Here is a 144,179-nt window from a genome sequence, read left to right as displayed (position 1 = left end):
CATTGCTGTCTCCCCATGCACTCTACACATTCCCTCCACTTTGTGAGTTTTGGTCACATCTCAGTCATTTCCTGTTTAAGAATTGAGCCCAAAACACATCATCTATGATGCCTAAAACCAATGTCACCCACTAGCTTCCCCACAGGGGTGTCTTTTATTTCCAGGCCTTCCATTTTCCCAAGTCTTTTTGCTTCAACCCACATCTCCTGAGTATAATATAGTACAACCTCATTATAATGAAGCCTGTTTATAACAACCCCTTGCTTTTAACAATCCAACACTAGGAACTGATTATGATGCAGCAAATTAATTAACCCTATTATGGTGAACACCCTCTTTTAATAAACTTTTCTCCCAGCCCCATATATGTTCATTATAATGAAGTTGTATTGTAACTGCTTTGTCAGAATCACAGTATGTTGTGAGATACTTTATGAAATTAAATGTTGCTGCATTGCACCCTGGGACTCGCTTGTCTATGCGTCATAAGGTGCTTAGATGCTTTCATGGTAGATTTATCTCATTCCCCACCCTGATCCGCCTGGATATGTACTAATTGTTTGGTTGTTGAAGCCCTGACTTTTTGGCTCTCTCCCAGTATCAACTGACAAAAGACACACATTAGCAGTATCCCAGATTGTGTCTGTCACCCAAGGTCACAGAAGATAAGCTGCCAGCTGTCTGCTTTCCCAAGGCACGCTACATTGGACATTAATTAAACTGTATTCAATACTGTTCAGATTGATTCAGGATGCCAAGATGCCCAGACTGAGCAGTGCAAAATGTATTAGGACAAATGGCTCCACCAGTACAAAATGCATTACGGCAACTCCAAAGTATTTTTCAGATTCCCAGATATCAAGTTTAATAAATTAGGGAATAACCAGCTCAAACCTCATTGATTCAGAGATCAATCCAAGGTAAAAGAAGGGATCTGAATGTCTCAGGGGATTGGTATTTATCCTGGGGATATTTTTAGGTGAAAGGAAACCATGCCTTGGTTGGCAAACATGAGCACCCATGGATCATGTGAAATTATTTGGTCATCCAGAATTTGGCAGAAGAATTTACCATTTTGGCCAAATGAAGAAATTCTCAAATTTTAAGTCTTATAAGCATAAATCCCCTTTTGTTTTTCCGTATTTAAAAAAAATATAATTAACAGCTGCCTGGCGAGGGAAAAAGTAATATTTTGCCAGGAAATGCTGTGGAAATGTTGATATTTCTTTGAGAACTAGGAGTTTCTTCCCCTAGCAGCCTAGGAAAACATACAGTTTTGTCCAGGTACTGGAACTGCACCATCTTCCCTGAAAACAGCTTCTTAGTATTAACAACCATGACCACAAAAAAGCTGGACTTAGCCCTAAATAAAACTCACTATTGCTTCTGACAGAAGTTCATTTTCTTCCCCTTCTGAATTCTATGGTATGAATTAATAGTTTCATACCCCTTCACATATCAGTTTTCTGCTGCTATCCGTATTAGTCCATGTCACTGATTTTTGTAGTGTAATTGGCATCATGGTCTTTGCAGAAAGGCCAGATGGTGAATGACATCGTAGCAGATTTATCTTAATTCTCCAGGCCAGGGAACAAGTACATTGGCTGGTGTGTGCTGGAATCTTACATTGTTGTAGGTTGTAGCTGTGTTGGTCTAAGGACATAGGCAGACAAGTGCAAGTCAGATGTACCATCTCTGTGATTGTTCATAATATTGCAGTTGAGCTTAAAAGCTTCAAGGAAGGCCATGTGATACTGTGCACTGTATAAAAAGCACAGGACGTGTATCTTTGTTCGCCACAGCTTGCTAATTCAAAAGCCAAGGCAGAAAAAAGCTATGCAAGAGTGTCATTGTCTTCATTTTACACAGGGGAAGCAGAGGCATGGAGGTTTCAGATCTTTGTCCAGAAAATTAGTGGCAGGGACCGGCCCAATTCTGCCCTGCCAAGCTGCTGTCTGGTCCCTTCACTCCAAACCTCTGTATAAATCTTCTGTCAGGCCCCATCATTTCAGCAATCAAGACAGAAAAAAGGTAAAATATGCTTCCAAGCTTATGCATGTGCGTACACACACACATACACCCTTGAGGAAACATTTGAGGTGTCCCTGAATTCAGAGCCCTGCTGAAACCAAACACTGCTATGATAACAATATACTTTGCACAGCCTGATGGATTTGCACCCCTCCTCTCACCCTAGCCTTTCCAGATGTGTGCTCCCTTGCTAAATGAAGGTTACTGATCCCACGCTGACATGAGCAATTGATTGAAGTGTAGTTTCTCAAGCTGGAGGGAAAAGGAAATAGCACAGAGCAATAAAGAAATAGTTCATCATGTTAAAGCTGTGCAACAGATCACCAAGAGCCAGGTGTGAGCTGAATGGGCTGAATAATAAGCCCTAGTTGGCACTTTGGAAGTACTCTCTGTAATAAAGTTAAAGGCAGGCAGTCTGGCAAACAGTGTTTTGTATTCATCTACTAGTGCCTGATCAGAAATCTCAGTCAGTAATGTCTCCATAGTGAGGATGGAAATCTGTTTGTAAACCTAAGCTTTATTTTCACCTCTCTTAGTTTTCCTAGGAATAATTTTTTTCCTCTGTCAATTGCCTTCCAGGAGGAAAACTAGATTTTCCTCCCTCTAATATCAGCAGTTAAACACGTTTCAGATGACAAGAGCTTCATAAAATGTGGAAAAATTATCTCATGAGTCTTTGGTTCCCACTCAGCATCAGAGCTCTTTTAAACCTTTCAAATTCAAGGCAGGGTAGATTTGCACCTTATAGACTAACCAATGCACATGGAGTTAGACATGCACAAGTAACTGGGGCAGGGGTGGGCCCACCAGACCATTCTATCTGGACCACAGAGCCCCTAAAATATTTAGAAAATTAATATATATCTGCCCTGGGCTGCCTGTCATGCGGCCCTTGATGGCTTGCCAAAACTCAGTAAGTGGCCCTCCGCCCAAAATCATTGCTCGCCTCTGAACTAGGGGATATGGTAGGGCTGAGGAAAACACACTTGGAAGTTACAAAGTTACTCTTGCTTCCCTTTGCTACTGACTAGGTGCCTATGGCTAAGCTGACATGGGAAGAAATGGGCCCTATCTACATTACCGATATTCACATTAATGTAAGTGCATTAGTTACAGTAGGGCCCTAGATAATGAGTTTTTAGCAAAGTCCATTCCACTTCTTATGCCAGGAAGATGTGGGACCCTGCTGAGCGTGGCAGCAAGAGCTGTGTGGTCCAGCCAGGTAGCCCAGAAACCCAAACTCACAAAGTTAGAGCTAGAGCTTAGTTTTAGCCAGGGAAGGCACTTTTAGAGTAAAGCATTGGCAATGCATAGGGGGTACATGTGGGTGCACATGCACCCGCTGAGATTGGCTGTACCCCCCTGAGAGAAGCACCGGTGACACTTCTGGTGGCAATCAGCCTCTGGGGCACCCTCCCCCCCTGGGTTGGCGATTGACCTCTGGTGTCCCCCCAGTATTAGGAGGCACCATTTGCCCACGGAGTAAAGGACTACTCAACACAAGGGTAGCAGAATCAAACCCATTAAGACACACTGGCTGCATCTACATGAAGTGCTGACTGCACAGTAGTCCTAGTAGTGTCACGTGGCAGAAAGCGTGATGTGAAGCTACTGTGCAATAGTCTCGGGCTACTGAACGGTCACGTCATGAAAAAGCCATTTGGCAAAGCTACTGCATGCACGGTAAATCTGGTTAATCTGCATTCATTTAGTACTTGTATAAACAAGTGCAGTCAACGTCTTGTGCATATGCAGGCACTGAGCTAAGTACACTGGCTTGTAGCCAATCACATTTCCTTCATGACAGATACAGGAAGCTCTTGAAACAATATGGATCAATAACCTGCAAAGACCAATATGTCACTTCAGCATACAGGTAGGAATGGAAGTAGTTTAGTAGGAATGGAAGCATGTTTTGCAGGGTAATGAAAATACTAACTAGGAAAATGTTTGATGAAGAATTTCAAAAGGATTAAAGATTTTGGCATGCAATTCCCAGAAGCTCAGTGGGTCCTCTTCCATCAGACCCTATGGCAGAACAAAGAAACACTCAATGGGCTCATCCCCATGAGTGCATTTTTTGGCACCGCAAAGCCATCTGTAGCACTGCAAACGACATGCACTGCACATGCAGGTGTTCACTGCATTGCTGATTTACAGCACAGTGGATTTTTTTGACACCAGGAGATCCCGGTGTCAAAAACTGCACCAAAAAAACTGCGGGGTAGCGCACTTGGCATCCAGGTACACTGCCTGAAACCAGAGCCTGGCTGGCCAGAGCCATGGTCTGGCTCCTGGCCAGGCTCTGTGCACCTGGATCACCACTGCTGTAGCCCTGGGAGGCCCCTAGTACTCTAGGTAAGGCTGCTAGGGCCAGCCCAGGTGCTGGCTCCAGCATTCCCTACCTCAGCTGGGGCAATTTGGCACATGCCACACAGTGTGCATGTAGAGGCATGCCCAGGGACAACTAGCAGCAACACAAATTTGTGCTGCTGATGTTTGTCCCAGGAAAAATGCATGTTCCCATTCATGAGGACACATCTAGTGTGCCTTTAGTTGGGAGGAGGATGTAAAAATAAGTTTCAGCCATTTTTTATTTTCCTGTGGTCAGGGCTTATTCCAAACAGGGAGCCAGTTCCTTCCTGCCTGAAAATTTATCCCAGATACTGGGAAATGTCAGAACTTTGTGGAATCGCAGGCATACCCACTTTCACTCATCCACACCCACTACACAGGGTGTGGGTGATGATTCTTCCAAGAGATGGATGTTATGCCAGGGGCATACTGAAGGAAAAAGGGACTTGGAAGTTTGCAATCCCAAAACGTATACTAAATGCTCAATCTGGCCCTACAAAATGTCCCCTTTGCCATGTACCAAAATGACTTTAAAGCTGTGTTAAAGTGGCAGCTGCAAAATTCCCTCTGCAATAGAACTGTGTGGTTGATGGTGTCACAACCCAAGGGTGTGATTTTTATTTGTGTGTGCTTCGGCACTGCTGAATTATTTCCCGCCTCTTGTAGCTTTCTTTGCAGGGTGCATTTCTTCATTGCAACATAGAAATGCACGTTGCAAGGAGTTCCCGCCATTTGTATTCAGATTCGTGCCCCACTATTGGCCAGTTCTAAATTATTCCCACGTGGCGGCTAGCGATTGGCTTGCTAGCCGTATAAGAGGCTTGAGTGGTTTCCGCCCAAGTTGGAGGACTCCACAACTATCAGGAGGAGGAGAACTTCATGTCTCGTGAAGATCTCTAAGCGCTGTGGAGCCTATTGGACCCAGTGTGTATATCAAGAAGGCTATAGGGGTCTGATCAGCCTCTCTCCTCTCCCCGTCGCCGCCTGATCCCTCGACTAACCCTTCCCTGCGCGCAAGTTCCACGGAGCCTAGCAAACTTCGTGTGAGTGAATCCAGAGCTCTACCCGGGGTTCGAGTCCTGCAGTTTTTTTCTTCCCGTCGCCGAAAACCCCTTGTGACGTACTCTCGAGGTTTTTGTTCATCTCCCGTCACCGAAACCCCATTGCAACATACCCTTACATTCTGCAGGTTCGAGTTTTTGTTTTGTTTTGTAACCACAACTCAAGCAAGTTTTCCTGCCTGCACTGCGACCATCTTCAGTGTAAGAAAAATAATCTTAAATCAACCACTAAGCGTCCGTGCCTAATTCTAGCGTGCTGCCTGTCTTCCCTGATCCGGCGTGTCCGGGCTGCTGGCCACAGCCCGCCGCACGAGAAAAACCCCCCAAGGGCCTCGGACCGCTCCCGGCCCGCACAGATGGAACAACCAGGTTTATAAGCCATCACTCTGTAGTAATGAAATCTGGACTGCAGAATACTGTAGCTGATCCTCCCCTTGAGGAACAGGCCACAGGAAGTTGTTTCTCTTGATGTAAATAAGAGCACCACTGAAATGGCTGTAATTTAAGGAGCAATCTGAAATGACCCTCAGAGGCCCTAGGGCTATGGGATGCACAGGCACCTTGTAACACCACCTCTGCCCCCCCCCCAAAACATGCAAGCAAACTGAATGCAGGCATTGAAAATGGGTCTACATCACTGACATAAAATCTAAAAATTAAATCAGAATGTTTAAAATATTTTTATAGTTGATAATTGCCTTGTTCTCACCAGGAGATATTAGAATGCAGAAATTTACAATTTTTAGTTTGGTTCAAAAGTTTCCATACAGTTTTTGATTTTTCATCAAAACAAAAACACTTTGTTTCAACGTGCTTTGGAAATTAAAATGTATGCTTTCTCCCCTGCCCATTTACTCTCCTTCCCCCTCTTCCTTCCAATCAAAGAATCAAAATGCTGAGAACTGAACATTTTTCATGTCAAAACAAATGGAAATATTATTTTCTCCTTGCTTCTTTAAGTGACATTTATCCTATCAATATAACATTCAATTGCCCTCAAAGAAGAAGCAACTTTTTTGGATTAAATTCATAGATTCATAGATTGTAAGGCCAGAAGGGACCTCAGAAGATCATCAGGTCCAGCCCCCCTGAACCGGGCAGGAAAGATAACTGGGGGTCAGGTGACCCCAGCAAGGTGACTGTCTAGTCTCCTCTTGAAGATTTCCAGTGTAGGCAATTGCACCACATCTGGAGGGAGCTTATTCCACAGTCTGGACACCCTGAATTTGAAGAAGTTTATCCTAATGTTGAGCTTGAATCAATCTTCCAGGAGTTTGTGGCCATAACTCCTGCTTTTCCCCTTGGGTGCCCTGGTGAACAGTTGCTCACCGAGCCCTTGATGTACTCCCCTAGTGTAGCGGTAAGCTACTACCAGGTCCCCTCTCAGCCTTCTTTTCTTCAGACTGAAGAGCCCCAGATTCCTCAGTCTATCCCTGGTAAGTCTACCAGGTCCCTTTTAAGACTCTGATCATACGGGTGGCTCTTCTTTGGACTCTCTGAAGCTCATCCATGTCCTTGTTAAAGTGCGGTGCCCAGAACTGGATGCAGTACTCCAGCTGTGGTCTCACCAGTGCTGAGTACAGTGGAAGAATCATCTCCTTGGTTTTGCTGGAGATGCATCAATTGATACATGCCAGAGTATTATTTACCCTACTGGCTACAGCATCACACTTCCGGCTCATATTCATACTGTGGTCTATTATTACCCCCAGGTCCCTTTCATTCATGGTGCTAGTCAGTTTGGTGCCGCCAAGCCTGTAGGTGTGTTGGGGGTTGCTCATCCTGAGGAAGAGCACTTTACATTTCTCAACGTTGAACTTCATCAGATTCCAATCCGCCCAACTTGCTAGCCTGTCTAGGTCTGCCTGTAGCTGTAGCCTATCTTCAAGCATGACCACGCTTCCCCATAACTTGGTGTCATCCGTGAACTTCGCCTGAGAGCTCTTCACCCCCTCATCCAAATTGTTAATAAAGATGTTGAAAAGTACTGGACCAAGCACCGACCCCTGTGAGACACTGCTGCCCACTTCTTGCCAGGATGACACAGATCTGTTCACTATGACTCTCTGGGTCCTATCTTGCAGCCAGTTTCTCACCCACCTGACTGTCTCGGAGTTAAGCCCACAATCTTCTAATTTTCTCGTGAGGACATTGTGGGATACTAGATGAAAGGCCTTTTGGAAGTCTAGGTATACAATGTCAACCCGCTTTCTCATGTCCAGGTGGCAAGTTACCTGGTCATAGAAGGAGATGAGGTTGGTAAGGCAAAGCCTGCCTGCAATGAAGCCATGCTGGCTGTCATTCAGAATCTTACCTTCTGCAAGCTTATCACAGATAGGCTACTTGATGAATATTTTTAGGATTTTCCCTAGGATGGAAGCTAGGCTGACTGGCCTATAGTTACCTATAGTTACCTGGCCTATAGTTAGCTCCTGCCCTTCTTATGGATGGGCACAATTTTGGCCCTCTTCCAGTCCTCAGGGACTTCTACAGAGTGCTATGAGTTGTGGAAGAGTTTCACCAGGGGTTCTGCAATGACTTCAGCCAGCTCCTGAAGCACTCTCAGATGAAGATCTGGTCCTGCTGACTTATATATGTCTTATTTTTTTTATTGATCATACACCAATTCTACAGTAATAGTAGGAAGGTGATTATTCCTACTGTGGTCATCCTGCAGTCTACCTGGCATTGTTATTCTCTTGGTCCGGTGAAAGACTGAGGTGAAGTAGTCATTTAGGAGTTCAGCTTTCTCCTGGGTGCTGGTAACCAGTTCTCCTTAGTTGTTGAACAATGGCCCCACACTCCCATTTGTTTTCCTCCTGTTCTCTATGTACCTAAAGAAGGACTTCTTGTTGTCCTTGATTCCTGTTCCTAATTTAAGTTTCGTTGCCGCTTTAGCCTTTCTTATCTGTTCCCTGAAAATGGAGGCCGTTGTGGAATAGTCCTCCTTGGGGCTCACCCCGAGCCTCCATTGTTTATAAGCCCCCTTGCTTCTTTCTTAAGAGGACCGTGATTAATTTTTAGTTTGATAATATGATCATTTACATCAACTAAGGAACTTGTTTCTTCAGTGAAGTCCAGCTCATTAAAGAAGTGTTTATTTTGAAAAATTTAGCAGGAGGCAGTTTTCAGTTCGGATCTGATTCTTCACTGTCTTGCACCTTGTATGCTCATTTATCCCTGTAGAAATAAAAAGCAAAATGCTATAACTCCAATTTCATATTATTTCACTTTTACTTTGCCCAGAAGTGAATGGTTAAAAAAAGTACAACATCATGAAGAGCAAGGCTCATTATTGCAATCCTGAAACTATGCTTTTGTCTTATGAATGAAGCTACAGAATGAGTGTTTCCGCACCACAGAATTAACTTAAGGGAACTATTTTCGAGGACTTTCCTTATTGTCAAACTAACAAGTACAATATGGGAGAGTCCAGATAAGCACACGTGTGGTTTGCAGTGCTGCCAGGTGGTGCATGTGGCAGCAGTGCGTGCCACCCCAAACCAGAACCTGGCTGGCCAGAGCTATGCTCTGGCTGCTGGCCAGCCTCTGCATGCCTGGATCATTGCTGCAGGAGCCTTAGGAGGCCCCCAAGACCCCAGATAAGGCTGCTGGGGCCAACCCAGGTGCTGACCCCAGTGTCCCCTACCCCATCCTGGGCAACTTGCTGTGTGCCAGAGTGTGCATGCTGGGGCATTCTCCAGGGACAACTCTAGGCACATATTTGTGCCACTGCTTGTTGTCCCCGGGGAATGCGTGTTTCCACTCATGGGGATGTGCCCCATGTCACCTGATATATCAAATCTAAAAGCGGGATCTTTGCTGCATGGATACAGGTTTGGGGTTCTGTGTCTAGGATCACATCACTTATCATCTTTGTATAGTGTTTACGTGAACTTTAGAATGCTTCTGATAAGAGGATTCCTCACTACTGTACAAACATATTGTTCAGTTCAACCCTAAGTTTAAACAGAAACAAGTGTCCTATAAAAACAAAATGACTAGAATGCTGTAAAAGGAATGGTCTATTCAGTTGATTGCTGCGTAGCATTAGAAAAAAACCTGTCAATAAATTCTCTTACTAACACTGTCAACTATGTCCTCAGAAGTATTGAATAGAGTTGGATAGATTTTTTTTCACTAAAAATGAAGTTTGGAATCAGTTAAAGTACATCATGAAGTCATGGCAATTTCAGCCAATATTTTCAGTGGAATGACACACACAAAAAAAAAAAAGATTCTGAAAACATTCAAAACGTTTCAACAATTTTTAAAATGAAAGACTGTTTTTCCATTTTGTTTTTACATCTTTCTTACTCCTTTATTAAAAAATGGATTTAAAATATTTTAAAGGGCTCACACAAAACAAACAAAATGTTTTTCTTAGTTGGGATATTGGTTTCTGATTTTGGGCCTCCTTGAAGATATTGTCTTTTTTTTTTTACACTTAGGGTCACTCAGAAACAATCTTCTTGGATTGTCTGGGATTACCAGTTAACAAATCCATTTATTTTGCACAGTTCTACTGCAAAGTGCCCACAAACTTCTCCTGAAATCAGTGGAATTCAGAAGTGTAACTAGGAATTTTGGAGCCCTGGTTGGGATGTCTTGGGGAGGGAAGTAGATCAGTGCTGGGAGTTAGTGGGGAGTACTTACCTCCTTGCACAGGAGCTGTTGCTGCTGCCATGACAGAAGCCCCCCAGATGTGGGCTTCTTCTCTAGCTGTGCAGGCTGTGGTGAAGCAAGGTCCTTGAGGCAGCCGGTCTGGACCTCCTCTGAATCTGGACCCCCTCTGCACCTGGGATCTTACAAATCCACCCCAACTTATGGTACTAATGGAACTTAAAGCATATTCAGTGTTTTCAAGACTGGGCAAGAAAATGGCCCAGTTCAGGCTTCCTTTCTATTTTAAATGTGTTTATGGTTCATGAATTGGACCGTTGGCTTTGAATGAGCCAAAAACCACAAAGTGAAATTCAGCCACAGCTCCTACCTTCCACCATTGGCTTGTTTTGAGGTTGAAACTACTTGAAGACCTTGAGCCTTGACTGAGTTCCATCAAAAAGCCCTCCCAAGACAGATGGGGCAGAATCTTATGATGTTGAGGCCACGTCTAGACCAGGAGAGCTTTGTGAGGATAGCTCTACTTTGGCACTACATGGGCTCCTAGTGTGCTACAGCTTATAGTGGCAAAGCTAGAACTAGCCTACATTAAAAACATTTCACCAATACAGCTACACAGGCAGAGATCCCAAGTAGAGTTTCAGCTTAAAGCATAGTTCTGTTAGTGTAGTACTTTAAATCACCCCTCTAAACAACTTCAGCCATACCAGCACTTAGAGGACTTGCCAGTCACATCTGAGGGGTGATTTTTTTGCAAAACTTTACAGAATAGACCAGTCTTCCAGCACCCAGGTGAAAGAAGATATATTTGGAACAGGGTTGATTTGTCTATATAAATGCATCTACACCAGGGACTCCAATCAGCAGAGCTACATCAGTCAGGGATCCCATCTAATTGCAACCTCAACTGACAAAGCTCTGCAGCTCACTTACATCCAAGCCCAGGCTGAAGTCGGGAGCACTTCAGGAACTGGTGGGCCCATCTACATGTGATGCTGTGCTCCCTTGGTATGTGCTGCAATGGCAACACAGAGGCTGAAAATAACCGTGCGCTGTCGGCATGGCACAGTATGGGCTGCTACTGTACCGTCATTTAGTACTTTCAAAAGGAAGCACTAAATTATGGCACAGTAACAATAGCGCTGTAGAGGCATGTGTAGACACACCCAGTGAAAAGGATGGGGCTTCTGCAAATTACCCATTATTCCTTTAGAAAATTATGGCAGTTTAATTCAAGTTCAAGTGATATATTTTTCCCTTTCTTCAGGATTTTTCTAGGCAAGAGGAAAATGAACACCACTGATCGGATTCTCTTTCCATTTCTACTCTGCTCCATTGACTTCAATGAAGATGATCTAGTTTTCTAGCAACTTATATGGGCCCTGCTTTTGTACTACATGGGTATCTCACAACCAGCTATAGATTTACTAGGATGCTGCAAAGTAGGGCTGAATTATGACCCCTTTTCAAAAACAGGTAATTGAGTCAATTTAAAGTTTCTCAGGAAACAAAGATGATAACTGCATTCAAGCATTTCTCTAATGTTCAGGTCTGGGTCTAAATCACAACCTCATTTTTTCTGATTTCTACTGCTGTAAGCAAGAATGGGCACTTATGCATTCTAAGGTAGTCTAGTCCTGACACAAACTGTTTTACTGTGTGTTCAAAGTACACTTATTGTTGCATTACTTGAAACTTTTGGTCTCGTCTGCTATAGGGAAAGTCATGTGTCTTCAGAAGCAGTTTGTCTACTTTCCTATTGAATGTGCCAGGGATAGCCTCGTTTTACACTGGTTTCAACAGAGCAAAGCATGGGTAGAGCAACAGGAATGAAAGAGTTAAAACAATCTTAGGGCTTTCAAAGGACCTTGTTTCTTAGTTTAATACAAGTAAGTGTTTAAAATATCCCTGAAACACTGCCTGTTAGGAGAAAAACTAACAAAAGATTAGTATTTGAAAAAAAAAATCCTCAACCAAAACATTAAAATCCAAGGCTGATCATATAAAAGAAATGATGTGTTAGGCCTTGCAGTCAAATGATTCATTTCCTGTTTCATTAAAACCTTTCTTCCCCAAGTATAAGTGGCTACTGCTATGTTCTGCCCTGGAGGGATGTGCAGTGTACTAAATGTCAAGGGACTTAAATGCAAGTGTAGAAACGAGTTAAAGGAATGCTATTTGTGTATTTCTGCATTCAAAAGGGAGATGGGTTTCTTTTGTATTCACAGCTTAAGGCATGTTTTTTCTTTCTCTCTCTGTAGCACACACACACATGCAGGAATGGGAGGATCTAATATTTTAAAAAAGGGGTGCAGATAGTGTGTTATATCATCATATACAACACAACACATTTTCTGTAGTTAAATAGAAACTAGAAGCTTTACTGATATGTTGGGGGGCTAGCATTGCATTATTCTGTTTAAGATCAAAGCAAACACAAATATAACTATTGGAATATGCACTAATTTACTAGATTATATATAAAGTTTACCAAACCACAACAAACTAGGCAAAATTAGTCAAAATACATTGTGTCATTTGTCCTGTAGTCATTATGATTACATGTACATCTCTTACTCAGATTTATAAACTGAAACCAAGCCTTTCTGATCATCTTGACAGTGCCTCCAGCACTTCACACACAATTTCTATACCCGAGTTAATATTATCACAACTGAGGTAAGGTTTTTAGTTAAAACAAACAAACAAACAAACAAAAAACAAAGGCTGTGAAATAAAAGAGAGAACAGCTAACAAGAATGGCTAACAGAAAGCAAAATTGCTCAAGAAAAGGTCATATGAATAATGGAACATCAAGACTATTAAACAGAATAGAAGGTTGTAACATCTGCAGAGTGGAGAGATTAGTAGGAAACAAGGAGATGACAATGAGCCATGAAGTCATTTGGCTCAGCATTACTTGAATAGAAATGCTGCTGCACCTCCCATGCAGTTAGCTTTAAAGTTTGGATGGAACAGGAATCAAAGAGTTAAAACAGTTGGTGCATCACTGCACCCACCCTTGATCTGTCCCTAAATGCGCACACATACCAAGCAGTGCACCATAAAACCAAAAGCCTGTATAAAACATAGATAATTGTAAGCTTGGTATCAACATAATTTTGCGGGCCAAAACTTATTTCATGCACCTCAAAATTAACCTGGGGCAGACGGATACTATCACCTTACAATGGCATATTGTGGGATAAGGATATTTTATCTTGATGCAGTTTCTTTCTGATACAGCCTAGCTGTGCAACTGGGCAGATTTATAATCCCCCCAAAAATGTCCTGTAGGATAAATTGTTAAGCATTGATTTTTATTTTTTTTTTTTAGTATCAGCTGTTATACCCCAATTTCCTTGAGCATTTCTCAGAACACTCAGGAACAGAAATGATGACTTGTCCAAAGTCACTCAATAGTAGGAGAGGCAGGAATACCAGGTCTGGCCAAGACACCATTGTCTAAGGCAGGGCTGTCCAATTTTCAGGCAGCCAGGACCCATATGGCTCATGGGCTGCAGACTTGAGGGACCCTTGACCTGAAGGCCCACTTTCACTAACTTTAATGCGCTCTGGATCAGGCCACCAAAGAACATTTTGTTCTATTCACCCAACTCTAAAGAGGTTACATTAAAGGGATCACACCAGTTTTCCCAAGTTTCCTAGTTCCTCGTGTGTCACAAAAGAAGCCTTGAGACCTCTTGGTGAGAGTGGCTATTGTTCATATGGAATTTGAAACATTTCTAATTTGTGAAAGGAAGCCTAATTGCACATACTATACAAACACACACACACCCCATGTGGAAATAATAAATGTGTTTATGATGGAAATATTTGCTTCCTTTATTATTTTAGGACTTTGTCCAGATTTGAAGCAATTGTTAAAAACATGAAACTGATTCTTCTTTCTTTATTACCACATTTAGTTTGCTATCAGCTAATAAGGCATCCATGCTTCTTATTTTTAGGGTATCTTTGGAACAAAATTTAGTTTTGTTCCAAAGATACATTTTAACACATTTGTGTGTTGGACTTTGCAGGTGCCAGAGTAACTGTGTACTTATAAGCAGGTCCACTTAATTCAATGGTAGAAGCATGACCAATGGGATAGACCTCGCCGATCCAGGCAGCCCAGCTTCCACTGTTGGCTCTCCCTTTGGCCTACTGGATGGCCATCAAAGTCAATGTTACTCAGTTTGTAACACAATTAGAGCTGGGGTAAGATTTTCAGGAGAAACTTGGTTTTCTACAAAAATACAGCTTTGTCAAATCAACTTATTACACAAATTGAAGTTGAACTTGGCTGGGATGACCTAGTTGGGGGTGGTCCTGCTTTGAGCAGGAGGTTGGACTAGATGACCTCCTGAGGTCCCTTCCAACCATAACTTTTTATGATGTGTAATCAAGTTTGAACATTTCAAAATTAAACAAATTGATCTTCAATTCGTAACAACTTTTTCTTTAAAATTTCTTTTTGTTCCCTTTTTTAAAAGTAATATAAAACTGTTCACATTTTGGAAATGTAACATTTTGTCCTCTGGTCAATTGAAACATTTGATTTTATTTGAAGTGAGGGATTTTTTATTTTGGCCCAAACCAAATCATACCCTTTTGATGTTTTCGAGCTGCCTGCTAATTGAAAAGCTCAGCACAGTTCTAGTGATGATGCTTGCCTGCTTTGCAGAGCAATTGCCTATCTGAATATGGGAGGACAAGAGTTTAAAATCCAAGATATTGCTTCTTTATGAAGGTTGGATTAAGGGGACTCAAAGGATGAACTTTGGGATCAACTCAGGACAGTTGATCAAGAATCTTTCAATGAAACAGCTTTTCATATGGAAAGACCATTTTGTTGAAACCAAATATGTTTGTGAAGATGCACCAGTTTTGATTTTTTTTTTTTTTAAATAGATAGATAGATATCAGGAAAGGTTTCTCAGTTCCTAGACAGAATTTCCAGTTAGAACCAGGGGAAGATGCACTCAGAACAGACACTAACTTTTTTGTGGCTAAGCTACTCAGCTGGGATGAAGGACAATGGCAGAGAAGAGACTTGGACCTGGTTCTCCCACAAGAGGAGGAAATGTAATCTGTAACAGGAGCCACTCAACATGGGAGGAGGTGTAGGTGTAAGTACGCCCAAGTATTTGATGTCATAATTTTCCTTAACATTCCCTTAATTTTAGGCCCATGTCCTGAGCTCCCATCAGTATTACTGAAACTCCATACATGGACTGGGGAGAATGATCTAGCCCATTTTTAGGATGGGTTTATTTTTATCTTTTTGGAAAACTTTATTGCTTCCCTTCCCTTTTTTATATCTCTTACCAATGAGAAAAGAGAATGACTGAAATAACATGGTGGGTAATAATTACTTCTTCCCTGGGAGACTAATTTTGTTTTGTTATTGCTGAGACAAGCCTAAAAGAGAGAAGATAGAACCTCCCTGCAAAGGTAAAAGAATTCCCAGGCTGTGCCAGACACTCTTGAGAAGTTCTTTTGCTGGCTTTCCCGTAGGGTGGGAGAGGTAGCATTTGGCTCAGAGCATCAGCTGACAAAAATAAAGCAACCAAACCAATAAAGGGGGAAGGGAGGGCGGGAAACTTGTTTAAAAATATATCTAAAGTCATTGTCTTTCCTGTAAAGGAGTTTATTTGGTGAGAAATGGATCTCTCACTACAGGCTTCAATTTAAACTGGCTGACCCAGAAGGAAGAAAGTGCCTGGGAAAGGAGCAAAAGGAAATAAATAAGAAGTAAAAATCAAATAGAAAAGAGGGTTGGTCTTTCCTCTTTTAAAGATGTCTGGGGATGATGGGATTTTTATGCCCAGCCTCTTAGTAAGCTAAGTGCTTTGCATTTATTCTTACTTTATGGTGAATGGCATAATTCAGAAAGTGACTGCATAGCACTATCCTTCATACAGTGTACACTAAGGACAATTGTACAGTAAGAGCTTATTCACTCAGACATCCAGTCAGAAGCCAGTTATCCAACTCTAGTCCCCATGCCATACAAAACATCATCTCCTTCTTTCCATTCCCTTATTCTGCCATCCTTCCCTTGATTCCATCGCACTCTTCTTAATCTATCCCCTTTGCTTCCTTGCTTCCTTGATCTCTGTTTCTCCTGCTTAGCTGAAATCCCTGTATTTGCCACGGTCCCTGCACTTTCTTTTGAAACCAACTGCAATGTTTGGGTAAAAATCATCCTCATGTAGAGGGCCAGCAGAAAGCTTATGCATCTCATAACTACAGTACTATTAACAGAAGTTTAGTGGGAGTTAACTAGTAGATAGGCCTTGTTCTAGGTCCATGCTTCTACACAGGAGTGAATTTCTCCCATTGATAATACAGTAAAAGCTCTTTTATCTGGCATCCCTGGGGAATATTACTTTAATTAACTGGCATATGCTGGTTAATTAAGTGCCCGAAACAGGCATCCTTGCCTGTTCAGGCCACTGCTTCTCCCACCACTTCTCCCATGCAGGCCCTGTGGGATAGGAAGGTGGGCCCTGAGCAACCTGTTATGCCCCTGGGCCATGGGAGCTCAGCAGTGCAGGCTGCTTTGCCCTGGGCCATGGGGGCTCAGTGAAACTGGAAGTACCACGGTGGGTACTTTCATTTTCACTTTACCTTACAAGCTGGCATGCCGGTTAATAGAACATGCCAGCTTATAAGGTGCTGGTTAATGGAACTTTTACTGTATTTATATAGTACTAATTCAAGCATTTGTAAGTAAGGCCATAACAATCTCCAGATTAATATCTCTGATTCTCTACTAGACCCATGCCATAAACCTATGCCATTATATCTTCCCTTGGGTCAACAGTGTATCTTCCTTTTGGTCAACAACTACTATGTTCATATCAACGGTGGAAGAACCTTATCAAACAACGTATAAGGAACATCCTGAGCCTGGACCAAACCAGAACAATTTTCAAGTTTGGAATACCTCAAATTCAGCCACCCTTCACCCCTGTGACCCATCATCACATCTCTCTATGTTGACATCCAGCTCAGAGATTCAGCAGCTGTGTCATAGCCCCAACAGATCTGCACACTTTGTTCTGGGTAGTCAACTGTCTTCTAGTCTTATGAATTGAAGAGCTTTGCTAATAAGGCAGGGACAATGGATTCTAGATCATCTGTGGGCATGTCTCTACTGCAGTGCAAGATGTGACTCCAGCCTGTGTAAGATGTACTGGAGCTCACTTTAAGTAAGCAGGCTCAGGAACTGAATAGACAGCAAGGTATTCAATGTGGGCTGAAAATGTCACTTGGGATAATGGGCAAGTATTCTGGCACTTAGCCCATCCTGAGCTCCAGTTGTTATAGCTACACTAATGCTCAGGCATGAGCTCACTCATTTAGTGGCTCAGGTGCATCTGCAAAAGCTGTAGTCATGCCTCTGGTCCACACGGGTGACCTGTAGAGCTCACAGAGTCAATAGTCAAATGGAGGCCAACATCCAGAAGAAAGGATTAAGGTTTGTCAGGGCTGTACAACATTCTCCCCCCTGACTCCTCCCTACTCTCCTGGCTCATTGTTTCACCGCTTCACATAGAGAAACAACTATTGACGTGAAAGTTAGGAAATAGGATGGAATGTAACTAACAGCAGAAAAGGGAAAGGAAACCCTAAATATATTTTGATAAGAAATATCCAAGCACAAAATGCTTTACCAAACCCACATTTTAAACATACTGGGTGTGTCCACATAAGCTGCTAACTACACAGTAGCTGAATAATACTGTGAAGTTGCTCATCACAGCACCACCAGTGCTAAGAAGTTACTGTGCAGTTTAATTAAGCTACTGTGCAGTAGCATCACTTAAAAGGTGTTCGTCGGTGCTACTACACAGTACCCCCGGTTCTGCACATTTATTTAGTACAAGTATAAACAAGTACTAAATAAATGTGCATCCTTGTATAAACAAGCCTATATAAAGTACCAAATAAATGCGCAGTAACCACTGTGTGGTAGTATCTTGTGTAGACGTGCTCACTGTGGGGGACAAGCTGAATACTTCCAAAAACTATTTGTGGACATATCTTTAAATAAGCAGTAAGGATTCACTTCTACAGCATGGGCAATTTCTTTGATTAACATTCCAGAGACTGTATTGTTTCTCTAAGATATGGATAAACAAGGGGTGTTGGACACTGATTTATTTAACCAACAGGTTCATGAACAAAACCTTAGTTCTCCTCATTAAGTGGCTTGATTTCAGAAGATGTTACTGTGTAGCAGTAATAAATTATTACTCCCAACAAGCAATTATAGTCATCTGGCTATACTTGGGGAAGGGTAATTTACATTAAAATTCCTTCCTTAAGTTACTTCTCAGGCAGTACAGCAATACATAACCTCTGACTATGAATGGTACCTTTGGGAACCAACCAAGCACGATGAGAGTACTCTCTGATAGTCCTGGAGCTGAACACATTTTCTTTTTTCTTTTTTTTTAATCTAAGATGTGATTGGATTACTCCTTAAAACCTTTTACTTGACCACCAGAGATAACCATTTTCCATTTTTTTTAATAAAACAGAACAATTCTGGTGTAGAGTTTGCTCAAGGCTTTGGCCCTTCTCTGCTACAGCAGCTAATTTGTGCAGGTCATATAGGAACTAAACAGCCTTCTCTGAGAAATATTTGGTCCTTTTCTAACATGGAAATGAGAATGAGTCCAGGAGAGCTTGTAGATGGGCTTTTATTCTTTCTATGTTACAAAGTCTGAAACCAGAGATGAATATTTTTCCAAATGGATTAAGATTTGAAAAATAAAACCGATTCCATAAGCCATATTTCTGCTCTACTTTTCAATACTTTCAAACCAACAGAATGATGATCAGAGAACCCAGAATTAAAGTATTTTGGAAGTGTCAAAAGAAGACTTGACAAAATGGTGCCAAGAGTTGCCAATGATGCCTGTGCTACATTTAAAATGGCTGTTTGAGGAAGACAGCAGCCCCTCTTTGTGCACATCCAAATGGCAAGTAAAAGGGCTGATTCCAACTTAGATAACATGGAAGTTGGCATTCAGAAAGAGGTATGCTCTCCTTTTTCTGATCCAGTCAGCAGAGGGAATCTATGATGTCTTACCTGTATCCCAAGAAAATATTTCTTCTATGCACATAAAGTCTGTTGGGTGCTTTGTGAATTTAGTGTATAGTTACATGAAAACAAAGCCAAGCAAGTAAACTCCATTGATACCTTTGCCTTCAGAGAGATGCATAAAGATAATACTGGAGGAGGCAGTGGATATTTTGGTAATAAGCTCTTACTCAGAAAAGTGTATGCATTTGATTGTTAGTGTCTAAGGTTCATTTCTACCCTGCCTTCTGCATAATATAGCTAACTGCCTCTCTCTTTGGGAAATATTGATAACTAGTGTTATTAGTTACTTGAGTTATTAGTATTACTCATACCAATTCCATCTGCTGGCCAAGACTTTTAGGTTAATTCACAATGAGAAAATGGCCACCATACTTTTGGTAGTGAACGTGTGGCTATTTCAAAGAGCCATGCCCCTGGAGATTGAGGAAGTATAATGGGAAAACAAAATAATGAACTTATACTTAACTTGTTCTGAGAAAAGCATAACTTTGTCTATACTGGAGATAGTCTTTGTATAGGGACTTCAGATACCAAGGTAGTTGTGAACTCTGGACTCTTCTACTAACCAAAGGAGAACACTGTAGCAAATGATAAATTGGTAAGTGAATCTCACAAAGCAATCAGCATCAGCATATTCAACAGCACCTTTCAAGCAGCATCACTTCTTTAACACCCAAGGGAAAGTAGATATTAGTGGCCAATTTACTTCTCAGCTGTTAATAATGAATCCAGTTAGTATTTCATCCCAACTTAACATTCCTATTTACTATGAAGGTACCCAGAAAGGCACTACTAGAGATATTCCTTCATTCATTTGAAAAATAAGATCGATTTAGTAATGATCTATATGAAACAGAGATGGGAGCCAACTGGAATTTCAAATCCCCCCACTTCTTAAAATAAACAGCAGATGTAACTAACACTCATCTAGAATTTATTTTTCATTTTGGGATTGGAGTAATTGCCTCTTGCTTCCTTTAGCACACACCTTCCCTTTTTACAGAGTGAGCATCAGCCTCCAATGCTCTTCAGGCTTTTGCCTGAAATGTGTGATGCCCATGAGCCTCATTCCCACGTGGCTACTACTGGACTATAATTTGAGTTGCCTGAAGAATAACATCTCCCAACTCTCTGGAGCCATTTGAAATGGAAAATAACATAGACTCTATATCCTGCTATATAGAGTTTTCAGTTCAGTTGGCTTTTTTCTAATGTTTTAATAAGCCTCTCTGGTGGATGGGTATGAGAGAGAATATATTGATATTCTATTCCTGCGTGCTCCTTGGGACATAGACCATCCTTTTCTAACATGTGGAGTTCTTAATTAGCTCTGCAGTAAAGTGTCATTGTCTACACGAGTGGTGCTATTAGGCCAGAGCAAACTAATTAACTCTGCTGTAGTATAGTACTGTTGGACACAAGTACCATTCTATTTACTCTGCTGCAACCCACATGTAGATGGTGATGGGCCAGCTGGGGCAAGAGGGTGCTACATTGTGAGGCCTTCTGCTGGCTAGCCACATACTGTAGCACCCTCGTTCCCCAGCCAGGCCCTCCACAGCACACTGAGTTGTGGGGGAGCAGCTCTGGGCTGGCAGGCTGACCTCCCTGGGCCCTCTGCCATCCGGAGCTGTGCCACCTTAGCTGAATGTGCTGTGGTTCCGGGTACACATGTAAATGCTGCACCCAAGAGCAATAAACTACAGCTTGAACTGCACCAAAGTTTATTGTATCAAATTAATTTCCTGTATAGATGCACCCTGTTTGTATAGCACTTAGTAAGAACCTGGTCCATGATGGGGTCTCTTACACACTTTTGCAACACAAATAAAATAATGAAAGCTACTATCTGATGGCTGACAGACAGATAGCCAGACAACATATTGTTATTATCCAGCAGCTGGGTTTTTTTCTGTTGACCTGCTAATGTTTGGGAGCAGTTGTCTATTTTTTGGAGACATTACTACTGGTATTTGTAGTATAACCTAAGAGAGATTGGGGCCCAATTATACCTGACGTTATGCAAACACACAATAAGAAACAATCACTATTGCAAGGATTTGTAGCACAGGGGTCAATGCAAACAATGTTTGGGTATAAATTTAGCTATGCATTTTAGGGTTATTCCCCATGTGAGTTAAGGGTATGAAGGTCTGGTCCTTTGTTAATACTGTATGGCTATGCACACATAGGGGCTTGTTACATGCTGTACTTTGTGCTGCTCAGATGTTGATTGGTGTTAGTGCTGGCTCAAATTGGAGCAGTTGGCTAGAAACCTCTGACTGTCACCTACCTGCACAGCTGTGACTTTCCACTAAAGAGCTGGCTAGCAGGGCTGGACTAGGAGCTACAGCTATGAGTTGCCACTTCTGTGCTGCTATGCCAGGACAGGCTTCTATCTTTGCTCTGGGTGGGGGTGTGTGAGATATGCTTTGGGGAGAGGGAACATGAAGCTGGGAGGTGGAGAGTTAATGGGAAGGGGGGGTGATGTAAAGGGAGGTGGAAAGGAAATGGGGGTGGAGGAAGGGTGGTGAAATCAAGGAAGTCAGCCACTGCACAGCCCTGCTGCTGCCTCTCACTCCTGACCCACCGCACCCCGTCCCCCAGACCTGCTGGTGCCCCTCCCTCCCAACTCGCTGCAGCATGTGGGTTGCAGCCCCGCCACATGTGCGCGCGCGCACACACACACACACACACACACACACACACACACACACACACGTGCCAGCAGCTGCTAAGGGTTATGTCCAGAGCATGTGATCCCTTAACAGCCAATCACCTTTCCCCTGCTGCCCCCAGCCCCAAGTAGACAAGCCAAACAGTGACAGGGGAAAGCAGAGGCAAAGCAAAAATTCAGAGATATGCTTGCATTTTAAAAACCCACCCAGACAGAGGACAGGGGTCCAAAAAAGAGAACGTGTCCAGGAAAATCCAGACCTATGGTAACCCTACTCATGTTTTAAAAAATTGGGATTTGAGATGGGGTGGGAGGGGGGCTGGACATGCTTTCTGGGGTGGCTAGGAGGTGGGACGGGTGAGATAAGGTGCTTTTGGGGTAGCTACTGCCCCTGCCCAAGGAAGCCCCAGCTCATGAGGACCTGATCTGACTGCCTACTTTGTTTTCTTGTCACTCCTGGACCCATTCATGCCCTATGACCTGGCTAGCTATCATGTGCTCTGCAGGCTGTTAGCATAGGGTTATATCTCTGTGGGTGGGAAGGTCAAATCCCCAGGGATGGGAAGGGGTGTTGGCTTGATACCAGAACTGCACCCTGAGACATAGAGTTCAGGAAGTGGAAAATTTGTCCATATAGGAAAGGAGGGTGGAGGAGTGGACACACTGCATCCTGGGATATGGAAGGACTGCAACTTGGGTGGCTTGTCTGTGGGGAATGGGCACACATTAATGGAACATCAGCCGACTAACACGCATCAGAGATAAACCTGACCTGGAGTGGCATAACTTTAAGCTGCCTTAAGTGTGCTTAAAACTAGTTTAAGGAGTTAATGTGTGGACAATCCAGCAGTTGAGAGCTCCAAAAGCCACCTAAAAATAATGTGTAACAAGGCCCAAATATGGCATGTCTCCAGCTCATTGGACCATACAATAGAGGCCTCCATGAAAACACAACCCTCTCACTTGCAGAAAAATGCCATGCAGTTGTGTTCTGGTGTGCACCCAAGGTATCTGAGCCATACTCATTTGGGCTCAGGAGTGTTTAAATACATGAGGGACTGGTACCTTCTGAATCTGGGGGGGCACCCACAGAAGCCACCAACGGTGGCAGCCCTGTCAGGGGGGCACTAGGCCTACTGACAGCATAAGTGTTGGCCATCAGGCGAGGCACTGGCCCCGTCAGGGGGAGCACATGCAGCCCCATGCACCCCCTACCAGTCACCTATGTTTAAATAGTAACTACATGACAGGTTTTCAGCATAAGGCCATGTGGAATGGAGATGAGTGGGTGGGATGTGTTTTCCTGACATCACGCCCTAGCACAGTCCAGTGTTGTGAAGACATGCCTGTAGTCTGTTGCCTTCCTAGGGCTCCATGTCATCAACATGTTTTTGCCAATAAAACCAAGTATGCCAAGCTGTATTAGAAGTTGGTGTGTCTAAGCAAGCTTCAACTCTGCTTCAATAACGTAATAGTATTATTATCAATAGTATTCACCACAAGATGGATTTTGCTGTGGATTTGTTACAATACACTCCCATAACTGGTTACCTGCCTTAGGGAGCAAACAATAAGCAAAGCTTTACCTTAAGGTGAACAGGGAGAGACTCCTGTAGGAAATGATTCCATCTCTGAGTGTGTATGGCTTGGGAAGGGGTGGAGGAGAGAGAGAAAGAGAGAGAGAGAGAGTGTGTGTGTGTACACACACAACAGTTTAGACTGAAGTGACAAGATTTACAAAAAGCTGACAGTTGGGATCAGGATTGCAGAAAATCTAGTAGTTATTTAGCTGCTTAATCAGGTGCTCAGCTCCTGGCCCCACAACAACTGCAGCCAAAATTATACCTGAAATCTAAAAATGCCCTGATACTTACTCTTATTTCCCTATATTTAATACAAGCCTGGAGGCCATACTCTGATAACTAATTCTATTAAAAAAAATCTGGGATTGATTCTCCAACAGCTATCCAGGAACCTAGTACTTTTTCTTCAAGACATCCACTGTCTTGCCTTTGAAGGCAAAGGAATTCAAACACTCTGCCTTCAAGAAACTTCCCTTTCATTGACAAACACAGAGAAAACTTGAATGAGTGACTGACTGAATGAATGAATGATTGGCTCTTGAGCTACAATATATTTTTCTTAAGATTGAGAAGGCATCAGCCCTTTAGCTTTGGCTTCTATTATTAGCCCCTATTAGCATTATAATTATAAATACCTGGTAAATTTCTGCCTTTGATCTAGCCCGTATGTCACTCAGTAGTCTTTTTAAACTCTAGATTTTCCCCTCTCTGTCTTGACATTTTCCATTGTCTTCATACTGAATACCTTCTCTGCTGTTCTCAAAAGCTGGCCAAAAAAACACTAAGAGGATAGATTGTAGTATCAAGTACCATGGCTTCAGGCTCTGAGGCAGCTGCCATGTTCTAAAAGCTTCCTTTATTCTTTCCAACCACAGCTTTCCAATTGCATGAAGGACAAATATTCACTTCTCTCCCTTTACCTTTCATGGAAAAAAAAGGCTGAGACTGACAATAAACCCTTCCCTCTTTGCAGTCTGACCCAGTGGACATTAATACACCTTGTAATTGCTTGCCTCTGTTGGTTTTAGTCCTTTGCCCTTTTTTCCTTTCTTTTTGTACATCAGCTTCACCATTGCAACTATTCACTCTATTCCCAGTGCTGAAATCTAAGTCTCAAATGCAAGCAAAATACTCAGCCATTCATGACAAATTGAATGGCTTAATTTAAAAGGGAAGATAGCACCTCATCTAATGTTACTATTCAGTACAATAATCTCCATCACTAGCTCAATGAAGAAACCAGTGTGTCTTGAGTTCAAGTACAGACTATGCTGATGATCTATGGCTTTGAAAGGACCAGAAAGAGCACCTTTCTGCCTTTGATGCCAACAATACAATGGCCAACATTTGTAAAAAGCCAAAAAATAATATTCTACTCTCTGCTGATCCTGGCAGGGTCTCAACTAATAACTTGCAAAAAGCTAAAATGAGCTAAAACATTCTGCAAATATGGGGCTGGATCCTTAGTGTGATAAATCAATGTAGCCAATGTAGCTACACCAATTTACCATGGTTTAGGTGCTACCCCTAAATTAAACATTTCTGTTCATACTTAAAAAAAAATGAGCAGACGATCTGTAGCCAGCATTTTTTCAAAAAACCCTTTTCTATGCATAACTGAGTTGCAGGTGAGTACTACGTGTACTACTGCCATCTTCTGGATGAATTCAAATAACAGCTATTCAAATATATATTTTTAGGTGGATAAGTTATATAGCAGTAAACTTTGGTAAACTGTGATAAACTTTGATACCTATGACAGTTACTAGCAAGTCTGTAGCAAAAGGCTGCATATAAGGAGTACATTTTTTCTTTAGGCATGCACTTGAATGGGTCTCCATGATGTGTGCTGTCAGACTTATTAAATATTCTCCATCAGAAATTTTTGCTGATTTCAGCAAAAAAAAAATAGCAGCAAAGCTCTGCTTTTCTTGATATTATGTTCCCAGAAACCAGAAAACCTGAAGTCCAAAATTTGCAGTTGTAAACGGAAAAAAAACCCCTATTTGGGGGGGTTTGATAATTTTCTTCTGTTCTTCACTGGTTTCAGCTGAATATTTTCAGTTGTCTAAAAACATATGAAAAAATTTGATTTTTTTCCTACAAAATTTAAGAACACTCAAAGAAACAACACTTCAGTGTTTTGACCACCTGGGTTGCACACTGGGTATGCTGATAAAAACCTGTTATACAGAAAGCTGAAGAGTTCCTAAAATAACCATTCCCCCCCTGCTAATTCTATTGGCATTAACATAAAGGATTTAATTATCTATTTTCTACAATGTTTGTAATGATTTACTTCACTCCAAAGTGAGTGTGCAGTGGACGTAAAATGCCACCAGATAGGAGAAGAGCTCATTACTTTAAAGTGCAGCTCAAATAATATTTAGGGTTGCTGATCTTTTTCAAACCCTGCTATCTGAAAGTATGGCCAGGATAAGATCAATTTGTTTGCGTTCTGCCAGAAACATTCACCAGGAAGTTGGACCAGTATGTACATCTATCAGTTTGCTTAGGGGCAGTGAGTAGGCTGAAAATTCAGGGTTCCTTCTGAGGCTAGATGTCAGGCTGCAGTGAAAAATTGGTGGTATATTTAAGTGGTCTAATAAAAGTTACCACATTTACCCAAAGAACCTTGCCTGCTATATAATATGGATTCAGAACATATCCCTGCTGCTTTAGATAATAGATAATGTCTCCCACAAATAAAGAAAGTATTAATGAGGCACACGGTTGGAATGATCTGGGTTGTTCTGAAGATTTTTTTATTATCCCTGCCACTCAGAAATGATTGACAGAATTACTCAGACCTAAACCTGTCAGTTGTATGAATGCAACTCTCTCTAAAGTGAATGTCACTACTCTGAGCATAGATAAATGTCTAAACACCTATGACATCATAGGTGGATCTAGGATATTGTTTCTTTTTTCAAATAGAAAACAGAGCTTGAAGCTGTTGACTCTACAAAATGTTCTTTTGCAGTGCAGACAGAGCCGAAGACAAAGCCTGGGTTGTAGTATCTAGTACTCTGGCTTCATGCTCTGAATCAGATCCTCCTTTTCTAAAGACTTTCTGTTCTTTGCACAAACACATTCCAAGCTGCCTGAAGGACCAAGCTTCAGTTTTTGCCCTTGCAGGATGAATGAGAAAAATGGCCTTAAAAAATTACATTGAACTCTGATATTACACTCTAATAAATTATTGGATTTGATAAGAGTTCTTTGGTTAAGGTAGAGAATCTTACCACCTGTTAAATACTGAGACAAAGCAAGAACAGCTGTTGACAGATGTGGAAAAAAACTGATTTACCGGAAGAGGCATTGTGTTAGTTTGACCTGGCTAGATCATGCAGGAGTTTTTGGCATTTTAACCTAAAACTTATTTAATCAGCTATTAGATAGAAGCATTAAAACCCCCCACTGAAGCATGTGATCTATACAGATGTAACCCTTCTGCTGGGCATTGGTCAGTAGCAAAAAAGGGCCAGGTTCATATTTTGGGGTACCCCATAAATTATCCCAGTGGCTTGAGCCCCCACCCAGAAATCTGGGAACACTAAATTTGATAGGGTGTCCCATAGAAACAAAAACACCTCCTCACAAGCAGTGTAAACACAAAACCCCAAATTAATTACAAAAAATAAAAACAACCTCCCCCCCACAAATATAATTTTAAGACACTACAAAGCAAAGTCTATAGTTGGCACCCTTTTGGGGGAAGCTTCACCCATACTGAGGCAGTCTGGGACTTGCGGCTCTTCAACAGGTAGTTCCAGGGGCCTGAACCCCTATTCCTGCCCTTTGGCAATAGGTTGGGAGAGAGGGGGCATACTGGAAAGTCCTGAGCTGCTCCTTGGGTTCACTACATCGTGGGGAGCCGCTCAAGAGTGCAGCTCCTTCTGGGTTGCAAGGGGCTCCATTGCTCCTGGAGACATGGTAGAGTGCCAACCTCCACTTCCACATGGTGGCTTTGAGGGATTAACTGTGGCTTTCATCAGCACACTGCACCCCAAAATTTCTAGTCCCAATCCCAGCTCTGCTGGGTGGAAAACTGCAAAAGAACTCAAAGGAAAGGTCAGGTTTATCTGGGCTTGGGCCTGAAGTGCAACTAGCGCCCAACCACACCACTTGGTTGAGACATAAACTACAAAAGGGACAAAAGGAGGCCCAGGCCTATCTCACTGGGCCTGAACTGGGCAGCAAAAGCTGGCCAGGCCTATACTACATTGAGACCTGTAACAAGAAGTCCCAGGTCTTACTCTGGCTCAAACCATGCCAGGTTCCACCCTGGCCCAAATCTGCCAGCCAAACATATGGCTGGGGTTCAGCCACACAGCTAGGCTGAAACGCAATAGCTGTGAAACAGCAAAAAAGGCCCAGGCCTATGGCTGCAGCCTTGACAGCCACACCACTATGCTGAGACACTACAGGCATTTTTACACATGCTCCAGGAGGCGCGAGGGAGATGGGGGTGCTTTAATTAGAGAGCGCTTTTAATTAAAAGCCTGAGCGTCACATGTACCAGCATCCCCCACGCTGAAAAATGGTGGCGGGGCACTTTGAATAAAAGCTCATCCAATAGATTCATCTATGAGATTTGTTTTATCTCCTGGTTTTGACTGAGTTAAGCATAACCCAGAAAAAGTCTTTCTTGAAGTACTTTGCTGTTTTTAACTAAAACTGGAAAGTGGTGATTTGTGCAAACAAGAAAAAATCTTATCAAGTTAAACAAATTTTCTAATCGCCACAACCTTTTTTTTTTCTTTTGGGCTAAAGCTAGTTCTTATTTTGTTTAAACTAATCCTGTCTCCTTAACTCCTACATGCAGACATTTTCTTCTCCATGGGTGTATCTACATAAGACGCTGACTGTGCAATAGCCAAAAAATACTACACAGTAGCGCGTCACAGCATGGACAGTGAGACTTCACTACTTTGCAATATTATTAGGCTACTGTGCAGTAGCATCACCTAAAAGATGTTCACCAGCGCTACTACGCAGTAACTGGTTACTGCACATTTATTTAGTACTTGATTATGCAGGTACTAAATAACTGTGAAGTAATGACTGCGCAGTAGTGTCTCATGTAGATGGACCCTCTGGAGCTCAGAATGTTAATGATTATTTCATCCAATTGGAAATCTAAAGTTGTATATTTCTACGTAGGCATTTATACTGTGCTCATTACAGTATTGAGAACTATGGACATAGTTCTGGTCCACTTCTGGGTTCACCACTGAGCATGCAGGGGCCTCCCCTGTGCTCCTTTGGGATGCTCCATCCACCCCACCATTGCAGCGTTCATGAGCTCTGCCTGGTACCTCAAGGTATGTAGAAGAAACATTTAAAGCTGTGTGTCTGTCCAAATCACTGATTCTTTAAATCAGCACTGCATCTTCTGATTCAGATTCAGCTCAATTGAATCAGGACAGTGATCCGCATCAACAAATCGAATCGCTGTCCTCGATTTGGGCTGAATCTGAATCCCAATTGAATACGGCCCATTTCGCACACCCCTACTGACCACCTTCTGCCAAGATGATACAGACCCATCTACTAGCACTCTCTGGGTTTGACCCCTTAGCCAGTTCCCATCCCACTTGACCATGGACTCTTCCAGCCCACAATCCCCCAGTTTATTTTATAACAGTGGCATGGGAGACCATATTGAAAGCCTTTTTAAAATCCAAATATATGACATCAACCATGTCTCCCACATCTAAGCAGTTCATTACTTGATCATAGAAGGAGATGTGGTTGGTTAGACATGACCTGCCCACAACAAAAACATGCTGGCTATCCTTCAGCATTATGCCTTTTTTCCAATCTCTCACAAATTGACTTTTTGATAATTTTTTCCAAAGTTTTACCCAGTACTGAGGTTAAACTGACCAGCCTATAGTTTCCCGAATCCTCCTTCCTTCCCTTCTGAAAGATTGGCATCACATTGGCCCTTTTCCAGTCTTCCAGGATCTCTTCCAAAAACCATGAGTCTTCAAATACCTTTGTCAATGATCCTGCAATGACTCCAGCCAATTCCCTCAGCACTCTCGGGTGTAGTCCGTCTGCTTCTGCTGACTTGAAGATATTCAGCCACTCCAAGTGTTTCTTCACCAGTTCGACACTGCCCATTGGGCTTTTTTAAAGAAAGCTGATATGCTGATAAAATCATGTCTTTCCAGGACTTGAGTTATTTAGGTAAAAAATAGTAAAACCACATGAGCTATTGCCACTCCATTGTGTTGGTATCTGTATAGCTAAATACAAGAATTAAAAAAATAAGGGGAAGGCCTGTTTCCCTGAAAAATCAGGATATTTTTGTTCTTTTTCTCTATTACGATGTCAATCAATGACATTTGAGTGCTTAGAAGCCATCCCATTTTTTCTGCATATCTGGCCAGATCCTTAGTTGTTGTTCACTGTAGCTCTATTAAAGTTAGTTAAGTTAGTTATGCCTATTCACACTAGTTGAGGAGCCATCCCAAAATATCTGTTCTTTAAAAAAAATAAAAAGTTCCAAGAAAATGAGCTTATTTTCATATGTGCAACATGAAGCAAAATGAGTCAGGAAAAGTTGCATTTTACATGTGACCACCAAATTGTGGTCTGTTTATTGCCACAGCATAAAGGCCTTCCTCAGGGCATTATAGAAATTGCTCCTGTGTTACTAATTAAAAAAACAAACAAACTCATAATATGGCTGCATAAAGAATATCTTGGGCAATTATAAGTTTTACAACCTACAGTCTTGTAGCTCTGGATACACTGGAGGCTTGTAGCGATGGATTACTACAACTCACTTTATCTTACCCTAAATTTTAAAATTAAAAATGAGTGTCAAACTAAGATCATTTGCATAGCCAACCAAGAATATTCTTGTGGTTGTTATTAGGGTGTCCTGCTTCTTCTCTTCAGTATCTTTTGAAGTTCTTAATCTTTGCGGTTAAAAAATGATCCTAGTGGTCATTAGCTCAGATCTGCAGAGCTTATTACAAGGCCTAGTCCCTCAAGGTTGCCGACACAGCCTGTAAGTTGATGTCAAGGCATGATGCCTCACATGGTGGTGCATGTACACCCCCTGAGAGCACTGATGCACACCCTGGGGACTGGGAGCACTGCGGCAGGACCCCCTCGCCCCCCCGTCAGTGAGATTGGCCACGGGGAGACCCCCTCTCCCCCCCCGGTTGGTGAAATTGTCTATGGAGGAACCCCTCCTGTTGCCAGGGGCGGGGGGGAGGGGCATGTGCCCCCCCCCCGACTAAGGTGGCACAGTCACCCATGCATATAGTGAAAGTGGTGCCGGTCTTTTAGGAAGATGTCCATTCTTGATAGAAATAGTCCAAGTCTTGGAGAAGTCAATGCATCCCTCAGTCATTAATTACAATGTTTATTTTGTAATCTGTGAAAATGTTGATATCCAACTGGGTTAGCTGTTCTAGCATTATGGGACATTATAGCTGTACCTAAACAAAGCTATGGTTGCTATAATGCTTGGAAGATAGCAAGACAGTCCCGCACAGTCTAAAAATGACTTCATTTAAAAGGTTCCATTAACTGTAACCTAAATACGCTCATCAGGAAAGACAAACCTTCTGGAACACTTACAATATCTATAAATAAGTCGCAATTTAGTAGTTAGAGATTATAAGATTTTTTCCCATTATAAAAACAATTTTGCCTCTCTCTTCTTATTATCATCAAAAGATTATTTTTGCCTGAATTTTTTACAGGTAGCCTCTTGAAGACTGATGTGGAGTGGAACAGTTATTTGTGATGATTTGGGTTGTAAAAATGACTGATATTGCTTTCATTATTCTGCTGCCATCCCATATGCACATAATGGCCCAGTTTAGCAACTCTAACTATGCTGCTGTTTTCACTAGATCTCAAGAAGCATTTGTGAAGTGGAAACCACTACACTATGTTGTTTGTAAAGTGAGGCTAGATTCTCATCTGGTATACACTGTATTCATTTTGTTGAAGCTAATGAAGAAATACAGGTTTACACTAGTTGAAAATCTAACACTGAGTATGGAGTGCGCACGGTTCACAGGGCTCTGTGTCAATATATGACTCGTGTTGATTATGAAAATAGTTTGGTTTTTTAAACAATATCCACTCCTGTTTTGCAAGGCTGTTGAGTGAGTCACTATTGTCCTGTCTTGTGGTCCCAGAAGGTAGGAGATTTTAAATTTATAAAAGCTGTAACAAAAAAGGGTAATTGTTGAGGATGCACTTCATACCAAAATGATTGAACTATGCCTTTTAAAAGACAAAAGTGGAAATGTCTTAACATGCATTAATTGCCTAATGATAATTTGTCTGTTTGAATAGGGTGGAGTGGTATGTAAGTTGCTTAACAGCATTACATTTTCCCATGGCATAGCACTGGTGATATGGTTATGCTATAATTAAAGGGTTATATAAATAAGCCATTGGGAAACAAATTAATTTATTTCCTTGGCGGGGCTAGTTATGTAATTTAGAGCTTACATGCTCATCTACTTTCTCTTTGAAGCAAACAGAGCCCTAAATCCAACCCCTCCTGATTGTTTTAAAACAATTTCAAAACACGTTCAAGGAATGCAGATGTTAAATGTGCTGCAGCTTGACCTTCCTTGAAGCAGCCTTGCCTTTAATGAGAAAAAGCTGGAGAGCAGAGTGGGACCTGGCTTGTTAAACAGTTTTATGGTATGTTTATTACTGTATCAGAAAGGGCTTTTGAACAGACATGGCTGAGAATCACATGATGTATAGGAACCATTTATGCCAGCGGGCCACGTCCACTAAACTCCCTTTGTCCTTTGCAGGTGGTGGAAAAGTCAATGGGCCAGAGTACACTGATGTCACTGGAACTCATCCTATTTACATTAGCTAAAGATCTGGCCCAGTCTCTGGAGGGGTTACTTCCTCCCAGTAAGAGAAGTCAGGAACCTTTTCAAATCAATGATAAGGAACCATTAAAACTCTGGCTTAGGAAATCAAAGCATATTTTTGAGTTTTGCTTTCTTGAGCTCTTCCCCTTGTGTTGCTTTTATGAGCTTTTAAGCAGAATCATTAAATTATGAGCTTTCTTTAGCAGATTATTTTCTTTTGAACCAAGTAATATTTCCTTCAGATTCTCTCCCAGAAATAGAATGCTTTTAAACATCGGAACACAAATTCCTCAAGCTTGGATTTGCATATATGACAAGGGCAACAGGAATAGATAATATCTGCATATGTCTATTTGTATTAGAAACTACACTGATCTTCTGCAAAAAGGAATCTATTAATTCTTTCGTACAAAGAAAAAAGTCATGTTAACATCTATATTAAAAGAAACAGAGTTATGCCAGAGATAGATCTCACGCATCTTGATCATAAAGGTCAAATGATGTCTGCTTAAAGAAAGGTTGGAGCAAGGAGGTTAACTAACAATTGCTGTACATCACTGGGGGCTGACCTTTTTGGCAGGTGTGCTACAAATAGCCCAGCACCCTTGCCGAGAGCCACTCCAAACCCCTTTCCCCTCCCCAATCTGTTGTTCTGCTTATTGTTCCCTGCCATAACTGCTGCTGTGCTGTGTGTCACCCCAATTGGTTGCTGTTCCTGTGCCACAGATTGACTACTCTTGCTCAACATCATATTTCTATAGCCTAAATTCCCACAGTTGCACTTGTTTATGACTACCTGCTGCCATTATGCTGTCCAGAAACTCTTGGAGTGTGCAGTACTATAGCCACACTTCTTCCTCCTTTGACTCTCCCCAAGCATGTTCCTATGCTGGAGGGTGACAAGGTGGGCAGAGTGCCTACCTGGAGATTCTCCCACCGTTCTACTGGGAAGCTTGTTGTACTGCTAAACCTTAGCCATTACATGATGCTTAGATGAGTAGGTCTCAGGTTGTGGAAGAAACACAGTGAAGGTTTAGATGAAGAGGGTTACTGGCCTTTCTTGATTCTGAAAGACCTACCAGTCTTGATCTAGCAATTTCAGTACTCAGACAGCTCAAATAATTTCCTTTAGACATTTGTTTTACTGTGCTGAAGTAACTCCACAGTATATACTTCAGGAATGCTTGCCAACAGAAATTGTTGATGCTGTATGATTTACACTGCAGGATATCTGCTGAAAAACTTGGTGGCTATTTAAATTACAATCTTCACTCATTCCTTTCCTCAGCTTCTGCTGTCATTGCTGTATCAAACAGTGCCTCTGCTAACACAGCCAAAGTAAAAAACTCGACACCAAATTAGCAGCAATTTGCAGGCAAGTTCAAAATATCCCAGCTGGGCTCCCAGTCATTGGATCTAAAGTTGAAATTGTTTGATACAGATCATTTGGGTCTTGTACTGGCTTCCATTTAATTTGTTCTGCTTGGTCACAGGCATCAGTAGAAGTAAGCAAGGTAGTTGCTGGGGTTTCTGTTATTCTAAGTACTTTCAAGACTAGTGGCATCCATTTACAAATCCTGCAAGTCTTTACAGTAATCCTGGTCTGCAAAGGCAGAGATTAAATTATTTTAACAAGTCAGGGCCAGAATGGATCACATGAGGATTTGATCCAGTTGTCATAGGAGGGTTTTTTTCACTCTGTTCAGCAGGCATTAAGCTAGGCCCTACATGCAGAGGGATCTACAAGAAATGAGCCCTCAGTCCTTGTATCTTTATTCACCAGCTAAGCACGGTGGCAGTTCTAGTGTTTGCTTTACACAGGGATTGAACACATAGGCTTTTAAAAAGAGCAAGTGGAGTGAAGAAAGGTGGAGATAAGGGTGGAGTATGTTTCAGCAGTATTAAATGATGCAGGCAGGCAGGATTGTAGGACAGATCTTTACTGGGCATGCTGAAAGAGTAGCACGTGTGTGCAAGGAGTCTGGGGTTGGTTGCACTTACACTCCTGAACCCCTGGTGTTAGACCAAAGTAAGTCTCCTCAAAAGCCTGACCTTCTTTTTCCAGCTTCACTCATTATATAACATGGGTTGATGCAACCCAGACAGCAACCCAGGCAGCCCTCTTTGTAAAGGAGACTATGTTGCATCTCAAGAACTATAGTTAGCATTTAAGCAGAATTCCTCCCATTTGCCCTGGAAATGTGAGATTGCATTGCTTGAGGCCCTATAATGTATTTGAAAAGATACCATAAGACCATACTTGTCAGAGAACAAATGATTTTGCTGGTGTAGCAAGAATACTTAAAACAATTAGCACATTCAGGGAGGTGACTGCCATTTGGGAGATCAGAAATCCTCTGTGAGTTTAGACAAGTCACTTGAAGTTTCTGCCCTGATTTAGGCAGCTAGGAAAGCACACACGCAACTCCATTCCTATTCAAGAAAGAACATGCATAACACTAAGCATGTGCCTGAATTCCTACTGGTGTTGCTTGAAGCACATGCTTAAGTATTTTTCTAATTAGAGATGTTCCCATGAATTGGGCTTTATGTACTCATTTTTTACTCCTATGAAATATCATTCTATCAGAAGTCTCCAGGAAGATCCGAGTATGGTACAGCTTCAAGAGTTTTGAATATTCAGTGCTTCTCATTCAGAACATTGTAGAAAATGGCCTTTATCCCCATTTTTGGCCTCCAGTGCAAAAAAGCAAAATCCCACCTAATTCTTGTCAGTATTCCTTCTAAGATTCCTTAAATTTAGACCAAACAGATTGAAGTTTCAATTAAAAAGTGAGCCTGTATCAAAGTAAGCAATGAAAGAACACATCGTAGAATGCTGTTCATTGCCCTTTATTTGCACGCCTGCAACTTAGAATGACTTTTTAAAAAAAAAAAAATCTGGAAAATAAAATAATTATTCTTTGACCGAGACCTTTTGTGTCAAGCTTCAACAGAGACTGAGGCTTTTACTTCTGACTTCTGAACCTGTGAAATAAAGAAGATGCTGTGCCCAGGCTCCACAGGGCTCCACTCTAATAAGAAGAAGAGCATTATCAGTTCTATATAAAATGTGTTTTCATATCCCTTAAGAGGAATCTGCTTGTGAGGGAAGAGCCAAAAAAATATTTTGAACAAGGGTCTATTAGTTTACATAGCTGATTAAAACAACCAGCCCCATTCCTCTGTTGAAACAGTATCTGTCACAACAGATCGTCTAATCCATAGGATAAGTCACCCTTTTGGCAGCCATGTTGTTCAATCCAAGCCTCACACAGAGGTGAGAAAATAAACTGAAGATCCTTTGGGGAGATTCTTGAGGACTGCTTGTAAACTTAATATCTCTGTTATTTCTTGCTACAGATGACTGGGTCTTATATCTCAGGTTTTATATCTCTGTTGAAACAATACGCACCAGCAACTTAGCTGCATGTAGCGTGCTGAGGTTGCACGATGGGATTTCTTGGTGAGTCCCAAAGGGATCTGAACTTTTGATCTTCTGACCTTTAGCAGGGGCAGGATTTAACAATCATAGGAGTGCTTTGCACCCCTATTGGCTTTGTGCAGATGTGACACCTACAAAGATGACTCATAGCATTGCTAGTGTGTAATTACCATACGCATCTAAATGCAAAAGTGACACAAAACACTAAGAAATAAACCCCCAGGCAATGCTAACAGCACAAGTTGGGTTGTTGCCCACCAGCACTAGGCAAGACTTCCTTCTGATTTGCCTTACCTACGTATGAAAAGAGACCAAAAAGGAAAAGCAACTACTCATTCAAGTTGTCTTCTGAGAGGAGTTGTTGTTGGTTTTGTTTTCTTCTGGGTTTTTTTGAGAGGTGCATCAGAGTAAAAGAATAGGTAGCATTTATTAAGAATCAAAACTTTCATATAATGGCTGGAAATCCTCTGTGTGCACCAACAGCTTTATACTGTTGCCCTCCTTTGTACTATGTGAAAATTCTGGCCACCTCAGGCCCTCCCAAAATCATGGGCATTTATACACATACGCTTGTCTGCTGGAAATCCAGTGCATTGGAGCAGACTCGATTAATCGAGTCGGCAGAACATGCAAACAGGTGCATCCAGTGCTGCATCGCATACATTTGTCTAAACAATGAAATGCATGTCAGCACTAAGAAAATGGTGGCAGCACACTTCGAAGGAAAAATATCTTTGATGTGTTAGTTCAAAAGTGTACCACTGCCATTTTCTTAGCGCTGACATGCATTTCGCTGTTTATACAAATATATGCAATACAGCACTGGGCGTTTTTAAGAGTGTCTGGTGCTGCATTGCATACACGTGTGCATGTGCCTCATGAGACTGCTCTAAAGATTATGACAGTAAAAACCTCCAAAGTATTTGCCTTTTAATTTTTGCACCTTAATATGTTTCCACTGCCATGGGAAGATGCTGGGTTTTACTGCTGAATAAATATTCTCACCCATTCCTGCTTCATGCACGTCAACCTAGAAATAAGGTGATAAAGATGCCCTGAGGGGAGATTGCAGGACTGCAATTAAGACCAGTGTTTCCAGCATGCTAAAGCATGTCAGTATAGGGCAAAATCTTGAGGGTGGCTGGCTTCCTCTCAGTAAATAGAGCTATTGGTATTTGCTAGCCACTTGTGCCAGATTTGTACCACATGGTAAAAATCTGATGGAAGAATCTGCCTTGAGATGTGTCTAGCACCATTCTACTATGGGCAAGTATTTGTAAGCATCAAAGTTCAGTTCAAGAAAAACCCAGCAGGTAAGATGCCTTTGAAGGGGAATGTTCAACAAACTTTAGGGAGAGGATAACTGTACTCCTAGGCTGTGACTTCAAAGGGCACTTCTTCTGGTGAGCAGTCTGGCTTCAACTTCAAGCCAAGAGTATAACTCTCAAATTTTATAGCACAGACAGAAGTGACAATTTTCACTTGATCTGGCCACAGGAAGCAATTTATAGCCATGACCAAATAAGTGCACAGCTGCAGGTAGCTTAAAAAATGGCTGATCGGGTAAAAATCTGACCCCTCATTGCATGAGGATGTTTCAAAACAGAGCATCTTCTGTAACTTCTGTCTGTGCCAGATTGTCACTGTTTTCAGAATGGAAGGGGGGAAGGGGAGTGGAGTGAGTTCAGTCTGGGGAGTTTTCAGTCCCTGCTGGACGGTTGGATGGGGGGACTGGAGACTGGATAGGTGGGCTGGCTGGGGAGCCCCTAGAACAAACATCCTCTCCTCCCCTTCTCCTCTCCCATTCTGAAAACTTTGCAGCTTCTCACAGAGAAGGAGCCATTGCTAGGGAAAAATCGGCTGCAGGCTCATAGCCAGCAGCTAGATTCCCCTCCTCACTGGAGTCAACAGTGAACTTCTGCTTGGTCTGGGGGATCGCTGGAACTCAGAACACTTCCTGCAAAGCCTTCTCAGGTACAGCGGGGAGCTGCACTTCTGTTTGTACCTCTAATTTTAGCATGCTACTTACTCCTGCAATGGCTTTGGGTGAATCCACTCAGACCTATGTCCTCAGAGCAGGATGCTGATCCTAACTGCCTCAAGTGTTTTTGAAAGCCAAACAAATACCTTAAGAACTCCAAAGTAGAAATGTCCAAAATATCAAAATTTAATGGGAACTTTTCCTTTACCTCTAATTTTTCTAAGCTATTATACAGGAAGCACAGTACAACCCTATATCTCTTGTTTTGTACTGACAAAATTATTTTTAGATATACTGCTTTGAAAAATGTAGTAGTGTTTGGCAAGTATAAAACAATATTACTTCCTTCCACAGCAGATATATCTTAGTGACTGGTTGTCTTTGTCCTCCCCTAGTTCTACAGTAGGATCCCACACCAATTAAAACATTGATTTATTTTAAAACACAGAGGTAATGAGCCTCCTTTGTCCTCTCCCACAGGCTGCAAAATTCCACCTGATCCCTAATTAACAAATTGATTTATTAAAAATGTAACTAATAACCTCCCTTTGTCCTCTCCTTGCAGAAGCAGAATCCCACCTGATCCCTGATTATCATATTGATTTATTTAAAATTAAAATATGGACACTGTATGTTTTCCTTTGTTTTGTTCTGCCCCAGGCAAGCATGTCCAGATGTGTACTGGACCCTAGGTTATCCCTCTGGTTGAGCAACTTTTTTATAGGCAAAATTAGTAATCTGAAGGGCAGAGTGTTTCCCCAGGCTTCTTTCAAATTGATTCTTGAAACCTGCTGAATGGCCCTAGCATGAAAGTCAATACAAAACCAAGGTATTCTGAATCTTAGGGTGAAGCTACATATTACACTTAGACCATATTAAATCTGTGGAACGTTAACTGGTTGGTGTTACAGCTCAAACTTGCTGTGAGCAGTTGCACATTAAGGGTTAAAATGATTTTTTGCCTGCAAAGCTTTGACTTACCACTAAAGGGCTGGTAAGCACTGGAGGGGTCTCGCTAAAAGCCATAATACCTGGGCTCCTTCCTGCCATGGGGGGAGGAGGTAGGCTGGGGGTGGTACATCCTGGGATGCTTGAGTACTAAAAATTGCTCATTTTATTTCCATGGAGCAGACAGAAGTTACCTTAACACAAGCTATGTAGCACAGCCCAGAGTTAACCCTCATCTGAAGTGGTTTAACTTTGATATGATCAGAGGGCACTTAGCATGGGTTAATGAGCTTTAATGTGCAGATGCTTGCATTTTAAGTGCCCTTAGTATGATCTAAGTGTACTGTGTAACTTCACTCTTACAGCAAGAGATTTAAACACACAGGGCACCTATACTTGTGCAGCAAGGCTGCTCCAACACACTGTAATTACAGCGTGGTAATTACCGTGCTCCAGCAGGCTCCAGCATCCCATGTATCAGCCTCCTGATGCTGGAAAATGGCAGCAGGGCTCTAATTAAAGCACCTGGAACATCACATGTATCATTGTCCCTGCGCTGAAAAATGGCAGCAAGGGTGCTTTAACTAAAGCTTGTCAAATGAGCTTTAGTTAAAGCACCCCTGCTGCCATATACAAATCAGCAATTAAGGTGTGCAATCTAGAAAGTGAGTCCATGGAAAGGAAATGGAAGATTAAGAGACTTTCTAGAAAATGTTGGACAGAAAATCATGGCCTCTCATAACAAATGTCTATAGACAGTTGGTATTTTTATTTGAACTCTCTTCATTACATTGAAAGGAACAGAAGGAACTGTTTTAGGGCAGTATCCCAAGTGGAACACCCTGTCCTGGATGGGTATGATAGAAGAGGGGAACATACACTCCTGGTTGACAGCCCTTCCAGCAAGTCTACTTCTTCACATGATGCAGTTCTCCAGCCAGAAAGCATTAAGTCAAGCCCCTTCTTGTCTGTAAGCTAATCTAATGAAAAAGAAATAAAAACAAAAAAGGCCTTTCTCAGGCCATAAGAAAGCAGATCAAAGCATATTCAGAGAGGCAGGCTTTCAGGCTGCTTGAGGTGATCCTGGCTCCTATCTATGGCATGGAGAAACAAAAGAAACTCAGGCCGTGTGTCTGGTTTACCGTGCACAGACACATACACAAACAACTAGACCCCATCTTTTTCTTCAGAGGGTTTATTCAGCAGTATATAAAAGTCCTTCCCCAGCAAGTAACCCTTCATCCCAGGGTTGGGGAGACTAGTCCAGAATACTTTTCTCCTTAATTCCCCTGAATCCTCACTGTAAGGTCCTTCCCCCACATTAGTCAAGCCCCATAGGCAGGATTGGGGCTGATTCTAACCACAGGAATGTTTAACCCATTTTTCACTGAGGGGGGTGGGAAGGAAGCCTGCCCCACCAGTAGAGCAGAAAAAAGCACTTGAACGTCAAAGGAAACTGATAGAAACCAGCAGCCTGCAGGAGAAAAAAATTACAATAATGTATCAGAGGCCAAAGCAGAGGTACCAGCAATTTTGCTGGATGCAACTCCTTAAGTTTTAACACAGTCCCAGAGTGCTGGCCATTGAAGGTCACTGTTTTCTAGTTTCTTTCCAGAAGGAAAGCTGTTTCTCTCTCCAAGAGTGCAATAGTCTTTGTCAACCAGTCCTGGCTCAGACTTCCAGAACAAGGTTATTGTATGTCTGGCTCCATGACTTAATTGAACAGTAAGCTCTTTATTCCACTTGGCCAAAGCTGCTTCTGGCCACAAGCCTAATAGTAGGATCTTTGGTCTAGTGGCACTGACCTTCTTATTATCTCCTTTACAATCTTACAGACACTCACAGTTTTATTTTATTTAACATTTGCGGCCTTCACCCTGTAAATATTATGCAACAGCCTCTTTCCCCACACACAGCAAGAAAAAAGCCATTCAAAATATGAGTTTATATAAAGGAGGAAAGAGCGCCAGAATAGCTAATGCTAACCTTTTTTGCTGCATTGTTTAGTTACACCAGAGGTAAAATGGAGGTGGAGTTTCCACAGCATACTTTAAATAAAACAATGCATGGAGAAGAGAAGAGAAGAGAAGAGAAGAGAAGAGAAGTCTTAAGTTATTAGTCAATGAGTACCATCTGTGCACCTCATACTACCCAAGAGAGACAAGGAAGTGCTATTAGCCTCATTTTTTAGATGGTGAACTGAATTTTGTGGATTTGGCCCTTAGATGGACTTTAGGTGGCTAAGTCCTAGAATGTGATCCCCATTTCCCCCTACCTAACTCCTCTGGTGCGAACGTGCCACTGAGGAGGAGATGGCTGCAGTTTGTGCAGTATATGTAACATCCTAGAGCCATGGTTTTCAATGTTTTTAGACTGAAAACACCCCTGCAAATCTTTTCTGAGTTTAGCAGCACCCAATTTCAATTGTTTTTCTCTTTTTTTGTTTGTTTTGGTTTTTGTTTTTGTTTTTGTTTTGTTTTTTGTTTTGTTTTGTTTTTTTGACTGGAAGAATGAAGGATTTCTTCCATTACCAAAACTGAGGAAATCCAAAACAGGTCAGAATGTTTTTGACACTATGGATTCCTATTTGAAATCGCTTGGCTTATCTTGCAAGTCATGTAGGTGTTTGCACACCTAATAGTGCTAATATTGTACAGTACCCCATGGCACCCGTCAAAGGATCTTGCAGCACCCCAGCTGAGAATCATGGTTCTAGAGGTTAAACACTTGCCTAGAAGGCTGGAGGGCAAGGCTCTGGGCCCTCCTTCAACTACAGAAATTCACCTTTCATTTCTCAGAAGAATCTGAAGACCATCAAACTGCATTGCTTTCCCCAGCTGTTGGAACCACTATGGAAAAAGGAACTTAAGATTTATGAGGCCAGGAAGGGAAAGCAAATGTTGGCATGTCTCTGTAATGTAGTGCTTAAGCACCTGCCTAGGAAGGGAGAGTCCTATATTATAGTCTCAATGAATCTCTGATGGAAAATGTATAAACAATCATGAGAGAGGGGAACAGAACCCAGAACTCTCTGTTCCCCAAAAAGTGTCTTCAGCACTGAGCTACAGAGTCATGCTTAGTCCTTCTTTCTGTGGCCCTCACCAGTGTTGCTTATTTGTCTCATAGGAGAATGCCCCACCCCAAACTGATGCAGATCTGCCGCTGCCACCACCACCATCTCCATTTTTTTTCTTTTTGAGTTGGCATCTAAAGAAAATCATTGTCCTGAAATTTTTTGAAGTTTAGTTTTTTGGAAATCACTTTTTAAAATAAAATATACATTCTATGAAATTTTTCATTTAATCCAAAACAATCCATTCTGATCAGCCCTGCTAAATGTAACTTACAAAAGGAAATTACAATTAATATTTTCAAAAGAAATGTGTGACTGACAAGTCAATTTTTCCAGGATTTTCTTTCATAATTTTAATTAACGTGCCCTCATTTGTCTGTTTTCCCCCCCTGCTACTTTCTTCTGCAGTTCAGAATAACAAATTCACAGAGATAGTACTGTATATCAACTGATAAATCACAGCATACTGAAAATTGTTTGGGGGCTATAAGATACTGTGTTTTTGGATATTTCATGGATACCTAGAAATACTTAGAAATACTTAGTGAGCATTTTTGTAATTTTTGGCATTTTCTTTATCTCAGTTTTCCCAACCTACTGAATAGGAGCAGTAATACAGCCCTACCTTACATCCTTTTGTAGTAACAAATTCATTTAGTATACAATGCTTCGAAAATTTAGCAGTGCTCTGCATGTGTTAAACAATATTACTTCTTTCCACAGCTCCATATTAGGCATATTTTCATGACTTGATTACATCTAGGAGTGAATTGCCATATTTGATTTCACAGTATATAAGTCATTCCTTTCATTTGTTCTCCCACTTACTAGTTATTAAAGTACTCAAGTGACCTGTCATTCATGTCTAATAAGAGTGCAACCATATACTTTGTATTCTTTAGATCTTGTTGAAATATTTCAAAATTCCATTTGTCACAAATAATTTTCACATTTTTAAGCATCCTTACATAACCCTAGCATACCTCTTCTATCCAAAATAAATAACCCTACTTCTTACAATCCTCCATTTTATATACCTTAATTCAAAAAAGTTTAGCAAGACTTGAACATATCCACGCTGGCAGATTAATTAGTTGATAATGTCACAGGAAACAAGAGACTAGAGCCTAGACTATTTAGCTGACAAAAAAACTGTACTCCTGAAGAGAGGCAAGGGTTTGTTAGGGATTTGTGTTAGAAAAAAGTTAGACAAGCTTTTGAATATAAGACATTTTTTCTGCAAGTCTCTGAAGTTAGGCACAGCAAGTGAACCCTTCCTATAATCAGAGACCTGAGGAAGAATGTCTTACATTGAAAAGTTTGTCTAACTTTATCCCAGCTACATAGTTGGTCCAATAAAAGATATCACCCTAAGAAACCCTTGCCTCTTGCATAATTTCTGGACCACCATGGCTATAACATCTCTCTTAAACTACCATACACCTGAAGAGGGATAGTAATTGGAAAAAGTCAAGTATGATTTGTGTGTGCAAGGATATTACAGAGTTTTTCCAACAAACTCACAAACAGTTTTGTCCAAACCTGAAGCCAGGCTGCTTCTCTCTCTGCTTCTCAAGAAGCGTTTATGGGGGGAAGCGGGGGGGGGGGGGGGGGAGAGTGTTTGTAGTTCTGTTCTTGATTCATATCCTTCAAAAAATGGAAAACAGTCTGGCAAACAGTCACTAGGCACTAGGTTCTGTTCATGTAAGCTTAGGGTCAGTACCATACTTAGACTCCTGGTGGCCTGATGTGAGCTTTTAGTATCAGCCCCCCCTTTGCCAGAGATAATGATAATAATAATTGGACAATGGAAAAAAATTACCATTTTCAGGTCCCCTTTCTGTCTGAGCCCCAGGAAGCCACCTGGTTCACCCATGCCTGTGTCTGGCTCTGCTTGGGGTCTGTCCTTGAAGAACAGCTTGTAGTATAGAAGCTCTTGTCTACAGTTGCTTAGAAACATAAAAGACAGGTCCCTCAGTAAAAGCACCTGAGTTAGTTTGACAAGGTAGCTCAGGCATCAGGAGGAGTCTAGCCATGGTAGCAGGGAACTTCCTGTGGGCTAATTTCAGATCCAGCCTGTTATGCAGAGAATCAAGTATCTAACAGTCCATACAATTAGGTAGTGCCTATTTGTTCCCTTAGATAGAATCATAGAATCATAAAAAGTTAGGGTTGGAAGGGACCTCAGGAGGTCATCTAGTCTAACTCCCTGCTCAAAGCAGAACCCACCCCAACTAGATCATCCCAGCCAAAGCTTTGTCTAGCCAGATTTTGAAAACCCTCAAGGATGGAGCTTACACCACCTCTCTGGGTAACCTGTTCCAGTGTTTTATTACCCCAGATAGGTATTCTATCAAGATAGATATTCCTAGATAGATCAAGGAAACACTTTAGTTAGCAACTGCTTTTCCCCTTCCTTCATTTTTTCCTGTTTAAAAAAAAACCCTAATATTGTAACTAAGCTTATATTTTTTTCCACATTTTCTGGACATTAGCACATCAATGTTGAGTTATGGAATTTATCTTGGAGATGACCAGTGCAATGGTACACAGAAAGCTATGCAAAATGCAGGTCTGTGAAAATGCAAATGCATCTGAGGGGATGGGAGACAATAAGTGAGAGAGAGGTGGTGGGGAGGAGATATGTAGAACTGGTGAAAGAAAGTAGCTGGTAACATGCAGACAGGTTACCTGGGGTTATCAGATGGCATTCAACATAAAAAGAAGAAATGGAACCAATTACTATGGGAACAACTTTCCCAGCCACTAAACAACCATAAGAGCAACAACACCAATACCCTACAGCATTCCAACTTCATACTGGATGAAGCTGCAGGAACCCGTCAAGTCTCAAATATTATCAATCACTCCATGCACACACTTACCAATGCTGAAAAATCTGTCCTCTCTAAAGGCCTTAACTTCTGTCTAGAAAAATACCCTAATAAGATACCACAATGTGGAGAACTAGAATAATTTTTCTGATGCCATCTGTTGCTGACATACTTGTAGGAGAAACTAGGGGTGTGTGAAATGGACCATATTTGATTTGGATTCAGATTTGGCCCGAATCAGGGACAGTGATTTGATCCAGTGATTTGGATCACTATCCTGATTCAATTCAGCTAAATCTGAATCTGAAGATTCAATGCTGATTCAGAGAATCAGCGATTCAGACATAGACATAGCTCTAAATGTTTTTTCTATATACCTCAAGGTACCAGGTGTGGCTCATGAAGGCTGTGGCAGTGGGGCAGACGAAGCATCTCACAGGACTGTGCGGGGCCTGCCACATGCTCGTCAGCAGACCCAGAAGTGGACTGGAAGTATTTCTGGTCCACTTCTGGGTCCACCACTGACGATGAGGGGGACCCCCCCCCCCCACAACCCCTGGTTCAGCGATCGACCGTGGGAGGACCCTGGATGCCTCCCCCAGACCCAGGAAGCACCAGTCGCTGACCCGGGGGGGGGCAGGAGGGGGTCCTTCGCATGCTCTGCAGCAGACCGAGAAGTGGACTGGAAGTGCTTCTGGTCCACTTCTGGGTCCGCCGCTGAGTGCACTGGGGATGCCCCTCCCTGCCCCCCGTGCTCCTGTGGGATGCTCCATCCACGCCACCATCTCAGCGTTGACAAGCTGCCTGGTACCTTGAGGTATGTAGAAAAAAACATTTAAAGCTGTGTCTGTGTCTGAATCATCGAATCTCTCCAAATCAATTCAGAGGGTTCCAATTTGATTCAGAGAGATTAAAGAGTCTCCTGATTCAATTTGAGTTTGGAGATTCAGCTGCCGAACTGGGTCAGATCTCTGCCATATTGAATCCGTGACTGAAGTTTCACGCAGCCCTAGAAGAAACCCTTCTTGTTCCTTTGCTAGTTTCAGCTCCAATGTGCAGCTGCAACACTGTCCCTTGCTAGCTGTAGCAATGTGGCCATTCATTTCTTAGACATGAAGTCAGGTGTTACAACAAATTGCTGGCTGACTAAAGAAATAGCTCTGCCTCTAAGATCGACAAAACTTCTAAATAATTGAACAATGGAAACAATTCCACTGTGTTCACTGAGTTCATTTTCCATTGCATTGTTCTTTCAGAAAGTTACCAGTATAGATCTACTAAATCTATAGTAATCTTGGAAAGAAGATATTTAATTTTGAAAGTCATGGTGTATATTCTATTTTAGATTCTATTAAAATGCATTCAGGAACTCTAAAATTAATCTGCAAAAAGAATCTTGGATTTACCTATTTCTTTCCATGCTGCCTCTATTGGTATGAATGTTTGTGACCCTACTGTAAACTGTTCTCATCCCTTGTAGCCCATCATTGGTTCTATGGATAAAAAAATCAAGCTTTTTACATGGTGAAAAATGATGAGAAAGCAGCAAAAGGGAAATACTATAAATGCTAGTAATAATAAATACTATAAATCCACACATTTCCAACCAACCCTGTGGTAGAGGTAGGTAAATTGAAGGAGAAAAAGATTCCTTGTGGTGTATATCCACAATGGAATCAACAGTTTACATCGTGGGTTAAACCTTTTTCATGTATGTCCTAAGGTTTTTGATACTGCTCCCTTTGTCAGGATTTCTTCTACCACGTACATGCTTACATGAGCTTCGGCACTGCACTAAAATGAATGACTGACAATTCTGGTGACCTGATTTGGACGCTTGTCTAAGTCTATGTGAACCATGCAATTGGTCCGATAAAAGATATCACCAACAAAAATCCTTCCCTCAAATAATTCCTGGATACTCATGACTGCAACATAACTCCAACACTTTCAATTCTGGTGGGAAGTATTATTGTCCAAGATGGGGAGCAGAAGCACAGAGTAGACTGAATAGCTTGCCAAAGCTCGGGCAGGGTGCCTGTAGCTGAACACTAGTTTCCTGAGTCCTGGTCATTAGATGATTCTCTCTGTAGTGTCAGATTAATGGATTAGGTAGATTTCAAGTACTGTAAACTAAAGCTACTAGGAAACTGGTGGGAAAGAATTGGAAATCAGCAAAAGTGGCAACAGAACAATGGTTTTAATATCTCTCTCCTGCTTCTATTCACACTATATGTAGAAATTGCAGTCCGGTTTTCTGCTCTTTGATACACCAGTATAAATCCAAACTAATTCCATTGGCTTCGATTATCTTTTATTGTTTTGAGAAAGACACACAGAAGACTCTTGAGTGACACTGTGATGCCCTGACTCATGACATGTTTGCTGACATGAAAAAATATATAAAGCATATATAAAGTGAGATAATGATCTAAAGAGATGTCTAATAATGTCTAAAGAGACAATAATCTAAACACTAATTATACAAACCATCCAGTTATGCAAATACAGGACATACTCCCAACCTTCATGGTGGGTGGTATATGGGTGTGACTAAAAGAGAGAGAACTGTGCAATTATGGCTAAAAGAGAGAGAACCATTTTAACAATTAAGAACAAAACTGAGAAACTCAGTAAACTGAAAACAGCTCCTAAATATGCTGTGTGTGTGTGTGTGTGTGTGTGTGTGTGTGTGTGTGTCTGTAAGTGTAATACACCCATCACTAATCAAACAATTTAATTTTATGAATGGATTTAAGCTCTGATTATTTCAAGTAACAGACTCCTGGCTGTATACAGTTGCCTCCCTTCTCTCCTCACCTGAAGAAGTAAAGATAAATTATAGGTTTTACCTTGGATCTAGTTCACTTCCTCAGAAGCTTAATGTTTAGCATAGGAAACTGAGAAAAAGGATATGTGAGCCAAGATGTTTTAAGGGAGGCCTACAATTAAGTCTTTAAGTCTCCTATAGGCTTCTAAATAAGTAACTTGATTTTCAAAAGTTTTCAGCATCCAGCTTATTCCCCTAGCTTCGAGGCTCAGATCCATCCTTAACTTTCTCCTAGATTATGAACACATCTCTTACCTGCCCTAAATTTACACTATTCTTCTGGAGCATAGAGGAGACACTTTGTGGGTATATGAGTTTTTATCTTGCCATAATTAGTATTTATAAAATTGCCCATGCTCCTTCAGTGAAAGTTATGATTTTCAGTGTCAGGTATTATGAAAAAAACAATTGTTTCTCCCACTTGGATTGGCTTTACATTCTGTTAGTCTTTCAGTGAAAAAAACAGCACAGCACGCCTGCTATGGTAGCTGAATATGGGTACACCTCTGTCTGTTTACCAAGGCTTGCACTAAAGCATGTCATTTTGTTTTTGCAACTTGACTTACTCTGAAAAACAAATAAATATAGGGAAACAATCCTAAAGCTAAGACCTTCCAGATGGGACCCCTTCAAGGAAGGTCACTCTTTAGGCTTACCAACCCCTGGCCCTTTCACAGATCAATCAGTTTTGAATAACTAAAAACTACTAATTTGCGAGGGCCCATATTGTCCCTTTTATCTTCACAGACCGAGGCACCAAGACTTCCATAGACCACACAAAGAATGGAAGAGTCTCCTTTTCATTGTTATTCCCTCTACCTTTTATCAGACCCCCTAAAGGCCTCCCTGCAAGGGGAATGTGGTATAGGAGAATACGGGGCTGGAGGGCCCCATCTTCCCTCAACTCAGCAGCAAAAGAAATATTGATATCTTCTCCGCATGGTCCCTTCATGTTTACAGGGCCCTCAGAAGGGACTGCTGTGGATGCCTACACTAGAGGAAAAGAAGAATTGTCAGCCTCCCCCAGAGTACTCTTAGAGCCAGTTTATGGGGCTAACCTCCACAATTATTCTGCACAGAGCAAATCTTATCTCCCTTACATGAGCAATGGGGAAATTCCCTCTAGGTGGGTATGTTCTTGTTCTCAGCCCAACAGGTGACACCTTAACTTAAGATGCATGGCAGGCACAACTCCTCTCTATTTTATCCAGTCCTCAGCAGCACAGAATCCATCCAAGGTCTTAAGGCAGTGGCACTTAGAGTTGGCACTTATAATCAGGGAACAGGAAAAACAGCTTTGTGATGTTTCTTTCCTTCTCTTGCACTGAGCAAATCTGTGGCATAAGAGCAAGTCTGCCCCTGCAAAACATGAGGTCTACTCCCACAGACATTTTCACGGCACTCCCTGACTTGACACATGATAACAGCTGTATCTCAGATGTTTGCTTCCAATGAGTTACAAGAAGGGAAAAAACAAGGTACCTGAAGAAGTGAATGCAGAAGAAGTCTGCCCATGGCTTATTACACTTAGGCTGAGGAATGTGTGCCTGCAATTAAGGGTAAAATCTGCTGGGATTATTTTTGCTTGTAATTCTGACAAAGCATGTAATTATAGAAATGTTTTAGAAAAACAACATTGCCCAGTAGCATAGCAAGAGATGGGCATGCGGGGCATCAGTCCTGGGTGCCAACTTAGAGGGGGCATTGGAAGAGCAGCCCCCCTGGGGAGTCTGTATCATGGCAACAGCATCATCCCTGCAACACTGCTGCAACAGCAGCAGCAGCCAAGTACAGGGAGACTGTAAGGAGATGCTTAGATGCAGCTCAGCTGGAGACCCAGCTGCAGGTAGTCAGGGCTCAGTTAAGAGCCTACCTGGCTGGAAGGCTGACAGCGGCAGTGACTGATTAGGGAATTGGGCTGGAGCCACAAAGAGGCTTAAAAGCTCCAGGAGAAGAATGGAAAGGGGGAAGAGAGGAGGTGTGGTGATTAGGGAGATGTATTGAGTGTGTTTCTCTTCTCAGAGTCTGGGAAAAGACCATGGCTTTTGGATTTTATTTGTTCATATGCTTGCTGTTTGCACACATATTATCCAGGAAGTCTGAAGTATCCATTGCCAGGTGTCATATTTGCAGTTGAACTCCACCTTCTGGACTCCAGGCATCTTCACTTCAACAACCATTGGATCTATATGCTCCTAAACTCCTCTAGGTACAGGCAGGCTTTACCATACTTTCTGGGCACATACTCACCAGCTGTTACCACTGTTAGGGAACAGAGCCCCAGATTCCAGCTATCCTCCAGGACCAGTGTTGATCCCCCTGCAATACTCCAAATGTTCATGAATGTTCTTCCCAGAGCTCCACTCTCATGAGCAGTCCAGTGTATAGCCTGGTGAGGGAAATATGTTGAAGCCTAGTAAGAGAAGATTTAGCAGAGGAATTTGAAGCCCATCACACTTTACTCATAGACAAATGGTAAAAGACGCACAGATCATAGTTGAGAAAAATGAAACACCTGCTTGCAATTCCTTCCCCCAGAGTCTTCACCACTTTTGAGCACTTGTCTTCAGAGATCCCAGGTGCCACCTTCTCTGACTGAGTCTTCTTTTCCTAATAACATCTCATTTCTGGCTTCTGCAGCTAGTTCTCCTTAGCTTGCTCAGGTCTGGTGACTCAAGATTCCCCCATTCCTTAGCTCAGTGAGCCTGCTTCTTTTTAAACAGAAGTTCACAGTACCCTTTGTCTTCGGTTTTTTTTTTTTCAGCTTTTGATTTTCCACTGGTCTGTCCCAATCCATTGTAGACAACATGGGAAGGGCTGCTTTTCATAGGCTCTGTACATCTCACTGTTCTAAAGCATTAGTTCTCACCATTTTTTAGGCTCAAGACATCCTCCGTAAGTTTTCTGAATTTCACAGCACCGCAGTTGAGAATCATCCGTCTAGAGCCTGATACATGATGACCCTTTCTTCTGTCCTTTTCTAAGGCTTCATTTGGGTTGCATAGTTGGTCTGATTTTTGCCCCTAAAGCCATTGGCTGATACCCTGAGGGAGAAGGCATATGATTTCACAGTACAGGCATTGATTGTTGGGGCACATGGGGCCTGAGTAATGGGAGCGTTCTGTGCACCGGAAGAGTACTCCACAATTACACAAAACTGATGAGGTACCTCATGGTATCCAGTACCATCTGATGGTCAAGGGACATCTATATCAAGCACATCATGGGTCATTTCCAATATGAAGATAGCTGCTCAAGACCATCAGCCAGAAGTGAGAGCAAAGGGACAGACTGAACCCCTCTCACACGCACTATGAACCAACAAAGACTTTTAATGCCTATGACTATTCCCCACCCTGGCAATTTTACACCACATACTAAAATCATTGTCTAAGAATGTCTTGCCACCTTACAACTCTGTACCACGAGCAGACTCTTACCTCTCTTCCTAGAATAGCACAGCACTGGAATTTCTTAAGCCACTGTACCCTGAGCTAACATAGGCTGCATGACTACATGAATGTTTTAGATTGTTTTAACATACATCACCTATGTACTCATGTAGTTATGAGGCACCAAGGGTCCTATATTATCTTACAACTCTAGAAAGCCATATAAATAACCAGGATTTTTAGCATTTTCTGATAAAATTTCTACCCAGCTGTCTTCTTTATTTATGAAGGTGCATGAACATGGGCATACCTGAGGAGGCAAGCAAAATCGCTGCCACTGCGACTGTTCCTTCAGGGTCTGCTCCGATGGGGTCTTACAACGCCTGCTTCTCCACTCACTCTTCCTCTGTTCTTTTCCTTTCTCTTGCCTGGTTTCCCATCTTTGCATGTCAATGAAAGTGATGTGCATTGAAAATGAAATGTGCATCTCATCTGCTTATGATGCTAGCTATTATATAGGGTGTGACTTTTGTGGTAAATTGCTAAATTATTTGTTGTACGCTGGGCCTTAGTCTCTTAAATGTGCCTGCAGGGCTTTATGTATCAGCCTGAGCATCCTAGAAATCAGAGAAGTCAAGAAGCACAAAACACTTGAATGACAGGTCCTCTCCCTCCCCATTTATCAGCAAGCTAAAAGCAATCAGCCTGCTAAGCAGGTACTCATTTGGCCATCGTCACTAGTTTAGAAATAATCTGCATCTACTGCTCTGCAGAAAAGCCTGTCCTGATAGGGACTACAGTTGTGAGCAGTGACCCTGAGTCATTGGAGCATCTGAAAGTAAAGATGCACTCTCAGATAAGACAAGCTCTTTCAAATAAAGGTTTCTCCTCCTCTGACTGGGGATTCTTACCATTCTCACTAATTAGTAAGGCTTTGCTTGTGCCACCTAGAAGCTCAGAGTTAACATTTGATTCATTACCTGTCCTGGCAGCCTTGGGAGTGCTGGGAGAGCAGCCCTGTCTGCAGCAGAGCACGCAGCTTGAAGTCAATGGGTAGGATGGGGGGCCGAGGATATGCTATGGGAGCAGCATAAATCCACAAAGGAGCAGTCACCCAGCTTTTTCTCTGTGGGATGCCTGGGTTAGGGCGGACACCAGGCTCAGGGTGAGGGGAGTGTTTACTTCCTCATGCAGGGGCTGGGCTCTGCAGAACCTCTGAAAGGATATCATAGCACCTCAGGGTGCTGTTGCATCCTGGCTAAGAATCACTGCTGTAAACCATTTCTGTATAAATGAAAAATAGCTCAAGTGAAATGTTCTTAATTGTTTTTGGCCTGAGAGATGTGACACAGACCCCTTGCTTAATATTTAAACCAAAAGCCGTGTGATTTATCTGATGTGCCTCCTTGCTTAGGAGGAGGTCCCTGTAGACAGCAACGCACCCATCTTATCCACCTGTAACACTCCTTTGCCCTCATGTGGCACAGTGCACAGTGCAGGACCGATGGGTGGTGTTTTGCTGCTGCTGGCAGAGGTGTCACCTCTTTTTCTTCCACCAAAAAATAATAGGTTCTTGGCTGCTTGACATGTCTGCAAACCACTACTCCTGTGCTTGTACTGCTGCTCTGCTCTCCCTGCTACCAGAGCTGGAGCCAGAACAGGGAAGGTGCAAGATGAGGGGGAGCACAGTACTGCCTAGGGCAGTAGTTTTCAACCTTTTTCCATTTGCGGACCCCTTTGGAAATTTCAAACAGAGGTGCAGACCACTTTGAATTGTAAGTGTGGCTATTAACATGATTTTGATTGATCATAATCATATTTTGCAGACCTCGTAGACAGACCCCCAGGGGTCTGCAGACCACAGGTTGAAAACTACTGGCCTAGGGTGTTGTACTGACAAGTTACACCTCTGGAGAGATATCTATGTTTCAGATGTTTATTTGAATCTCTCAGATATTGGAGGTTAGCACAAGATCCCCCCCAAAAAACAAACAAACAAACAAAAAAAAAAACCCAAAACCAAAATAAAAATCACACTGGAAACGTTGCAGGGGACATTTATTAAATGTCAAGGCTTCACATTAAATCAGATGGAATTTAAGAAGCAACAGTGTGACCTGCTGGGTATGGCAAAAAGTCAGAGCTTAGGTCTATGCCTGTCTCTGCCAGTGACTTAGAAAATCTTTCTTCCCTCCTGTGAGCCTCTGGTATCTCATCTCTCTGGTGTCTGTCTTGTCTATTTAAATTGTAAACACTTTAGGGGAATTGGTTTTCTTATTTATTTATATGGAAAGCCTCCAGGTGCTAATATAAAATATACACATTCATTAATGCACCGTAGTTACTGTGCATTAAGTTTAGTACTTGGATAACTAAGTACTAAATCAGTGGCAGTAACTCATGTTACTACTGCACAGTAGCACCAGTGCATGGGTTTTATCAGGCCCTAACCACACGGTAGCTTAATAGTACTGAACAGTAGTGTATTATCACAGGTTTTGCCTGGCACGCTACTGCACAGTGTTATTAGGCTAGTGTGCAGTTAGTGTCTTGTGTAGATGCACCCTGTGTTGAGGAAAAAGAGGAGGATATAGGCACACTCATTGAGGGTTGATTTATTTTTTCCTGCTTTCAGGTTAAAAATGTAAAACCTATTTTCCTTTTTTTGTCTTTACACAGACAAAGGTTGTTTGAATATTTACATCACAGTATGATTTTGAGGCCACATTCTCTGAAGTCCTAAAAGGCAAAACGTCTTACCAAGGGAAGAAAAAGACAGTCTCTGAAATACCTGGATGCTACTTGGACAAATTGTGTCAGTGTATTTGCTCCTTACGTACTGAAATAGAACTAACAAGGTATTTTTAATCAGGACTTCAGAATCCATTTCATTACAGAAGCCAATTTACATGATGTCAAATAGCCATTATTGACCTGAACACATTGAATTTCTTATAGCTGTCAACAACCAAAGAAAGAAAAAGCTTGCTGTCAGCCATGTACAAAGGACTGCATCCTTCTGACATTTACTGCCTGAACTTGGATAAACTCTCAAATATCAGAAGGAGTTGGAAGGTGATATCGCCCTTGGAGAGAGTTTAGGATAGGTGATGCATCCATCTACCAGAGGTCTACCACACCATACCTTGTGTCACTGAAAGCCATGTGAACCCCAGAAAAAATGCACATTTTGTAAAAAATCTAGTCAGGTCAATTATGGTATAATATGCCCATTGAACATCTTCTGGAACAAGCCGATACTTGACCAGTATTCTTCTGTTATCCCAAGAAGTAATGCTTGTATAGAAGACACTTAAAAAACTGACATTTTCCAAAGTGGGATCAGCGTTTTGTTTTAATACTTGAAATTCCCATTTGTAATGTTTGTAGTGTCTGATCTGACTTTAAAAGATTTTTCCCAACAAGAGTGCTTCAGAGAATTGGGAAACACTGGCTGAGACGTGACTAAAAAAACAACACCCCCCCCAATAAAAAAAGCCTAATTAAGTGGTGGACATTATGAGCACGGTGTAAAAACTCCATAGTGTTGGTCATCAGAATTTGCTGTGAAATTTCTGTGGACCTTTGGGCAAATCTAAACCTAAGATCTTGGTTAGAAATCATTTAAAACTCAGTAATTTGGAACTGAAATGATCGAAATGAAGGTGTCCGTTGGGCCTTCATATACACAGTTTTTTATTGCAACTCATTAACAGTAACAGAATCTGGAGGGGCAAGCAGGACATCAGACCTGGGCACCAACTTAGTAGAGGAATCAATGGTGGTCCCTCAGGGCAATAGCAGCAACAGTCGTGGACACTGTAATGTTTCTGTATCGGCAACAACCAGGGCAAGCAGATCATACCATGGTAGCAGCAACTGGAGACTTTTTTGAATCCTCCAAACAAGTAAAACTTCTTCCCCTCTGTTCCCCAACCCCTTCCTCTCTCCCTTGGTACCTGCTCCCTACCTGCAGCCAGCAGCACGTCCTGCTCTCTGGCAGGATTTTGCCCAGGACTCATACCCTGTTAGTTATGCCTCTGCTTACTGCTTGAGGGAATAGCGTCTTTGTACCTGAATTAGGACTTAAATAAATACTATGTAACTATATCCACCAGTGCTCTTTTGAATACCACTCCCCCCCTCCACACACACACACACACACACACACACACACACACCCCTTTGAGTGTGTTTACAATATTCCTCCGTTGACTTTTTGTCATTATTCTAACTAATAAGTTTACTAACTGGAAATTCACTTGGTTCTGCCAACTGTGCATTGCAGATGCAATTCTAGCACAGTCCTGTATCACCTTTAGAGTTGGATTGTGGTTTTGGAGTTACGCTTGTTGCTCTCATTCAGTCTATCTTGTGCATGCACCCAAGGCCAGGATTCAGTCACAAGAGATCCTTAAATCATATAAACAAGAACCTGAGACACTTGCTAATTTATGAAGGAAATAACAATATTTACATGCACATGGATTCCATCTCCCCCCCCTGACCCCAAAGCTGTTTGTTTCCAAATATACACCTACATGAAAAGTCATCCAAATTAATCATTAATTTGCATTATAAATCATTACACACTACCTCACTTCTTTCAGATTACTCCACAGCCTTGCTGAGTAGCACAACTCAGCAAATCTACATACACTGATTAAAGTTAAAACCAAAACATGATTATCATGTGCTTACAAGTCATAAACAAATCATTACTAAACTGTAGTCTAAGGGCCTGACCAAAGTACGCTGAAGTCAAGGAGAGACTTTCAGTGACTATTGGAACAGATCCACCCTAGATACAAAGTCATTTAACATTTAATAATAGTTCATAGGGTGGATCTGTTCCAATAGTCACTGAAAGTCTCTCCTTGACTTCAGTGTACTTTGGTCAGGCCCTTAGACTCCAGTTTAGTAAAGTAATAGCCATATCAGCACACACTTAAGTCCCATTCAAGTCTTCCCATTTTGGTTTCAGTAGGACTTAACCACATGTTTAGTCCTCATCCATTCTCATGAAACAGTAACCATTGTTGATCTTATGGGGTAACTTGTTATCCTACCCAGATGAACAAAATGGAACCAGTGACAACAGTATAAATGCACCAAAAACTATTTATTAAACATACAGATTGTTTGAAAGAGTATTGATAATTTGAACCCAAAATATTATTTAAACTTTTTTTAGTTTCAAAATGTGAATGAACAATTTGCTAAGTCTGGAGTTCACGCTGTTTTCAAACTACCAGTTACTTCCAAAAACATTTCCTAACTGTTTTAATTAAATATTGCATTCCTCACAAAGGAGCAGTGATGTACTGTGGTGCACACAAGGAAATCACTTACAATCTTCACAACATTTCTGGGTTTTGCAGTCATCTGTCCTTGGACAAAAAGCACAACATCCACTTCTGCTTGCAGAAGGTTCTACTGGGGTGCATTGTGGAAATTTGTAATTTAGGGCAGTCATACTAGACTTGACAGACTTAGACAGATTACATGTATCCATTATTCTTCGTTGTATTTGTCCATCAATCAACTGTTCTCCAAGCTCCTGCAAAAAAAATGCCATCTTCTTAAATGGCATGGCTGTATGAGCACTCGTGGTGCTCTGGCCAGGTCCCAGAGGACTGGAAAAGGGCCACTGTGGTCCCCATTTACAAGAAGGGGATAAAGGAGGACCCAGGTAACTATAGACCAGTCGGTCTCACCTCGGTCCTTGGGAAGGCCTTTGAGAAAAATATCAAGGAACACATCTGCGGGGGCCCAGCATGGGAGGTAATGTTCAGGGGCAACCAACATGGGTTCACTGCAGGCAGATCCTGCCTGACTAACCTTGTTTCCTTTTATGACCAGGTCATAAAGTCCTTGGATGCGGGTGTTGAGGTGGATGTCATCTATCTGGACTTCAAGAAGGCCTTTGACACTATTTCTCACCCCATTCTTATAAAAAAAAAACTAGGCAACTGTGGCATTGATGCCTACGCAGTCAGATGGGCAAATTGGCTCAATGGTTGCACCCAGAGAGTGGTCGTGGATGGGTAGTTTTTGACCTGAAGGGATGTGGACAGCAGAGTTCCCCAGGGCTCGGTCCTCAGGCCTGTGCTATTCAACATCTTTATCAGTGACTTGGAGGTGGGTGTGGAAAACATGTTATCCAAATTCGCTTATGACACAAAGATGTGGGGAGAAGTGGGCACACTGGAGGGGAGGGACAGAATCCAGCTAGATCTAGACAGGTTACAGAGGTAGGTGGATGAAAATAGGATGGAATTCAACACCAACAAGTGCAAGGTGCTGCATCTAGGGAGCAGGAACCTGCAACATACCTATAGGCTGGGGAACACCCTTCTCAACAACAAAGTGGCTGAAAGGGATCTTGGAGTCATTGTTGACTCCAGGATGGACATGAGCCACCAATGCAAGGAAGTGGTCAGTAAGGCTAACTACACCTTGTTGTGCATCTACAGATGCATCACAAGCACGTCCAGGGAGGTGATCCTTCCTCTCTATGCAGCATTGGTCAGGCAACAGTTGGAGTAGTGCGTCCAGTTCTGGGTGCCGCACTTCAAGAGGGATGTGGCTAACCTTGAGAGGGTCCAGAGGAGGGCCACTCGCATGGTCAGTGGGCAGCAGGCCAGGCCCTACAAAGATAGACCAAAGGTCCTGAATCTATTCATCCTCCACAAGAGAAGACTGAGAGGGGATCTGGTGGCCGTCTATAAACTCACCATGGGGGACCAGCGGAAAATAGGTGAGGCTCTGTTCCCTCGGGAACCACCTGGAATAACAAGGTATAACGGCCACAAATTGATTGAGAGTAGGTTCAGGCTTGGTATCAGGAGGCATTACTTTACAGTTAGGTTTGCCAGGCTCTGGAATGGGCTCCCAAGGGAGGTGGTGCTCTCCCCTACCTTGGGAGTCATCAAGAGGAGGTTGGATAGATATCTGGCTGAGGTATTATGATCCCAGCACTTGTTTCTGCCCAGGGCAGGGGGTCGGACTTGATGATCTGTTCAGGTCCCTTTTGACCCTAGAAACTTCAAGTTTGTGTTGTGGCCTAGACAAATGATGAGGCTGGCAATGGCAGCCACATCCAGCATATTGAAAAATAGTGTAAGTAGCCATCCGTTGATTTTCCATCTGCAGGTGGTCATACGGACTCAGTGGTCAAGGTTATCCACCCCACCCTTGTTTTTACCGTAGTCATAGATGATGTCCGGCTTTCTTTGCTCTCCACCCACTGACAGGTCATGGTGCATGCTTGACAGCAACAGCACAACTTTGGACTTCTTTGGGACACAAGAAACTAGGGTGAGTTCCCCATCAAAAGCAAAGCAGAGTGGAGGATGGCCATCCATTAATTACCATGCATACCTGAAGTGGACATGAATGAAGTGTGAGTGAATGCTGACTTTTCAGATGCATCCACCCAAAGTGACCAAACAGGTATAGGCCTGTCATTTACGCAGCACATGCACTTGGGTAACAAGTTACCCTAATGCATTAACATGGGCTTGTGGTATGTTGTTACCCCATATGGAAAATCACATTCTTGCCTGGGGTAACATGTTACCCTGGGCAGTTTTTCATCCACAGAGAGCAAACCATTCATGTAAGCTGGCTGTTCTTTGGGGATATTGTGTGCTGTGGTGCCAGTGACGATGTACTAAAAAGATTTTTTTTTAGAATTGATTAACTTTAAGATACTGCACAAAATATGTATCTGGGGTAGGAAATTATCCCATGGGAATGTATGAAGGTTAAAGTTAATAACAAGTATGGTGCTAAAATGTGTTCCTATCCTGCTAACAAAAAGCCTGAGTTTTCTTCATCTTTGACAATTGTCATTGAAATACTGCAAGCCATGATTTCTGGCTGGCTAAGCTAGTGTTTTATTTATTATTAGCATTTTATCATGCATCAAGTTGCTTTCTAGGAAGACTGTTTATTGATACTAACCTTCATCTAAAGGTGCCAATCCCCAGACTGCTTGGAAACAAAACTGTTATAGAAAGCAACATAGTTATGAAATGGTTCTGATTTAGTTTCAGACCATCATGGCCCCTTTATTATAGGTTGATACTATAAGAATCTTTTTGAACCTCAGTTTCACAACTAAAATACTTGGAATGGCTTGTATTTGATTCCAACAATCGACATCTCTGAAAAAGATACAAACTACAGCTTGCCTTTGAAAACCGCTCCCCCCTCACCACCCTGCAACACATTTACATTGTTTATAACCCTTAGTTACTCTAAGTAGGCTTAATTGTTTCTGCATTCATAGCATGGAGAATCATCTGAAAACATTCATGGGCGTTCAACTTGGGAGTTTCCACCTGCATAACTAAATGCCTATGTGGGCAGGTGAGAATATGAGTCCCCTTGGACACATTACATGTAAGACGACTAACCAGTTAATCACATTCTTAAATTGTTACCTGACCACATGTTAATGCATTCAGTCTACCTGTCCTGATCACAAAAAGTGGGATCGAATAAGGAATAAGCGATAAAGTTATTAAACAAAAAATGCTCAGACAGAAAATGATTCAACTTCACATGCTTTAAAGTGAAGACTAAAGTGTGGAAAGTTTTGATTCGTGAGGTGCTGTTTGCTGATGGTGCTGCATTGATACCTCACTCAGACAGCAACCTTCAAAACCTCATCAGCTGCTTCACTCATGCCTGCCACAAGTTTGGTCTTACAATCAGCATCAAGAAGCCCAAGATTATGGGCCAGAAGATCAGCTCACCACCAGCAATCACAATAGCTGAAAACATAATGGATGTTGTAAGTACATTTATGTACCTTGGCTCCATTGTACAAGCATCCTGTCACTTGAGGCTGAACTGAAATACCTGTATAGGCAAAGCATCAGGTATCATGAGCATGCTGAACAAATGAGCGTGGAAAAACAGCAAACTGACTGTTAAGACCAAAATCAAAATAATCATGCTTCTGTCAGCAACGCCCTTTTCTATGGCAGAGAATCCTGGACCACATACTCTACTCAAGAAAATTACCTCAACCGCTTCCACTTACGTTGCCTTTGCTGCATTTTAGAAATGTCCTGGTGGGACAAGGTTGTCCATGCTGAGGTCTTGGAACATGCTGTAATTGCAAGTATCCATTCTATTCTCAGTCAGCATCAACTCTGATGGCTTGGTCATATGCAGAGAAAGGATGATGGCCACATACTCAAAGATCTCTTATATGGAAAACTCTTTACAGGAAGAAGCCCACTCTGGTATACTTATCTCTGGTTCAGAGATGCTTGCAATAGAGATATGAAGGCAATAAACATCAAGCCAAATGACTGGAAGAAGATTCCTGAGGATTGAAGCATAAGAAACAGTCCAGTAAGCATGGGATGAAGGCTTTTGAGGAACAATCTCAACATGCAAAGGGAAGAAGAAACCTCAGGAAGAACCCTGCACCATATGCAGGATTGTTCAATCTGAACTTCACATGTGATAAGTGTAGAAGAGACTGTCACTTAAGAATTGGGCTCTAAAACCACATTCACAGATGTTCAGCAAGTTGATGCCTCACTTGGTGCAATTCTGTTATCTTGTGAGACAGACAGATGACTAATTGAATGTGTGGCCAATCTGGGGCTTCCAGCTGTGGGGTGTGGAAGGGAAGCCCCATCAGCTGACCCACACTTCCAACTGTGGGGTGTATCATATGCCCCCAAGCCTGGGAGCTATCAATTGATGGGGCAGGAATGGCATGGCAAGAAATGTGATTGGGGTTCCCACATCAGATCCCATCACACCTACACTTTCACATCTGCCAGGGGCCTGAGTATGGCAAAGCAGGATAAAAATCTTAATGCTGTAATACACAGTAAAAGCCTGGATAAGAATTTGTACTCGCCCCCATTCTCTGCAACAACTACAAGCAATCAGCAGCACCTAGAACTCCCCAGAACTTAGGGTTGCTGAACATCTGGATCCAGATGCAAATAGTACAACTGGAGTACTGCTCTACATGTAACAATTTTACCCATGTACAATGTGTTCATTCATTAGATAGCAGCTGCTAGAAGCAGTAAGGAAATTAAAGAAGAATTTGATGAAAAATTATGTTTAATGGACTCCCTTTATAGACAAACACAAAGGGTATGAGCATGCATTACAAAGGTGAAAAGAATTGCCATTCCACATATGTAAAAAAGAAGAAATGTACAGATGGTTTAGATTCAGATGCCAACAACCCAAGCTGCAATTTTGGTTATGGTACTCTCCTATTTTTACCTCTGGGATTGCCAAGAATCATAGAAACATAGAAAATTAGAGTTGGAAGGGACATAAGGAGGTCATCTAGTCCAACCCTCTGCTCAAAGCAGGACCATCCCCAAGATCATCCCAGCCGAGGCTTTGTCTAGCTGGGTCTTAAAAACCTCCAAGTATGGAAATTCCACAACCTCTTTGGGTAACCTGTTCCAGTGCTTTACTATCCTCCTCATGAGAAAAGTTTTCTTAATACCTAACCTAAACTTCCCCTGCTGCAACGTGAGATCATTGCTCCTTGACCTGTCACCTGCCACCACTGAGAACAGTCTAATTCTATCCTCTTTGGAACCTCCCTTCAGGTAGTTGAAGGCTGCTATTAAATCCCCCTTTCAGTCCTCTCTTCTCCAGACTGACTAAGCCCTGTTCCCTCAGCCTCTCCTCATAAGTCATGTTGCCCTCTGCTGGACTTTCCAATTTGTCCACATCCTTTCTTTAGTGGGGGGGCCCAAAACTGGACTCAGGACTCCAGATGTGGCCTCACCAGTGCATAATAGAGGGGAATAATCACTTCCCGTGATTTCCTGGCAACACACCTACCAATGCAGCCCAGTATGCTGTTAGCCTTCTTGGCAAGAAGAACACACTGCTGGCTCATATTCAGCTTATTGTCCACTGTAACCCCCAGGTCCTTTTCTGCAGAGTTGCTGCTTAGCCAGTCACTCCCCAGCCTATACCGGTTCACGGGACTGTTCTGTCCTAAGTGCAGGACTTTGCAAGAAGATGGGGTAATTCATTCAGTCTACCTGTCCTTATCACCAAAAAAGAGATGTGTTTCATTTTGTACAGAAGGACTTCCACAAGCTAAGTCCACATCCACAGCTTCCTCATAGCCACTCACAGTACATTTGTAGTAGACAAGCCCTTCCTACTGATCTTTTTTTCTTAAAGGAGGATTTTAATGTTTATTCCAAGTGTGCTTGGCACTCCTGGTAAACCCTTTGACATGGAAACAGGCTCATCTTTCAAGTGCCTGTGGCACTCCCTGTGAAAGGTGACTTTTAAACAGCCGTTTTATTTTGCTTCCTGGCAGTGATATCAAGGGAACAATTAGCGTGTGATTTGGAGCTCAGAAGCCAACTTTTTACTTCCACTATAATAAACAGAAAACAATGGCAAGTTACCTTATTAGTTATTCACTTTCCAAGTCAACAAATTCAGAGAATTATAAGGAGATCTAACCAGAGATATGCTTTGATGTTAGCAGTTTTCAGTATTGGAGGGCTGGTATCATGGCCAAAATGTGGAACAATGCCAAGTTTGGGGTGTGCATGTGAGTGAGAGAGAAAGAGGAGCCAGGACCATGGAAAATACAGTGTAGTTCTTACTTATGGGTAGGGTCAACTGAACAGTGGAATGAAGGTGGGTTGGGGAATATGGATGCTAGAAAGGGAAATTATAATACTAAAGAATTCTCCTGTTTGACAGGAGATGCATATATGATGGGAAATATTCTCAACAGATGTAAGTAGCTGTGGCTGGATTGAGTTCAGTGGAGCTACTCCAGTTTACGCTGGCTAAAGATCTAACCCTAATGTCCACAAGATCTGCTACTGTACTTTGGCAAAATAAGATGCTTCTGTAGAATTTTATTGTGTATTTAGAAGACTAATGGTTCCAAGCCAAAGCAGATGTGTACAACAGTCCTGTGTATTCAACCCATTCTTCCAAGGAACGGGCTCTTGTCCTTATGACTGTTGCATAAACACTGCTTTGTAGGGAATCATGTTGACCAATATGAGCTTCATATTCCTCACTGCACTTTGTTATTTTAATGCTGATTTGATATAAATATAGTGTTCCTAGAGTAGAGAGACTGCAGAGCACTAGTATGGATACAAAAGGCTTAAAATTATTCTTATTTCATATACCTTATATGACAAAAGAGTTAAAGAAAAAGTATGTCAAAGGTGTAACTGTGAAAGGTGAACCACAATTACCCTTCTGTATAGCAGATGTCTTACTGGATTCTCTTGGGACACCCCAGTGCCAGCAAATATTTAAAAATTAAAGATTCCTTGTCCCACTGAATGCTCTTTGCCAGCTTTCCTTACGCAATAAAAGTAACCTCCTTAATTAATGGAGCAGAAAGCCAGAACCATCATTCAAAGCCATCACTCACTCCATTTATTAATGATGTCTGCTTAGGACAAGCCACCCCAAACCCTTTGGACCATTTTTTTTCTACATATGCAAACATTAAAAATGCATTTGTTCTCTTAGAAGAGATGCTGCAGATTGTCACAGTGATTTGTAACTGTAAGCAGAGGAATAGAGAGCAAAAGTGAGTCTAATGGAAATGTTGAGGTTGTTTGTTTTAAAGAGGAAATCACCCTTGCATTATAAGGAAAGATATACTTTCTGCTAACCTGCAGATTGCTATCATAAAGGAATTTACATAGGGATTTACTTGCAATAGATAGCACCAGTTTCTTTAAAGTCAAAAGGGAACTTACATTCTTGGGAAGGACACAACATGCTGTAGCATGTATTGGCAGCTGAATGGCATGATAACCTTAAACCTCTACTCATGAAGTAACTAAATAAAATGCAGTGGAACAAAAATATGCATGTTAGATCAAACAACCCTTTGGGAGTTGAAACAGTAGATACAAGTAGTGACCCGAGCTTTAATTAGTAAGCTTCAATTAGTTAAAGGCTTCAAAAGGCCAGTGATTCTCAACCAGGGTGTCCCAAGACCCTGGAGTGCCTTGAAATCCAAGGTATCACTTCTGCTCCTGACACAGTTGTCTGGCTCAACCACTTAAATGTAAAATTATAATTGCTGTTCTACATCTACATCAGCCATATGAGAGAAGGGAAGTGTGGCAGGAAGTGCCACACAATTTTAACACGGTTAGAAATGCAAATATGATTCACAAGATAAAACCTGAGATTTCAAATAGGAGGCCCATAGTATTAAAAATGGTCTGATCTGTAATGGTCTTTCTGAGTTCTTTGCAAGAGAAAAATTGCTCTGTTATTTTTCTGTAGTAAAAAACAGGCGTGAAAATGAAGGGCTGGCATTTTCTGAGGAATGTCTCAAAAGTAATGAGGGGTGCGTTGGGTCTAAACTGATGGAGAATCCCTGCCTTTGTTACCATACTTAGCGTAGTTTTTAATGTACTGTTATTTAGCAATATTCAAATACATTCAACACTTGAGTAAAACCTAAACCTAGACCTAAACTACTTTTACTCTGAAAAATGTCAGTGTACTTCACCATAGTGTTGTTCTCCCTGCAGAGTTTCAGTCAGAGCTATAAAATTCAATGGTTAAAATAAGTTTTTTACTAGAGTTGTATGAAAATTTTTCATTCAAGCGTTTTGGTCTTCAATGGAAAATGGCTTTTTGTGTTAAACAAAAGCTGTGTCATAGACATCTCTGTTTTTATCAACAATTGAAAGCATTTCCATGAAAAAATATTCGTTACCATTTTTCTAGCAAGCCCGAGCCCTACACAACCAAAAAACCTAGGTCTCATTGTTTATTTGTTTATGATAACTTGAAACAATAAGTTAAAATATTTTTTTTGGGAGGGGGGGATGAAAACAAAAGTGTTAATCTTTGATTAGAAAATAATATTTTTTTCTTGGAATGGTTCTAGATTTTGCTAATGCTTCCCCTAATCTGCTCTGCAAAGCCAACACATACATATGAAAGTGTGTAGGATTGTGTCTATTTGTGTATCATCAGAGTGGTTTGTTAAATCCCACAGAACGTGAAGGAGGACCTACTTTGCTCTATAGAATCCCTATGATTTCTGTGTGTGGACGAAGAGGAGAGACGTCATCTTGGATCTGTGAACCTGAGAAAGATGGTTGGCACCCCTGATCTTTCTCAGAGACAATACCTCCCAGAGCTCCCAATGTATAGTACAATACCTGATACCTTATCTTACACCTAGCATTTCCTGGTTGGCTACAGCACTGGTGTGTATGAAGAATGAGCATGGCCTCAGTTTTCCTCAATTACTTTCAGGGCAGTGTGCGACCTGTAAGGGCCCACAAACAGAACAGTCCCTGTTCTTCCCCAAGCACAAGGACTTCAACTGATCCTTACATACAGGATTGGAAAAAATACTGCTTTCCCTCCACGGAGCCCCTCTCCCACATTGCCATGCAATAGTTATTCACAATCTGGCCCTCGTTCCTTCAATCATTAAGTAAATGGGAGCAAAGTTCCATGACAGATTCCTTGGGAGAATAAGGAAATTAGAGAAAGAGTAGACCTGAAGTCCTCTAATATAGCTGAAAGGCCTCCAGTCAGGCATTGCAGCCAACTGTTCTTTTTTGTGCTCTGTTGCAACATGATCGGTTTTTTTCCTAGCTTAGGGATTCTGGCTCATTACCACATGCTTTTCTTTAGCTGATTTCCCTTCGGTATGTAGAGCAGGGGTAGCCAACCTGTGGTACATATGCCACAAGTGGCACTGCCAGGCTTCCAACCCAATTTTTTTTCTGACAATCTCCAAACTTTTTATTGACATGTGTTTTTACTGACATATGTTTTATATAATGTAAATGTAACCCTTCTGCCAATCCCTCCAGGTTCAAATTTAGGAGTTTAACACCAACCAGAGGAAAACATATTGGCTGTCAGTAAAAAGTTTGCAGATTGTCAGTAAAAAAAAGGGGGGGGGGTTGGCAACCCTGCCTAACTGCCATAAGTTTTGCACAATGCTGCCTCTGCCTCAGGGGCCCCCTACTAAGCCTCCAACCCCCCGATACCCCCCAACCACACCCCAAACCATGCTGCGCCTCCAAGAGCAGGGCCCAGCTTTACTGCTTCTAGCTCTGCCACCCCCCAACCCCCCAAATCTCAGTACAGACCCCCAAAGAAGGACTATTGTCTGCTTATCTGTGATCTAGCAGTGTTACAGGCAGGCAACAGACACAGCAGCAGCAGTATGTGGCTGAGGAAGAAGGAGCTACAAAGAATATTCCCTGCAGGGTTCTGCAGTCCTCAGATACCAGGTGGCACTACTCTGCTCTATCTGTCCTTCAAAGTCACATCCAGCTTTTCTGATGAGTGATCTTCAATCAAGCTCCTAATTGCTTAGGTGTTTTTTGTTTACAGATACCTCTACTTTGTATGGACTTTATGGACTTGTTATTTATGTGCTGTCCATAAATGCACAGACAGTTCACAACCTGGGCACAGGCAGCTTCTAGGTATGGCACATAGCAGATCAGGGAAGGGACAGGTGGCACAGCAGTGGGCAGGGCAGGGAACAGAAAGCAGAGTACTTGATCAGGGAGGTCAAGGGGCTCTGGGTGGCATTAAGGCAGGGTGCTAAGCTAATTTGTGGCACACCTGCCAAAAAGGTTTGCCCCCACTAATGTAGGGCATGTGATGCTTACCCTTGAGCCTTCTCCCCACAGTAAGCTGCAAATATACCTGTGCTGCTCTTCCTACTTCTGATGGGCATTTTCACTACAGCCTCTGAAGCACTGATAGATAGTTCTCAGTTGTTTCAATTCTCCTTCTACTCTTCTCTTTCAGTTAAGCCCTTCCTCCTTCATGCTTCCTTCTATGTTTAGCCCCTAATTTTATCCCCTGACCAATGGCAACCTTTTAGTCATCACTTCTCATGAATGCTGACTTGAACTTCTGCAAACATCTGTGGCTCTGACTCCCACATTGTGTACCACACAGTACATTTACATTCAGCAGTGGCTGAGGACCAGTACTGAAGCTGTGGCAGTTCCTTAAATAGGATTAAAGGCTCCGTAGTAAGCAGTCCTTATGAAGACTACTTGGAAGATAGGCCACAACTCTAGGCAATTTGTATTCTTTTGCCTTTGCTTTTTCTTTTACATGCTTATTAACTTAACCCACAAAGGCCCTAAAAGAGATAGGGGAACCATGGTGTTAGGCCCAGTAAAAATCATATAGCAAAAACAACCCTTAACAGAAGGACAAATGGAGGAAGAAAGAAACATGTATTTATCCCATTTCAGAGGTGGGGAACAGAGGCACAGAGAAATTAAGCAAGGACACAAAAGGGAATCTGCTGAAAAACTGAGAACGGAATTCCAGTGCACTGAGTTATTATCCAGGAGACCATCTATTTTGATTTGCCACCTAAGGCAAAATTGTTTGCTCAGTTTCACCTGTGAAATCCCTCTGAAGTCAGTGTAATCATCGATCAGTAAATGAGAGAGAAATTTGATCTTCAGTCTGTTCTTTCCAGTCACATCAGATTCCCCCCAAATCTGTTTTATCTTATTGCCAAATTAAACTTTCAATTCTGCAGCCAGTACTATTTAGTCAGGGCAACGGGGTAAAAAATGCAGCATTTAGCAAAGATTCCTTAGAGTATCTTTAAGATCTGAGATCACATAAAACAGCCCCCTCTCATAAAAACACACACAAACTTACCATTGTTGAGTGTTTCTTTAATAGAATCAGAAACAAATTTGTGACCTTGTGGCCCAGAGGTGGGAACACCATCTATAAACTTGCCCAGACATAGAAATGCATTCTGCCTGTCAGTAGGAGTTTGCCATTGAGCATGTGTATAAGAAAAGAGCTGGCCTTCAGTTAGGCCAACATTTTTTAAATGCCACAGCTCACTTTATATGTTTTAAACCTTGTTAATGTTGCTAACAAGAAAGTTAAAAACTTGAAGCTATAAAAATAGGAATGCCACTGCTAACTAAATAAATATATGTGTGAACTTGAGGGTTCAGATGCATGTTCTGGAATGGGCCATGTCTATGGACGGAGAGAGAGAGCAAAAAATAAACCCATATTTTTGGGGTTATAAAACTTCTCAACAATCAGCAAAATTGTCTCCTTTTGATTGTGTTTCCAACTTGATTTGCAAAGAAGACTTCTCAGAATTCATTAATTGAATAAATAGTTGCTATTAGAATGTCTGGAAATACTAGGAGCAAAAGCCATGCCAGTACGATGTATTTAGTTTATAGGTTGGTATGGAGTTTCTACAGTGGAAAGAGCTCTTCAATCCAACAATAAACTGTCAATGTGACAGGATTTTGGAAAGCATTTCCTTAAAAACCAGGCCACCTACATAGTCTAGCCTCTACTGCTGGCTTCAGGTTCAAGTTAACAGCCTTTGGACTGTTACATGCAATCTGGGATGTCTTTTGAGCCTTTTCAAAGTTCAGAACTCCACAATAGTCCTGGACTGGATCTTCTTCCAATATTTGTTTTTGGCCATTTGACACTGTCTATAAATAATATATTTGGCATTGTTTACAATGCATTTTTTTTACTTTGTGATGCAAGTCTAAACCTATTCCTACCATGCCTAGCAACAGATGTGCTGACATCGGAGCCATATGTTGTGTTGTTGCTACTTAGTTTTGTTAGCATTGGCGATTCATTTTATATCTCCTGGTCTGGGCTTGTTGAAAAATAAGCTGTTTTTTCTCTTTTTATTTTCAGTCTTTGAGAAGAAATTACAAGCAAAAGTCTCAAGAAACGACAATGGTTTGTTGTTATAGGACCTTTGTTTAAATATTTTGGGGGATGAACAAAAAGAAAGTGTTCTTTTCTCCATGCTCTGCAATGGAAGGCAGCCAGGATGGTAAAAGAACTGTAGGTGGGAGAGCTGTGTTTTTATCTAAAAGGACCCACTTGCAAGCAAAAAATATTTTAAAGTAATTTTTCTTGATATTGACAGAACAAGGTCTGTTATGCATCCTGGAAATTGTTCTGATGCCTTTCTTCTTCATTGTCACGGACTATTTTAAGTTCAAAGCAGATTGCCCCTTTTCTTTAAAAGTGCAGCTTCTGTTGTATTTCCCGTTCTATGTGAAGCAGAATATGACAAATCACTTCTGATCTGAAATATGCCTTGACACTGTCTTTCTGACACAACACCTTCTTTCCTTCTGACTATAACTATGAGGATTATCAGCATAACAATTTTGGAGACCTGGAAATTGGAGAAGGAAAGCAAATGAATCTATATAGTTTCAAAAAAGAATACACACAAAGGTTCTTTTATAAATGTTTACTATGATGGACTTCGGCAATGAAAATCTGATTTCTTAGACTTGTGACTGGCTGCCTTACCATATACAATATTCTAACTATTGATATGCTGAGAAGATTTGTTAAGCAAGAGTTGTTCATGTTTAAACAAACGCTTTTGCAACCACTTGACTACTAAACACATTCTACTTCATTTTAAAAACACACTTCAGGAGATTAATGTACTAATAAATGTAGACTACAAGATAACATCATTTAAAATCCTTTATCCAAAACAGTGTTGCAACATAAGTCTCATAGAAACAGTAATTAGTCAAAAACCTGTGTTTTTACCTAAAACATATGTCTAACTTGCTGTAGCAAAGAGCTGCTATAAGAGCATTGCTTTTTCCCAACTCTTATCTCATTGAAATCTTGCAGATGCACTTCATAATAACCAACGACCAGAGCCTATTTACTAAAGGTTATACACAACTAAAAAGTGTGTATTGAATCTCCCACTTGATATTTATTCCCAGGATACAAGAAATATACCTCTTTGCCCCAATTTGTATGGGGATACTCCCAACAGATTATTAACCTATTACTGATCTGACTGTGCCAATCTTATCAATTTTAAAGATAATCTGAGTACATATAACATAAGGATGACCTAGTGCTAGAAAATCATATTCAACGCTAGTGTTGGATCAGCTTTTGATATAAAGTCAAAGATTAATTACTTATTCTTTATTCTTGGCAAAGTTAAGTGGAATTTCCAGAAGTCAGATACAGTTGATCAACAACAATGGCTGTTGCATCCTGGAGAGAGAAAGAAGATCTGTACAGCTCAGTAATAGATATACTCATGCTAACTTCTGAATGGTACCCAGGATGGAAATATATTTTTGGCTGTAGTTCCAGATAGAAACATGTAGATAATGCCAAGGATTCAATTGGAGTATATGGATGGGCTTCCTGTTTAGTGTGTATAAATCCATAAGAAAACAGAATGAATGAACAGGGACTGAGAAGGACACATATCCACACAGAAGAATAAGACAGAGAGGTGAGAATTCATTCAAATCTAGGTCCTAGCTTCTCCTAGGTAAACCATTTCAGACTTTGTAATGCACTGTTCTCAGTGTGTGATTGAGCAGTGCCTTCTGTCTGAGTTATGTGAAACAACAACTGCAAGACTGTTAAATACCTGGTTCAAACCCATTCAAGTCTAAACAAACTTTCTGTAGACTTTGGATTAAGCAAATGACAGTGACTTTAAGCAATTTGGCTCAGAGATGCCAACATTTGGTTGAAGTTTTTCAGAGACATCCAACTGTCTGGAACCCACCAAACTGGGCATGCCATCCTAGTTAGTTCTTGCTTCCAGTTAGGCTATCAATACTTTGGAAACAGACTCTGTCAGTGTCTAGATGCATTTAAGAATGAACAGCCATATTTTTCCCCATACCTTTAGCAGCTTGCACATTTGGGCTAAGTACAAACTGTCAAAAAGCCCAAGGCTGAATTGATCCAATCTTCACAGGTTAGCCTGACCTGTGTAGATTGAACCAATATGAACAGACATTCACTTTTGATTCTGGAAATGCAGCTACATGCCTGCAGTGGCTCAGGTCAGAAACTGGGGGGTGCTAGAGCATGTCTCCCTGCTCAGCTGGAGCAGACAGCTTGAGCCAAGACAAGTCCATGCACCCTCCAAGAAAGGGTTTGCAGGGGAGCTGCAAAGCATCCTGGGATGCTGGGGGACTGTGAGTTAACTTGAATCTGGAGGGGATCTGGGACAGAAGTTCAATAAACTGATTTAACCTAAATCAGTTCAGTCTGATACTACATCCATCCAGATTTATCTTAAAACTGTTTCAGTCTTTTTGAAAGCAGTTTATGTGCACTGAACTTCTGTTGTATCACAGATTTGAACTGCTTTTCGATCAGTTATACCTGTCTATGTGTAATATCTGTTCATTGCATTGGAATTAGTGCTAAAGCATTTGTTTGCTGTCTTAGCACCAATTTGGGGTGGACATTATTTAAAGGATGTGCATGCCCCCTAGTCATTATTGGGACAGAAGCACTGAGAACTGGAGGTGGAGGGAATCCTCTTCTCCTCTCCTACCTTTGCACTTTTGGAAACAGGTAGTACTGAGGGGTATCCTTAGAACTTTGGCACAACCCTTAGAAAAAGAAGAAATGTTTGTCTAATTTTGATCTACAGCCTAAGTCCCAGGTTTCTTGACACATAGAAATCACATTTCCCTGTTATCCCACCTGTTTGGATTGTGTCCCCTTTAGGCACTTTGGTTGAACACACACAAATTCACACACAAAACTAAATATTTTATCTTTCTTTGCCTCCAACCTTCTGGAACATATTTCAGTCCTTTGCATCTTTTGATGCTGGGAGTCCAGAGCTGAGATCAGATAATAGATATTAGTTTAATTACACTCCTCAGTGTTGGCAGTGAAAAGTTATCCAGCTGGATGGTGACCTCAGCACTATGACTGTGTGTTTTAAATTGCCAGTGGATGTGGGCTCAAGTTGTGCAATGGAAATGAATATATAGGTGCTAATATACCATGTGAGATGTAAGAATCCAAATATTATGGAGGAGAAGAGAGCAGGGACTTTTGTATGCTGCTGCCAAGGAAATGAAGGCAAAAAGAAGTCTCCCTTTTATTTGTTTGCAGCTGTTGAGAAGTGCAAGGGACAGAATTGTTTGTGGGTGCTGGAGAAGTAGAAGCCTCTGTATGGACTGAGAAAGACTGGACATCTTTTTTACATGTGAAATGAAGCAGAGAGGGGTTAAAACCATCAGTTCCAAACACGGGTCCATGAAGGGAACAGTTTTGGCATCTATAGAAGAGAGTCTTCATTTTCAGACATGCTGAACATCTGTTGCTCCCACTGTTCAGCCCTTCTAGAACTTGGTGATGGACATGGCCCCTAAGATGGAAAGCTATATCCCATACTATTTAGCCAAGCCCCCATGGGGAGTCAGTGTGAGCATGAGGATTAGACTATTGAGCTCAGACCCATGCCAAGTTTGCTGGACCATAACCACTTCTGCTATTCAGTCAGGCCTCCTTGTGGCCAGAGATCATGCTAGTTTCTCAGTCAGTCAACTGGCAGTAATACCCTGTATTGTAATGCTATTGCCTTTAACTGAGGTGGTAAAGTGAAGGATCTCTTCCAGGGTCTGGATAAGAGAGGGGAAGGCAGAAAATTAATTTAACTGTGATCCAGTTAAAATTTAAGTAACAGTAGTATGGGGTAAAGCAGCCAGAAGGTATGGCCAGATTATACATGATCCCTGGACAGAAGGGGTATGTATTCACCAGTAGTTAAGTACCATAATTGCCTTAAGAGATTATTTTAGGTTCCCAGCTGCTTTTTGAGACCTTGATGAGAAGTGGTGGTCAGGACTATTTATTTCCCCCTTCTTTGTAGGATCATAAAGTTGCAAGTATTTCTCTCAAATGTAGCAGAATTTTTTGGAATCTTCTAAGCTCTGTAAGGAAAGTCTGTTTGGGTTACAAATAAATGGTAAACTCCTTGGGAGTTACTGATAAGTGCCTTTTGTTTGATCAAATATTTGGGAAATGTATTGTAGCTTTGATAGAGGAGGATAAAACAGCAAAGCAATCTGATATTTAAAGTGACTTCATAATTAGCCAATGCCTCTAGAGGTTAAATTATGTTTATCCACAAAAGTTCCTGTGTGGATTGACTTTGACATCAACCCTTTTATAATGTCTGAAAAGTTCTACTTAAATTCTGTGTCTTGGTTCATTTTCAGACACCTTCTAGTTTGGAGTGGCAATGAAGTTACATCCCGCCAAAGAGAGGTTAGTCTTGTGAAGAGCCAAAGAACAACCCAAACTCAGATTGAACTTCAGGCATCTGTCCCCCAAAACATGGGGAAAATAAGTGCAAGGAATATATGTACATGAGCCACATTAACACAGTAATACTGTGTTTCTGTTTTAATGGTTTTGGTGATCCACTAATCCAGCCAACCTTTCCTTGGGGAACTTTGCTGTCTGCTAGCTGCTCCTAGTCTCTCTTCTTCTGTTTCATATCCCTGGAGACTCCTTGACATTTTTCAAAATCTGTATTCAGCAGCAGCTCAGGTTTCAGCTTTTGGTAAGCAAGAAAGGATGGGTGAGTCAGCTGACAATTAAGCTCTTTTCCTGCTCTATGAAGCCATAACTCTGGAAAAATCCTTTTATCTTTATTCTGCCTTCCCAAAAGCAAGGTGCATGACTTATCTGGGGGCATGTGGCATAACAAGAACTATAGGATACTAATTTGATATTACTCACATTAAGTCTAGATCTACATAGTGCAAGTTTATGAAACTACAGAACTATTTAACAAAATAAGTGAGACTATCTAGACTCAGCTAACTGAGACTTCATTCATATGAGTAAATTTGCTAATTTCAGTGTGCTTACTCTTGTGAGTAAGTGATCACTCATTCGAGTATAAGTTCCATACTAACACTTACTTCTTGTCCTCCAGGAAGTGTATGCCTGTAAGTATAATTTTCATTATACACTGAGTGGTACAGTAACAAACAGCGTCACAAGTTTCCTTCTGGTGTACCCTTGCCATTCAACTTTTGAGGTAAAACGGTATTGTTACTGGTTTTGTGATACTGTTCCTTCTGAGAGGGCTACTACAAATAGTAAGAGAGTCTGCTATTTGTTTTAACAACTAAAAAAACCTGGACTTTCTTGAATGAGTACCTTGTTCACATGCTGCTCAACCACTCCTGTTCAAGAACCTGGTGTAAATTACATAAACAAACAGGTTATATGGTGCCCAATCTTTTGGCCCTGAGGGCCAGATGAGTGGGACAGGCTCAGTCCACAGGCCAGATCAAGTCTTGTGTGCCAGGAATGGACCCTTGGCACTGCCTCCTCCTTGCCCCAAGCACCAGAAGTGGGCCCTGAAGGCCTGAGCATCACCCTCTTCTACCCCCACATGCTAAGATTGGTCCCTAGGAGCCTGATGCTGCCTCCTTCCACTCCCACATACTAGGATTGGTTCCCAGAAGCCTGACACTGCCCCTTCCACCTCAGCATGCCAGGATTGGGTCTCAGGGGCCTGGTGCCACCTCTCTGAGCCCTCCACAAGTCAGGATTTGGCCCTGGGACTCTGTGCCACTCCTGCCTGGCTCTGCATACTAGGATCTGGCACCTGATCCAGCGCGCACAGCCTGGGGCTCCCTATGAGTCCAGAAATTTGTCAGTGGGGGAGTGATGCTACTGCTTACCTGCTGACAAATTTCTGGACCCCTGGAGAGCCCCGCGGGTCACATAATGCAGGGTCATGGGCTACATCTGACTCACGAGCTGGTGATTGAGTTCCCTAAGTTACATTAACGATATTCCTAGATTTTTCCTCCAATGGGACAACAACCTGTAAGACCCCAAGATCTGTTATTGTTAAGCAGAAGTTTGATAATATAATTCATGTTGAAATATCTTTCAGGTTTTTATTATTTTTAAATGTGGTATTTTAATATAATTTTAAGATATATATTGCATATGTTAGAATTTTCACATCTCTTTCTGTGTTTCCTCCATTCAGTGAAATTCCTAGTTGTGCTATGGTCCTCCTTTTATCTTGAATAGCTGACAACATTGGCATTTTGGTTTGAGTTAATGCTAACATCTTTCTATATTAGTTAACTTGAACGGCATGTGCCCCCAGTGGCTGGTGGGACACAGCTGTGCTGGAGGTGGCTGGAGTGCGGCGGTGGTGACAGGAACCCAGAGGTGGTGAATGGGGAGCTCCCACAGAAACTGCTTGCACCATTGACAGAGGTGGGGGGGGTGGGGAGCGCTGACCAAGGGTTGGCAACCACCTGCAGGTGTTGCTGACACTGAGGGCGGTGCCTTTTTGCAGGGGGTGGACCGTCATGCGCAGGGGGTGCACATACACCCATGTGCACCCCCTACGCATCGCCCCTATTAGTTAAGCTGATTCTTGTGATGATGATCAACACTTTTCTTTCCCTGTGGTTCAATCTTCTTGCTTTCTTCTTTTAACCCAGTTTAGAGTTCAGTATTTTCCATCAAACACAAAATTACCTAACTCTTGTTCAGTGCAAACAAAAGACCATGCCACTCCACCATGTGCACCCACTGAGCCACCCTTCTTGACCATGGAGACAATTAAGGAAGTCCCCTCAATTTCAATGGACATTGAAACCTTTGTTCCTAGCTAACTTGGCACACTTCTTCCTCTAGCTCAGGGGTTTTCAACCCTTTTTAAGAAGTGTGCCCCTTCTGTCTCAAAGTTTCAGCTCATGTACCCCTTTTTAGTTTTTTCTTGTTTTTTTCACATTACCAATGTGATATATGGCAGGCTATGCTAATTAACATTAAATGCATTATTAATATATGTGGCATTCAGCTGGTACGTCTGTTGTGCAGGAAGGGGCAAGCGGGGAAGGAAGGGGCGTTGGGGAGAGACAGATCAAGACCCCTGCAGTGAGTGAGGCTGTGGGGCTGGGGCAGAAACAGGGGCTGGGGCAGGCACTGCACAGCAGGGGCACAGCATGGGACTGGGCTGTGAGCAGCTCATTTGGGCGGCACAGAGGAGGGAAGCTCCTGCTAATGCATATACCCCAGGAGGGCATGGGGAGTGTTTGCTCCTGGATCTGTGTGAGGCGAGGGTGAGCTGGGACCGGGGTGGTGCCAGGGTCTTCCCAGTGGGGGGCGGGGAGTGGGGCTGAGCCAGGCTGCACTCAGGATGAGTGGTGGCAGCACTGAGAGGAGGGGTACAGGGGGGCTGCAGCTACCCCAAAATTTGCCCTAGTCCTCCCAAACCCTCCTCCCAGTGCAGCCCGGCTTAGCTCCCATGCAGGGAAATGGAAGCTGCCTCCCCTGTCACCCAGATGAGCCGTGGCTCCATCCTTTGCCCTGCTCCACCCCAGCTGTGCAGTGCCTGCCCCTGCCCCTGCCTCTACCCCTGCCCCACTCCCTCCCTCACCCCCCCATTCCCCTTCCCTCACAAAAGACTTACCAGATGGACCCGAATGCTCTCCATGCTGCCGGCCTGCACTCCTGACTGCCTACATGCTGTGCTGCAGCTGAGTGCACGAGCAGGGCATTTATTGACCACATTATCAGCCATGTCAGCTAAAAAAAGCCAATTGCCGCTATTGTCACTTTTCCTTTTCCTTATATCGGTGCCAATTCGATGGGACCGATGTATCAGTGTACCTCTAGTAATTTTTTCTCATTCATCTTATGTACCCCCTACGACCTTTTAAGTAACCCTAGGGGTACGCGTACCCTGGTTGACAACCACACTAGGATTGAGACTTTGCTGAGAGGTTTAGAAATTATGGTAACAAAAATTCAGATGTGGGTGCCTAACGTTATACATCAAACTCTATCTTTAGGTACCTAAATAAGTGCTGTGGAATTCCACTACTAAACCTGTGCAATGATAAGCAACATTAAAGTCAGAACATTCTGTGCACAGTGGCTCATTAAGGGCTAGCATCATTTCTTGCTAGCACATCTCTGATTTGCCACTAGAGGGCTGGTGAGCAAAGGAAGCCAGGACAACTGGGCCTGCCTGCGGCACCACACGCCACACATGCAGGTGTTTTCCATGCTGCAACCTTTTTTTGCCTGTGCCTCAAAAAAATCCACGTTAAAAAAAAACACAGGGTGGTGCAAGTGGTGGCCACTCAAAACTGGAGCCTGCTGCAGGAGCACCACGGCTGCAGCTTCCTGAGGCCCCTAGGACCTTAGGTAAGGCTGCTGGGGCCAGTACAGTTGCTGGACCATGCCTCCTCTACCCCACCCGGGGTAACCTGCCATGTGACAGAGGGCACGTGGCATGGGCATTCCCAGGGGACAAACAGCAGGGGCACAAGGTGTGCCACTGCTACACGTGCCCGCTGAAACAAACACCCGCGCTTGTATGGACACAGCTCTGGTCTTCATCCCTGCTCTGGGTGGGGTGGGGCGGCTGGGAGTGGTGCATTCTGAGATGCTGGAGGACTGCAAATTGTGCATTTTATCTCTGTGGAGCTGACTGAAATTACCCTAAGATGAGCTAGGTAGCACAGCTCAGATTTAACACTCACCTAAAGTGGCATAGCTTTAAGATGCTCAGAGGACACTTAGTATGAGTTTAAAAGCTTTAGCATGCATACACTCATGTTTTAAGTGCCCTTAGTGTGGTCTAAATGTAATGTGTAACTTCACACTAAGTAACTACTGACTTGATATTCTGGGTGTTACCACCTCTGGAAATCAAGCCTCTGACAAAAGTGCCATATAGGCATTCATATTAAAAAAAAGTAGGCCTTCTTTATTTAGGTGTTCACTCTGCCTTCTCCACATTCTGGTTTAGCAGTCTGTGCCGAGATAACTAAGCCCACATGCCACGCATATCCACTTTTCTTGATTTCTTTATGGTTTGAGCCAGTCTCCAGGAGCATGAGGGAAATGTTCTAACGGTTCACAACCTGACCCTGTAGTTCTACATAAAAAGCAATTACAGACCCAAATTCAAGATCTTTATGCACAACTGAAACAAAGGTAGGAAAAGTCTATTGAAGTAAGCACTCCATCATCATTAAGTTCCCAGCATAGGGTTTAGCACCATGGCACAGGTCATCTATCTATGGCTGGATCAAAAAACACAAGGCCATGAGCCACTTTCTAGAAACACCAGGTCAATTTCTAAAATGAAAGAAATTTTAAAATTCTCCAATTCCACCCACTCATATGGTTCTCTTCAGTGTAGTATCTGAATGTGTCAGACTCACCAGAGGACTTATCTTTACAGTACCCCTGGGAGGGAGAGAAGATATGTGATCTGTAGCACAGAGGAAATTAAATGACTCGCTCAATTCATTCTTTCATTCATGCATTCATTCATTCATTCACACAGGAATTTTCTGACTAAACTGGGTATCCCAGTTCATCATTTTTCAAGGCCAGTTTAATACGTCTCTCAATGCTGGGGCTCTCTTTACTTCTTTAGGAAGAATTTTCTATGGTTTAATGCAGGGGTCGGCAAGCCCCAGCATGCATGCCAGAGTATGTCACATGAGGCCATTTTGGTCAGCATGCCGCGGCTGGCCTAGGCTCTGAGCAGTTGCTGCCAGCCACAGAGCCCCGGCTGCTTGCAGCAGGTGGCTGGGAGGCTGCAAGCCTTGCTGCAAGCATCCCTGTGGCTGACAGTAGCTGCCCAGAGCCCGGGCCAGCTGCAGCTGGGAGCCTTGCAGTTGGGCTCCATGGTGATGGTGGCTGCATGTACGCCTTAGGGTGCACAGCAAGGAAGGGACCAGGGTTGCACTGGGATCTGGAGCCCTGACACCAGCTCTGTGCTGGCAGTGCCTTGGTGGACAGGGTGGGGAAGGGGCCAGGGCAGTGCAACCCTGGCCCCTCCCCCACTGTCTGCCTGGAGGCACACATGCAGCCACCTCCAGCAATGAGATGTGCGCCCCTTGCAACTCCCCTGTGGTCTGCCCTTGTCACACCAAGCTGAGGTGTGGGTCAGGCTTGGGGTGTTTTTGGCACTTTGGCCAAAAACATTGCCAGCCCCTGGTCTAAAATATATTTTGCCCTACTTGGAAATTTCACTGGACTTAAATTTTCTTCTTCCTTAATTTCATTCCATTATTCTTGATTTGAGAGAAGGATTCGCTTTTGTCATTCTTTGCCTAATAGCAGAAAAGATGCGAGGAGAGGGGAGGAAAGGAAAGGAGATGGAAGGGGTGGGAAGGCTACTGTTACTATTCTGAAGGACTTCAGCTCCTGTTCCACAGGCAGCACGGATCAACATTTTGTTTTCTTGCACCTTTCCCCCAACTATGAGAGAGAAGATCTCCAGTAGTTAATGCATAACTCTGAACTGCCTTTCCTATGCTGCAGAACACTGGGATACCTTGGTAAAATTCATAGTGTTGTGTGCACTTATACCTGCAGTGTGTGTGTGTATATATATATATATATATATATATATATATATACACACATGCACACACACACATACATCTGGGTATATATATATCTGGGTCTATAAGAACATCAGCTCTTGTAAGACTTGTGATCTAATTAGGAGAGCTGGCAAGGCTGCTGTAATAAGGCTTGCTCATCTTTGCACGGTCTGTGGAGTCTGCCTATACTCACATGGGTGTGCAGAGGGAATGAATAGGCTGGATTGATGCCCCCAAGGCAGCCAGCACTAAACTAGATCTCTTTGAAGCATAATTTTTGTGGGACTCTGAATAGCAGAAAATGGGAAACATTTGCATTCACTATAAGGAGTGACTATATATATGGAAGCATATGTGTTAGCATCCCTTAGTTACTAGCATTATTGGATGGGAGGAGCCCTCTAATTTGTACAGAACAGTGCTATAAATGAATCCCAGGAATATTCCATATGTATGCACAGCAAGCACAACTTTCTCCCTTGATACCAGTCCTAGGCTGTTGTAAGGAGCCTAGGTCTTGCTCCATCCAGATGGGCTGTGCTGGAATAACTTCAAGATAATCGCAGCTGCCATTATGGTTTTAATATAGCAGCACTTAAAAAAAGGATGGATCTGCACAAAGCTACTTCTTCCATCTCTCCCTTGCACCATTGTTATATTGTAGATATTGTCGGTGATCCTGCTGAGAAAGCTAGTGCAGACCAGCCAATAATTCCTTTTACTTCAGGAGGGCCTATGCAACATGGTAGTAAAAAGGCCAGTTATTGGTCCCTGCTAAATTGCTGGGTTTTTGGTTGTAGCCATGTTGATCTAAGGACATAGACAGGCAAAGTTCTTTGAGTAGATATGATATCTTTTATTAGACCAACTGAGTAGTTAGAAAAAAGTTCTTGGCAAGCTTTCAGATGCAGTCACCCTTCTTCAGGCATGGGGAGTCTCTGCTGGTCTAAGACTCCAAGGCATGAGAGAAGCTAAAAGTGTGGCAGGATGTCAGTGAGAATGTAAATAGGTAGAAATTAGAAAAACAAAAAGGTAAAGCAGGGAAGGGGAGGGAAGGGGAAGAAAGTGCGGGGTGGGAGGGGCACAGGGAAACCTACAGAGGCAATAATACAAGGTGAAAAGAGGCATAAATGAGAGAGGAAAATATGTGGAAATCACAAAGACCAAGGGCAGATAAGTACAGGAGGGGAGGGGAGAAAAGGCAGGGAAAAAGAAGAATGTAAGAGGTCATGTCAGGCAGGTATCTGGTGAATCAGAGGCAAGCACGTTGTAAGGTATCATAAATGCAATGTCTATATTAAGTCCATGATTTTTTGTATCTAGTAGATTTCTGAAGTGGAGTCCGTAGGCTCATCTACAAAAGGTGTTTTGTAAATTCCCTTTGAGGATTAGAATTGAGAGATTGGAGAGAAGTGTGCCCCCACAGGTAGTTGGGTATTCTTGTCTTTCTTGAGCAACCAAACAACAACTGCGCACCAGCATGAATGCGCACCAAAAATCTATCAAAGGCAAGTATACCCAACTACCTGTGGAAGCACACTTCTCACAGGACAGTCACCCCCTCTCCAATGCATCAGTTTTACTTTTACCTACTTTTACCTACTTTTCTGTCCTTTATCTTTGTGATTTCCACATATTTTCTTTTCTTATTGATGCCTCTTTTTCACCTTGTATTATTGCCTATGTACGTTTCCTTTTGGCCCCCTCCCTTTCCTGCTTTTCCTTTTTTCTAATTTCTACCTATTTATATTTTCACTGACATCCTGTCACACTTTTAGCTTCTCTCATTCCTGCCTTCCTAATCTCCTACTATTCCTTTTATCTCCTACTATTCCCTTTTTCACAGACAACCTCTTTTCTACCTTGTATTCTATCACTGTAACGTCTCCCTTTTCTTTCCCCTGCCTTCTTCCCCCTCCCTTCTCTGCTTTACATTTGCCTTTCTAATTTCTACCTGTTTACATGCTCATGGACATCCTGCCACACTTTTAGCTTCTTTCATTCCTTGGAGTCTCAGACCAGCAGAGACTCCCTGTGCCCGAAGAACGGTGATTGTGCCCGAAAGCTTGCCAAGACGTTTTTTCCAACTATTCAGTTGGTCTAATGAAAGATATCACACCTACTCAAAGAACCTCGCCTGCCTATGGTCCCAACTAATGCTCCTGCTACAACTAAATAAACCCTAATACATGCTAACTTCCTTCCTTTCATTACATCAGTAAAACCCTATAAGCATGTTGCTCAGCCTTCTGGCTCCGCAGCCTGGTTTTGCTCCCTGAGGACCTCCTCAGCCAGTCCTCCCTCCCAAATAACAGCAAACAAATAAACCATATTAAACAAAGATCCTGTCCCGGACAGTAGGAGAGGGGCTCTGTCTCTGTCTTCAACACAGCCTAACTCTACCCTGGTAGCAAGCTTGTTCCACTCACAGCTTGCCTCCTGCTTTCATGCTCCTACACCCAGTTTGCTCCTCTATGCTCACTCCTTTGAATATTTAAGGTTTTAATGGGACATGCCCTCATTATCTATTCTAGAGGCCTACAACTGAGCTTCCTCAACAGGGCTGACTCCTGTTTCTTAAAGGGCCAAACCTCCTTGTTAGAGGCCCTCAAGCTGGTGCTGCCAAGGCTCTCCTGTGAATAATGCCCTTCACCTAGTGAACATGGGAGGCAAAGGTGACCTCTTCTGATAGCTCCCTTCAACATTTAATGTCAGTGGGAGATGGGGTAGGTGCTTGCCACGGGAGCACTTGTGCAGCTGCCTTGGGAGAACAGCTCCTGCCAGCTCTGTGATAGTAAGATATATGAAGCTAACACAGTTTCCACTCACGGTTGGAATTAATGCTAGGCCACTGATAGATGCATAAGCTAAGACTTCTGCAGCAGCATTTCTTTGGGCAGCTTCTGGCCTGCAAAACAAAATAGTAAATCTTTTTCCAGTCAGAATGAGGTGGTTATATGATTTTGCCAAAGGCATATACAAAATCCCATTCCTCGTATCTCCCCTTCTGCACAAACAAAACAGCCCTTCTGCTAAATGTGATAAACTACAACAATATTTGTGTGTATGTGTGTATACACACAAGGAGATCTCTAGTAGTTAATGCATAACTCTGAACTGCCTTTCCCATGCTGCAGAACACTGGGATACCTTGGTAAAGTTCATAGTGTTGTGTCTTATATCTGCAGTGTATATATGACCCAGATGTTAGGCTCCAGTTATGTGTGAAGCTCAGCTTTCATTTTAAAAAAGTAGTTTCTAACTGTCATCATTTAGGAGAAAAGCTTGAAAATATGAAACCTAAATGGGGTAGCACCAGGAGGCAAATAAAAAGAACTCTCCAAATAATATTTTTTGAAATCTCAGGATTTGGGGGACCTGACTGTTGCAGCTGGCAAGCCTACAATGAGCTCAAACATAAGAAAAACATGATTCATTCAAAAAGGGACTCTTTGAACCTTAGAGATTGAAAGCCCACATGAACTAGTTTACTGGTTCTTGTGGAAAAAGTTTGAGCTTATTTCAGTCAGACCGTGGAAGGTTTTGTTAAGCACTAAGCTATACCTAAATCCCCTAGTCCTTTCCAGTTTCTACAGCATTAAGTGCCATTTTTAACATGGATGTGAAAAAGCTGAATTCAGGCCATATCTTCTACGGCTTAATCAGGAGTTTTGTCTAAAAAAAGATAATGCAGGTTCACTTGCCAGCTTTGTTTGCTGTGTTTTACGAGTGGATGTGATGACCAATGAGTCTTCATAAGGGCTGTTTACAGTGTGATTGCAAAGATAAATGGAACATGGTAAAAGCTGTTAAATTCCTGTATCCTCTATTGCATTGTAAGTCATGAACTCTACTGAGTAAAATAAAGTTGGAAAGGGACGGGATCTAAAATGCATCTCTTCTAATAAGTGACTATCATAATTTCAGGACATATTTTCCATTATGAGCTTACGGTACTGAATCTGTTTATGAAAACTGAACTGAAATTGTGACTCACTCCATAAATACTAACTGAAACAAGATGGCTCAGTTTTAAATATTTATGGTTTCTGTCTCTTTAGGTTTCAGAACATCAGAAGTCTTATTTCATAGGATTCAGAAGTAAAAACAAAACAAAACAACACTCTAAGCTTTCCCAGTAAGCTCTGCGTCCTTTCATTAGAAAAGGAGTTTCTACAGACTGAATGCAAGCTCAGGGAAAGTGAGTCACAGAGAACTGACTATGCAAGAAGAAAAAATGAATAAGGTAAATGACAGAACTCTGCAACAGGCTCTGCTCTCAATTATGCCGGGTAAACACAGCGCCCTTGAAAGATGTGGATGTCCTCCAAATTTACAGCAGGATAGCAGAAAGCAGAATTACATCCACAGTGACCAAAAAGCAGCTATTTACTAAGGGCTGTTTTCAGAGGAGCATTTGAAATTGCTAATACTAAATGTTCTCTTTGTATCAGAGCTTCAGTGGGTGGAGTATTTCCTCTCCGTTTTCAGAGATAAAGTATTTGTTTCTTACTGTGAGTCATTCAGAGATTAGCTTTTCAAAACACCAGCCAAAGCGAAGGATTTGTTCAGCCTTTTTTTTCTTCTTTTTCCTTCATCTGCTAAATATGTTTGTTTCTAGACAATTTGCACATCAAGCAGCATTTACTGTACTTTATTACTATAATCTCCTTTTTGGGAGTTCTGCAGTGTAGCCTCTGGCAAGTGATTAAAAGGTTTAAGTGACACCTAATGCACTGTTAAGTTGCTATGTCCTGCAAAGGCATCTGGAAATGATTTCTCTCTCTTTAGATAGATTTTTGGAAGAGAACTTAACATGACTTCCCCCACCCTTAAGAAGTTAACAAGGAGCAATAAAGACAAGGTGAAGGATAACCTGTATAAAAGCTCTGACCATGCAATATTCTTTTATTTTTCCATAAAGGACTCAACAAGTATAGATAGAAAATTAAATGATGGGGCATCTGCAACTTTCTATTTTGCTCCAAGTTGCCTGCGGAAGTCGGATTAATCAGAACAAAATGCAGGTGATGGAAATTTGACAATGTTAATGAAACCTGAAGATGTACAGTCCTAAGGCTACATCCTTGGGAAGGATAAGCATCAGAGAGCAACATGGACTGAGGAATGGAAACAATGATGGATGATTTTAATTGATTCTTTTGAAAGGACCCTGACTTAATTAACATAAAAATATGGGCAAAGATCACTACATGCAGCAAGGGTCAAATTTTAGGCTAAGGCCTCCAAAAGCAATAACATTACACAAGGGACAAAGGTGAAAACTTGGCACTAAAACAACACTTTCCTGTTTATATCTCTTGAGGGCTAATTGAAGATGATTAATGATATTCGTTAAATGGCTGCCGATCTGTTTTGCATGGATTTGGGGGTGATCAATTCCCCAACATCATCATAGGCCAGCTAGAAAATATTTCCTTCTAGCTTGATGTTTTATAATTCTGAATTTTTGACAAGTTATGTTTGACAGTTATATTTGGAAAATGAGACTGATGGAGAGAAGGTATAAAGGGCTAGAGGAGCTCATATTCAGTTGCCTTACCTTTGTAATGTATTATATACATGCTTTATAGCAACTACGGACAAAGGCAAAGGTGCACCAGCTCTGGCAGGCTGAAATGCTTGGAGACTTAATAGACTCTGGTTCCACTTCTGGAAATCACATGGAAGTCTGTACCTAATCCTCTACATGCCTAGAAAAGAAACATGCAACATGATGATTTGCACTTTGGGCACTTAGATGAAGTGGTTTTACTATTGAGGGCATAGTCACAGAATCATACAGAAGTAGGGCTGGAACAGCCTTTGAGCCCTTCTGAGGCAGGATTATCCCTATCCAAATCATCTCATACGAATCCATTGTCTAATCTTTTAGCAAAACTGCACAGTCAACCGTGCCACAACCACAAAATATAACCTAACTTGTTTTAAGTAAAGCAGGGGAGCATGGTGACTAATGTCCTGCTGCTGTAAAGGTTGTTAATATACGCTCAAGTGATCCCAGGAAGAGATCCAGGCCCCCGACTGCAGAGGAAGGCAAAAATGTCAACAATCCATACCAGTATGCCATATTTGAGGTCAGGAAGGAATTTTACTCCATGGTCAATCAGTTTGACCATGAGTGACTGGTGCCTCCCAAGTCTAGGCGAAACCGGCAAAACCAGAAGTGCACTTCCCCTGGCACTTCTGGTTTTGCGGCTGGCACTTCCAGGGGGTGCATGGCCAATCTCAGGGATGCATGGGTACCCTACGTGTTGCCAATGAATTTGACTCTGAGCAGAGGGGCAATACTTTCTTCTAACCAGGAACCTTCAAGTTCTTGACATAACTGTCAGGTTAAGTCTCAGCAGGAGCACTGACACACCCTAGTCAAAATCCCCAGCCTTGGATTCAACACCTAATACCTCTGAGGAAGGCTTAAAAAAAACCAAACCCTGGCACATGTAGCAGTGGGGGTAGAGGTGGGGAGGGGCAGGGGGAGCAAAAAAAAATGTATAATGTAGCAGCAAAAGAATAATGGTATTTTTATTGCAGGCAGGCAGAAGATAGAACCAGTTTGTTTCCTCAAAGATACCCGACAGTGTATCTAAAATCTTACGACTCAAACAATCTAACTGCAAGGGGAATAAAATACCATACACGTAGATCCCACACAAAATAGTCAAACTCCAAATAAAAGCACACAGTAAGTCAGCCTCACTGTAGGCCAACCACATGTAAAAGCAAGCTGTAAAACCAGCCCAACAGAGCCAAACCACATGTAAAAACATGCTAAAAACCAGCCTCAGCCTAGCCAAACTACATATAAATCAAGTGCTGGAGAATATTCAAGGTCTATGTGTTTATCTGAACCATCCAATGCTCTCGAGAATCCCTTCAAGTCAGGGGTCCTTCTGGCTCTACACCTTCCTAATGTTGTTTTCTCTTTAGGAATGGCCAATGGCCTAGTAACCTCATCCAATATCTTCAGTGACTATTCTCCCTTCCCATGGCTTCAGGGAGCCATTAGGTAAGCCTCCTGTCTCCTTACTTAGGTGCTGGATGATTTTTGAAGGAATAATAAAGAAGCTTTGCTTTACTTTCAAGCTAGGGAGCAATCCAGAGCCAAGCTTTGGAGAGACCAAAATGTAGTCCATGTCCTGAGTGATGCAGAGGGAGCCACTTAAACTTTATTCTTCTTGAACAAAGAGTCAAAATGGCTTCTAGTAACCTTCCTGACCGCACAGGATAAGCTAAGTCAAACAAGGACTAGGTGAAAAGAAGATAATTTTGTGGCTCATCTGTACATCTCAAAATGAAAGAATAACCGAAATGTATTGCTGTATTTCCAGTCATCCTAACAGCAAAATATTGTAAATTAATTTCTGACAGGAAAAAAAAATCAATTTTGCATAAAACAGCTTCCAATACTTAGAGGCTTCATGACTGAAAATGTAAAGAAGCTTTCATTTAAAAGACTTTACATTTACCAATATTTAATCAGATATAATTTCTGCTTTCAGGACCAGATCCATGAAAAGGATAAATTAAGTATTACTAGTAAAAAAATGCATCTATTTTTTTTAGATGCCAGCCAGGGCTGCTCTGACCCAGCTCTGTGTACTGCGGTCCAGGGTGCATATTCAAAGGGTGCGCCTGAGAGCAATAAACTCCAGCATGATGTGCACTGGAGTTTGTTTCGCATTAATTGCACGTGTAGACTCTCCTTGTAGGTCATTGACAGAGCTGGGAATAGAACCCAGGTCTTTTGAATGGTAATCCCCTAAATAGAGTTCGTTATCATGTTCAATGAGAAGTCCCAGTAATAACTGTGTTGAAAAGCATCCGTTTCCTGCTGTATTACCAGAAAACTAGCACATTTGGGCAGTCTTTAAGAGCACAGTCATCATATATCTGTAAAATGTGTACATGGTATAGTATAGGAGGACTTAAATCGGAAAAGACAGCTTGTAGAAGCTGAGAGAAGAAGGCTTAATGGTTTGTTCAGTCAATGAGAGTTAGTCTTAGCTTATGCTTTATTGTTTAAATCCACTAGTATTTAACATGCTGTTGAAGAGATGGTGGAGGGAGGGGAGTGGATTTTTCTGAGATAATCCAGGATTCCAGCCCTAGAGCCCCTTTATAGGTAATATAATCTTTGAAGTCAGCAGGAGGTCACATCTTTATTTTCTGTCAATCCACATAGTTCCACTTACTTGATTAGAGAGATAACAAGTTCCATCAGCAGAGGATCTGGCCTAAAAACCAACTTTAGTTTCCAACTAAGAAGGCACTGCTCTATTAAAATCAGGTCCAAATGAAAATTTTACCTGAAGAAGGAACCACACAGAAATATTAGGGTTTTGCTGCTTACATGTCTCTTCTCTATATGCAGTTTTATTCAGTTTTGTTTTAAACTTGATGGTTATTTTTCCAAGTTTATTCCATTCCATTATCAGAGCAGGTAAAATAATTACTAGACAAAGTTTCCAAAATTTAGAAAATGAGGTATATGTGGTTTTTTTCTCTGTCCATTACCAACATTTTGGTTGAAAAAATTGTGAGGATATCTGTGCAATAATCTATTCTGCATGTTTCACTATACTTTTCATATGCAACACTATATGAATCCTTTTTTTTCCTTTATCCATTCCGGGGAACTCCTTCCTATTCTGGCAGGTACTATATTTTATGGGAAATATTCTAATGCAGAACCAGTTTGGTGAAAAAAAAGAAATATAGGAGAGGGTACAAGTTGTCTTGCACACTTCCGTAACAGTAACCCATTGATTAGTGTGCATTACATGCTCCTTTCTCAGCACATCTACACAAGTTTACTGTGCAGTTCATTAATTAACTGTGCAGTAAATGTCTTGGCATCTACATGTGCACCACTATTAGAGTCCACAAAACTAATAAACTCTGCAGCAGGGTAGTCTTGTAAGATACAAATACTACTTTGCTGTGGAGTCTTTTCATGCAGAGCAGCTTATGTGTAGATGCTGCCCTGGCTGGCTGCAACACAGGATGCTTCAGTGTGGGGCTAGCTGTCAGGCAGCTCCCATGCTGAAACACCTCTCGTGCCTCAGACAGCAACACCCCCCCGCCCCCATTCCCATTGCACATGGAGCCCTGGGTCCCCCGCCAGCCTGGGCTGTCCAACCAGGATCTATGTACTGTGCACAAGAAAAAACTCAAGAGATATATGCTCTGGATTTTTTGTTCCCAGGCACACGGTTTGAATGTGTGCCTGGTTGCAAAAAACTCCAGAGCAATGTGCACATTAATTGCACATGTAGACACACCCTCTGTGCCCAGTCTACAGGGGATCAGTGTGTGCAACAACCCCAGCTTCTACTCATACCATAGTGGTTTGAGCCTTTAGTTCCAGAGGTCTTAGGTTTAATTCCTGATGTACCGGTCAAATGGCAGCTATTGCACAGGTGTGGTGTTATTCCATGATCCCCGAACACAGGGACTGGCCTCTGTGGTGAAAGCGATCTCAAACAAGAAACAAAAGGGCATGATGGTGGAAAAACCAACTACAAAGGAAATGCTTCCTTAAGGTACAGCAGAAACTGGTACAGTTTCCCTGTGCATTCATAGCACACATAACACAAGTTTCAATTTAATCCTTAGTATTTCAATTTTATTACTACATAAACCAAGGCTCAGTTGACATTTAAAACTAGTTATCTAATGAATAGGAACAGCATTTCTTATTCATTGCGCTATCTATAGCTATATCCTTTAACAAGTACCATCTACTATTTTGTCAATTAAGCTGTGGCTATCTATAACATGAATCATGCTTCCATTAATGCAAAAGATTTTCCTTATGAGTATACTGACAGTCACAGTGAAAGTTAACTAGAGAAGAGTACTGGACTTCAATTGCTATCCTGTAAACCCCAACAACATTACAGTGATTTACCACAACAATAAGCTGAAAAGGAAGAAATAAATGGAGATGCAGAACAACAGACTTGTGAAGGGAAAATTCTATACTGCTCAGACTTAGAAGCAGTGGGTGAAATCCTGAACACTTTGAAGTCAAGGGGAATTTTACCATTGATTTCATAAGGGCCAGTGTTCTACCGAAAGAGTTTTCAGAGAAGTAGTAAACTGTTGTAGAAAGAGGAGCATGTACAAAAGAAGTCAGACATGCTGTGAAAGACATGCTTTTTTTAACCATAGCTATGGCATCTAGAGAGTATAGGTTACATATTACTTTTGCTCTTTCTTCTCCTAACTTTGTGCCAGTATCTTGTTATCTGATGTATTTTAAAAATATATGTGAACTTCAGATGAAAAAGTCAAGCTAAACCCTGATTTGCTCATGTAAAGTCTTATCTCTCTGAAACATAAGGTTGATTGTACACACAGATTTGTAACTTATATACTCAATGTATGCTTAAAAAATTCCTCTGATCATCATTAAACATTCACACTAAAGACTACCCTTTTGGCTAACTTTACTACTAGTGCATCATCATATGCTTATGAGTCATAATTCACAATGCTGGATGTTCGGCAGATCATGAAGAAGATTCATTTCTCCCTAACTGCAGGTCATTTCCATACTCAATATGTCTCTGAAAGAGCAAGGTTTTATTTTGCTTTATTCACCTTTGAAAAATCTGTTGATTAAGTCTTGCTTGTTGAAACATCATTATTGTAGGTCATGGCATTGTGGCAGAGAGAAAGAACACAGCCTACTCTTCAGATCACCAGCTGAGAGGGAAGAAAGAGTGCTTCGAAAAGTCCTCCTTTAACTTGTGGTCTGAAAAAGTGTAATACGGGGAAAATATGAGAAAAGACAGGGGAAAATTAGGGGAAAATAAAAGTTTCTGTGGAGACCCCTACTCATACAATGGCTTTTCTGACTGCAGCAGGCCAACAAAACTACATGCCTCCTCTCCCAACCCTACCACAATCCCCCTGAAGGTTGCAAGCTCCAGCTTAATTCAAAACCCACTGAGGACAATGGGAACACTCCCAATGGGAACTGTCTTCATCTGGGTTGGGATCAAGCACAAAAGAAAGCTGGTATACAGAAAAAAGAGCCCACTTAATTCCTCCCCCACCCCAAAGTTTAAAATATTCTAACAAAAACAATGACCTTAATATAGAGAATTTATTTCACCTCAAGTCCTCAAGTTTCCCACCAAGTTATGAGTCCTTAGGAAATCCCCTTTGCCTCCATTCTTATTGCTTAAGCAGTCCATCCTGTTTCCGTTCTAATGACAATCTTTGGCCAAATAACCCCAAATAAAACACAGAGGCAAATCACAAAGATTTACTGTAAATACTAAAGTCAGAATGTGGTACAGTATTTGGTGCTACCCGTCATTATTACTTCTTCATTAGATACCTTAAACCCTGCTCACTGATTGATAATGAATTAACACAAGTACTCAAGTGGCCTCATTCTTATGTTAAATCGTTTTACCTTTTGGTTTTGGGTAGTCTTCAAAATGACGATCAACTCCACAAAGAATTTTTTCCCCCTACTATAATTGCAACCTGCATCATAAAAGTTTTCTAGTGCACTCGGGATACAAAAGTGAGGGCTCTAAAGGAGCATTTCCCAGTGATATTTTTACAATATTTCCCAGTGGTATTTTTGCAGGAATAAAAAGTAACAAAGAAATTAACATCAATCAAAGCAGCTAATCAGAACAAAATGGTGATCTGTCTCATGTTCTGGGTTGTTTCTTTTTTCGATAGAGTCTATTTACTGATATGTATATTAGTCTTCTAATCCTTTAATGGGGGAACAGTCTTTTGAAGACTCCCTCTCAGAGGTGCTATTACCAAATATATGCTTCTAATTTAACTTCCCATGCCATATTACAGTAGCCTGAGGCAAGTGTAGGTGTTGGGTTTGTGAGAAAAGCCCACTGCTGATGTTTATCAGATGACCTTTTAAAGGGTAATAGGGGGGTTATCCACTGACTGATTAAAACCATATGTAGGTCAATTTTCCCAGGCATTTCTTACTACTTTTTAAAATCCCAAGGTTTTTTTTTTAATACAAATTCAGCCAGGTATCTTCCATTTCTGACATATATAGGCAGCACAATAGAATCAAACCCAAATGTCACCTGAACTTACCCACTTGAAAGTCAAGAAACCCACATTTGCAAAAGAGTTATTAATAATTCCTATAGTGCCCAAAGACGCCCGTCTGGTTGGAACCATAGGCTGCGGAACACTGTACAAACACAAAGAAAGAGATCACCCTTGGCTTAATAAGCTTCCCGTCTACAAAAACAAGCATCATATGCAACTGGGGAAGGAGCAACAGTATAATACAGTTACGGATTTTTGTGATTTTTTTTTCTTTTAGCTATAAATACAGTAACCCCATCTGCTGACATGCCATTGATTTCTTACAGACACTAGACAGGAGATGGGCCTTTTCTTTCTTCCCATTTCACAGGAAAGTGTATTCATGTTGGATCTGGACAGTCACTTTCAATTTTTTTAAATCATTGCAACACTCTGCAGAGGTCATGGTCATCTGTTTTGTTCTGAGCACTGAAGGGAACAACTAAGCACTAAGGTACAGAGCTCCTGCTCCTTGTTGTTCCTGTAAGGCCCTTCTGGACTTCTGTTTGATCTCAGATGTAAACGTAGAAGGGCAAGAAGGGGCTTGGGGCCTTCAACTTTCACATCTTGGAGGAAGGGGGGAACACTGTCTTTGTTACGCAGATGGACATGTAACCTTCTGCACCATTTAGCTTTTGGCAAGCTATGAAGGGGAGACAGGGGACTGGAAAAGAGATACCCAGTCTGAGGACGCAAGGGCACCTGTCACTGTTTGGCAAACTCAATTTTGAGGTAGTTGTGTTGGAGGACGTACATTTTTCTGCCTCTAGAGGGCAGCTTTCCTCATATTAGACAAACAAGAAGCTGCTGTTAAATTCCTTTCTGGAGCAGAAGGACCACCCTCCCTGCCTGGGCTAGTCCTATGCTTCCCTACCAGTAGAAAAAGAACAGGAAGATCTGGCTAGGGAAGGAGAGAGCAGAAGAGCAGGAGAGGAGACTCAGCTTCTCAACCTCTGACTCAGCAGCACCAGTTATAACTAAATGCTTCCTCAATTTATTATTATTAAGGATTCTGGATAAATGCCATGCTCCCAAAAATGACATAACACACATACACCCATAATATAAATAAGTTTGGACAAAGTAACCAAACTACAAATATTATACTAAAAATAGAGCCCACCGACATAAAAACATTATTAATATAAACATAGTAGTAGATCAAGACATGAATCTATAATACTGCTGTAAGTAGGTCCACACTTGAGACAATAAAATAAGTCTAATGTTAAAATGTATCACTCGTATCAGTAATAAAGGATATTTAACTCTAATCGCCTCAGTCTTGTAAGCAAAAATTGCGAGATGGTTTATTACATTTGAATCTGTTTGCTGTAAAAGCCGGGTTAATTTCTCTCTGTTTGAGAAGTATATCAATTTCTGCAAGTTCGGTAATAAATAGGTTCTCCTTATGTCATCATATAAAGAAAATTCTAAAACACAGAGGATAGCATCTTCCACGACTCCTAGACAGGCTGGGCAACATCTTTTAGCCCCTAGGGTGGAAAATCTACGTCCAGCCAAATCAACTGTGAGCATCTGTTCGGTCCTGAATCTAGTCAAACAGGATCGCCATTTATTATTGAAATCCAACTGTAGACACCTCTCTCCCCCTCAATCTAATTTCCAAAGAGTATGTAAAGGGGCAATGCGAGTAGACCTAGCCACTGCAAAATCATTCTGCCTGGCAATATCTCATATCCTCTGGAAAACCCAAACCTTTTCTATGGGGGGAGAAAGATCTTTCATTATCTTTCAGATAATATCCCATCCCAGAAAGTGCAAAAGTGCAGGAAAGAAAAGCTAACCAAGGTGACTGGAGAGGAGGGGGATTATTAATATCGTCTATGTAGCATAATTTAAGCAGATGAGATGGTAAAAGGGGCAGGAGTTTAAACCAAAATCCTGCCATTCTAATAATAACTATAGTTAAAATAGAATCCATTCCCATCTCTAATCTCAAAAAGGATGCAGGAGTTGAGGGAGGAAGAGCCAGAAGAGCCCTAAGAAACTTATTCTGAGGTATGTCTACATCATTACTAGCAGCATAACCCCATATGTCAGCACCATATAATTCTGAGAGGTGATTTTGGCTTTGTATGCTGATATAGGAGTTTGGACTGATCATCCTGCTCTAGTTTTATAACATTTCTGTATAGCCACAGCCGATTGGGCTCCCTTAATTTTAACTGACTGAATGTGATATTTCCATGATGGAGAAGCTGTGACTAAGACACCCAAATATCTATAGGTTTTGAGAGCAGCACCAGATTTTGTTCAACTTCCCCTCTAAGCATGCAAGAAAAGAGGCACTGCTAATGAGCTGGGGGGTCTGGGACAGAGGAGTATGTAATGCGGGGTAGAGGGGAGGGAGCGCCAGAAACACAGGGGAACAGAAAGAGTGGCAAAGATGGGGGAAAGTAGAAGATGAATGAGGTATCAAAGAAAATGAAAGCAGAGGTTTGTGGGTGGAAAGGTGGGTAGAAACAGTTTTCAGGGAGATAAGAAAGATGGAGAAAATGGATAAATGAACAGAGTGCAGCAATTTAAAAAAGGGGGAGGAACTTTGGTGCATGACCTAATCCATGGTAACTGCCTTTGTGCCCAGTCCTACCCTGCAGTAAACCAGTAAAACTGAAAGAGTCTCTGATCCCATTCAATTTGCTGTAATGTGTTTGTCTATACCCAGAAGGTCTAGATGGCCAAACAGAAAAAGTTCTAGGGCTTCAGAAGTTCCCTCAGGGGTTGGAGCCCTCCAAGCAACAGCCTAGCCCTCTTTGAATTGGTGAGTAAATATGCAGGTGAGATGTCACATCCCACCATGTACTGAGTTAACAGCTCAGGATCAGGCCTTGTTTGGCAACCTGGAAGAAGCAGAGTGCTCCTGTGGGGTTGCTCTGCCACCAAGCACCAGCAAAACTCGACAGCATGCATTTTTTGTACAGCTTTCCTCTAATTACGTGTTTCAGGAGTAAGACAATGATTATTATTTGTAGATGAAAGTAAAGAGAAAAACCCATCAAAGAGATTTATTAAGCCCTTCTACTTCAGGGATCATTTTCCAGTCATGACTATGGAAAAAAAAAGTTCCTTGAAGAGATATGTTGACTTTATGTCTATTTTATTTTACCAAAAGTATCAACTCCATTGAAGCACATCTCTTCTATAGCAAAATGTGCCCTGGAGGGTGTTAGCACTGAAACGTCAATTATATATACAGGCACACTAACTGTTAACAGAAAATTATGGCATTAGAGTGTCAGTCAGATACGACCTCCCACAAACTATTCCACAGGAAAACTGAACTGGCTACAGGGGACTGCTGCTGTGAGATACTGAGCTCCTTGACTGTCATTCAATTCAGTGAGAATTCAGCACTTCCTTGAGTGCTCAGCACCTTGGCAGAACAATCGTGGAGACGCAGCTGCTATTGCTGCCTAGAATCTCTGAAAAAAGTGCTGTTTTGAAACAATTCTGGGTCTATATCCCCTAATTTTTACCTTGCTATTTCCTCATTTAGTAACGGTGCACAAAAATAACATCTTGGTGTTACTGGTGTCTCTGCACTCTTTACCACTGAATAAAGTGGTTGTTGTGCTTCTGCTCCCTTCCAGTGTCATAAGAATCAGGATTAGCAGAGACTCAGAGCCCATCATAATGCCTGATGGTAGCCCAGGATAGCATGTGGAAGTGGGGCACTACACAAATCCCACAAGCTCCATCTTAATATAAAAGGAGACATCGTAAACTCCTTGGAATAAGGAATGGTTTTTAATGGACCTTAGCAGAGGGCCTGGTCTTGTAGTCTCTCATTCCTATGTGTAGTCCTGTTCCCACAAGTGAGCCTTTTTGAGCTCACATGAGTCAACACAACTCATAATTTTGTAGGATTGGCTCTTATTTCCTAAAACACAGTGCAAATGCAGCATAAGGTGAAGAAGCATTTTATGTGATTAATAAATATGGACCCTAGTTAACAGTGGGCACATCTACACATGCAGCAGACTGTGCAGTTGTTACTGTGCAGTCCTTTAATCCTTGCTTAAGCATGTGCTAAAGGCCTGTGCAGTAACTGGCATTACTGTGCACTTCCCATGCTGCACAACTATTTACAGCAGCCACTGTGTGGTAGCAATGAGGTACTGTGGAGTAACTCATTGCTATTGCATAGTAGCATCAGTGTCATGGTTCACGCCTGGCACCTGGCATCACTATGTCGCTGTAGCAATGAGCTATGGTGATGTAGCTTGTCACTATGGCAACACAGAGTCTCTTGTAGACCTTCCCAGTGAGCACCTGTTTGGGCATTTTCTACTCTCACTCACAGAATTTGCAATTTACCCCTTCAAAATTATTCCCATTGCACCAGTAGTCAGAATTGGGAGAATGTGAATTATTTAGAAAGACAGATATAAGGTCACTTGAAAGATGTATCAGAGGGTGCAAATGTAACATGATGTGCTTTAAACTGAAGGACTTCAGAATTGTTCCTGTTTCATCCAGGGGCATTGGTCCAGTCCATTATTTAAATGGACTGGACCAATTAAGTACATAATTACTAGATGATGTCTGCCCCCTCACTTTGTGGAAGGCATTAAAGGTATTTGGAGAGTGATATATCCTACATCTGTCCATGCCCTAACAGGCTTGTTTATTCTTAATACTTTAGAAGGGTTTCAGGTCTTTCCTGAGGTGTCAGACAGTTTTTAAGGATTTGCCTATATGGAATTATGCTTTAACTAATCTCAAATTGTCAGAACTAATACAAGAGCATCGAAGTGAAATTTAATAGATTGTGATATATAGGCAGTCACAGTAGAAGATCTTGTGGCCCATCCTGGACCTAAACTTTATGAATCTGTAGATCATTTAAACACAAAGGACTTTTTTTCATTTAAATTAAAAGTTTGGCCTTAGTCCGTGTGTAAGTCTGTTTTCTGTCTACATTTTCCACCCTGTAGATGGTGTTGTTACTTTAGTCTGCTCAGCTAAGAGTATGGGAATAATATAACTGACAATTGCTAAAAAAAAATAAAAAAATCATCCTCTATACCTTCCAAGAGTGCACCTTGCAGCATCTCATGCAGTCACAGCTCATGACTCACTTAATGCTCTCCTTTTGATTTGGGAGGTACTAGGGCATCAAGGGGATGAATTTACTGCATAGAGAAAGACAGACCATGTAGTATAATTCATGGAAAACACAAACTCACAGCCTCTGCCTAGTGAGGGGTAAAATCTTGACCTTTGGGCTGCTTTTCTTCTTTTCCAGTAACCACCCCATTTTCCCAATTGCCAAAACATGGGAGTCATCTCACTTAATCATTGCAGTCCTATTATGCTCCAGAGGTAAAATCCTGGCTCTATTAACGTCAAAGGCAAAGTTCCCATGGATTCACCAGAGTCAGTATTGTATAGTCATGGTATACCACTTTAATAGTGCAGTAACAAGAGAGGGTCTGAGACTCTGGTCTTGTCCTTAATGATATTGCATTTTCCATCACAAAAGTTTCTGGGGCTGCCTGCATGGATCAAGACTGCAAAAGGTGGCCTTTGATGTGGCCATTTCATAGACATTAGGGGCTGGAAGGGACCTCCTGAGATCATCCAGTCCAGCGCCCAAAAGGGGCAATATTTATGGATGATTATGTAACCATGTGTAAAGTTTGCCCAACTCTCACAGGCTAGGTACTCTGCGCTGATCATCATTGTTGTTGCTAGAATTTGATGTTCAGTCAGTTTTACAGTTCTGTGATTTATTTGGCCACTAGTTTGCAAAAAGAATCAGCAAACATTTAGGACAGAATGTTACATAGGGATCAGGGCTCCTAACCACTAGACGCAGCTTTGACAACCTCAGCCTTAAAATACAAAGGACTAATACAAAAAATAAAATGAACAGAAATAAACTTAACCGACTTTATTTTCCCCACCTGATGCCACTAAAAAACTAATTCTTTAACAGCTTTATAGTGGGTGGATTGACTCCTTTGTAGCTCACCCCAGAGAGATCCCACACAATGTGATGCAAGCAAAATGTATTATTTTACATTACATTCTTTGCTTTGCTTAAAGGTGGCAAGAGACTGTAACTACTTATAATCATCTATAAGACGTGTGCAGTGAACAAATATGTTATTGCTTGATGATCCCTCACTATAGCAAAAAAGAAAGCTTGGGTTTTTTATACTTTTCTGAGATAAGCTTTTTTTCCCCAAAAATATATATATAAAAAGTAATGCCTGTGCCCCTTTTTCTGCAGAACTGGACCTAAAAATATGCCATGGGAAGGAACACGAATAGCCATGAATGTCTGAGACAATTTATATCAATTATTTCCCAGTGTAGCAGTTGCAAGGAAAAGCTGCTACCTGAGTGTTTCCATTAGGCAGGTGCCAGAACTCTCTTGTTTCCATTCCAAGCTTACTGTGAATGTACTCCATGTACTGTTAAGCAACAAGGAGGAGCAGAAGTCATTGCTTATCCAGAAAAAATTCCAAGGCCAGTACCAGGCTGCCTCTGTCCCTGAAAACTATCCCACCCCTCCCCAGCAGTTCTTCAAGACTGAGCCTCCAGGGAGAAAAAAGAAATCCTTTGATACTTCCCTGCTTCACCCAAGTTTGTAATAACAGTGATATTTTGAACCTTTACAGAACTTTTTCATACCCATTTGAGGTAGGAATTGCTTATTGTATCTTTTACAGGCCAGATTCTCAAGGACACCCAGCCCTATTTAACACCGAAGAATTTAGGATTGAATATTCAAGGGGCACCTAAATCCAGTTATGTATCACAGAGATCCTCAAAACTCTCATTCAGCTGCTGCTAAACTCTGCATGTGTCTGAAATCCCTAAATAGCTACGTTTCTGCTGGTTGCCATCAACAAACCATCTGAGTCCTGATACTGTTGAGCTTTTCATTGCCCTAGCTCATGTCTGAATAGTAACTAAAAATAGGGCAGATAATACATGTAAAAAATAGGGCAGATAATAGATCTGATGTGATTTTCAGGCAAGGTACTCCTCCTATACCTGCTTCTCTTCCAGTTGGTGAGCTTAGAGCAAAAGACAGATGGAGAAGAGACTTTTGGAGGTTGAATTCAATGCCACTAGGACTGGGGGTCCAGCTTTTTAACAGCACTAGAGGATTTCACAGCTATTAGTTAGGGCCCACTGGTTCCCCCCCCCCCCCCCCCCCCCCAAGGCAATGCACAGGGAAGTTAGATCTCTATGAATGGGCTCCTCAGAAGCTAGCAAGCTTCTGGCTTCCTGAGCCAGATGCTCGTGTATTTTATTATTACTCTGAGGGGGAGGCCCAAAGGAGTTAGATTCTGAACTTTGCAGGTATGAACCCTTGGCTGTCATACAGTGCCTATTTGAAGCAACTAGATTTTCACAGGTGTTCAGCACCCAGTAAGTCTTACTGGTCTCCATGAGTGTAGGTGCCCTTGGAAAACATTTACAAAGGTGGCCACTCTCATGTCTCTCCAGAAGAAGACTTTTGAAAACCCAGACTTCAGTTTAACAGTGGATGTTGCTAGATCCAGGATGCTTTTGAAATTTTGGTTCTTATGTGAGTGACTAAAATGGAAGCTGAACTTTTGTGACATTGTGGTTCCAGCTGCAGGTGCTAAGCATTTTGAACATTTGAACAACCTGGTCCTGAACTCATCTGAAACTGCAATCCAGTGAGGTTAAGTAATTTGTACAAGGCAGTGGCAACATGTAGAGAGTGCATGGGGGTGCACATGCACCCCCTGAGAGCACTGGTGCACCCCCTGACAGGCCGCACTCCCTGCTTAGGTGATGGGCAGGGGGAGGCAGGTGGGAGTGTCAGTGCCTCTCCTGCGAACACTGGCCAGGGAGTGGGAGTACCTGGATGAAGCCCCGTGGCCACTTCTGGGACTGCCACAGCCACTTCCAGAAGCGCTGTGGCCACTTTCCTGTTGACATGATTGGCCACGGGGGGACCCCCCCCTTGTTGGTGAGATTGGCTGTGGGGGACCCCCCCCCCCGGTCACTGATTGGTTTCTGGGGTGGGGGTCGGGGTGCCCCCGACCAAGGTGGCACCAGTCGCCCATGGTACAAGGTCATCAAATGAGTGTATGGAAGAACCTGCAATGGGAGTCCAGCGTACAAGATCACGCTAAGGATATGTAATGTAATGACTAAAGAATCGGGACCAAATCCCTTGATAGAGCTGGAGAAGAGCCAGGTTGTCCATTTTACAAGAAAATCCATTATTTCATTTTATGATATAAAAACTAAAAACATCAAATGCCCTATGAAATGGAATTCTAAAATTAAAACACTTATTTGGCCTAATTGTATACTTCTTTTATAATATTAAGGCATTTTGTTTTGAATTTGAGATTTTAAAAATATTATTCCTATAAAAATAAATTTCATTTCAAAAAGTAAATTTGAAAAGAAAATAGTATAACATTTTCTTTGCAAAATTCTCAAAACTGAGTTCTTCAACATAGAACTGCTCAGTTTCATTTTCTGCCTAAACAAAATGATGTTGAAATTGCTGTTTTATCAAACAAATTGTTTTCATAGAAAAATTTTTCCATCTTAAAAAAAAAACCAACACATTTATTATCTGCCCTATTTTTACTTACTGTTCACGAATTTTATTGCTAGGGACCTACCTAATTCATGGAGGCTGCCTCTAAATTTTGTGGTCCTGGCTCAGCATCAGGTGCCATTTTCGCAGCACCCTCATCCTACACCTCTGATTGGCCGAGGATCTCCAGAAGTCCTGCCCCTCCCTGGAAATTGACAGATACCTATCTGTCAATCTCTGGGGAGGCATGGGGGCCCTTCAGCTAATTAGAGGTGTGGGACAAGGTTCTGCTCTGCTTTGATATGAAAATCTCCCCCACCCTTTACTCCCCCTGTGCTTCAGGTTGCCAGGGCTTCCTGCCTCTGTTTGCAACTGCCTTTCACCTCTCCCCTCCCCCCACATTTCCTGCATTTTCATGGGGGGCCTACCAAAAAAATCATGAAATTGTGAATTTGAAAGGTTCCTACTTAATGATACACTCAGCAATCTCTATACCTCTGCTTAATCATTTCAAAATGTGGATAAATATTACCAACCATGGGCTTAATTAATAAGTATTTGAGTGCTTTGAGATAATATTTAGTGCACACTACATATAAACACTATTCTAAGCTCTCTACCAGTATTAACTACTCTGATGAAAGGCACTACAGACATCAGTCACTCTTCACCTAAATCATTAGGGGAATCTGAAACACAGCTCTTTTTTCGCTTCATGTAGTTTGATATCACATTTCTTCATAAATCACTGTGGAATGCTTGGATTTCAGACTAATGTTAGGACCACAAAACCAATATCCAACACAGTCTCTGCATCCCATCTCTCTTTTGCAATAACTAGCTATGAACTATGCTCTCTTTCTTAATTGCCCATGACAAACTGACGAACTCATCATTTACAAATGGCTCTTAATAAATATCTAGGAGTTGTTCTGCAGTGAATTTAATATATATGAATATCTGGGATCAGATCTCCTTTTTAATTTTGCATTGCATTTTGGATTATTTTCTAACTTGATTCTCCACAACTAGTTTTGTCTTAAAAATCTGAAGTAACTACTGATTTTGGAAGTCTCCATTTTTGAGTGACCAGTTTGAGATAACTTGAAAACGGAGACACCTAGAATCAGCAGTCACTTTAGGAAATATAGGCCCCCCTCTGTTAAATGCAAATGCCTGTGTCTGAAATTAGGCATGCCTTTCTATTGGCTGAGACCACGTTATTGGATAAAAGGAGGGAATTGAATCTTATAAGCACCATGCTTTGCTGTATGACTTACCAAGTGCCACTGTTTTACTTGTACAATGAAATCTCTGTGTGTGCATCAGGGATGCCTCCTCAGGTAGGCACCAAATCAAATTTTATGAATTGCTTAATCTCCATGGTAAACGGATTTTAAAATGGTGTCAAGTTTGGGTGTAGGATTCAGGAAAACCCTGCCAGACCATTTAAGAATTACTCGGCACCTTAACCGGGAAGAGCATATGGAAGCCACAAAAGGGTCAGGTAGAAAAATGGCCTTTGCATTCTCCCCATCATGAGCTTTCCTGCTGCTGGGCCAATCCCTCATCATAAGCTAAGAGCAATTCATGAGCTACATGGTACTCCTCCCTAACTCTAATCAACCCCAGCATCAACTACTGACATCAGTATGGAGTCAAAAATATCTAGACCCACCTAGAAACATAAGGTATGTGTTTATACTGGGAGGAGACTCAGTACAGAGGGAGTGGGAGGAGCATTACTAACAAATGCTGGGTTTTCTTTATTTCTGGGGCTGACAAGAATGGTACAGGCAGAGTTCATTGCCTCAGAGATGAGACTGTAATTTTAAATGGCCAAATCATGCATCTCTTACCCAGGCATAGTTCATGGTGAAATGACTGGCATCTAGGTTTAAGATCTGTTGGAGTATGTACTGGGCATGCCAAAACACTGGCAATGGTGAAATAAGGTCTCTGGTATCGTGATGGAAACATAACCACAATGTCCCAAGAGGGGTCCTGAGAGACCACACTTGGAGAAGAATGATACCTTACTTTACCTGATCTGGAAAAGAAGGGTCAAGCTACTTGGCTCCTTAACATTTATGCTAAATGTTTGGAGCCATGGTGCCTGGTGTAGATGTTGGCTGTATATTGACTAACATAATACCATGAGGCAGTAAATTCTCCATTTTGTTATACACATACACACATGCATGCATCATATGCGTAAAGAAGTAGAATTGTATCTACTTCTTGATGGACATGAATGTTCACAGGCCAGTTCCATCTGTGAAAAGAAACTAGAGTTTTTGGATTGAGGATTAAGATGGAGAGGGGCATCTCTTTATGAACATGGGAATATAGTGGTCCCTAGAGCCCAGATACCTATAGCTGCAGAGAATCCCTTGTTCTGTACTCGTTGTGGTATAGAGACATTTTTCTTGATAAACTATATTGATAATTTGTACTTCTTAGATGTACATGATAGTGACTAAAATCGACAGAGAAAAATAAAATAATTTTTTATAATTTTAGACCCATTTATTCTCTTGTTATATCAAATATCTTAGCAGAAGTTTTAAGGAAGGCAATGCAGTGGTTGCATAAATTAAACCATGTTTGCATTTTTGTATCTTGTATATGCAAGATCAGGTTCTAGATGACCTACTACGAAGATAAATATTTTCATCCCCTAAGACTGCCACTTGCCTTTAATCATCAAGCTATGTGTATTCAGAGGCAGAGGAATTAACTTGCCTATTTAAAGAACCCAGCTGCCTTAAAATAGAGATTAGACTGCAGCTCTAGAGGCTTGTGCAAATCAAATTTCCAAAGTTTCTGTGATCTGCCCATCACTAACCATTAAGGCTGAGTGACACAAAGGAAGACCTTGATAGGATAAAAGTTAAACTAAAATCTGTCAAGTGTTTCACCCCTTCAATAAGGTTAAACTAAAACAGAAGACAACTGACAGGTTGATGATGAGTATAATTTTTTTTCAATGTCCTCTGGGGAAGAAATAGATTTTATAGACAGGCTACAACAATATTACAACTACTTAACAGTCCAAAAATATCTTTGAGCACAAAGATTTAGCAATGTGTTGGCAGAATGTACCCTCCCAATTACTTTCTTAACTTTCCTAATAAATTGATAGTTATCCTTTCACACAGTCTGCTTCTCAGAGAGGACCAACAGAAATGAACGAATTAATAAGAACAATACTGGATAAAAGGTTTTTGTGCATGGTGCCCACATTGTGCAATTTGGAGGACATTCCTAGGAAATCACCTCTGCATATACTTAAGATGCCTGCAGGTAGTAGGCAGTCATACAAATCATGCAAATAACATTAGCAGTTTACCATGGATCTCAATTTATCTCATGGATTTCAATATTGATATTGAAGTCATCATAAACATGCATTTTAAACATGCATGCTGCTAAAAATGTGCTGGATCAGCCTGTTTTCAGGTATTCACACCTAATTTAGTTGTGTTACTGTGTTACTCAGAGCATGTGGTCGGCTTCTGTACATGAGTCTGCATCTCATTTAGGATAATTACATTGTTATTCAGAAAGCCTTATTAGCTTTATTGGCAGCTGCAACATGGATAGGCCTTCATCAGTTTCAGGCCTGCTCTTAGCAAAACAGTGTTTTAGACTGGCTGGAAGAATTAACCATCCAGCCCATACATTGGGTGACATTCTGATTGCTGAACAAGCTTGCCATATGTGGCTTAGCTTGTAATTGTCTGTCATATTTAAGGACAAAGTAATTAATAGATTTATTGTTGATTCCAAACTCTGGTCACTGTACAAATCCTGCCACCAAAATAGTCCTTTAAACTTGTATCAGGTGGTATAAATCAGCACAGGACCTGGGGATTTGACCCAACTTTCTTCCACCTCCAACAATCAGCCCAAAATACCTCCAGAGCTACATAAAGCTACATCTAGTCACTTCGGTCTGACCGAGCTCTTCAGAAATTGACATACAATGGTAATCATCCTTCCACAAGGAAGCAGTTGCATCAATAAGACAACTAAAGGTGGAATCATATAAATCAATCTGTTCCTCATTATAGAAAGGAATAGACTGGGTAATGGGTAAAGGAATCAATGAGAAAGTACGAAGATACACGGAATGAAAGTAACTTAAGGAACAGAAAAAAAATATATGTGATTTTAGCTGAAGTTTAAGCTTTTCAAACAGTTTAGAATAACTTTTAAATATTTTGGAATCCCAAAACACACCCTTACCTCATATAATCAATCTTACATGAGTCAAACTCTCTGGCCATGTGTAGACAAAACAAGGGGCATGTGTGCACGACACTTCAAAGTGAGCTAAATGCTTTTGCACTGCTTTAATGGTGTCAGTGTTTTTCATACCTTGGTGGTGTATTGTACATTAATTCCAGCCACTGTAAAAAACTTGACAGCGTAATGCGCCTTAAATGGCTTGGGACGCAGGAAACTAAAACTCCTTCGAGGAGTTTTAGTTTGCTGCCCCTACAACCGTGGAGCGAAGCACTGAGCTCCATGCAACTCTGCAGTTCTGCAGGAAGCCCTGCAGGCAGCCTGGCAGCAGCCTGGGAAAGCAGGCTCCACCCAAGAAAAGTGGTGAGCCTGATCTTGCCCCCCCACTGGAGCCTGCCTACATGCCTGAGCTGCGTGGAGGTCTGGTGCTTCCCTCTGCAGCTGTGGTACCCCCCGGGACTGCCCGAGCCAGGTGCCTGTGGGTGGGTTTCGCCTGGGAGGGGCTGCCACGGAGGGAAGCACCCGCCCGCCCTTCCCCCCACCTCCCTAGCCCAGGGACCGCTTTGCCCACTGGCAGCTTGCCTTCCCCTCCCCACCAGAGAAGCAGGTAAGTCAGCGGGGGGGGTGCACAACATGGGGGTTTAATTGGCCCTAAATTGAACTAGTGTTTTTTAAAACCTTCAGCTTCAATTTAGGGCCCCTGTTCTCTCTCTAATGAGTTTGCAGAATTTGTTTATCAGTTTGGACTGTTTATGTGAAACACGTTTTTTTCTGATTCCAGAAAAAATTATGGAATATTTAAAATATAAGAATAATGCATAATTTAGATATATTGTATACATATATGTGTATATAAACACAACAAATGGGTTCTTCTACTTCTCTATATATAAATATCTATCCATGTGTTTAATGGTACCTGTTCAAAAAGTCTTATTTACCTTATTACTCCTAGACAAGATATAGATTTGAATGGTTGTTCCGTATGCTTATAATAGGAACTACTTGCCAGACCTAGAAATATCTTATTTCTAGAAAAAAAAAAGAAAAGTTAAGTTGTCACGGAATTCAATATATCTGTTGTCATCCCCTTTGCTTAGCAGCAGAAATTTTAGGGCTTTGCAGATCAATTATGTATTAGAGGAGAAATCAGTGACATGGAAGCCAGGTATTTTAACTTTTTAAATTTATATTCTATTCCAGTTTCGGACAGAGTCTGTGATACTAGGCAGGCCATCTCATTTGTTGTAAACTTGAGCCAATACACTCACATCTGGTTCCCAAGAAACAATTCTGCTGCAGGTATTGATTTTATGGAAAAGATTAAGCCAGAAAATAAAACCCTTTGGCTGCTTGCATCCGCTCCCACAAAAGAAAAAATACAAAAACAACCATCAATATAGAATGCCTTCCAAGAGGGTATAACAGCACCATCTGGTGTCTCCTCCTATTTAAGATATTTTAAAATGGAAGATGGGTACTGCAAATTATTCTTAAAAATACATGTATTCTATATAGATCTGCTGCTCTGTGAGTGCAGAAGAAGGGAAGAGCACATTTGAACCCCCTAGTAGCTTTGTGTTCTCTGGGCAGCACTATACATAACTGTAGTCCTGGTCTTCATGAGCAAAGGAACTGAATCATCCTAAGACACCTATAGACATGGGTTTCATCAAACTGATATTATAAAGGACATGGAGGAGTTTGGCCATATCCCTACCCCAATCTCCACATTATATATCTTGCCTAGGGACAGGTGTGTTAAAACCATACCTCTCAATTCCATTTTAATCCTTAGCTTTCATGGACTCTCAAGGATCTATCCCTGACTGTGCTACATTACATAGCATGTGAGATATAGATCTCTCACTGGTTTTGGAGAAAATCTGACAGACTTCTCAAAATGAAGCAGTATATTCAGAAGACAAGACAGTATACGAAGATTCAGGAGCAGAGCTGGCAATATTTATTCAACAAATAGCAAATTTGCCTAGAAAGAGCCTGGAATTCAGGAGAACTAAAGCTATTCACAAATTTAGCTTGAATTTGACAAGCAGTTTCAGTTAGTAGAAATGAGGGAAATATTTTGAAAATCTCAAAATGGAATGTTTCAATTCAGAAACACCATCTTGAAACTAAGTGAAAAATCTCCATTTTGAAACACCATCTTTGATTTGAAAATTTACCTAAATTTCAAGAGGAAATATTAAATGACCTCCAAAATGACAAAACCCATTCAATTTACAATTACAACATGTGTTGTGGGCCAAACCAAAAATAAATTGCAGCATTTAGATTCTACTGAAACCTCACAACAAGTCCTTCCCCAGATGATTGATGATTTCCCCAAATTTTTTGTTTCAGTGACTGAACCAAAAATTCTACAATTCAGCTACCCCTGTTCAGAAGATTTTATTCCCAGCTCTTCTGTTGAGCTAGTGTCACATGGATCTTGTCATGTTTCTGTTCTGTGCATCTGGTTTCATGTCTAGTTCTTCTTTTGTATGGCTTTAGGAGCAAGAGTTATCATCACAGTTGTAATTCCAAATTCCCTGTCTAGATCAATGCCCTGCTGGAAAGTGAGTGTAACTCCAGGATGTCACCCTCAAACTTGTATCTGGGGCAGGACATTATTATGTACTCCATGATTTGGTCAGGGTTTCCACAGTCGTAGCCAGGTGAGGTTTTTAGGCACCACTTGTACATCAGGTAGCCACACCGACCATGCCTAGTGTGTATCTATTAAGGGTTGTCCATGGAAGGTTGAAGCCTGGTTGTTGCATTGTTGGGTTGGAGACAAGGTGCTTATTTAGGAAAGTGTTTTCTGCCCAAGCTTTCCTCCAAGATTCTTCAGTGTTGTGGTATAGGAAGTGCTCAGTTCACATCCAAAAAGGTTTTCATTAAATCATGTGACGAGTTGGGAGATCTTAAAGGTCTCTGTTGATGGGAAGGTCCAGATTACTATTGATATGCATTATTTTTGTGTATGTTGCTGCATCTCGTTGGATAGAGGGAGGAATAATGTTTGAAAGTACCGGTAGCCACGCACTGGAATTATTTTATCAAAGTTCCAGAGCATAGTCCTCATTACTGAGTACAGTTGTGTGTTGATGAGTTTGCTATTCTGAGGCCCAGATAGGTGCACAGTACTCAGCTGTTGAGAAGACCAGGACTATGGCAGCAGTGTGGAGGACATCAGCTTTTGCACCCCAGCTTGACTGGTGAGTTTTCGGTTGCTGTTCACTTGGACTTTTGCTGGATGGTGGGTGACAGCCTTCTCATGGCCCACCCTGTTAAGTGGTCTTTCAACTTCTTGAATTTCTTGAATCTTTGATTTTTTTGAATTTCTGAGTCCACAACTAATGTCACTGAAACAGCTACCAAATGCCTTTAACAGGCCTCCCAGTCAATGGACCAAAACTCAAATGTCTAGTTTACTTAGATTGTAAGATCTTTGTTATCAGGGTACTGATACAACTTCACAGTTTTACAGTACCTGGTACAATGGGCCTGACTTCAACTGGGACTGCTCTTTATAATCAAAGTTTGAGTTTCATCCTGAACCAGGCAAGAAGGGTTAAGGCATGTCAGCTTCTATAGTTTCTGCAATTTCCACCTGTTCCAACCCACATTTTAGTAATGGCCAGTGAATTGCTGCTGTTAGCAAAACATATTTCAGCACTTTGCTTTGTGCCAGAGGGCTTCTGTCTTGTCCTTCGCCTCTCTCCAGCCTCTGCTTGCCTTGTCACTGATTTAGGTATTCCAAATCCTTGCTCACTACACTCCCTGACAACAGTGAGCAAAGGCTGCAGTGGGTTGGTGAGAGATCAAGCTGCCTCACGGAGAACAGATGAGCTGGAGTGGCAGCCAGGATTGACTGGACACATCACAAAGGGCAGCCCACCCTTAGTGAAAAAGTTGCCAACTCCTGCTATGTCCAAAGGCACACCAATGATGTTGTTAGCATCACACCAGGCCATATTTGTGTCCTCCACACAAAAAAGATCCTTTACAACTGGGTCGACTCAAGATATGAGTCTGGACCATGGTTTAAACTCATTCATCTAGAGTCCCTAATAACTCTGTTATCTCCTCTCCCTACTGCAGTAATACAGTAAAAATACTTGAGAACTAGCAATATGAGATTAAATGTACTTCATCCATGCTGATGTGTGCTGCAGATAAGGAGACATTTAGTAAAGCAGTTTTTGCAATATTGCTGTCTAACTTCTTAAAGTTGGTGGAAGTTTTGTACACAAAAGATTTTCTCTGCAAGAAATAGGATTTTCTCAAGCACTTCTCTATAAAATATGTTTTGACTAATTTGACTTTTCTTTGAGAAACGTGGAAAAATGTCTCTTTCCTTTCAAACCGAAAATTTTGTTTTAGAGACAAGATTTTTTTGTGATATCTTTTATTGGACCAACTGTATAGTTAGGAGAGCTGTTGGACAAGCGTTCAAGTATCAAGTGTCCTTCCTCCACTGTTTGAAAACTTGGAAATAAATATTTCAGGTTTTTGTCCCCCCTCCTCCTTTTCCTCTTTTGGCACCAAAAGCAGCAGAATGAATGAAGTATAGATTTGGAGCTTTCTGTTCATTTTTCCTTTTTCCACACTGTAATTTAAAACTTCTTCATCTCTGGAAATGTGACAGTGGCAGAGTTACAGGGTTTTATATTTATTTAGATTTAAAATAGTAAAGACTCTCATCCAAGGCTCCAGGCGCCCAAACATAGTTAATCAGACAATAAATACAATTAAATTAAACCTTCATTGCATTAAAAAATCAGATTTATTTTCTCCTGTTGCTGCTCTTTCAGTTTTCCAAATTTGGAAATTACAGAACAGGAAAAATGTTATAGTTGGGGAAGAAAAGGAATGAGTGGTAGATTTTTAGGTTTGGATTTTTTTTAAAAATATTTTCTTTGTTGTACTCAATGCTAAATAGAAGTAAAACGGGGGGAGGGAGAAAGATAAAAATGTGAATTGTTAACCATTCAATGTTTTGGAAAATATGCCACAAAAATAAAAGAATTATTAATCAGCTAAGTTTGAGCTCTGAAATTGAAATAACTTCAAATTTCATCCCACTTCACCCCTGTTTTAAAATAACTGTACTGGCTAGTATTAAGCCCTACTAGTGTCAAATGCGGAATTAGGACACAGAAAAATTACGCTTAAAAGGGAAAATTTCAAAAAAATATTTCAGTATCAACAAATCAGCATTTTCTGGGAAATCAGTATTTTTTTCTGCCAGCTCTCCTCCTGGCTATTTTTTCTTGAATTGTTCACCCAGACAGGAGCAACTGGAATTGGTTCTTGTTTCTCTAGGCACATGAGAGATACTAGTCATTAAATATTATATCAGATAGTTGGATCAACTGCAAAACTCATGTTAGAACCTATAGTTCTCAGGTTTTCCTGCTTCTAATGAGGATTCATTATTATATGGTAATGGGAGTAGCAGAACTCAACTCAACAGTTTGAGAAAATAGAATCCTACTAAAGAGTTTCTAAGAGAAATATTGTTAATGGAAAAATGACAGAAATTGGATGACAAATATTTATACAGGGTAAGCCAAATTTTTGAGAGAGTTTAGCTCCTATTTAGAGACCTAAATGGGGTCAGATACTATGAGCATCCATTCTATCCTATGCCATTCCCATTTCCATTTGTGATACTTGAGCCAGCAACTCACTCTGGGAAGATCACTTTAAAAGAACTGCCCCCTATATTTATTAGCAGACGAGGTAGTTAGTTGTGTTACTCTGAAGTCCAGCAGAAGGGTACAATTGTACCTTATAGACTAACTAAATCAGAGATGCATAAGCTTTTGTAAGCAGTGGGTTTACTTAAGCAGATGCTGAGAAAGCACTGCAGGAAGCAGAGTTTTTAAATAGAAAGCAGACAAGGTTCTTTGGGTAGATGTAATATCTTTTATTAGGCCACCTGAATAGTTGGAAAAATGGTTCTTTGCAAGCTTTCAGGCACAAACACCCTTCTTCAAGCATAGGGAGACCCTGCCAGTATTCTGTGTTCTCTCCTGGGTAGAATTTGCCGACGTGCAAAATGCAGGCCTGTGAAAATATAGATTAATTTCCTGTGCCTGAAGAAGGGTGTTTGTGCCCCAAAATGTGAAAAGAACATTTTTCCAACTATTCAGTTGGCCTAAAAAAAGATATCATATCTACCCATGAACCTTGTCTGCCTATGTCCTTAGACCAACATGGCTACAACCAACAACACTAAATGGAAAGCAGTGATTAGAATACAAAGGGTAGGGAAGGGGGAAGAAAAAGAAAGGGGCACTGCTGAGGGAGGCAAGGTGAGTAGGAGAGAGAAAAACAAAGCAGTTAACCCACTGAGGGACATAGGGCACACAAAAGCTAATCCAGGTAACAGGATAAGAATCTGTAGTCTATGTTTAGACCAGTCGGGACCAACCTTTTTGGCACAATCCCAGTCCCCTTCCCCTCCCCAATCTGCTGTTCTACTTTCTGCTCCTAGATCTCTGCTCCTTGTCTGATCTTCTGCTCCACTTTCATAGATTCATAGATTCATAGATGTTAGGGTCGGAAGGGACCTCAATAGATCATCGAGTCCGACCCCCTGCATAAGCAGGAAAGAGTGCTGGGTCTAGATGACCCCAGCTAGATACTCATCTAACCTCCTCTTGAAGACCCCCAGGGTAGGGGAGAGCACCACCTCCCTTGGGAGCCCGTTCCAGACCTTGGCCACTCAAACTGTGAAGAAGTTCTTCCTAATGTCCAATCTAAATCTGCTCTCTGCTAGCTTGTGGCCATTGTTTCTTGTAACCCCCGGGGGCGCCTTGGTGAATAAATACTCACCAATTCCCTTCTGTGCCCCCGTGATGAACTTATAGGCAACCACAAGGTCGCCTCTCAACCTTCTCTTGCGGAGGCTGAAAAGGTCCAGTTTCTCTAGTCTCTCCTCGTAGGGCTTGGTCTGCAGGCCCTTGACCATACAAGTTGCCCTTCTCTGGACTCTCTCCAGGTTATCCGCATCCTTTTTGAAGTGTGGCGCCCAGAATTGCACGCAGTACTCCAACTGCGGTCTGACCAGCGCCCTATAGAGGGGAAGTATCACCTCCTTGGACCTATTCGTCATGCATCTGCTGATGCACGATAAAGTGCCATTGGCTTTTCTGATGGCTTCGTCACACTGCCGGCTCATGTTCATCTTGGAGTCCACTAGGACTCCAAGATCCCTTTCCACCTCTGTGCCACCCAGCAGGTCATTCCCTAGGCTGTAGGTGTGCTGGACATTTTTCCTCCCTAGGTGCAGCACTTTGCATTTCTCCTTGTTGAACTGCATCCTGTTGTTTTCTGCCCACTTGTCCAACCTATCCAGGTCTGCTTGCAGCTGTTCCCTGCCCTCCGGCGTGTCCACTTCTCCCCATAGCTTTGTGTCATCTGCAAACTTGGACAGAGTACATTTGACTCCCTCGTCCAAGTCACTGATGAAGACATTAAAGAGTATCGGTCCAAGGACCGAGCCCTGCGGGACCCCACTGCTCACACCCTTCCAGGTTGACTTTCTGCTTCCTTTCTCATGCTCCCTGCCCAGTTTGCTCTTTGCTTTCTGCCCAATCTGTTGTTGTCATGCCTGTCCCCTCCCTGATCTGCCATGTATGACTAGTGGCTCTCACACTGCTAGTTGGCCTGCCCTGGTTTAGACCATACTTAACACATTGCAGAGTTTGACTGATTTCTTGTTCCGCAATTTCCCGTTCAAGTTGGTTTTTAAAGTATTGTTGTTTAAGAACAGTTACTCCAAGGTCAGCAATGGAATGTGCAGGGAGGTTAAAACATTTTGCCACAGGCTTGTGAGTCTTTCTGGAACTGATATCAAATCAGTGTTCATTCATTTTTTTCAGGTAGGGGTCCCCCATCTTTCTATGTGGACAGCTGAGGAGCCCTGTTAGCAGGTGATTGCAGAATTAAAATACTGTTCATAAACAGGGCAAACTGTAGTCCTCAGACATTTTGGCTAGGGACAGACATGCAAAAAGCCTGAGCCTGAATTGATTCAATCTTTGCAGCTTAGTCTAATCTGGCTAGGCTGAACTGGTTTGAAACTGGACAGACATTCTCTCTGCAACTGAGGATATTCAGGCACATGCCTGCAGTGGCATGGCTAGAAGCTGGGGGGCACTAGAGCAGCCCTCTCTTCCTTTCTGCAGGGAACTTTTCTAAGGGGGACATGGCTAGGCCCAGCAGGATCTCTGATTAGGTAGGTCTGCCTGCCCAGCCCCAGGCTTTCCCCCCCGTGGCTGCTCAAGAGGCAGGAGTGTTGTCAGCCTCCAGCCCCCAGCTGGGATTCTGAGGCAAGGGGGAATGTGCAGTAGGCCTTTGCAAAGCAGCCAGCAGGGCCATCCCTGGGTGGGGGGTGTGAATCGGGGTGACTGCCCTGAGCCCTATGCTTTGGGGGGCCCCACGGAGCTGGCTGGAGTGGCTGCAGCAACTCCGTGCTACTGCTGCCAGCTTCAAATTTGGCCTCTTGCTAGCTGCCGCCCCCCCCCCCGCCCCCTGCTGCCAATGGCGGCAGCAGGTTCTTTGGGTCTGGGGAGTACAGGATCAGGGCAGGGCCCCGCATGGCTTATTTACCCTGGGTCCTGCACCCTGCTCAGGTCGACTCTGGCAGTAAGTATTTCCTTCAGATTCAGATTTGGCCAATTCGGAGGGACGGTGATTCAATTTGGTGATTCAAATCACTGTCCCAATTCGATTCCGCTGATTTGAATCCAGAGATTTGGACATAGACTAAACAGACAGAAATCCTTGACTATGCTGAACACAGCTACCTCTAGCTGGTAAGTCTGTTGTGGTGGGTGGAGCGGGTAGGGGAAGTGGCATGGGGGGACAGATCAATGACCTCACAGTGAGGGAGGGATTGAGCCTGGGGCTGGGACAAGCTGCCCATCAGGGCAGGGGAATGTGGGACTTGTGAAGGGGGGCTCTTAGTGCGCTGCCAGTCCAGGAGCTGCTCTTCTGGTGGCTCCTCTGGTGACTCTCACCGCCGGTCTGGGAGGGCATGGGAGCAGGTGTGTGCCACTGGATCTGTGTGGGCTGGGCTGTGCTGTGCTCCAGGAGGCTAGCCCCAGCCACTTGGCTGCACTCTGTGGGGTGGGTGGAGCCAGGGCTGCTCTCTGAGTGGCCCCAGCCACAGCCCGGAGTGCAGCCCTGGCTCCACCCACCCCGCAGAGCTCAGTGGAGTGGGGCCTATGGGGGGCATGGCCATGGGCAGCCACCCTAAAATTCCCCATAGCCCTTGCTGCCGCCCCCACCCTGACCTGGGTACATGTGCCTGCCCCCATGCCCAGGTGCTGCTCATGCAGCCAGCTTCTCTAGGAGGTGCAGGGAGGCTGGGCAAGCAGTGGGAGGACATAGTCCCTACTCCCAGCACCTTCCACCACCTGTCCAGAGCACAGCCTGGCCTGACCCAGCCCTCTCTGCTCAGATCCAGGGGTACACGCCCACTCCCACACCCTCCAGGACTGGCAGCGAGAGCTGGCAGAGGAGTCACCGGAAGAGCAGCTCCCAGACTGGTGGCGTTCAGTGGCGGAAGCCCCCCTCCCTGAGTCCTGCACCCCCCTGCCCAGGCTGGGCAGCTTGTCCCAGCCCCAATCCCTCCCTCACTGTGGTGGCGTTGATCTGCCCCCCGCCCACCCCTTTCCTTCCCCCTCCACCCACCTCAACAGACTTACCAGCTGGAGGCAGCTGTGTCCAGCGTGGTATAGGACTGCTGCCTGTTTAGTCTATGGCCAAATCTCCGAATTGGCTCTTAATCTCTCTGAATCAATTCAGAGGGTTCCAAATTGATTCAGGCCTTTTAATGCATCTCCCAATTCAATTTGGATTTGGAGATTTGGCCACCAAATCAAGCCGAATTTCCTCCAAATCGAATCAGCTACTGAAGCTTTGCACAGCCTTAGTGTGCAGTTTGTGCATCTGTTGATGATACGGAGCTTGTCAATCTTCCTCTCTGCTTCCTTATACTGTCTGCAGCAAACTGACAGGTGAGCAAGCCAGCCAGGGGGCTGATAACAGTCTTTTATCACCCAGTTAGCAAAACAATACCCTTTCTCCACACTACTTTAAACTTCTTAAACAGCTTACCAGCTGACCTGTTGATTAGCTCCAAAAGCCCTAAGTGGTTACTGTTCTGTCTGCCTATCCCAGTGAAATTGGAGAGAGACGCACACAGACACCTCTCTGCAATAGCTAGCATACCACATTGTAACAGTTCTCCTGACTACCCAGAAGAACTTTTAAAATCTTTTCTCCTATGCCTGAATGAAGGGTGTTTGTGCCCGAAAGCTTGCAATTAAAGATTTTTTTTGCAAAAATCTAGTTGGTCTAATAAAAGATATCACCTTTACCATGGGTCCAGATTCCATTATTATAACTATGTTGACTATGCATAGGATTTTGGGCCATATAATTATATCAGTAGAAGCCCTAGTGTGATACAGAGATAGTTTCTACATGGATAGATAATTTTATTTCCTGAAACCAAAAGGGCTATGAGAAATTTTATAGTAGTATACAGTAGCATAATTAGAAGTGGGTGACCCAGGTGTAAGTCTTGGGAACTCAGTAAAGGGCGTGTTGCCAAAATGAAGGAAGGAGCACCAGAATGGAAGCTGTGGGGCTCAAGGCTCTGGGTTGCACAGAGTGGAGTGAGGTGAGAAGTCCCTTTTTCATTCTGTCGCCCCTTTAGGGGAGACAGCATTGCTGTGAAGGGAGATGTCAGAACCAAGAACTGAATTAAAACCCTTCTTTAGCCCTGCAGCTGCTGCCAAATTAAGGGCTTTGGAGCCTTGTTCACCATATAAAATGCAATGGTTGGAGGGCCAAGGGAGAATGAATCTCACTTTGGCAGCAATACCTCTCCTCACAGCAGCATCCTGCCCCTAATTCACTCTGTGTAGCCAAAGTCTCAATCTCCCCTGCCTCCTTTCCAGCCCCAGGCTGCCAACCTTATCAGATATGCATGCTGTCCATGGCACAAACTACCAGTTCTGTTTCTGTTGGTATAACTGCATTCATGCTATGAGGGCTTGCTGCTTTAAAGCCACAAACTTCCCAGTGTATCAAGCCCTAAATGAGGCAATAGTCATAAAAATGTCAACATCATGGCCAAAGACTTTTTTTATCAAGATGTATGTTGAGAAATAAATGCTGATATTTTTGTGCCTCCTACTTCTCTAAGCAAATGCCAGATTAATTACTTTGTTTGACTGAATGTAGTAAAAATTTTCCCCCTACAGAAAATGCTGCATTGTTGAGAAACAATCCTCATTTGTATGCTCATCTTCATTGTTATTAATCTTTTGGTTAGCTGGTTTTGAGTAATAACCTTTTGAGACTTTCAAAAGTGCTTGTGAAACTGAACTTTTCTGAGTCTTAATTTTAAAATAAGCCTGTTTGATAGGTTGCTTCTTTAATTTTCTTGGGAGGCTGCTGCTACACACCATCCAAAGCTTTCTAACTCACAGCAATCAGCCATGTGAAAATATTCCAGAAAGTGTAAATCATAACATGGAGGACCATAACCAACTCTCTTAAAAATAATCCCTGGGGAGCTAGATAACAACTGGCATACAGAGCCTTCTACCTCTAAATTGCTGATTCAGATGTAGCCCAAAGAATTTAAGTTGCTATTTTCTGACAGATGGATGTTATGTGACCTCTATGGAAGGATTCAATGGTTTCAGTCCAATTCCTAGTGGATAAAGCCATCAGCACTAATTAGCTTCCCTGGAACCCTTAGCAAGGTGTGACAGGCAGCCCCACTTCCCTGCTGGGCTGCGCCCACACCCCTGCACGCTGGCCTGTGCCACTGCCTGCTGCAGCGCCACTGACTTGGGGGGAGAGGGGAAGGGAGGAGGCAATGTCCCAGATGCCCCAGTTTTTCTTATATTCACCCAATTATACTGTCCCTTAAAGGCAAAGGCCTTTGTTGAAGGCAACAAAGTCCCTGGTATACAGGGTGGGGGCTCCAGCTGCATCATTTTTTATGACAGTGGATGATGCTATTTTGCAGTGGTGGGCCAGAGTGACCCATCTCAGGTCCTAGGCAGGCCAGTACTAGGATTTGGCTGTTGCCACCTCTTCCTTTTCCTGCTTCTCAGCAATACTTGGCTGTGGTATGGCGCAGTAAAGCTCTGTGCCACCTGGCCTCCCAGCCATATTCACACTGCAGTACGACATGACACAGTGCACCGCAGCCCAGGCAAAGCTCTCATTGCTGAATGCCCTGAAGCTGCAGCTTTGCAGGCCAGATCCAATGGCTCTGAGGGTCAGATACAGCCCACAGGTCATAGGTTGCTGTCTTCTGCTTTAGGAGGGTTCTGTGCTTTCTTCTGGACAGTATGGCAAAGGGTGGTACTAGGTGAGGAGAAGACTGCACAGACTTCAGTTGTGTCTGAAACTTGGGAGAGAAGAAGAGCATAGAGGTATCCACTCTACCCCCTTCCCCCCATTAGTTACCTAGGCAAGGATAAGCACATTGTGGCCCATACTGTAGAGCTATGGGGGTTACCCAAAATATATTTTGGTGATTTATGTGTTCACAGCCATTGGGGGAAAAATATCTGTAGTGCTTTTCACATCTGTCTTCTAGAAACTTTTGAAGTATCTATTCTCTTCTTGTTATATATATTCTTATAAGTCCTCCCCAGAGCAGTTGGAGGTGTTTTCCGTTTATACACATAGATTTTATTCATATTTTTTCTTTCTTTCTTACGTTTGGAGACTTCTTTTCTAATCAGCCAGAAGGAAACGAATGGAACTACTTTTCTTGTCATACTAATACCAAGTTTAAGCACCCAACAGTGTGTGCTGACAGAAAGCCTGGTCATATAATTAACTAAACCAGCCACATAATTAAACTAAACCTAGAGAAGTCAAGTTCCCAAATCACATTGACTCCTGAATAGGCCACAATCAATTCAAGCTGATACCAGATAGGCCTGGGGACCCAGAAGCTTTAACCTTGAGAAGAGCAATAGGCTTCAAGGCCATGTTCTTTTCTACTTCCATTCTGTATAATTACTCCTGGTTTCTTGCCCATCCTATTATGAAATCCTTCAGAGAAAAAAAAAAGATCAAACCATGGTCTAAACCTCATGAGGAAAAAGGCATTTGTCAAAACAAGCTCCTACCTGAAATGGTATAAAGCATTCCCATTTGCTGAAACTTTCAAGTCTGTAACTGGTTAAAGGTTACTCACAATCCTCATTAGAAGAGCAAAAGCATAACTCAAGATCCTGCACACTAGCTAATTAAAAAAATAATTGGCTGTTGGTTAGCAGACATTGACTCCTTGTAAATCCCTACAGAGTACAGCTTGGTGTAAGATAAACTTCCTTCAAAGTGATAATTTTAGCTCTACACGAAGATATCAAATGAACAAAATCAAATATTTTCCATTGAATTCTGGACTGCTCCCTTCTTATATAATCAATATTACCATAAAAGTGATTTCATATACAATCAGCTGCTACATGAGTTAACATGAGTGATTAAAGGGTTGAAGAGTTCTAATAAAGCTGTTTGGATTTAAAATAATACTAGCTCTTGAAAGGCTATTTTGGATACGACTTGGCTGAATGCAGGAAATGAGTTAAAATTCCACCCCCAACTGCTATATATAAACTGTAAATGCACAAGAATGCAACCCCCTAACTAAAATCTTAAGAGATCTTGCAATGTAACAGAATTTTTAAAAAGCAGAAAAAAGCACCTGCCACAGGTTTTGCATTATTTTACCAAACAGAACACAACAGAATACAGTCTCAGATCACCTCCTTCCTGGAAAACCCACGAGTGAGAGATTCTGCAAAGCTCCCAGCAGTGGGGGGTTCATATTATGATTATACACCACAAAAAGTCCTATTCCTTTCCCCCACAGAGGCCCACTACAGTCATTGCCTGTTGACTTGGTTGATTTTTTTTATCAGACTCAGAAAGCTGAGCAATATTGCAAGATGCTGGCCTTGACTGCTTTGAAAGCATGGCTCTTTCAGTATCATTTTTTCCCTCAGAATCCCTACAGGGGTTGCATTACAAGTTAATCCTTTCTATTTCCCCGCCTCCCAGGAAGCATCAACAGATAGCTACATTCTCAGTCTCTCGCATGGTCTCCGGTGTTTCCCATTACTCCCAGATGATCATTTTCATAGTTTGGCTCTGACCCTGTACCAGGACTTTAGAAAGGTATGACTGGAGCCATTCTGCTGTAAATTTGCCTCTCCACATCCTGTGTTGATTTTCTTAAAGACTCTATTATCCCATACTTTCCAAATAAAAAAATAACACTGTTTATTAAAAACAATAGAGTTCACATAATTTCAGTTGAAAAAATAATATAACTCCCCTGTGTTCCCAAGGGTATGAGTGATGTAGAGTTCAGCTATGGAGTCTGTGTGTCATTCCCTTTCTAATTGTTCAAGAGATATCAGCATCTGAGATCTAACCCAAAACTCTTTCTCCAGAGTCCTAGAGAATTGAGCCTACAATTTTAAGGACCATAATTTTCTGTCCAGAGGCAGGCAATAGGCTATCCTAAGAACAGCTGTTCTGATGAGATGGTTCATAAATAGTATAAAGAATGTGCATGTAGTTAAACTTTTGTCCATGTATCCAGGCTTGTATTCATCACTATCAAGATTAGATTTTTATAATAAATTAGCCAGTTACTTAAAGTTTGGAGGCTCTGTGTTTGTGTTCTTAATCACTGTTCAGTTAGACTTTTTTTTTTTTAAATGACACATTAAATTGTACCAGTTAAGTGGAAAACATTACTATTTCATCAGCAGTTTAAAGGGCACATAGTATTCTTTTAAATTTTGAATATATACAGTTAGATGAGAAATTGAGAGCACTGGGGCTTGTATTGCCAGTTATCTCCAGCAGTGGTTTCTTTCATGCTTATGATTGTTATTAACTTTGGCCTGAGGTGCTAACCTGACAGTTAAAGGAAATGGAAAAAGTACATTTAAGGAAAGCGGTGCTCCTTCACAGAGTACCACGGAGAACACTTTCCACATGGCAATCTCTGCATGCTAGTCTGCAAGAGCTCTCCATGCGATACAAATTGATCTGCTGTTGCCATCTGCTGGATATCTCCTTGTACATTTAAATATGGCATAAAGGAAACTGATTTCCTAATAAGTACCTTAAGAGTGCCTCACAATGCAGACCACTTTCTTACAGCTCCTCTAGTATCTGCCTGAGAGCGTGGTATGTTTTCGAATTACACACCACACTACATATATGCTAGTGGTAGCCATGTGACAGACTGCAGAATTATATAACCCATTTCATTCATCATGCACCATTTCTAGCACTCTGCACACTAATCCACTGAGACAGAAAGCACATTGGGATCCCAAATGCTTTCAACTATATAGATATTTAAATATAGCTGCACTGATCCATAATTAACAACAAAATATATGCCCACCGTCTCCTCCCATCTCCATTCCACCCTCCACACTCTATTCCATTCCGTTCCAATTGGATAGTGAGTGATGGACATCTCTCAGTGAGTGACAGATGCCACTTAGTCCTGCTATTCATCAGATTTACTTAAGGTGTATTATCTTGTGATCCACCAAGGGTAAGAAATAGGGGCTGTATTATCAGTGAAAAGGGAATATTCGGGGGAAACCAAAATTGCTCCTATCCATAGAACACCTCTGGATATGAGACCCTGACATCATGGTAGTATTAAATCCATTTAGCCCCATGAGCTGAACGAATGGTGCAGGGTTGGTCCATGGGCTGAATCCCACACAGGATCAGTATATGGACCTTCCCCAATCTGGCTGCACACTGCCTCAATTCAGTCCTATGTCACATGCCTCCCTGATCCAGCCTTGCACCACTCACTGCCTGCCACCCTTATCTGGCCTCACACTGCCTCAATCCAGTCCCATGCTGCCCACTATCCCAAGCTGGTCCCATGCTGCTTACTGCCCTGATCTGGCCCTGAACCACCCTGGTCTGTCCATGCATTAACTGCCTACAGGATCCCACTGCATGCCAGTGCAATCTGGCATGCAAGAACACATTATCTGCCTCACAGAGCTCCCCAGGAGTCAAGAAATTTGGCAGCAGAGGAGCTGCAATTAACACTGCCATTGATCCCCCAACATCAAATTTCCAGACCCTTGGAGAGCCCTGCAGGCTGGATGATATGGTTCCATGAGCCACATCTGGCCTGTGGGCTGGGAGTTGAGCATCTTTGTTTTAGATCATTTATACAAATACACATACTCCTATATAAAATGCTCCTCACCTTTGGAGGTCCGTGCAGGTGGACCTGAGATACTAAGGCACTTGGTTTTTTATAGGCAGAAGGATTAAGACTCATTCCCTAATAATAAGGTAAAAGATCTTTAAATCCTCCCTGAATAATCACTTTATAAAACGTGTGGAACATACAGAGCAAATAATGTTGCGCTGTGGAATAGAGGCTCTATTGTTTGCAACATTGGGAGCTCTCGGATAGACAGTTTGCCAGCTGCCACAGGCATTTTTAACACCAGGCCATTGAACCCTAATCTAATCTACTAGGTTTAATTGACAGGGTGTTAAATATGCTGCTGGTAGCTGATCACCTAGGGCTTCTAGGGTTGTTAACATGAAGCTGAGCTGATGTTAGGAATAGCAGGAAGTTCTTAGAAAATGTCTCTGCTGTTGACAGGGCTTTAAAATCTGAAACACAAAGCGGAACTCAGGAGGGTGACCAAAGCTAGACCAAAGCTGAGGTTAAAAATACATTTGAACACACATTTAACCAAATAACCTTGTCTGCCTTTGAACACTCCTGCTTCTAACACACAGAGCCATTTACAAGATACATAAACAAACACATATTCAGCCTGAATACCTGAACAAGGGATAATTAAGAGTAAAAATACAAGGCTAAATTCTAGCTGTTATTTATAGCCAGAGGTGTTCTGAAACTAGTGTGTCACTCTGGAAATTAGGGCAACTCTGTCTGGGTTCACTTATGCGGGCTGTTGCAGCTAGGCCATGGCTTCATCCCTTCCTGTTTCCTTTCCAGGGCTGGACGCAGGTCATGGGTGAACCAGACAGCTGCCTGGGGCACAGACAGAAAGAGGGACCGAAAACAGAATTTTTTTTGTCTGATCATCATCATTATTATTATTATTATCTCTGACGAAGGAGGGCGTGATACTAAAAGTTCACCCAGGTCTGCCAGGAGCCTAGGTACAGTGTCCTTTCCTGCAGCTAGTGCCCATGAAGGCACTAGCAGAAACTTGTGACTGTGCCCCACCACAGTAATTGAAGAGATGAAGGTAGATTCTTGTGTCTTCTTCATTGCAGAACAACAAGAAAGATTATTTTTACCTCCTTGCCTGCCATCTGACACCTCCAGGGAAGGAATTCTACCTCATCTACACATCAAAGTGCTACTCAGCACAGCTCAAAAAGAAACTCTCATGGACCCAGAGGGATACCCTTCCATCTTCAGCTTCCTCTGTGTGGAAATGAAGCTTATTTCCCTACCTATGGGGACCATCTTTTACCATCTATACTTTTCCCAGAGCCTGATGAAGGGACTTTGATCCTGAAAGCTGGCAGGAAATGACAACTTTCTTGCAATTTCCCAGTTGGTCTAATAAAAGGTATCATTTTGGAACCAAGAGTTCTAGCTTTTTGTATATCTTCTTGTCTCAGACCAACATGGCTAGCAAATACACCCCTTCTCCATTCTTCACCTCTATATACAGAGGCAAGGTACACTCTGAGTCCTGTCTGTCTAGGAAGTCTTGAAATTCTACTGGTGGAGTCATTCCAAGATTTGTCATTCTCTTGGTCATTTCTAGCAATACTTTTCTTCTGAGTTCCAGTTCCAAACAGTTGCTGCTGAACCCCCAGTTCAGCAAAGTATTTGAGCATGTGCTTAACTTGAGCAGTGCAGAGTGGATTGTGTTAGTTGAGCAGGATAGCAAGGTGGATGAGGCTAGGGCACTGGTATCAAACTAGTCCATGACAATTCCAGCCACTGCTAAAACCAGGAGGGCTTCTAGGCCACTAAGGCAGACCCAGAGGACATGCCTACACCACCTTTGTGCAACAGCCATGTCTAGCTCCATGAAGCATACCTACTCAGTGCTGCTGCAGAGCAGGAATCAAATCCCTGAAAGGAGGAAATGAAGCCACATTAGACCAGTGGTAAACTTGTATCAATAAGCATTCCTAAAACAGAGTACTCAAGGGTGGTTCTGGGTATGTATGCAGCACCCATCTAAGGCAGCTACATTTCCTCATTTCTGGGAGTTAGCATGCAAGGATCTGGCCTGAGCAAGTGGGGTTTCCTTCTTGGTAGTGCTTTTGAGTGCAGCAAAGAGGCAGTGTGGATGTAGACTGTACAGCCACTCTGTACCCTACTTCTGATCTCTTTCCATCTTCTCCCTTTTACTGGTGTTTTCTGTGTAGCCATTAAACCTGGTACCAATGCCTTAATTATTTTATCCTGCCAACAAAGCAAATAGGTAGGTACTTACTGCTCAATTAAAAAATCTCCCGTGATCTGCTTTTAACCTCTGTACAAAGACCAATTTAATCAATTATCCAGTCAAATAGCTGTTTAACTGCATGTTCAGGGCATATACATTTCTCCTCAGACATCCGCCTTGACATAGCTAAGGCACATAATGAAAGACACAGAATTACCTGTTTGTGTCTTATTTTCAGGTGTGTACTTTGATTTGGGATAAAAATAAGTTCAAGTAAATTCTGAATGGGTTTTAAAAATGACTTCTCGCCTGCCCCCCAAGCAGGTCTTTTTTTCCTAAGAAGGTTGTAAATCATGTACCTTTACCACTGTTTTCCTGAAATACTCAAGTGGAAGGTGTTTAAATGGAAATTCTCTCTGGAACCTATTATTTTTTGCAAAGCACTTAAGTATGTGCTTAAAGGTGCCTGTAGACCTGTACCAGTTATGCTCCAGCACACTGTAATTACAGCACGTCAGAGCAGACTCGATTAATTGAGTCTGGTGAAGTGTGCTAATTAGCATGGTCTAGCAGCCTTGGTTTCTCTTGTAGTCAGTGTCCCTGCATTTCAAAATGGCGGTGGGGGCAGTTTAACTAAAGCTTGTCCCAAGAGCTGCTGTAATTAAAGTGCCCTCATCCCCATCCCTGGAGCACATGTAAAGATGCAGTAACTGTTTTGTTGTTTATGGACTGACTAATGCATGGGCTTAAACTTAGTGATATGCACAAATGCTTTACTTAGTCAGAACTATAGTCTGCAGAGGTATCAGACAATGAAAATCTACAAAACAGTCATTTCTTGATTCACCTCAGAGCCTATCCAAGAACTGTTTGTAGCACTCAATTTATTGAGTTATGTATTTAGCCCATTTATGAAATGCGCTTCTCAATGTCATTTTTGTCTCATTTGTGAGAAATTCGGAATATCTGTCCCACACTAACTTCAACCTGCATTTGTTCTAACACAGGGCTTTATTTTGAAAATTCAGAAATTCTCTTTGAATTAAGTTTCTATTTTGATTGAATGCACATGCAGTCTTTCTGTCCTGAATATGAAATTTAGGCCCCATTGTCCTCTACCAGTTCAGGCTTCCTGAATGGATGACACAATGCCTAATAATGAAGGGTGGTGGTGGAGGGGGATGAGCACCAGTCCAAAGGACTGATTTGGGGGGTGTGGCCAGGTGCCTGCCACTTTAAGACCTGAGCCAAGCAGCCAGCAGGTGCCTGACTGCAGCGGACATTTTAGATCTCTGGCTGCCCATATAAACAGGGTAGTTTGCTGCTGGCAGGCCAGGCAGCAACATCGCCTGGCTGCAAGTCTTCTTGTATTATTCTGGAGGTAAGGGAGGAGCTGTAGGGGATGGTCAGGAGGCTCCTGGCCCTGACCTAAAATTGCACCTTGCCAGGAGTGGGTGGCCTGGTGGGGCTCTCAGTGGCACGGGAGCACCCAGGAAATGCCAGGCCAGTTACCACCCCAGTGAAAGGTGAGTAGGGGTGCCTTAACCTCAGCTTCCACAACCAGGTGGGTTACCTGCTAGTAGGGTTCAGAAGGCAGACTCAGGAGTGAGAGTGGGGCTATAGTCTCAGAAACCTGTGTTGAAATCACCTGATTGGTCAATGCTGGGGTCAGGACCCAAAGGGTCAAAGGGCCAGGGGCCTACCATGAGGGAGACCCAGAGCTGAGGGCCTGGGTTTCCAACTGGCCTGGAGGTGAGGCCAGGGCCAGTGTAGCCAAAGGTCCCAGGGGTAGCACACCCATAAGGGGGAACAGATCGGGGAGATAGGCAGCCTAGAATGAAGGTGGAGTAGGCCACCTGAGTGGAGGGATCCAGGTGGGGTCTGGACTGGAGGATTCTGGGGCCCAGAATAGGGCCGGTGACATTAACATCTGTGGATGCCATCTGCGAGGCTTAGGCTGCGGTGTAGGGGAGGAATGGACCTGCATATAACGCCCCCTGGCATTGGGGCAAGAAATGAGCAGCCTCCCGCCTAATTAAGATCATTAATTAGATAACAACAAGGCGTGGCAGACACGAAAGCAGGTGGTTGGCCCAAAACAGGTGAGCAGGGCATCGGTCGATCCGCCCCAGAGAAGGCCCTCTGTTACAGGTGGGAGGGGGGACACACAAAAATACTGTTACCACTGCTGACCTGGTACCCCCACTGCCACTACCAATGGTCCAGAAGCTCCTGTTGCTTCTGGTTGTTACTTTCCCCACGAGTAGTCAATGATCAAAGCAAATGACAGTGGAAGACATGATGCACTTTTGCAATTGTATTATGTAGTCGCTGTCTCTGGCTACATATTTGGCATGATCATATAGGCCTTGATGACTCTGATAGTGTTTTTTCCTGATATTCCATAGTATGTATTTCCCAACAGAAAAATCATTCCAATGGAAAAATCCTGGCCAAACTCATAATAAGAGCCCAGTGCAATGGAGCATCAGACCCACTATTGTGGTTTTATCTCTGAAGTGTTAGAACCATTGCAATAATGTCATTTCTCCCAGCTTCTCTCTGACATGCCTACAAAGTCTAGATTTAAACACTTGTAGGTGTTTAGCTCCTACTAATTTCCTACTCCTACTGAGTTGAGTACCCAAATATTTGTAAAAATTCTGTCCCTAATTTATTTGGGACTAGGATCATCTCCTGCCACATGCATAAAGGACCTGGTGCAATGAAGCTACAATTTCATTTCGGGCTTCTAAATAGTCATAGAAGAAGAAATCTCTCACAGTATTCAGCAGACTTCCATATATAATATAACCATCATTTAAGAAACTCAAATGCACTTACTTCAGAAAGCTAAGCTTTCTAAATGACATTTGTCCAGAAAATTAGAACAATGCAAAATCCAAAGCAACAGAATTGTCTGGGAAGAATTAAAGAAGAAATTTAGGAGCGGCAGCTTTGGATCCATGCCATGTCTCTGCATGTTGCAGAGATGGAGAAGCAAAGATAACCTGTCCCTCTAGCTGAGGTTTACAAAAAATAAGACTCTCTTTAAAAAATATTGTTACATTAAAATTCCCCTAAGAAGGCCAAAGGCAGCTGTTTTCTTAAGGCAAGGAAGTCAGGAAAAGGCAAGGCATGTAAAAACATCAGATAACTCTGGGAAAAACTTGGCTAACCTATTTCTCCCCCGTCTGAAACAGCTAATTTAGAAACATTTGCAGAGTTCTGCCTAGTAGAGGAACACTGAGCCAACCAATGAAAAGTGATACCCACCCTTTAGGCAGGACTGCTTCTCTTGATTGATTTTGGTGATAACTTTATAGTTCCCATTCCACACCCAGTGGGAGTACTTATCTGTGTAGCTGGGTGGTGCTGAGGCCTGTAAAGAGGCGAATGTTTTAATAAGGCTCTGCACCTGCCACTTCATGACAAAATGCCCAGATTTTCAAAAGGGACTCTCATGAAAATGCTTCCCCTTAAAAAAAGTAAAGAAGTACCTCATGTTTCAGAATGTGTTTGCTCAAAAAGGGGAAGGAAAGAAAGGAAGGCGGGGAAAATGGGGAATCCAGTCATATTTTTGTCCCTTGATATAAAATTCTCCGCATCCATCACTTAGGGTTATGGGGGATAACGTAGCTCTATTAAATGTGACTTGAGCAGCTAGAAACTTTCATTCTTGTTTCTAGCCTCTCACCTGACATTGCATTATCATGAGAGTATGGCATGGAGGTCATCTTGTACAGCCTGAAAATGAGAGTTGGTGTGTTTTCTGTGAGTTGTATAGTTTGGTGGGGGGAGGAGAATAGCAGGGGGTAAGAGGTTTAAAATTCTGTGATATGGTGTAATTTGGCCCATTCTCAATGAAAAGAAAAATTGACCTTTAGAAGTATTTAACATTCTCCCAGATGGGGATGATGGAGTTGTGCAGGGGGAAGGGCAAACCTGATTGTAGACCAAGACATTACTTCTCTCCAGCAGTATGCTAGGATTTTAAATGGGGTACCAAGTGGTCCCTCTCTCTTCTCAGGACAGAGTGAGCTTGCTGCCCAAGCAACAACATGGGGTAGAACTCAAGAGGGTTCTATTACTAAAATCCATTATCACCTACGATACGGAGTCCTTCCCAGAATGCAGTGGCATACCAAGGGTCCTCGGTGCCTGGGGGTCAATGTCTGCATTTGTACCCTACCCCCAGGATGATCCACACATGGAGTGGGGCCTGAGGCAAATCATCTTGTGCAGGGCCCTGCCCCCCATTCCACAGCACTTCCACAGGGGAATTACCACCATGGCACACTGGCCACAGAGGAGGTGTGCCAGCCAGAATGGCCGAAGAACATTACAACCTGCCAAGCAGGAGAATGGGTGAAACACAAAATGTGGGAGGCACCCTGTCCTCTCCGGCCAGCGCCTCCCCCCAGGCTGGCACCCCGCTCCCCGCCCAGTACGCTACTGCCAGAATGCAGTAGAAACCAGTTTTGCAGGGTTGGGATTCTTTGTTAGCAAATAAAGCTTATTTACTTCATGATATCAAAATGTAAATAAAATTCAGAGCCAGTGTGGAGATATAATGGCCAGTGTCATCTTGTGGCATGTAGCTCAGCAAGTATGGGAAACTCATAGTCAATACAGCAATTCCATTTTCAGTAAACATGTTGAATTGAAGTTAAACCAGTGCTAGCATGTGGCGTAGACATTTTTGTTAGGGGTTTAACTCAATCATGCCAAGCTATTTGTAAATAAAACTGAGATCATCTACCCAGACAGGGGTTATTTGTAACCAATGGATGGCCAAATCTTGTTCACATCATAAAACCAGAATTATGTGGGTCGACTAGTAATGTTGTGATGGGGTTCTGTGATCCCTTGATAGCCAGATGCATCAAGGCACATAGCATCCCAACCCTGCACATGTGAGAATGCACTAGATCTTTGTGGTTGAAATAGTGCCCTCCTTTCTTCTCTCCCTCCATCCTAAGTATCCCCCTTGCAACCACCTGTAGCAAAACTGCACTGATCACATAGATTATTAGATCCTGTGTGCCTACAGAAGGTGCCTTGTTATACTGTGTGCCTACAGAAGCTGTTTTACTTATTTCAAAGAGCTGACATTTGCATATATACTTGGCTAAATCCCATGCCCAGTTTTGCGACTCCCAGAGCATTCCCTTCCCCAGTGAAATCAAAGGCAAGCAACTAAGCAGCACAAAAATGTATAGGACTCTCAGTAAATTTTAGATACTGCAGTTTCAACTCATTACCACAAGGTGGCAAGAATGTGATGCTTTCTCCCTTAGTGCAAGCCCACAGCTCATTGTTTGTTTAAAATCACATTGCTTCCCTTACTCTTAGCTAAAAACACACAAAACTGGGAGTTATCAGAAAATCATTGTCCCTCTCTCTGAGAGTATCCTGCAGACAGCTCAAAGGAAGGCTAATTATTTCCTTACTTCAGTATCTGATTTATATAAGAATAAAAAAAAAAAAACCCTTTTAGCATTCCTCTGTGAGGAACTCAGGCTGCCATGAGAGTTTCTCCAGTCCCATGTGGAGTATCTGACTGCCATCTTTTATCTGTTATTGTTGCTTGGCTCTATCTGCATTTGCTTGTGCACGTCACCACTAAGCACTGCAACAGCTAAGCAGCCATCAACCTTTTCACTTCAATTTGGAGGGGTCACATTGCAGTGTAGGAGACGGGGGTGGACAATCTCTTTCTTCTCCCTAGAGCAGAATGAAGCCCAGGAGTAATTTATTTTTGTAACTTAAAAAGATTTCTCCTGCCTCTCATAGAAAAGAATATTGCAGAAATAAATGTACCGGGTCCTGGTTCTCCAGAGTGGATTTATAGCCTTGAATTTGCTGAAGCAAATGTAAGACATATAAGCGAATTTCTAACCCCCTCATTCCAATATGTTCCCATGCTTATGTTTTTCTGTTAAGTGCCCAATGTTCTTACCATTTTATTTTTATGGTACTTGATCTGGCATTCCACAGCCTACCGTGGGCCTCATCCAAAGTGTATGGAAGTCACTGAGGGTTCAAGGTTTTCCACTGAATTTCCACTGAAAAATGTTCAACCAGCAATAACAGTACATACATAAATTATGTTGGTTCATTGTTGGTAATTAACTTATTATTTTATCGACTGGGTCTGAACTGATCATTCACTGAGTTGGTTTGCCTATTTCAAGATGCTATTAACAATTTTGTTTTATGCATGAAGTAATGAGGTTAGGTAACATTATCCCTGTTCCATACCAGGAAGTGACATGAAAAATTGCTGACATACAAATTCAGCCTTGCATACATCACTTTGCACAAGGTCTGTGACTCTTTAAATAGTAACTAGACCACTAAGAACAGGATGGGATATATAATGAAAACATGGATTACACCCCAGAGCAGAACACAGCAGATATGAACAGAATAATTTCAGAGTATGTGTTTGCTGAATGGCACTCCACTCTCTAAGCCCAAGTCAGTGTGGCTAGAGACAGAAGTTACATATAAACTGTTTTAAGTGATCAGAAACTGGTTTAAACCTGTAAGAGAACAGAAGTTCAGTGCACATAAACCAGTTTCAAAATGGCTGAACTGGTTTTAGATAAACCTGGTTGAATGTAGTATCAGACTTAACTGATTTAGGTCAAACCAGTTTATGAAACTTCTGTCCCAGACCCCACTCCTGGTTCAAGTTAAATCAGTTCCACAGCATCCCAGCATTTTGCAGCCCCGGGCTGTGCTGTGCTGTCTGCTCCAGAGAGCAGGGCTGGCTCTGCTCCTCTGCTCCCTAGCTGGAACAGCGACAGCTGGCTCATGGGCCTCATTGGCTGGCTCACTGCCCCTCCTCTTCCCCTCAGGCAAACTCCTGGTGGGGCGTGGGGCCAGGGAGGGGTGTTAAACTTCCCTTTCCCCCAGTATGGAGCTGCCCTGCCCTGCCCTGCTTACTTAGTGCTAGCTGTGACTGTACACTAAAAATCCCAGAGGCACCTGGAAGCAGGAAGATGAAGCGATGAGCAAGCAACCCTGCAGAGTCCTACCTCTGTGAGTCTGGCCTGCAAATCCTAGAGACCTTGAGGAAAGCAGAAAGAGGATGCAAACATACAGCCCATGTTAGCTATGTGCCAGACAGCTGTGCTGCAGCGCTTGCCAGCTTCTCCCTTGAGCCACTGCAGGCATGTGGCTGCATTTCCTGAATCAAAAGTGAATGTCTATTTATTTGCTTATTGGTTCAATCTTTACAACTTAGATTAAGCTGCAAAGACTGAATCAATTCATCCTTGGGCTTTTTGACTGTCTGTACTTATCCCATGTGTCCAAGTAGAGCACTTTCACTTTCTGTAGTTTAGCCACGCTTTCTTCTGATTCCATAGATGTATTTTTATATTTAAAGTTGAGCCTCACTATTTAAATATGAGTAAGGAATCGTTTGCAGTAAGATGACATTTCACAACCTTGCTGCTACATGGAAAATTATATTGAGGCCAAGTGTAGTAGACCATGTCAGCCTTAATACCTAAAGCTTGCATAACATAGGCCATTTTAAACAATGAAAAGTATGGTCCCTTGTAGCCTTAGAGTTTATTCAAATGAAATATTCAAATAATCTCTGAAATTCCAAGTGGGGTTTGGTGACTTGTGTGCCTCAAAGAAATATTTTTTCACACAACACATAAAATAGATGGTGAAACTCAGTGCTACAGAAAGTTATTGAGGTCAAAAACCTCATAAGATTGAAGGAATGTTTGGACATCAGACATTATGTGGTTGACAAGAATGTCCAGAACAAAGTTGCGCAAGTAGATTTTTTGGTTTGCTGGCAAAAGTTGAAGATAGTTGTTTCAGACAGAATTAGATTTTAGTTTCTTTGGGTTAGGGAAAGGGAGGGCTTTTATTATTTTAAAAACTAAATATAGGTACATTTCAAAATGGAATATTTTTCACTGTAAAACAGTCAAAAATGTTTCATTTCAAGAAAGCCAAAATTATATATTTTAATTTTTTTTTCACTGGAAAAAAATTCCATGCAAGCTTGCAGATTATTTCTAGCAACACAGACCTGTATTTTTTCAGGAAATGTGCTTAATTTTACCTTTGGCTTCAATCCAGCCTTGAAGTAGCTAAGACAAAAATAAAAGAAATTAAAAAAGATGTTTTAGAAGGAATATTTAACTGTAGACACTAGTAATTAATATACTTACCAACTGTTGGGAGCTAGGATACAATGGGATAGATGTGATGTAGGGATTGCTGTAGTGTTTCTTTCACTTTCTTTTGAGGTATCTAGTGCTGTGTACTGTCAGGTTGAAGACACTGGACCAGGCAGACCTTGGATCTGATCCTGTAGGTCCCATTTAGGGGCCTCCTTTGTAGGCTAATCATGTGTCTCAGTTTTTCACTCAAGTTTGGAGGCCCTGCCAGGTTTTTGACCACAGCTCTCAAGAAAGAACAAAGGTTGAATTCAGTGTTAGGAAGATGGTAATGAACTTCCTCTTAGGCATCTGACAGACAGAAGAGAAACTTATACTCACTCAGCTGTGACCTCTGGCACATGTGGGCATGGGCGTCAGATTTCAAGTAGGGCCCTATTGGTAAATTCCTATTAAATTTCTGTAACATGGAATAGTCTGTCATACCGCAGCAGGAGTTGTCAGGCCTTTGTTTCAAGTTACAGTTATGAAGGACTCAAGGATACACTTCCAATTCTCCTTACACAATACCAGGGACCTTTTCAAGGGAAAATCATGGGCATGTGAAACCTTCCAGCTCTTGGGATGAGTTTTGATTGGTTTTGAGAGTCAAACCCTCCGATTTACCATGTTTTGTTGCTATTTACATTTGAATCTCAAAAGACCAGGGGATCAGCTCCCATTAGCACACAGAAGGAACATTACCTGCTCCCTTTCAGCATCCAAATTGCAGCCATTTGCATTCAGAGTAGATAAAGGCAGTGCCCTGTGTCAGAGCCCTCTGTTCTCTGTGTGATCTGTTACACAGACCAATCAATTTGTCCCTTTGAACCAGTGCTAAGTTATCATCAAATGCCTCCTTTATCTGGTTCCCACAGGTTGTGCTGCCAAATTGTCTATGGTACTGGAAAGCACATGTACAAAAGTAACTGGAAAGCAGACCCCACAGGAACAAAAGGATGAGAGGTTCCACTCTTCCAGCAAATGGAAAAGAGTGAGAGTGATACAGAAAAGCAGGAACACATGCACTGCCAAGCCAAAATCCCATTTTCATGGGAAGTCTTTCCACTAGAGGACAGAGATAGACTAGGCTAGGAAAAAGCAGAGCTAGCAGTGTGGTTTGCTTAGTGCCATGTGACATATGCTCCTCTCTTTCTCTAATTCCCTTCACCCATTTCACATGTCAGATTTTTGCCAGCACCTGTACAGTTGAGAATTCCTTTTGTAAGCTCAGTGACCTGGACAGACAGGCAGCTGAGATGTGTGCTTTTATTTCCACATCACAGGTTGTCAGTTTGACAAAGATAGCCTTGCAGAGTTGAGAAAGACACGCCATTTTAACCAAAAACTATTTCATTTTATATGATACATATTGGACTGAGAGGAGCTATTTTGCTTTTTACTTTGACAGTGTACATAGACACCTGCTACATTTTTACACTGCAAAAGCTGTGTTAAAATAAACAAGGGTCAGATACAAACCCACACTACTAATGACATTTGCCTTTAAATATTCTGTCTGCTCTTTTTGGTTACATAAGGACCAGAGAAGCATCTGTAACAGCAGACTTCTGTTTTTTCCATCTACAAAATACCAGAAAAATGGGCAAAAAAGAGAGACATTTTTCATGAAGTCTTACAAAATAAAACCATACTTTTTAGTCAAGATTGTGTTGCCAAGTTTCAGCCTACAGCTTTCTGAAGCTAAGAAATAGAGCTCTTGCTATATGGATTATAGTGAGAGTGTTGAGAGACCCTCAGTTTTAGCCACTGATATTCACTATGTACAGGAAACATTAACACACAGGAGCAATTCCATGTACACACGCCATTTCATAAGCAATTTTCCTTTGCATTTTTAAAGGAAGGAATATGAGATTGTAAGGGCCAACTTCTATTGCAATGCACTTCATTTACCCACTTATACCTCTGCAAATGGAATGCTAATTTGGTATGCTATCAGCTCAGAAAGGTCTTGTCTTACACCTATGTTGCACTGCTGTGAATGGCAATCCCCCTGACAAGGTGTACATTATTACAGTGTCCAATCCACAGGGTGTAACAGCTGTCTTGTTTGTTCAATCATAAGTACCCATGTCTTTAGCTCTGGAGGCTTCCCAGTTCAAACTGTGATGACAGCTGTTGTACAAGGCCATGACCAATTTTTGTTGACTGAGTAGGAGCATAAGCATTCTGATGGCGGTGGGACGGTACCCATTTAGTTCGGTCTTGTGATACTTTTGAAAGGTGCTCTCTAGTTATGGAAACCAATGTTCTCGACTTCCTGATGGAGAGGTGGCAGTCATATTAGCTTCCTTCTTGCTGTCCCACTCTGAACAACAAAAGGTATCTTGGGGTCCAATCATCCATTTTTCTCTCTGCTGAGACTTACTTACAGATACCACCTAGTTGTAGTCACAAGAGACCTTTACCCCATCTCTTAAATAACCCTGTGTTACAGAAGGCAGGCACTGGTACTAGCTGACTTCAGAATAGTGTTTGGTGTGCAATTTCAAATAATTCCTGTATTTTCTGTCACTTGAAGTTTGACAGCGTTAGATGCAATTGGTCTAGACAGGCATTTAAACTGTCATTTCTCTGCTGTAACAGGAGAACACACCACTGTATCAAGCATCTCTGTATGTTATATGGAATGCTCCACTTACAAAATGATCCTAGGTGCTATTATAGCCTGTAACAGAGCTGTGCTCTTACCCATGCAAATGAATATTTTAAAGGAGGGTTGTGGAGAAGCAAAGCCTTTGAGGTTAGACAGCAGGAAGGGAAGCAAAGGATCTCGGTTACACCCTTAATTCTGCTATCAACTTCCCACATGACCCTGGATAAGTAATTTACCCATAATAGAAGCATAGATTCCCAGCTATTAAGAGGAAAGCAACATTCAGATTCCTCAAGGAGGCATTGCAATGCTTAATTAGTGTTTGGAAACAGATCCTCTGTTGATAGGCACAGTAGAAGTGCAAACTATTAGCAGGGTAAACATTACAGACTTTTTAATATGCTTCTATTCACTCGTGCATGGTGCCAGATCAAAATCTGTGAGCACCAAGTTCCTATTGCAAAATGGATGTCTACTTCCTGAACAACAGCACCTACTCCTCAGTGATTTGTTAAAATTATTTGGGGTTTATATGGTCTATTGCTCTATAATCATGGCCTCGTGTTTAGGCACTACAGATGCATAAGATGAGCCCAGCCTCAGAAAGCTTATAGCATAAGCAGAGTTAAATGTATCAACCCTTGATGCAGAGAAACCACCTGTAAAGCCAGGAGAGAGTTTGTCTTCTTAGTCAGCCCTTTCACTGAGACTTGACCATAAAAATTTCTGCTATGGAGGTGGGTCTCCTATTTTGCAAGGTATTTATATGGCCACTGTTACTGTGTTTTTTTTATTTCTTAGACTTATTCCATTCTACCCAAAAGGCTCAGAGCTGCTTACAATAAACAACCAACCTCAAACAACACCCAAAAAACCCCAGCACTCTAAGGCCCTTCAATCACTGCCTCTCTACCCAAACCCCAACACAAGCAAGCCCTTCCACCAGTCCCAACCATACCTCCCAGCTGTCACTGACACCCAGTTACAAGAATCCTTTTCCTATCCCATCCCCACTCCCCTCCTGCATACCCTCACTACCTCACATCAACCCTAGGAGAGATTCCCCACCCTTCTCTCCAAGGCCACGCTTCCTCTCCTCCAGATAAGGTGAAGTAATTCCCTTCCTCTCCAATCCCCCCCCAGCCCCCCAAAAAAACAAAAAACAAAAAAGTTAACTCCTTCCCTCTGCTCCCAACAACCAGAACAACAATCCCCAAAGAACTTCCCCACTCACAAAAAGGGCCAACCTTGCCAAGGGGCAATGCCAAAGGGTACCCCTTGGCATCGCTCTTGAGCAACACGTGCCCATAGAAACCTCCTGGCATGTAGGGTCTGCAAGCTGGCAGGGCTCTTCTCCCCACTTTAGGTTGCTAAAGTGGTGCTGAGGCTGGGATCCTGCCCCCCAAAGAGTGAAAGGGGACAGGTATGGGGGAGAGGGACAAAGGAATGATGGTGGCTCTTCAGTCCAGGGAGGCCTGCTGGCTTTGAGACCTGAGCTGCTCACTCTCTGTGGTTCCCTATTCTACAGAGTGTAAATGCCCCCTCAAAAGGTAAGGGCTAATATCCCTATTTTATAGAGGAGGAAACTGAGGGATGGAGTTTGCCATATTTGCTCAAGCTTGTGGAGAGAGCGAGTCTCTGGGGGCTTAATGCACAGAAGACTAATTCACAGGCAAAACCCATGCTAATGCGCAGTAGATTCAGTGTATTATGCATTAACGCCACTAAAAAAGCGTTCATCTGCACTACTGTGCAGTAGCACTTATTATGGTGCATTGTTAGTACCTGTCATGGGACGTATGGATGCACCTTGGTAGAATGAGACAAATCAGGGCTGCATGCAGGCTAACTTGCTCTCACCTGGCTCTGATTACGAGACTATCCTGCTGGTCTCGATTATCTACCTTCCTGAATGTAAGTAGCAGACTTCTCAGTATTCTCAGGCTGCTCAACACACACCTTAGATGCCTCTGTAGCTCCTGGCTGAGTCAATGTCTAGTTCCTAGTCTGGCTCCTGGCTTCTGCCTTTGCTTGTCTCCTGACTTTCTAGTGCACTGATGCTCAGGGTTTCCCAACACCCTGGGGAGTCTTGGTATTTTTTTCAAGGGTGCCATGGGGTGAATGCCACACAATAATAGCACTGTTAGGTGTGCAAATGTGAGTCACAAGATAAACCCAGAGATTTCAAATGCAAATTCAAAGTGTTAAAAACAATCAGCCCTATTGTGGTCTGAGTTCTTTGCAACAGAATAATTGCTCTATTATTTTTCTGTAGTCAAAAAATGAGTGAAAACAAGGTGCTGGCATTTCCCAAGGGGTGCCTTGAGTCTATCAAGGGGCGTGTTGAGTCTGAAAATAAGATCAAGTCCTCCATTCTTTAAATATTCATAATCCCGATTGAAGTCAATAGGAATATTTCATACACATGGAACACAGAAGCAGGCTTACATGGATAACTTTTAATGTCTACTCTGATGAAAAGGTTGACAGCTACTGCTCTAGCGTCAAATCCTGACCATCAACCCTGACCAGTCCTGGCATAGAACAGTTTAGTGTTGAAAGTACATGCTTATTCAAAAAGAAAACCATCCAGTCCCTTTCCCTTGGGCCACCAAACAGTTCTCTCTTGATTACCATTGTTGTTTTACCATGTGGTGGCACCTGGAAGCCAATTAGGTGCTATACACTCATATATGAAAATTACCCATAGATTCTAATTGAATAGAAAAGAGATGACACATAAGTGGAAAAAGAATTGAGCCAGGGCAGGAAAGGTGATTACAAGTTTAGTAGTCAATGCCACTCCTAGGATAGACCTATGCAGCTTCCCTAGACCTCCTGGAGTGTCACCCTCCAGCACATCCTGCCTCTCTTGCTCCCCTCATGTGCCAAATCTGGAGACAAGGTGGTGAAAGCTGCTCTGAGGGCACTTCCCTCCACTACTACCCTGGAGACTTGCCTCTAACATAGTCAGACTGACTTTACTATGTCATTTCTAGGCTTGGCATGTGCAGAGTAGGAACAGGTGGACAAAGTGAGACACAGCAGTGGTACCCTTCTGCCCCCTTCCCAAATGTGGGGTATGAACAGAGCCATAGTCAGTCAGGAGCAGCAATTATAACTAGAGCTAAGCTGGAAATAGTTTTCTTGTCCCCCAAAAATGTTAAATTACAAACATTTTTCATCTTCCACATGAGGACAAATCTGAGACCTATTAGAATGACCTGGTTCAGAGCAGAACCTTGAACCTGGATCTCCAACCCCCTAGCCAGGGGCTCTTCTGGCCTGTGACTGCCAAGTTCAACAATTGAAGCTAATTTATTTCATGTAATGAACTAACTAGTCATTGTGCTGAAGCCTTACTCCCTTCACAGCATGGGGGTCAGGATGGTGCCCTTCAACGAACTGCACCTGGAACTCCCATGGGAGTGTCACAACCAAGAGTCTATAGAGCATTTTTCCCACCATAATATGCACCTAAGACATCTACTGGTGTTCAGAGGATGGTGTTATCCAAGGGTCCTTACTGGGTTTAATCACCACAGTTTTAATCACAAGAGCTGGCATCAGATTGTAGTTTGTTCCATGTATCCAAGCAGAGGTGCTTTTTGAGGAGTGGCTCAAAGGTGCTGGTCAAAACTGGTGGAACTGAAGATTTTTTACTGCAAAATTTCCCTGATGCAAGTGGCCTGGGCCACCTGCATTTCTCCACAATACATTCCTTATGCTATTCTACTCCTATCTTGTCAAACAAGTTAGTTAAATTGGTTTTGGCTTCTTCATTTTAAAATGTATGCCTTGACTAGTACAGCATGCTCCTGTTATCACATTAGCTGGGATCTCCCTGTGCTCTGTTTTACTGCCTGTAGGTTTCAGATCCTGCTTTGTTTGTGTAAAGGTCCAGAGGCCCATATGGTGCCCACAATGCAAAATTTACACAAACATGCCCCAAAGTGCTTGGCTGTTTCTGGATGTTAAGCCTGCCCTCTTCTCTTCTCTGAAGCATCTCACTACTGTCTCTGTTCAGCACTTCATGTACTGCAGCTATAAGGCTAGGGACAAACATTACAAAAACTGGTTTAAGTGATCAGAAACTGGTTTAAACCTGTAACAGAACAGACATTCAGTGTACATAAACCAGTTTGAAAATGGCTGAAACAGGTTTGAGACAAACACGGTTGAATGTAGTATCAGACTTAACTGATTTAGGTCAAACTGATTTATGCAATGTTGGTCCCAGACCCCTTCCTGGTTTAAGTTAGACCAGAGTCCCCCAGCATCCCAGATGTTTTGTAGCTCTGGGTGGGGCTCTCTGTTGGAGCAGAGCAGGGTTGGCCCCGCCCCTCTCCATCCTAGCCAGAGCACTATCTTTGGTTTGACTGGCTGAGGGACTGCAGAGGCTACCAGGCTTCTCCCTCCCCTTCCCCCCTGCACAAGCAGGGATCTCCCCTCTTGCCCCTCTCCCATGGCAGGGACCTCAGTGCTGGGACCCAACATCTGGTCATGCCCCCCTCCTCCCCCATGCTAGCTAATGTTGAGAGGTGTTTGTGTGGGTCTCCAATTTCACTGGAATAAAGGCAGACAGCTAGTGGCTTGCAAATACAAATACACCCTGCAGATAAAAAGAGCTTGAAACTAATGGAAGAGATGTTTTCTTTTGTAAGGCTTGATGGGCTGATAAATTTTGTTCTGACAAACAACCTGCTGGGTGCAACCTGTCAGTCTTTGGGAGGGGACAGAGAAAGGTGTTAGAAATGAGCTGGGTTGTAGACAGTCTGAAGAAGCAGGGAGACAGATTGAAAAAGCTCAGTATCAACAGATGCAGGGTCTGGCAACACTCCCACCCCTTGAGCAGCCAGTGGGGAAAAGCCTGGGACTGCAGGCAGGGTTGGGGTTTACATCCCTCCCTAATTAGAGCGTCCTGCCAGGGCCTGGCCACGCCTTCCCCCCACCCGCTCAGCTCAGTACTATGGAAGGGAAGGGAGGGCTGCTCTATCACCCCCAGCTTCTAGCCTGACCCACTGCAGGCATGCGCCTGCATTTCTGGAATGAAAAGGGAATGCCTATCCACCTCCAAATCAGCTCAAGCTTTGCAGGTTAGACTAATCTGCAAAGATTGAATCAATTCAGGCTCAGGCTTTTTGAATGTCTATCCCTAGACTAAGAGTCTGGCAGTTTCATCCAGATCATGCAGATTTTTTTCATGTCACTCTAGAATAATTTGGCAGAATACATCTTTGAATGTGGCAACATTAGAGAGACATATGTAAATTGGTAAAAAATGTTTCTAACATAAAATGAGGTATGCCACAGGCAACACAAACTCAGGTATACCACAGTAAAACTTGTATCCATCTTGCTATATACAGCAACCTCATTGCTAGACTGCTCTGTAGCATTTTGTTTTTGCCATTGGAAGGCTTTGTTACACAATAAGGTAAACTCAAAATTAAATCAGAATTATCAGTCTGAGCCCTAATAGCACAGGAACGGACAGGATACTGCATGTCTGAGAATTATAGAGACGTTGTCATCTTCTCTTAGCTTTTAGGTGTCCCAGACTCACCACACCTACTCCATATACATGGAAAACAGTGAGATTGTTTGAAATGCTGATGATGCTGAAGCACGGGTGAAGAAAGCATCATTATGTGCTTTGTCAAATCTGTCAGCATGCAAGTGGCCATACCATGCAATTGGGTTAAGTGCTCTAATCAGCAAAGCCTTTCCATAAAAAGTAGAATTGAGGTTTCTAGCCTGTGGGAGTACCCCAGTGCTGCAAGCATATTCATTCTTTGTTTACTAGTTGCAAGGCCCAACAAAGCAAGCAGGACCCTGTCCCATAGACTTTGTAGAAAAATTTTCCCTTTTACCCTGCCTCCCAAATAATGTTCAATCTATTTCCTTTTATAGGCTGAGATCATTGAAATAAAAAAGCAAGAAAAAGTTGCACAGATGTCTGTTCAACAGTATAAATAAGCATGAACATAATACTAACAGAGCCATGGAAGTCACTGGGCTTCTTTATGCTAAGAAGCCTGATCCAAGTCCACTGAAATCTTCACTGCTTTCTGTGGGCTTTGAATCAGAGCCTGAAAATTTTACTAAATTGAAAATATAGTAGTAATATCTAGCTCTTCTCCAGCACTTTTTACCAGTAGACATTACAGCACTTTGCCAAGGAATTAAGTTTTTTTTTCTGTTTTACACTTGGGAATAACCAAAGCACAGAAAAGTAAAGTGCCTTGCTAAAGGTCACCTGTAAGGCTAAACTAAAAATAGAACCAAAGGGCATTTTTAAACGTGCTCTGAGGTGGGGGCATTTTAATTAGAGTGGCTCTTGAGAGCCGCTCTAATTAAAATGCCCGCAGTGTCTTGTGTACTCAGTGTCCCATGTTTCAAAATGGCAGTGGGGGTGCTTTAAGTAAACCTTTTTTGACTAGTTTAGTTAAAGCACCCCCAACACCATTTTGACATGCAGGAGAACTGAATACATAAGACACTGCAGCACGCTGGAGCTAATCAGAATGAGCCAGAGCATGTGTATAGGTAGGTGCCTGTCACGGTGGGGTCCTCGCGGAGGGCCGTGATCTCCTCAAGGTCCCTCGCTCCGTGTACAGGCTGGCCCAAGGCACCCTCTAATTCTCGCCTGCCACATCTTGTTGGAAATATATTAGGGAGGCTGCCTATGACTCCCTGGGCACGGCTACTCGGGACCTCTGTCCCTTCGGTTTTTCCGGACCCCTGGGGTCTCCCGATACGATGGGTGTTCCCCAGACACCCTAGCCTTATGGACTATGCATGGCTCCTACCAGCCCCTAATACCACACCCCAAGCCTCGCAGATGAAATAGACGTTGTTAGGTTTGTACGCCCACTTCCCGGGTCTCCTCTAAAGTGTAGCCCACTCTGGGCTCTCTCTCGTGCCCAGCCTCCCACTGGGACTCTTGTCCACTCTGGGACTTCCCTGCCGGTGCAGTCCCGCTCAGGGACTCTCTAGCGGGCCTCGGCCCTTCCCTGGCCAACCACACGGATACCCTCTCTGACCCCGGCTCGCCGCACTGCTACTCCCTGTCTTCTCGGGGCAACCGCAGCGCCCTGCCTCAGTCTGAGGGGTGTTGCCGCACTAGCCTGCAGCCGGGCTCGCTATGCCCATCTCGGGCTCCTCAGTAATTGCCCCTCTCTCTAGGGCTCCTCAGTATGGCCCCACTCTAGGGCTCCCTGATCTGGCGCTCCCCTTCCTCGGGGCTTGCCGTGCCCGCACTGGGCTTCTCAATAATGTACTATGGCGCTCCCCCTCTTCGGGGCTCGCCGTGCCCACCCTGGGCTTCTCGATAATGTACTATGGCGCTCCCCCTCTTCGGAGCTCGCCATGCCCACCCTGGGCTTCTCAATAAAACCGCCCCTTTCCCTGGGGCCGGGGTCTATGTCCCCTGCACGCGATCCGGGGTCTACGTCCCCCGTCTGCAACCTACCGGTTGCGCCCGCAACCTACTGGTCGCGCTCCTCGCCGCCAGTCGCTCCAGCACTAGCGTGCGAGCTGCGCCTTCACCGGCGCTGTGAAATTAATGCGCCGTCTTGGTGCTAGCCAGCACCCTCACTGGTGCTAGGGCACCCCACACTCTCTGGGGCCCCTATGACTGAGGTCAACGCTCCTCTCTGAGCTCAACTGAGCCCACAACTCCACCCTGTAAACCTCAGGGCCTAGCGCGCCCTCACTGGCGCCGGGGTCTCACATTCCCCTGTGAGTCCCCGATGAGGCCTCCTCCAACCCCTACAGCCTCACCCAAACCTCCGGGTGTAATAACAGAGTCAAACAAACTCAAGCCTCCTGGCTGTAACACAAACCTAAAGCCCCCTGGCTAAACCCTAGTGCCCATCCTCTCAGGGCTATCATGAGCTGTACTTGCAAGTCATGCTCCTTTCCATATCTCAGCTGAGGGAGCTCCTGCCTCTCCGGCTGCTGGCAGAGAACTGCTAGCCTGGCTTCGGCCCTGGGCTTTATAAAGGCCAGGCCCTGCCCCCTTCTGGCCAGCTGCTTCTGATTAGTTGCCCCGGCAACTTGCAGCTGTGCTCACTAGGCACTGCCAGGGCTCTCTCCCTGGCAGTTTCTCCTCTCTAGGAGCAGGAGCACCGAGGTGCCTTGCGACAGTGCCCATAGGCACTAAACTCCCAGTTCATGATGTCAGAGACCATCTGTCCCTCCTGTGTTTAGACCCTAATTCCAATGCTTTTGTGCTGTGCTGAAAACCAGACTATAGGTAAAGAAAATAAGTGAAACTAGCATGCCAAAATACCATGTGTGTTCATGGTTAACCTATGATAAGTGTTTCTATCCAAATCTGAGATAACCATAGAAATTGACTCGTTTGGTGTTCTGTTACAAACTTGAAACTTTGACATACAGCCACAAAGTATGTTTCATTCAAAACTATTGTTTGTTTTTTTTAAATCCACAAACTATGGTCCATGGGGATTTCTCCTACTCATCCTATCACCAATTTTGGCTGGTTCACTTTTTCATGTGGTGGGATCAAAGATTTTCCTTTTTGAAAGAGAAAGTTCCTATATTTTAAAGTTAATTACAATATAGGAAAACAAAACATTTTTACAGATTTTTGTTTTAAATGGTCCATTTTTAAAAATGGTAGAACAGCACTGGTTTCAGTTTCTCTCAGCAATTGTCATGACTTTTTTTTTGTGACTATTTTTAACCAGCTTCCCTCTAATCTTATTTGTCGTAAGTCCTAAAGTTCATCAACCAGCTAGAAGACCTGATATGCTTTTGCATAAATTTCACATAGTCTATCTATGCTTCTGATAATAAAGGTGAATTTGGGTAGTTTGACTGATTTCCACTTTGAGGTTTGGGATTTGCTTCACTCATATAACCAAAAATTAAACCCAGGACCTGCAGACCTACATGAACTTCAAGCAAAGACAGCATCTGAGTAAATCCCAAACAGGCAAAATCTGCAGATGCTCCTGTGACCATAGTTCTTTTGTATATAATCTACATACTATACTTAAAGCAAAGACATCTTTAACATATGAGTCTCAGGATAACATATGATACAAAAGTTCAGAGAAGACAGCATTACAAGACACTGCCTCCCAATGCCTGTGAATTCCAGTATGGCTTTGTATGTGCTGATGATGTATAATTTTCTTTCCAGCATCTAGAAAATTGAGGACATACTGTTGCCTTTTACCTTAGCAGAGGAAGAGGAATCCTGTTGATATTTTTGTTGTAGGAAGGAAAACTCCTTACAGTAGACTGCAGTTGGGCGGATGACCTAAGGGCAGAATTTTCAGGAGTTAATCATAAATGACCACAAAACAGGTTTATATATCATAGTCTAGTGATGGGTGACTACACTGTGCCTGGACTTTGCCCTGTGACTTTTCTTTGCCTACCCACCAGCTATCCCCTGTACAAAACCTGTCAAACTGAAAACTGGACATTCCTCTCTCTCAGCGCATCAGAAATTCATTGTGAAAAGAAATGGAGGAGAGGGAGGTCATAGGGAATAGTCAGTTGTGGCTAATGTGCTCTCTAATGCATCAAGAGAATTTGATACCAGCATCAATGCTAGTGGCAATGAAAGCGAACAAGTATATAGAAAATAAGCAAGGTGGTATTAATACTATTGCCAGAGTTCATTGCACAAATGACTTAATCTGTCACTAAAATAAAGGTCTGGAAAGACTGTTCACATCAAAAGAAAGTACATTTTGATGTTTTTTTCCCCTTCAGAAAGCAGCACGAGGTAAGTGAGCTTCTGACATCCCAGTAATTCAAAGAAGAGTTTCGCATCCCTGCTGTGACTCTGAATGACAACATAATAGACTTATTTTAAAAAATGGCTCAGTCCCAGGCCTTGTATATTTTATGTCTCCTGACAACCAGCACCAAAAACAACCTTAGGTTTCCATTCTAGTTCTCAAAGTGGATGAAAGCAGATGGTTAAAAGTCCTTATTACATGACTGAATTTACTGTGATCACCCAACCAGACTTTTGGAACTGGTTCAATAATAGGGCTAGTCCAAAGACAGCAAAAAAAGAAGCTAGCATTTCCAAATAGTTTTTGTTCTGCCTATCCATGTTTTCAGTTATACAATTTTTTAATCAAGAATCTTTAGGGAGGTGAACTTCTCTCTCTTTCTTCTTTCTTCTCTTCTTCTAAATTACCACTCAAAGGAGGAAAACTGAAAATAAGTTAATCATCTTGAAAAATATGACTTATTGACAAAAGAAGAAAAATTCTGTTTTCAAAAATGGCCTGAAACTGTAATCTCATCACTTCATTCAATGAATGCCAGGCAACTGAAAACCGTCTCCCAAAAATGACCAACCAGATTGCACATCGGCATAAAAGATAGATCAGAAGTCTTTACTCAATAGAAACATGCGATCAGGCTTTGGGATTCTTGTTTGACTCTTGTTTGGCTTGCATATTTCACATTGTTTACCTAAATGTTCCCTGGGCTGACAAGTAGGGGCAGGTTTTGGGGGCTCCATGCAAAAGGTTCAAACCCCTACCACTCAAAGGGAGAAAATGAAAATAAGTTAATCATCTTGCAAAATACAACTTATTGACAAAAGAAGAAGAAAATTCTGTTTTAAAAAATGTTGAACTTTTTGGCTTGAACAAAAAGTTTTTTGTTGAACAAACTTTTCAATGAACAGCTATGCCACTTTTCATTGAACAACTATACTACTTTTCATTGAGTAGCTATGCCAAATGACCATAGCAGAACAGGACCCCAGTCAGTCAGGGCCCCCTACAATTGCATATTAGCATCTTCTGGTCAAGGAGAAGAAA

The 144,179-nt window shown here is 42.4% G+C and overlaps 1 long non-coding RNA gene across 1 annotated transcript; it reads right to left on the bottom strand.

Moving 5' to 3' along the window:
• Positions 1-81,636: 81,636 nt before the first annotated feature.
• LOC109286492 (uncharacterized) lies at positions 81,637-142,654 on the bottom strand. Its single transcript, XR_002094556.2, has 6 exons — positions 142,565-142,654; positions 91,201-91,300; positions 89,713-89,866; positions 87,300-87,413; positions 84,647-84,797; positions 81,637-81,991 (listed from the first exon to the last, which is right to left on the bottom strand). It is a non-coding gene; the product is annotated as an uncharacterized LOC109286492 (long non-coding RNA).
• Positions 142,655-144,179: the final 1,525 nt, after the last annotated feature.

Source organism: Alligator mississippiensis, chromosome 1, assembly GCF_030867095.1.
Source record: "Alligator mississippiensis isolate rAllMis1 chromosome 1, rAllMis1, whole genome shotgun sequence".
Taxonomy (NCBI): domain Eukaryota; kingdom Metazoa; phylum Chordata; order Crocodylia; family Alligatoridae; genus Alligator; species Alligator mississippiensis.
The sequence above is the reverse complement of the archived record's forward strand: the minus strand, read 5'-3'. Positions and strand labels throughout refer to the sequence as shown.